Below are 144179 nucleotides of genomic sequence, written 5' to 3'. Positions count from 1 at the left end.
TCATCAGTTATTTCGGTCCTCAAATAGCAAAACTCCTTTACTACTTTGTCCCATTTCCTAATCTAATTCCCTCAGCATCACCCGACTTAATTCGACTACATTCCATTATCCTCGTTTTGCTTTTGTTGATGTTCATCTTATATCCTCCCTTCAAGACACCATCCATTCCGTTCAACTGCTCTTCCAAGTCCTTTGCTGTCTCTGACAGAATTACAATGTCGTCGGCAAACCTCAAGGTTTTTATTTCTTCTCCATGGATTTTAATACCTATTCCGAATTTTTCTTTTGTTCCCTGAACTGCTTGCTCAATATACAGATTGAATAACATCGGGGAGAGGCTACAACCCTGTCTCACTCCTTTCCCAACCACTGCTTCCCTTTCATGCCCCTCAACTATTATAACCGCCATCTGGTTTCTGTACAAATTGTAAATAGCCTTTCGCTGCCTGTATTTTACCCCTGCCACCTTTAGAATTTGAAAGAGAGTATTCCAGTCAACATTGTCAAAAGCTTTCTCTAAATCTACAAATGCTAGAAACGTAGGTTTGCCTTTCCTTAATCTTTCTTCTAAGATAAGTCGTAAGGTCAGTATTGCCTCACGTGTTCCAGTATTTCTACGGAATCCAAACTGATCTTCCCCGAGGTCGACTTCTACTAGTTTTTCCATTCGTCTGTAAAGAATTCGTGTTAGTATTTTGCAGCTGTGGCTTATTAAACTGATTGTTCGGTAATTCTCACATCTGTCAACACCTGCTTTCTTTGGGATTGGAATTATTATATTCTTCTTGAAGTCTGAGGGTATTTCGCCTGTTTCATACATCTTGCTCACCAGATGGTAGAGTTTTGTCAGGACTGGCTCTCCCAAGGCCGTTAGTAGTTCCAATGGAATGTTGTCTACTCCGGGGGCCTTGTTTCGACTCAGGTCTTTCAGTGCTCTGTCAAACTCTTCACGCAGTATCGTATCTTCCATTTCATCTTCATCTACATCCTCTTCCATTTCCATAATATTGTCCTCAAGTACATCGCCCTTGTATAGACCCTCTGTATACTCCTTCCACCTTTCTGCTTTCCCTTCTTTGCTTAGAACTGGGTTTCCATCTGAGCTCTTGATGTTCATACAAGTGGCTCTCTTTTCTCCAAAGGTCTCTTTAATTTTCCTGTAGGCAGTATCTATCTTACCCCTCGTGAGATAAGCCTCTACATCCTTACATTTGTCCTCTAGCCATCCCTGCTTAGCCATTTTGCACTTCCTGTCAATCTCATTTTTGAGACGTTTGTATTCCTTTTTGCCTGCTTCATTTACTGCATTTTTATATTTTCTCCTTTCATCAATTAAATTCAATATTTCTTCTGTTACCCAAGGATTTCTACTAGCCCTCGTCTTTTTACCTACTTGATCCACTGCTGCCTTCACTACTTCATCCCTCAAAGCTACCCATTCTTCTTCTACTGTATTTCTTTCCCCCATTCCTGTCAATTGTTCCCTTATGCTCTCCCTGAAACTCTGTACAACCTCTGGTTCTTTCAGTTTATCCAGGTCCCATCTCCTTAAATTCCCACCTTTTTGCAGTTTCTTCAGTTTTAATCTACAGGGCATAACCAATAGATTGTGGTCAGAGTTCACATCTGCCCCTGGAAATGTCTTACAATTTAAAACCTGGTTCCTAAATCTCTGTCTTACCATTATATAATCTATCTGATACCTTTTAGTATCTCCAGGGTTCTTCCATGTATACAACTTTCTATCATGATTCTTAAACGAAGCGTTAGCTATGATTAAGTTGTGCTCTGTGCAAAATTCTACCAGGCGGCTTCCTCTTCCCCCAATCCATATTCACCTACTACGTTTCCTTCTCTCCCTTTTCCTACACTCGAATTCCAGTCACCCATGACTATTAAATTTTCGTCTCCCTTCACTATCTGAATAATTTCTTTTATTTCATCATACATTTCTTCAATTTCTTCGTCATCTGCAGAGCTAGTTGGCATATAAACTTGTACTACTGTAGTTGGTGTGGGCTTCGTATCTATCTTGGCCACAATAATGCGTTCACTATGCTGTTTGTAGTAGCTTACCCGCGTTCCTATTTTCCTATTCATTATTAAACCTACTCCTGCATTACCCCTATTTGACTTTGTGTTTATAACCCTGTAGTCACCTGACCAGAAGTCTTGTTCCTCCTGCCACCGAACTTCACTAATTCCCACTATATCTAACTTTAACCTATCCGTTTCCCTTTTCAAATTTTCTAACCTACCTGCCCGATTAAGGGACCTGACATTCCACGCTCCGATCCATAGAACGCCAGTTTTCTTTCTCCTGATAACGACATCCTCTTGAGTAGTCCCTGCCCGGAGATCCGAATGGGGGACTATTTTACCTCCGGAATATTTTACCCAAGAGGACGCCATCATCATTTAATCATACAGTAAAGCTGCATGCCCTCCGGAAAAATTACGGCCGTAGTTTCCCCTTGCTTTCAGCCGTTCGCAGTACCAGCACAGCAAGGCCGTTTTGGTTATTGTTACAAGGCCAGATCAGTCAATCATCCACACTGTTGCCCTTGGAACTACTGAAAAGGCTACTGCCCCTCTTCAGGAACCACACGTTTGTCTGGCCTCTCAACAGATACCCCTCCGTTGTGGTTGTACCTACGGTACGGCTATCTGTATCGCTGAGGCACGCAAGCCTCCCCACCAACGGCTTGCTTTTGAAATGCTTCAAATTCCCTTTTAACGCGTTCATTAAATTTTCCCTGATTTTCTACATGCTTAATTATGTTCTGGTACTCTTCGGTTTCTGCAAATGGTAATGGAGCTGTATCATCCGAATCTCTGTCCCCATTTAAGCCAAGACTTGTCAATGTATCTGAAATCTCCTCAACTCTTTCCGATAAGTCACCTAATTGTTCTTTCTGTTTATTTACGTCTTCCGTAAGTGTCGCGACTCGGGTTTCAGTATTAACACATTTGGTAGTTAACTGTTCATATTGTTGTGTTAGGTTATTTAATCTGTCATTTGGTACGGATTCCTCGATTCTCTCAAATATTTCTTCCTTATCGTGTGCACGTTGTAAATTTAACTCTGAAAATTTTTGTACTATCATGCGATCTTTTTTTTCTGTTCTCTGTCCTGTTCCTCTTGTCTAATTTCTGATGAAATTAAACTATTATTGTGAGCATTCAAAATCTGTTGTATTTCTTCTCTAATTTCTTTCTTTGATTCATCTTTCATGTTTTTGAAACATGTCCCTATTCGTGAGCCTAACTGTGTTTCCATTGTTTCCATCTCGGTTTTAATTGTTCCTATTTGTGAGCCTAACCGTATTGTCAAAGTTTCCATCTTCGTGTTAATTCTTCCTATCTCTGTTTTTAATTCAGATCCCAAATTTAATATTGCACTCATCAACTGCTCCATATCTTCTGTCGTTAACCACGTATTCTGAAAATTTTTCGATTGTGAAAAATTTTGAACTGTTTCCGGACTATTTTCCCGACTTATTATATTGTTTTCCACTTCATTATTCATCATCCTGTTCTCCTGTGTTGGCGAGTTCGCCATGTCAACAATTTCGTTATTCTGACTATTCATCATTTTTGCCTTTTTCATCGATCGCGTAATCATTTACAAAACATACAAAACTCGTCACTGTACGAAAATTACACACAATGACTCTTTATCTCCAACAATGCCATTCACACGAAATGTTTCTCTCAAACACGATTAACGAACAATTGAAATAATTGCACTAAATTGTCAAGCCCGTAGACAAGACAACAAAAATTAAATTCTGCAAAAAAAAAAAACCATTAGAAGAATAACAATTACCAAATCTACACATGCAATATAGACTACAATTACTAAACTACAAATTACTACAACAATACTACTGTCTACTACTTTTACAATCAGAAGAATTCCAAGGGACGATACGAAGCAGCGGTCGCCACGTGCATGGGGGCTTAATTATATAAATATGAAATGCAAATACTTTTTAATTTTTTAGTCGCTGTATGTCCGATTACGAAGTCTCGTAAACGGTTGGCCCTGACTAGTTTTAGTACGCAATCTGACTGCATAGAATAACAACAAAGAATGAAAGAAAATTTTCGTTAACACAATTAATTAATTAAGTCCCCAGCAACTATAAAACGTACGAAACCAAAGCACAAGTGTAACTCTTCTGTAGTAAAGGAGTTTTGGTATTTGGCGAGCAAAATAACTGATGATGGTAGAAGTAGAGAGGATATAAAATGTAGACTGGCAATGGCAAGGAAAGCGTTTCTGAAGAAGAGAAATTTGTTAACATCGAATATAGATTTAAGTGTCAGGAAGTCATTTCTGAAAGTATTTGTATGGAAGTGAAACATGGACGGTAAATAGTTTGGACAAGAAGAGAATAGAAGCTTTCGAAATGTGGTGCTACAGAAGAATGCTGAAGATTAGATGGGTAGATGACATAACTAATGAGGAGGTACTGAATAGGATTGGGGAGAAGAGGAGTTTGTGGCACAACTTGACCAGAAGAAGGGATCGGTTGGTAGGACATGTTCTGAGGCATCAAGGGATCACCAATTTAGTATTGGAGGGCAGCGTGGAGGGTAAAAATCGTAGGGGGAGACCAAGAGATGAATACACTAAGCAGATTCAGAAGGATGTAGGTTGCAGTAGGTACTGGGAGATGAAGAAGCTTGCACAGGATAGAGTAGCATGGAGAGCTGCATCAAACCAGTCTCAGGACAGAAGACCACAACAACAACAACAAAAGCAAGTCAAACAAATTGAAGGCGAAATAGTAGGAAAAGACAGCAGAAGAAATTTAGAATCACAGATGGCAGAGGGCTTTGAAGAAAATAATTTGTTTCATTCACGGGATGCAACAAGAGAGCACCAGGCGCGTGAACTTGACAATAATCGACATTCGGACTGGAAGAGTCTCGGTAGGTCTTTGTCGCCACGAGGAGAAAACTTTGACTATAAGCACTTCTTGACTCTTCGGAAATTTAAGATCTTTCGTAATTCTTAGAACGACATACATCCATGTGCATGGTTAGATCAATTTACGTACGCACTTCCACCAAATTGGCCACTAAGTCACAAACTGAAAATTATGTGCGGCTATTAAAGTCCTCAGGGGATTCACGACACTAAGTGAATATGTGCCGTAGCGTTCATAGGGCCCCGAGCTGTAGTGGTGCTATTTCCCTTTTAGTTTTCTGCACCGCTGCCTACTCTTTTACTATTCTTTGCATCTGTCAAAACAACTCTTCGACTATCAATCTATCTAGACGGTAGGTAAAGAATAACCGGATATGACTAATTTACCCAAAAGTGATTTCGGAAATTACCGTTTGGATTTACTGTACCTTCAGCAGCATTCATTCGTAGTTTAAACGAAATCTTACCTGTTTATCTTCGTGACAATATTACTTCATATGTTGACGATATTCTTATTGCTAAACGTTCTTGGAGTGAGCATAACAAAATTTTGGATTCATTATTACGTATTTTTGCAAGAGTTGGCATTCCAGTGAACTTGGAAAAATCTGAATTTGGTCGTTCTCAGGTGAAATTTCTTGGTCACATTATTTCTACAGAAGGTATTCTTCCTGATCCAGAGAAACTAGACGCTATTCGTAATTATGCTGTTCCTACCACAAAACGTGATGTTCGTAGTTTCCTTGGTGTCTAATTTTCTTAGACACTTTGTTTGATTGGACAATTTGGCCACACCCCGTTTTTGCGAACTGTCTGGAAAGTTCTTTTTAAACGAAAATCGGTCGACAACTCTGTTTGGTTAGTTGGTATTCCTGATGAGTGGGTTAATAAATTGATTTGGTACACACATTTCAGTTATGCACTTTTTGGTCCCAGAAAATGCTTTCATAAATTACGAGAAAATTGCTATGTCAGTAATATGGAAAAACGTATTCGATTTGTTCTTGCCAAATGCAAATTATGTCAAAAGGCTAAGCCGCCAACTATTTCTCACAGAGCACCGTTGTTTCCTATCATTCCAGCGAAATTAAATGACATGGCTGCAGTCGATTTGTTCGGTCCAGTGGTTCGTTCTACTAATGGTTTTGCGTACATTTTCGTAGCAGTGGAATTGACATCAAAATATGTGTGTGTTACACCTTTACGCAAAGCAACAGCTCGTTCAGTATCTAATGCTTTCATCAAACATTTTCTTAAAGAAGTGGGTCATGTTGATAAGGTTATATCAGATAATGGATCACAGTTTCGCTCTAAAATTTGGCTTCGTACTCTACGGCGTCGTAAGATTAAACCAATTTTCATTTCACTTTTTCACCCTCAATCTAACGCTTCAGAGAGATGGATGAAGGAAATCAATAAATTGTGTCGACTTTATTGTCATCAGAATCACAGAACGTGGGATCAGTATCTTCATATTTTTCAAAACATTCTGAATGAACTTCCTAATGACTCAACTTCTTTACCGCCTATACTGATACTAAAAAACAAGGCGCCGACAAATCGTATTTCTGAAATCGTTCCTTTTATGCCTTCACGGAAACTGCGGCATTCTGAAGTTGTCAACCTGGCTCTGCAAAATATTGCATCTGCGGCTGCTAGAAGAGAGAAATCAGCTAAACATCCTGGTTGTTTAAAAACCTTGTCAGTTGATCAAAAGGTGTTAATTAAGTCTCATCGTTTGTCTCACAAAGGAAAAGGCTTGTGTCGCAAATTTTTTCTGCTTTATAATGGTCCATATAGAATTCGCAAAATTATTCATGATAACACTGTTGAAGTAGAAACTCTTAAATCTCGACGCTCTAAGGGAATACATCATATATCTAACGTTAAAATTTTTGTGGAATGACATACTTTTGAGACATCAGCAGTTATACGTAAACACACGGAGAGTACAAGGATACCGCGCCGTGTTCTGGCGGCGGCGCATACTCAAAGCAACAGTCAAGTCTGCGCGCCGCACAAGGCAGTCGTTGACCGCAAACAATTACTTCCTACGTCACGCGCCTACAGTTGATCGAGCACTCAGTGCGAATGCACTGCCAGCCGTAAACAAATACACAGTCTAATTTCTCCGAATAAATTCAGTATAAAGCTATAGAGACTTGATAAATTATGTTATTAACGTCCAGTATTTTTCAGGATACGGTTGTATAAAATATTTAAGACCTTCAGGTAAATTCTGTGTGTGTCCGACGTTAAGAGGACTTTCTATCGAGAAAATTTTCAGGAAGAATGTAATTTCGAAGAAGAAACTAATAAACTAAAAAGGTAACTATTAACTGAGTTTATTTTTCAGGTAACATATTTCCACTTTGGTACGTACTTTAGACGTAATTTGCTGCTCGCGATTACGTGATTTATACTTTGTGCTAAATTTTATGTTCTATGAATTTACTTGTGAAGCGGCGTGCTTGCGTACATTTATTGATTTTGACAATGATTGATTAATGAACAGGGTTGTTATTTGTGTATTATGCATCGCTTGGCTGCTATGATTTTTCACTGATGTCATATTTTTTAATTATGTGCCTGCTGTGCTTATTTATTTAAATTATAATTGTCACCTGATTAATTATGCTGACTGTGGTTATGTATGTAAGTTATACTTTGTGATTTATCTGCTTGCGCCTTCATGTTTACTTATTAAGATGACATATGAACATTTATTTGCTTATACTGATATGATGCTAATGACCTGTTTATTATGTAAGATATATATTTGCTGCTTTGCGTATGGATTGCATATTTACACATTTCTGTTTTGTTGTCATAACTACTCTTTAATTTGGTATATAGAAATGCTGATATACTGGGTACGAACATAGTGTTTAGGTCACACTATGGTATTAATTATAGATTGTTCGCTTGGCAGAGCCTCGTTGTAGGAATTGTGCTGCATCCACTTGTTGACATTCTGTTCTCCACTTGTATATTTACTCGCTATTGCATGTTTTGCTTACGCTTAGTGCCTTATATTTTAAGATAAGAAAATGAACTGCCATGAGCTGGAGGTTTTATGGAAGCTGTATAAATTTGTGCTAATAGGAAGGAAGCTAACGACATGACATACCAACACAAGGTTTAGACCATTGACAGTTATTACACTGCATTCTTCGTGAGCAATTGAAATAGCAAGTGACACTTGACACAAGAAATACTCCACATGTTTACTTCTGATTTGCCATGATTCTTGAAGTGGTGTACACACTATGAAATATTACTATCATTCACACTTCGTAATCGTACTTACTTACTGAGAGTTCTTCGAACTAAAGGCTGTTAGAGGTCATGTATGCATTTATTTTGTTTAATGATGGACAAGGTAACCAAAATGTATCTTATAATTCATAATGAGTAGAAGATTTGGGTTAGATGGATTACACAGAGGTTGTGTGTGGACATTGTGTCTTCGGATTGTATGGGATGATGAATTGAAGTTTGCACTAGGATTTTATCTGTACTTGTTCGAGGAGACTGACTAGAGGAAAGAGTTGTTATGGAAGTGAAATGATATTGGCGATAAGGTTTATATGTGTCGACGTATTGAAGAGGTATTATTGAGGTATTGAGTTTGTGTGAAGTTGATGATTATTGGAGTTTTGATGGACAAGAGGTACGGTAAATGATATTGATGATAAGGTTTATATGTATCGACGTAAGAGGTATTATTGAAGTATTGAGATTATGTGATGCTGATGATTATTGGAGTTTTGGTGGAAAAGAGGTAAAGTAAGTGAGGAGCATATTTTTTTTTTGTTGGTTTATATGGAACAAGGAGGATGAGGATGGCAGACTAGAACACTCAAGTAGAAGGAAGATTGTCTACACACACACTTTGTTAAATCAATAAGCAGTACATACTTTTCTTTGGAGAGAGGAAGTAATTGCATATCTTGGCACACTGACAGTTGTTCAGCAACCGTACATTTTGATCTGGCATGGCAAACATTGGTCTTGACATGATGACTATGACGTTGACTAACTATTATTGACTGTTATACATTGCTGCCACTACTACTTGATACACATGTCGAACATCAAATCTTTGACAGAATTGTATTTATGCAGTTAACACTATTCAATTACACAGTAGTACTTAATGTGGATGAAAGATGAGTGAGTGTGTTTTGTGTGTTTTCCTTTCCTAATCCCAGATAATTGGTACCGACCTATCTCCTAAATATTATTTTACTTGTTTGTTGTGGCTTGCACTGACACCCATAAATATTATAGGTTTACTGACATTTGTGTATTTGTAATAGTTAATATGACAATTATCTGATATCATTGTGTGTTTATTATAATTTGTATGTTTAGTGTAAGAGCACTGAGAATAATTTTGTAAAAGCAATTGTGTGGGCATTCAAACTGTTGTTCATACCTGCACCTGTTCAACATTGATGTGTGACATTTAGAAATGTTTAATTTCTGCTGATGAACTGTGTGATTAGTGATAGTGAATATTATGGACTGTTACTTGCACTTTTTCTACATGATTGGTGCCACTAGGACATGTTTAATTTCTGCTGATAAACTCTAATGAGCAGTGTGATTAGTGATAGTGAATATTATGGACTGCTGTCTGCACCTGTTCAATATTGCTGGGTGCCACTGATGGAACTGGTTCTACTGAAATGATGTCACTTGTTGCTGTCTGCACCTGTTCAACATTACTGGGTGCCACTGATGGACTGCATCTATTGAAATAATGTCACTTGTTGGTGTCTGCATCTGCTCAACATTACTGGGTGCCACTAATGGACTGCTTCTACTGAGATAATGTCACTTGTTGGTGTCTGCACCTGTTCAACATGACTGGGTGTCACTGATTGACTGCATCTATTGAAATAATGTCACTTGTTGGTGTCTGCATCTGTTCAACATTGCTGAGTGCCACTAATGGAACTGATTCTGCTGAATGATGTCACTTGTTGGTGTCTGCACCTGTTCAACGTTGCTGGGTGTCACTAATGGAACTGCTTCTACTGACATAATGTCACTTGTTGGTGTCTGCACCTGTCAACATTGCTGGGTGCAACTGATGGAACTGCTTCTATTGAAATGATGTCACTTGTGGGTGTCTACACCTACTCAACATTGCTGGGTGCCACTGTTGGAACTGTTTCTACTGAAATGATGTTACTTCTTGGTATTTGCACCTGTTGACCATTGCTGGGTGCTACTGCTGGAACTATCAACTACTTGTTTTTTTTTTTTTTTTTTAAATCATTGAAAGCATTTTATGTGAACATTTGTATAAACTGATTTTTTGTGTATTGTGTAAACTATTATGCAAAGTCACATGTATGAAAGAATTTGTATTGCTTACTGTATTTTATATATTAGGTTATTGAAAGTTCAGTGCAAAGCCAAAATTTTATCTAATTATGTGATATTTACGTATTAATATTATCTCTTATTTTTGTCTGTATTTTTGTGGACGAATTTGGTGGTATTTTCACCATCAATGCTGGCAAAAATACCATCAAATTCTGGCCCGTGGAGGAAGGGCATATGAAAGGTGGCTTCACTGAGCCACAGCGCCAGAGATCGCGCCAGAGAGTATTATTCAGCCGCCTCCACTGGCAGTTCTTGTCGAGAAGTCGTGGTGGAGAGTGCTTATCGAGATGTGGTAGTAGTGAGTCGGTGTTGAGATGTTGTAGTAGGGAGTGCTTATTCCATGTTTTATGCAGTTGTTTGATGGGCTAGACAGCAGATGTTGTTCGAATGGAGATATTGTAATGATCAGAGCGCATTTCGACAATATATATGAAGGTAAAAAAAATCCTTTTTTTTTCATTATTTCAATGTCTTAAATAATGCGTCATTACAGGTTCAGTCAACAAAGCATCTGGCACGTGTTCTTGTATTAGAGTGTAATTCTGGTTTTCTTGCGCAATTATAGTATTTCTATTTTTTTAATTAATTCAGTATAAACGATATTTAAAATTTCTTGTCTTATTGAAGAAGAACCGTGCCAGATGTGTACGTTGAATCACACTTCCACACACAGAACAGTTACACTTGTGCTTTGGTTTCGTACGTTTTATAGTTGCTGGGGACTTAATTAATTAATTGTGTTAACGGAAATTTTCTTTCATTCTTTGTTGTTATTCTATGCAGTCAGATTGCGTACTAAAACTAGTCAGGGCCAACCGTTTACGAGACTTCGTAATCGGACATACAGCGACTAAAAAATTAAAAGTATTTGCATTTCATATTTATATAATTAAGCCCCCATGCAACATATATATATATATAAAAGTTGGTGTTACTGAGAAATTCATCTATGGAGTAGAAGGAGTTGGCTACCAATAAATCCTTTAGGCTTCACTTAAACTGAATTTCATTGGTTGTTAAGCTTTTTATGGCTGCTGGTAAGTTATTGAAAATGTGTGTTCCTGAATAATGCACACCTTTTTGTACAAGACTAAGTGACTTTAAATCCTTGTGAAGATTATTCTTATTTCTAGTACTGAGTCCATGAATTGAGCTGTTGGTTTGAAAAAGTGATATTTTTTAATGACAAATTTCATTAAAGAATAAATATATTGGGAAGCAGTAGTTAGTATCCCTAGTTCCCTAAACAGGCTTCTGCAGGATGTTCTTGAGTTCACACCACATATAACTCTTACTGCACGTTTTTGTGCCCGGAAAACTTTAGCTTGGCTTGATGAATTACCCCAAAAAATAATCCCATATGACATTATGGAATGAAAGTAAGCATAGTATGCCAGCTTTTTCATTTTTATATCCCCTATGTCTGACAAAATTCGCATTGCAAACATAATTTGTTAAGACGCTTCAGCAGTTCTGTGGTGTGCTCCTCCCAGTTGAATTTATTATCTAGCTGTAATCCCAAGAATTTAACACTGTCCACTTCTTTTATCGTCTTGTCATCGTATGTTAGACATATACTCGTGGGACACCCCTTACAAGTTCTGAACTGCATGTAGTGTATTTTTTCAAAGTTTAGTGACAAGGAATTGGCTAGGAACCAGTGATTAATGACCACAAATATTTTGTTAGGTGATCTTTCTAAGACTACACTTGATTTGCTATTTATTGCAATGTTTGTATCATCGCCAAACAAAACGAACTTGGCGTCTGGTAATGTTACTGATGAAAGGTCATTGATATACACAAGAAAAAGTAAGGGCCCCAAAATGGAACCTTGTGGGACCCCACATGTGATTAGTTCCCAGTTGGATGATGCCTGATAGCTTGATACATGTCTCTTTCCTAATAGCACCCTTTGTTTCCTGCCAGAGATATAAGATTTGAACCATTTTGCAGCATTTCCTGTTCCACTATAATATTCTAATTTACTTAAAAGGATATTGTGATTTACACAGTCAAATGCCTTTGACAGATCACAAAATATACCAGTTGCCTGCAATTTTTTGTCTAATGAATTAAGCACATTTTCACTGTAGGTGTAGATAGCCTTCTCAATATCAAAACCTTTTAGAAATCCAAACTGTGACTTTGACAGTATGTTATTTGAGATAAGATGATTATAAAGCCAACTGTACATTACTTTTTCTAAAATTTTTGAGAATGCTGGCAACAGTGAAATTGGACGGAAATTTGATGCTATTTCTTTATCTCCCTTCTTAAACAGTGGCTTAACTTCAGCATATTTCAACCATTCAGGAAATATTCCACTGATTCGAATATTTCAGCGTCATTCAAACGAAACAGAAAAGTAACAACACTGTGAAATATGTTGGGATCTGAGATAATGCCGGACAAAGTGCTAATGTTGTTTTCCATTTCAGGAAAGCCGAACATTCAAGAACGAAAAAATAAAATAAAAAATGGAACTCGGCAATCGTGAATGAAGTCTGGGGAACGAAATACTGTAGTCAAACAAAGTGCTCTGAAACTGAATTTTGTAACCAAAATCAGACGTGTGGCGATCATCAACGAGTACTTCGTGACAAGCAAGATAAAGACTTTTCGAAATCAGTTTTATTTTCTTTGCCCCTTGTAAGGTGTTTAGGTCGTGTGAAGAACTTTTTTTTTAGGTTTGTTGTAACTTAGTGAATTCCCCGCCAATAGGGTGTTTATGTACGAAGTTACATCGACTTCCCATTATGTCCTCTAGATGTGTCAAATTTTTTTTTTTTTTTTTTTTTTTTTTTGTCAGGCAGTGTATTTAGAGGTAAGGCTAAGTAAGAATCGATATGAAATGAGACGAGCACGCATAATCAGTATTAGGGAAGCCGAATGCAAAACTGAGATTTGTTGGAAGTGTTCCAGCAAAATGGAAAGCGTCTTTAAAGGACGGCTTCAAAATGCGCCATTGTCACCTATTCTAGATTACTGTAGAGTAGTGTTTGGGAGTCTTTTTATCAAGTACGCATACACGGTGAACGAATTCAGAAACGCGTTTCTACAGTCGTAACATGTCGCTATAGTCGATATGGGAGTGTGAGACTGAAATGACTGACGCTGGAAGGAAGTCGACGTAGTTGGCACGAATCCCTATAGTGTGACTGGAGAATCTATATTCGAAGGACACTTTGCGAACATTGTGCAGTCGCCAACAAAGGATAATTCAAAAGTGTGTGCGATGATGGAAAGATTCTGAGGGCGCACGGCAGCCAAGTCTTCAGCAACCATAATTCTAACGTCATATCCCATAGGACAAATAGGGTGAACCAGAACTCCGCCGATAAACTTTCAGAGATGGTAGTATGGACGAAAACAAAAAATAGTGTAGTAAATATGGACTCTAAAATGCATACGGTACCTTACGAGCTATGAACATTTGATCTTCGGTACTATGAAACAAATATCTTGTACAGCAAGGTCTTTGCGTTCTACATTTTTAAAGGTGGTAGTACGGACCAAACCAAGAAAAAATGTCCAGCGACCATGGGCTCTAAAATGCATACTTTATCATCTTCGCCACTGTGAAACACATCTCATCTGCTGAACAAGTGCTCATAGCCCTTAAGGTATGTATTTTACAGGCCCTGTTTACTGCACATTTTTTCCTCTCAGAGTGTGGAAAGCAAAGAGCTGTCAACAGAAGAGACTTCTTTTGTAGTATCGAAAGTAAAGAAATGTTCATAGCTCCTAAGGTATGCATTTTAGAACCCATGTTTTCTACACTTTTATTTTTCTTGTTTTGGTCCACACTACCATCTATGAAAAATTTGTCGGTGGAGTTCTGATTCACCCAACTTGTTCTTCGGGAAATGCTTCCTGAATCATCCTGTATAGATCGCGTGGGGATGATAAGAGTGATATGAGGGCGCCTAGAGAGGGACATAGACAGTAACTTATCCCTCGCTCAATACGCGAATGGAGAAGGAAAGAAAATGTGTAATGCTGGTCGATGCGGCATCCGCCATGTGCTGTTCCGTGGCTTGCGGAGTATCTACGGAGTATGTAGACGAAGAATATTGCGAAAGACTTGGGACTGCACACGCTTATATAACTGCACTCGCCCATTACGTCAACGCCAAGCAAAGTGCAGTCGTCTTTTTTCGGGATTGCTGGCAGAGGAAGGAATAAACCCGTTTATCGCACGCACGCACACACACACACACACACACACACACACACACACACGTACATACACACACACACACACACACACACACACAAGAGTGGAGTCAACAAAGTTCCTGGGTCTACTTGTTAATAGCAATCTAAACTGGTCCTTCCACATTCCAAACCTATATAAAAAACTAAACTCAGCAATTTACGCTATTCGTGCGATTGCTTCCTTCAGTGACTTAAATACTTTGAAAGCGGTCTATTTTGGTTATTTTCATGCCCTGATGGCCTACGGAATTATATTCTGGGGAAACCAGCCAAATCAAACAAAATCCTCATTGCCCAGAAAAGAGTCATTAAAATTCTGTGTGGTGTCAATTAAAGACATTCCTGCAGGAAACTCTTCCAAGAGCTGAGAATACTCACAACAGTATCTCAGTACATTTTCTCTCTCATATGTTTCTTGTGTAAAAATCATCCCCTTTTTGAAATGAACAGCATGTATCATAACTATGACACTAGGGTAAAAATTGATCTACATCTTGAACAAAAGAATCTAAGTATGGTACAAAAAGGAGTACACTACCCTTGCATAAAAATATTTAATGCTCTCCCTCAAGCAATAAAAATGTCAGCTATTGATCCACCTACTTTTAAAGATCAACTTAAGCAATATCTTCTAAGTAAAACCATTTACTCACTGGACGAATTTATGTATGAGAATATGTTAATTGATTTTGATCTATTGTAAGTCTGTTCAATGTAATTTGTAACTTTTTACAAAAAACAATTCTTGTAAACCTTTTTTTCTATGTAATATGTTATTCATTGTACAACCTATTATTATAAACAAATGTCTCAAATCTACGTAAATGACACGTTCTACACCCAAGCGATTTATCGCTAATGGGTCTACAGAACACGAATGAAATAAATAAATAAAACATGAACAGCCGCAGGGAAGCGCGACTCTCACAGTACCTAAACTGAGTGAAGTTACGGGCGACTGTTGTAAAAAGAAGTAGCAATTCGTATTAGTCAGGGTAACAGATTTGACGTAAATATCAAATGATCGTCAGTATGAAGCATTATTTCCACAACTGAAGTGGGCCCTTTCGTATAAACTGATTAATTTTGCAGATTATGTTGTATCATGAAGTCTCAAACAAAATGATCTACTCCAAAGGCGGTAAAAAGACGAGTGCAACTACTATTCGCAATTAACATTACTGTAAATGCTAATCAGTTTTACTTCAAGTAAAATTTCACTCATTGACTTCAATACATTGAATGAAAATTAGCTTCTGGCCAAAAGGTCATTATTGGTTACCGGCGTGATTGTTGATGAATGCCCTTGTAAGTAATTAATGTTCATACGAAAGAAATTATTTTGTAAAAGTTAATTGGACTTCAAATTCAGTAGCAGTCTCAACTTTTAATAATAAAATAGCCCCCTAACGACAGAGGGCTTATGGCGTTTTATCGTTGCTCAACGAAACCAGCCGCTTCCAACTTAATTTACACGGCCAGAAAGTTAGTTGCCTGATTTGACTGAAACAGGACAACTACACCGCTTGTCGTTTTACAAAATAAAACCAAGTTTGGAACGCAATATTCCCATTATTACTGGCAAAAAGATACATCTAGGACAACTTACATCCGTATCGTGTCGATCCCCGAGCAAGCAGAAGACAGTGTAATAACGCATATTTCTCAGATAGAATGATTATCGGAGAACAATGATTGGTGCAATATCAGTGTATTAAAGATATTGAATTTTCCAAATCTTGGTTTTACATAGATACAACAAAAAAATAGTCTTTGCAAATACGTAGGTTGGAACTTAAATGGTGGTGGTGGTGGTTGTCGGGATGTTTAAGGGGGACTAAACAGCTAAGGTCATCAGTCCCCCATTCCAAAGGAACTTAAATAAACACTGCTGTGGAGATACTATGCAATGGAATCTACTATTATCGCTGATAGCACACGTTATTGACATACCTGCCTTACCTCCGAGCAAATGGACTCGCCCGTCCCACGTCACCGGCGTGCGCACAATCGAGGGAAACAGTCAACTTGTGAGCGAGCGGTCTAACGTAACGGTGTCACTATGTTTTCGAAACAGGAACAGCGGAGTTGAATCAAGATTGAATGTGCCAGAGGTCGTACAGCACGACAGTGTCATTAACGTCTTCAAGAGGCGTGCGACACTTTCTGCGCAACCCATTCATCATTTTGCAAGACAATGCGCGGGCGCATACAGCGCAAGCTGTGGCTGCTCTGTTCGGTCGAAGGGATTGGGAAGTACTGTACCATCCACCATACTCCCCGGACTTAAGTCCTTGTGACTTTGAATTGATTCCGAAGATGAAGGAACCACTTCGTGGCATTCGCTTGAGAACTGTTCCAGAGATTCGACAGGTAGTAGACCGCTCCATTCGCACCATCAACAGAACAGGCTGTGCTAACGGTATACTACGCCCTCCACATCGCTGGCAACAGGTTCTACACAACTCTGGTGTCGACTCTGACAGTAACAGGTGCAAACATGTAACTCTTTTGTATCGGTTGTGAATATATAGTTGCCACCATTTAAGTTCCAACCCTCGTATTTTAACTGAAATAATACCAGTAGCTGTTAAGTGGCAGTCCAGAAACAGGAATATAATTTGACATTGTTATTATCATGTTACGCCGCGCTGTTTTGTTACCAGGGTGTTAGCTGAAATGAATTAAAAGCACTGAAATGAGATGAATCGATTGGTGGGGATTAAACCAGTCAGGATGTCATTCCGAGAAATGATATCAAGACCAACCGTTCAGATTGTAGCTCGAATTTGAGTCTCGGGCCTGAAGACGTGCTCAGATATCTCAACATCCGAGGTGTCTGCTAGCGAAGAGCGGGAATCGTGGGTTCGAGTCTAGGGCCACACTAATTTATAACTGTCATTGAACGTTTATTTAGAGTACAGTATTTGTTTTGTTAGTAGAGGTGGCTTGCCTGCGACAAAAAAAAAAAAAAAAAAGACTTGATCAATAGAGTGCGCTGTAACCGAAAAGACACGCGGCACACGACTGTTCCTCAGTTTGCGTCCGGTACGCACAAGACTGTCTCCATAAATAATTGCGCTCTGCTGATAATGCTCTTTTACAAGAACAGTGACTGTGCACCAGTAGCCCTGCAGAAATTCCGAACACTCGCCAAGCGTCAGGAGAAAATTATTACGAAATTCGGAAAGACAGATCCTTTTGAAGTGCAATGTGGCAGAGGGAGGGAAGCAGTTTATCCGACGTCAGTAGAAGATGTGGCCACAGCATTGCAGGAGGCGTCGAGAGGTGGTGTGCGAACGTGCACTACACGGGGAACTGCCCGAACGTTGGACATGTCTGCGAGCACGTTCATAAAATCCCATGCAACGCCCTGCATTGCTGTCCATACAAAATCATCCGTTTTCAAGAGGTGCTTCCCACTGATATGCCAGTGAGACAAATGTTCTCTCTAGGATTTCTTGCTCGAATGGAAGTGGACGATGAATGGCTATGGAACATTCTGTGCACAGAAGAAGCCCATTTCTATCTCCGAAGACATGTCAGTACGCAGAAGTGCATAATATGGGCAACGATAATCCCCACGCACATTAACCGGTACCGCTTCATTCTGCAAAGGTAACTGTGTCGTGTGGGTTGACGGCATCTTTTATCGTAGGGCCATGTTTTTCTTCGAGGACATGAGTCCTGTGGGTCCTGTTGCCTTTACCGCCACTGGCAAACGCTGTGACAGTCCTTTGCACACCAACGTCATCTAACCCTCCAACAGCGTGGGTGTGTGGGCAGGATCATTTTTGGGCAAGAGGGCGCTCCCCCACACATTGCGAAGCGGCTGCCGCAGTGGTATTTCGGAAATGCTAGAATTATCAGCCGTCATTTCCCTATAGCCTGGCCGCCCAGATCAGCTGATCTTAATCCGTGTGACTTCTGGCTGTGGGGTTGTCTCTAAGATATGAGTTCAGTGTTCCAGTTCCGAACGTAGCTGCACTGAAGGTACGCAACACGCAACGCATTCTGAACGTGATCCCCGAGGCACTCCGATCTGTTGAGGGACACGCCGTTCCTCGATCTCAACTTGTGGTAGAAAACGGTGGACGGCGTACTGAACATGTCCTGCGACAGTCTTAGGACAATTAGAAACCGATGTCATTTTGCTTTTTACACGGTTTTTGGCTTCAATTAAAACCGACTTTTTGTCCACCCATTGTGGTACGAGCTTGCCGTGGTGGATGATCTTATCTATCAAACAGTGCCACAACTGCTGACTGCCGAACTTGTGGAGTCATGTACTCTGAACAGCACCGATGGCGTAATGTGCGACTCAACCACAACTGTCGCATCGCGATTCATCTGTCAATTGCAGCCGACCCCATTTGGATTAAGACGCTTACAGCACCATCTATTGGTTAAATTTTCGTTATTAGCTATTATTATTTTGTTCCGCAACGTTTTCCCCTGCACCAATTTTATGCTGTTCAAATGTTACGTTATTCTCCTTCTGCAGCGTTTAGAAACTGGAACTTTAATTATGGACACTCCCTATATCAGAACCGTACAGAAAATATGTTCAGTGGTGTGCTATGTTGCTGTAGTGCACAAGGAATGAAACACCGTGCCGACACAATGTCTACTCCTCTAAAGTAGAAACAAAAGAAAATCTGTCATCAGCCCTGGGTACTTTGGTATGACAGGGGACTACTAGGTATGGATTTATTGGAAATGGTATGCTCTTGTCTTCTTCCGACATTTGAACTCATGAGTGTAACCAGATACCACGATTTTCGCGGAATGTCCCTATTTTTAGCGGTCCCACGTAAGTCTTAAGCGGATCGCCGTATGTCTCGGCTTTTGGGCACTGCTGACAATTCGAAATATAATGGTCCAGTACGTTAAAGACATTTAACGAGTTAGTGAATACGTCGATGCTAGGAACGAAGAGAGTTGGAATACGTTGCTTCAGAAGTACGCGGATAAACTGAAGGGCCACATCGCGCCCCAACTGCATGTTTCGAAAACCCTCAGCCGCGTGACTTTCCTTGGTGTATTATGACTACCGCCACGCCCATGTTTTCTCCACAGAGCGTCAACTTGTGTCCTCGTCTCGCCCTCTGACCGTCAGCGACCCCCCTTGCCGCACCAATATTAGCGCTGTATTTACATTCCGCCGCCGTGAATGTCCGTCCCAATTCGCTTCGTGCTTTCGGCTGTAGTGAGAAAAACACGCGCCAGTCAGCTGACTTTTGGGTCTGTGTGCACGTCTCCCATCGACGTTCTCAGTTGAGGCAGTTAGTGGAAACACGACTGATAAGTCATTTACAGCATACTAAATACGTCGACCACAATAAATAAAAAAATGTTTGAATAAAGCTATATGCTACTTAGGTGTACTAAGTAACTACACTGACAGCTCTAAACATCGACCGGTCTTACATTTAAAAGTTTCATTGGTATACTTAAGAAACGCAAACAATACAGCTCATCAATATGCATGCATTACTTTATACTTATCTCTTTAATCCAATTTTGTTTTCTGCAAATTTTTTTATTACCAGCCTGAAGTTGGCACTTTTGATGAACTCAGCTGTACTTTTGGGTACAGTTGTGCCCAGTGTAGCTGTTTCATTCACAACGTATACTCACGCACCACGCTCCATGAAGGAATTGTTCGAATGGGACGGAAATCGGTGAATGTGACGTACTTGTGCAGGCAAAAAATTGTATGATTTGTTCAAGAGAAAGAGCTTCACAATATTCATTTTTCGCATTTACAGCTCTTGTATTTTTTCCGTATTTTCAGTTAAAATGATGGGATATAGGTTCCGTCTTTTATGCAAAACACTGTAATTTTTTAGAATGAGATTTTCACTCTGCAACGGAGTGTGCGCTGATATGAAACTTCCTCGGAGATTAAAACTGTGTGCCGCACCGAGACTCGAACTCGGGACCTTTGCCTTTCGCGGGCAAGTGCTCTACCCTTTTTTTCATTTTGTTCGGTATTGTTCGTTGTGTTTGGTCTGGGCGGACGTCACAATACATCCGTTCAAGTGGATCGTCAATTACTCAGTTTTTTTTATTACAGAGGGTGAGCAGCCCTCTGACCGAACACGCTGAGCTACCATGCCGGCACTTTCCAAACTTCACAGAAGCTCTCCTGCGAACCAGTAGGAAACGAGGTATTGGCGGAAGTACGGCTGTGAGGACGGGCCGTGAGTCGTGCTTGGGTAGCTCAGATGGTAGAGCACTTGCCCGCGAAAGGCAAAGGTCCCGAGTTCGAGTCTCGGTCCGGCACACAGTTTTAATCTGCCAGAAAAGTTTCACTGTAATTTTTTGTTACCCAAACATGTTTCGGCTCTCCGTGCTATCATCAGTGGGTTCTGTTTATTGAAAAACTGTAAAAAGTGAAGATATTTTAGGTTGTAACTCATCTAGCAAAATGAGGTCTAAAGACAGTTTTCGTTCGTTTTATTTCTTACGTTGCTTTTCATTATTGGTTCTGCAGGACCATCTGCGTGGTGTCCTGCACTGATAGCTTGTCACTTGCAAACCAGATGACGTAAATGTGAATTTTATCGGCGAGTTAACACATCCCTTGATTTTTAAAAGTTGATTTTGGTGTGACTCACGTCTTCTTGTGATTGATCCTTCTTCTTTCTCTTTGCATGGTGTCCTGCACTGATAACTTGTCACTTGCAAACCAGATAATGTAAATGTGAATTTTATCGGCGAGTTAACACATCCCTTGATTTTTAAAACGTGACTTTGGCGTGACTCACATCTTGTTGTGATTGATCCTTCTTCTTTCTCGTACCGAGGGCACTGCACAGACATATTAAACGTACTTTGCGTAATTTCGATTTTGCAATCGTATTTTCACTTCGCAAAACCCGTTGTACACGATGTTGTTGTGTGTCCTAACCCAGTCGGCGTTCATTTGTTCTGGAGTGACTTTGGTGCCGGAACAAGTTTGGGAAACAAGAAAAAGCTGTGCTTCGCATAAAAGGCGGAATCTGTGTCCCATAAGAGTTTCACAAATTGAGTAAGTCAGTAACTCGTTGCTCCATCTCTGGCCCTTGTGGAAACAGTTATTCCGCTTGGCATTGGTTGATAGAGTTGTTGAATATCGTGCCAAATTCTATCCAATGAGCGCGTTAGATCGTCAAAATCCTGAGCTGGTTGAAGGGCCCTGCTCATTGTGCTCCAAACGTCCTGAATTGTGGAGACAACATTACTGGTCAAGGTAGGGTTTGGCAAGCAACAAGGCAAACAGTACAAACTCTCGCCGTTTGCGGGCGGACATTATCTTGCTGAAATGTAAGTCCAGGAAGGCTTGCCGCGAGGGGCAACGAAACTAGGCTAGAACATCGTCGACGTACCACTGTGTCGCGGATGACAACCAAAGGGGTCCTGCTGTGAAGTGAAACAACACCCCTGGCGATCACTCCGGCTTGTCGGGCCTTATGGCTGGTGACGTCTCCAGACACGTCTTCGCTGGTCGTCGAGGCTCAGTTCCAAGCGGGACTCATCACTGAAGACAGTTCTACAACAGTCTGTGAGATTCCAGCCACAGTGTGTCCGACTACATTGCAGACGGGCTTGTTGGGGTACAGAGGGGCGCCGCAGGCTCAGCTGCCAGTCTGTAAGCCGCCTATTGATGCCCCTTGTGATCACCGAATCACCAGCTGCACGTGGAATTGATGATAATCGTGAATCCTGGGCTCTGAGTGCGTCTCCAGCGAGTTCTCAGTCCTCTAGTTCTGTCGCCTCTCCAGGTCGACCACTTCCTTCTTGATGTTGTTTTCAGCCACGGTTCACCCATTTCTGCCGACATCTTCGAACAGTGGCATCACCGTATTCAAATGTCGAGTGATTTGCCGATTACTCCACCAGCTTCTCTGGGCCTAACTACACGTCCTCTCCCAAATTCTGACGTTTGCGTGTATTGTTCACGCACCTGTCCACGGCGCATAGTACTGTGCAACTGAGTACACGGAATCAGATTCACAAAAACTTTATGCCCTGGTATCGACATGTGCTCTGCTTACATCGTTGCAGCTGTGCGATGGAATTACACCACAGCGTCACACGTTCATCCATCGACTGCCAAAGCTTACAATTTTCCAGTGTCGATACGTGTATGAATATAAATCTGTCACCAGTCTCATAACTCCTAGTTGGTGGGTGCTTTTTTTTTTATCTTAGAGTGTATTACAAGAAAATGTTATCTAATGACTGTAAAGCTACGTCCTTTCATCTCTCGCAATTTTTCGGTCCAGATTCCATCAAGTTTTTCGCTACCAGTCCCTAAGTCCCGACTTTCTGTGAACTGGATCTGATGACGCTGGAACTGAGTTACCCAAAAAGTTATTTGGGGACTTATGATTTAATGTGAACCCGGCACCACGATGGAGCTCGCCATTTCTCAAATGAGCCAATCATCGCCAGAAAGTTTTCCTTCCTGGCCGGGTATTGAAACCCGACCTTTTGGTTCGGAACCTGACACTCAGGTGTGTACCTCAGGGGAGGCGAGGCAGGCCCCAGCCGAGGAGGCGGGCACAGAGAGGGGATGCAAAAACTGACTAAAAAAAGAAAGAAAGAAAGGGGGTTTAAGATTATTACCCAACAGAGGCACGTGAGTCGTCCTAACTCTTCGTGTTGCGAGAAGAGGCCTTTCTCTCGGCCTGCGACTGGGAACAGTGTCATTTCGTGCATGTAGCGTCACAGAGAAACGACTAATCGCGACAACGGTTTACGTGGAAACGGCTGTCCTTGGATCACACAGCTGCTGCCTGCAGAGGGCTCGCTCGTGTTCGCCAGTGGACTTCTTGTTGCTGCTGCACTATGGTATTGCATGATCTCAAAAACCAGCGAACGAGTGCCGAAGCAAATATGCTATCTGATCGAAGACTTCCGATATTCGCGTAATTCTGCCGACAGAGGCTGTAATCTCCCCCCCCCCCCCCTTAATAATTCCAGCTATTGTTCACATGAAGCAAAATCTTTTACCAAAAATTTCAGAGGAGCAAAGATTACAATAAACTTTCTAGTTAACTTAGTTGGCTCCAGTTGTTCTCGTCTAGGATTCTGGTTCCTGAAGCTGAAATTCTCAAATTTTAAGCCCTCGTGGTTGAATTGAACTAAATACATTTGAAGATTGTTGTTGCAGAATTTTTGTTTTTATGTAAATATATTTTCTCACATTTTGGTACATCATACAGTCTCTTGATTTTTCGCGTTAACAAAGCCGAAATTACATTGCTCGCACAAAATACAAAAATACGTCCGATCACATCAGAGGCACGTTTACGATTCTCACACTCTGAGGAAATAACCGTATTCCATAGGGTTTACAATTTTTTAACAACTGAATTTCTACTAGTTTGTTACATTATTACTTTCGATTACTATTTCATAATGAATCCAAAATAAACATAGTAAACAATACAGTATTGCGTAATTAATAATAGAAATTTTAAGTGTGCCAATAATTCGAAAATTTCAAATGTTTCTAAAAAAATAATTTTAACTGTACATTCAGAACTAGTACTTACAGATTGTAACATCGAGACTAAAACATTTTATATAGTAATTCATTTTCATAAATTTTAGCTTGAAATATAACATACTGTGCACAAAATTGCATGAAAGTTTTCTGAAAAGCAACTCAGATAATATTGACCTGTCCAAAATTCGAAAAATAATACTGGTATCGACAACTACTGCTGAGGAAAAGTAATGCTGAAGGAGGATGTTCCGTTACAAGGCCCAGAGCGACGCGCAACGGTTTAGGAAGCGAGCAAAAAAAAAAAAAAAAAGGGTGAAAAGAGTGTGTCATCTGCTTACTCCTCCAGCCAGTACTTCTGTGAGTCTCAGGTACAGGACTGCAATACGTCCGGGTTTCCCGGATTTGTCCTGGTCCTCGGAGTTTTTTTATACAACTGACAAACCGGACCCTTTTTCTGTCTGGAGATATTCGACTCATTGGAAATAAATAGATTTTCATAAAAATTCACTAAATTAAAGACTGGCGCATAGCTGGTTTCGTTCGTTTTACATTAAAAAATTATAAATCATTTATCAATTATAAATAATCCATCAAAAGAAAGACCGACTCAAACAGTTTTTGCTACAAGCGTTCAATGTGAGCACTATTCGTCACATGGGACACACAAAGCCGATAAGCGAGCTCTTCTCAAATCTCGATCGGTGAGTCTGTAGCAACTGCTGCAAAAACTGCCCCAGTCCTGTTTCTTGAGTTGCTTAGATCAACTGGTAGCGGAGGCACATACAAATAATCCTGTATCAACATCCAAAGACGAAAATCGCAAGGCGTCACTTCTGCTTAACGTTGAGCCCATGCGAAACGAACTGTCATTCCGCCCATTGGAGCCAATCCAACAGTTAGGTACGTCATTTAATCAGTCACGTAGAAACACCAGTTACAGCTATGCTTTCCGCCAGCATAGTAGCCTACACAAAACACATCCAACTTCGGGGGGGTCTCACTGCAACTGTGCCATCTCACGGAGGTTTCCTGACTCCCAGATGTGCACATTTATGTGTGCGCATGTGTTCACTTAGGTGAAAAGTCAATTCGTCAATGAAGACAACAGGAGCCGGAAAATTTCAGTCACCATGCGGCAACATTTCATTTGCAAAGTTGGCACGTAAACCGTAATATGTAGGCTTCAGAGACTGTAACAACTGCAAACGGTAAGGATGTAGCTGTAAGCGCCTCCTTAAAAGTCTCTACACAGATGTCACAGGAATTGCTAATGCACTAGCCTTCAGAAATGTTAAAAAAAAAAATGGTTCAAATGGCTCTGAGCATTATGGGACTTAACTTCTGAGGTCATCAGTCCCCTAGAACTTAGAACTAATTAAACCTAACTAACCTAAGGACAACACACACATCCATGCCCGAGGCAGGATTCGAACCTGCGACCGTAGCGGTCGCGCGGTTCCAGACTGTAGCGCCTAGAACCGATCGGCCACCCCGGCCGGCCCGAAATGTTTTCTTGGGGCTACTCGTGAAAGACTGTCTCAATCGTTAAAAACGTTCTTCAGTCGCTCTTGGTCGATGCCTACTCTTCCCTTTGCAAATCGCACTCTCACAGGTATACAAACGAAACTGCTTGAGCTGCATTTGATATTTATAGCTGTATGTTCAGTATAACAATAATAATGACTGCATACATCTCGCCGCCACCCGCCCGTCTGAAAGTTAATGTGCAGGCAAACTAACTGCGCAAGCGTATGTCTCGCTCCACACGTCCCTGCTCCAAACGTTATACCTCAATAATGCAATTCACCGGCTTACCTGAGACTATGTGTCTGGGAAAACAACCCAATTTGACTCAAATGTCCAGATTTTCGGAGTCTTTGACCTGTATTGGTAATTTAAGTGATGGCAATCTACTGTCTAAATAAAAAGAATTCAAGAATAAGCCTTCTGCGAGTGGTTAATAATACTGCGGGAGTTCTTAGTTGTTCCGCCTATAGACAGCTATACGCTTTTCATCTGAACAGAATCATCGCGTAAACCACGGGTGCACAACCGGCGGCCCGCCATTGCTATCAATCCGGCAAGGGAGAGAGTAAAAAAAAAATGGTTCAAACGGCTCTGAGCACTATGGGACTCAACTACTGAGGTCATTAGTCCCCTAGAACTTAGAACTAGTTAAACCTAACTAACCTAAGGACATCACACACATCCATGCCGGAGGCAGGATTCGAACCTGTGACCGTAGCGGTCTTGCGGTTCCAGACTGCAGCGCCTTTAACCGCACGGCCACTTCGGCCGGCGGAGAGAGTCCGGTGCTGGCGTTGTACTCCGCCCGGAGAGAATTTTCGGATATCTCCGTCGACACTCGGCTCGCCTCTGATTTGCAGTTCGTTATACCGACCAGTGGAAGTTTTGCGCACGTGCAACGCTATTTCCCCGCTGATTAATTTGAACAACAAATCCAAACACGTTTCCAGTTCTGAGAGCCAAGTTACGGTCCATGCGCGCGTGAAGAGTGGGTCCCCTGAAGGCACGCGTTTGGAGAAGTACTTTCGCTTCTGCATCAGTGCTGACAACACACCTCTAAAGTAGCAGAAAATGAAAACTGTCATCAAGTTCGGTTGACCTGAATACCACAAGGGGTTACTAGGCATGTATTTATTATAAACTGGCTGTGCCTGGGCCACACTTTGTTGTGGCTCAGTCTGGTTGAATGGAAAAGAAAGAAAAGAGAAAGCACACGTTTCTGATATGCGTGGGAATTGGATACACATCCTAATCGCCTCCCCCCCCCCCCCATCTCTGTCCATCTCCTCCTCCCCTGTCTTTGTCCATCACCCCCTCTCCCTCTCTCTGTCCATCTTCTTCACCCCATCTCTGTCCACTCCTCTTTCTGCCCTCTCTCTGTCCATGCCCGATGACCAGCAAAGACGTGTCTGGAGACGCCCCATATGGCGTTGGAACATGAACCTGACTGTCACCCACCATGCAGCCCAACAACCAGGAGTGGTGGTCTGGGGTACCATTCCATTTCATAGCAGGATGCCTATGGTTGACATCCACGGCACACTTACAATGCAATGGTAGGTCGGCAATATTCTACACCCTCTTCTGTTTCCCTTCACAGAAAGCCATCCTGGGCTTACATTTCAGCAAGATAATGGCCACCCACACACAGCAAGAATTTCCACTGCTTGCCTTTGTGCTGTGGAATCATATCTCGGCCAGCAAGGCTGTCGGATCTCTTGCCAGTTGAGAGTGTTTGGAGCAGTGTGGACATGATCCTTCAGCCAGCTCAGGATTTTAATGATCTAATGCCCCTATTGGACAGATTTGGCACGATATCCTCAGTAGGACATCCAACAACTCTGCCAATCAATGCCTAGCTGAACAACTCCTCGCTTAAGGGCCAGAGGTGGACTGACGGGTTATTGGTTTGGTCCATTTGTGAAGCTTGTTCTCTTGAATAAACCATCGAATTCTTCTGAAATTGTATTCATATGTTTGCCTGTACATCACATCTACTGACTTCCATCCCTTTTAGATTTGTTTTCTTAGAGTGTAGTAATTTCAGATTTGGACAAGCAACACCAAATGTTTACCAAATGTACGATACGGTGTGACAATTTGGTTAAAGCTAGTTTTATAATGAGTAGAAAAAATACCACATCCTTAAAACCTTTTGCAGAAGTTGAATTCGTAAGGTAATGTCTCTTGGACATTGCACATGTACTGTGTCCAAATAAAGGAAAAAAGGAGTTCGAACAAATAAGTTTATTGAGACAAACAGTGTTCACCGAATTGCTGTTATGGCTAATAGTGTTCGAAGGCTTTGCAGTTGCTTTGGATGAGACCACTGGTTTGTAAGACATAACAATTTTTGTTTGTGGAACAGATGTGGAGTTCAGCATAATGGAAGAATTATTAGCATAGCAGCCATTAAATGGAACTACTACTGATTAAGATATTTTTGAAGAAGTAAAAAAGCATCAGAGCATTCAACCTTGCGGTAGAATCTGTTGTATCTGACAAAAAAATACAGTCATCAGTACAATGGCAGGTTCTGTAATCGCTCTGATAGGAGAATGAGTGGAAACTAGAACATGTAGATTATTAGTTCACTTTATTGCAGTATTTCAGAAACATCGTCCAGTACGCCTTAGATAAGTTCGTACCGACTAAGGTCCAAAGGGAGGGGAAAGATCCACCGTGGTATAACAATCATGTACGAAAGGTACTACGGAAACAAAGAAAGCTTCATCATAGGTTTAAGAGTAGTCGAATCATAGCTGATAAGGAAAAGCTGAACGAAGCGAAAAAGAGCGTAAAGAGAGCAATGAGAGAAGCATTCAACGAATTCGAACATAAAACATTGGCAAACAATCTAAACAAGAACCCTAAAAAGTTTTGGTCATATGTAAAATCGATAAGCGGATCTAAATCCCCTATTCAGTCACTCGTTGACCACGATGGCACCGAAACAGAGGACGACCGAAGAAAGGCAGAAATACTGAATTCAGTGTTCCGAAACTGTTTCACTGCGGAAAATCGTAACACGGTCCCTGACTTCTGCCGTCGCACGGACGCCAAAATGGAAAATATTGAAATAAACGATATCGGAATTGAAAAACAACTGCTATCACTTAGTAGCGGAAAAGCATCCGGACCAGACGAGATACCCGTAAGATTCTATAGTGATTATGCTAAAGAACTTGCCCCCTTTCTATCAGCAATTTATCGTAGATCTCTGGAAGAACGTAAAGTACCTAGCGACTGGAAGAAAGCGCAGGTCGTTCCCATTTTCAAGAAGGGTCATAAATCAGATGCGAATAATTATAGGCCTATTTCGCTTACGTCAATCTGTTGTAGAATAATGGAACATGTTTTATGTTCTCGTATTATGACGTTCTTAGATAATACAAATCTCCTTCATCATAACCAACATGGATTCCGCAAACAGAGATCATGTGAAACTCAGCTCGCCCTATTTGTCCAAGAAATTCACAGTGCCGTAGACACTGGCGAGCAGATTGATGCCGTATTCCTGGACTTCAGGAAGGCATTTGATACGGTTCCGCACTTACGTTTAGTGAAAAAAATACGAGCTTACGGAATATCGGACCAGGTTTGTGATTGGATTCAGGATTTCCTAGAAGAAAGAACACAACATGTCATTCTTAACGGTTCAAAATCTGCAGATGTAGAGGTAATTTCGGGAGTACCGCAAGGAAGCGTGATAGGACCTTTATTGTTTACAATATACATAAATGACTTAGTTGACAACATCGGTAGCTCCGTGAGGCTATTTGCAGATGACACGGTTGTGTACAAGAAAGTAGCAACATCAGAAGACTCGTACGTACTCCAGGAAGACCTGCAGAGGATTAATGAATGGTGCGACAGCTGGCAGCTTTCCCTAAACGTAGATAAATGTAATATAATGCGCATACATAGGGGCAGAAATCCATTCCAGTACGATTATGCCATAGGTGGTAAATCATTGGAAGCGGTAACGACCGTAAAATACTTAGGAGTTACTATCCGGAGCGATCTGAAGTGGAATGATCACATAAAACAAATAGTGGGAAAAGCAGGCGCCAGGTTGAGATTCATAGGAAGAATTCTAAGAAAATGTGACTCATCGACGAAAGAAGTAGCTTACAAAACGCTTGTTCGTCCGATTCTTGAGTATTGCTCATCAGTATGAGACCCTTACCAGGTTGGATTAATAGAAGAGATAGACATGATCCAGCGAAAAGCAGCGCGATTCGTCATGGGGACATTTAGTCAGCGCGAGAGCGTTACGGAGATGCTGAACAAGCTCCAGTGGCGGACACTTCAAGAAAGGCGTTACGCAATACGGAGAGGTTTATTATCGAAATTACGAGAGAGCACATTCCGGGAAGAGATGGGCAACATATTACTACCGCCCACATATATCTCGCGTAATGATCACAACGAAAAGATCCGAGAAATTAGAGCAAATACGGAGACTTACAAGCAGTCGTTCTTCCCACGCACAATTCGTGAATGGAACAGGGAAGGGGGGATCAGATAGTGGTACAATAAGTACCCTCCGCCACACACCGTAAGGTGGCTCGCGGAGTATAGATGTAGATGCAGATGTATAGCTGTGAAGATTTCAAAAAATGGTTCAAATGGCACTAAGCACTATGGGACTTAACATCTGGGGTCATCAGTCCCCTAGCCTTAGAACTACATAAGCCTAAGTAACCTAAGGACATCACACACATCCATGCCCGAGGTAGGATTCGAACCTGCGACCGTAGCAGCCGCGTGGTTCTGGACTGAAGCGCCTAGAACCGCTCTTCCACAGCGGCCAGCTATGAAGATTTACCTTTGTATAATCCATCTCCACAGGAATGTTCTAAGTATTTATAGCTGTTTCTGAATATTAAGTACCACTAGATACAGACAATTAACAAGAATCTTCACCTGAAGTACATAGAAATAATATTCACAGTTAAAATTGACAATAAGACATAATATACACTAGAACCCTATCCAACACAATGCTGTCATCTTAATCATTGATCACTGACTGGAGTGAGTATTCCTCTGCTCGGCTGTATATTGGCGTCTTCTTCCAATGGCACTGCAAAGATGAGAGAGGGTGTGGGTTCACCAGGGTTTCACAGTCATTGTTGCAGTATGCAGCGAAACAACATTGTCTTCTGCGGTGTCGATAATCGTTTTGTCACCAGCTGCAATGGCTCAGGCCTCAGGCATTGGAAGACCACTGGTAGAAGCCTTTATTTATGTATTAGGTAGTTTTTCTTATCCTAGCATAAAGGAAGCTCCAAAACATGCTAATGGATTGAAAGTTAAAGTTACTTTGCTAATCATCATGCCAAACGTTGTACTGTAAAAAGATAAAGACTTACCCAGTGTGACATTATTGTACATAATGAATATGAATAAAATATAGCGTATTCGAGCTAATCAGAGGGAAATGTAGTGCCTCAAGAATTTCGGTCTAAATTGTAGAAACACTCAGCCTTCCACCGTCGCGAACACCCTATATTTTAGGTACGAGTGCGGGAGATTGAGAACATTTCTACCGATCCACCTGTTTCTTTGTGCAATTCGGAAGTTTGTTATTAGAAAACTGTAAGAGGGGCAAGTCACTGGTGACGACAAGTGTTTGCCGCCAGCGCCACAGAAGACGTGATGAAAACTCAAGGATTAATTATGTAGTATTCTTTGATGTGTTAAAAGTGATTATTGTAGAAAAAGAGGAGAAAACAATTGCCTACATACTTTTAACTTACTTTATGTCTTATCTCTGCATGAGGCAGGACACATGTGATCTCCATAAATTACTGGATTGTTACAACCTATGATATTGTACTTGTGTTTTATCATTCTAACATTTTTCGGACAACACGAGACAGTGTGGTACTGGGGTGCAAGACTCGCATGTCTCTCGCAGTTCACTTACGTATTGTGTGCAGCCGATCCTCTTCTCTGGGTAAGCAGTTACGTCGGTCACTAAAAGCTTCTTCTCCAAAGACTATAGCGGGTTACAGAAATTTATTAAGCTACTTCTCTATTCTTGAAATTATTTGTGTACTCGTGGATATTTTCAACTCTCAACACAAAGCAATATTTACTCTTTTTCACATAAGTATGTAAACTCCGGCAAGCCAATGTCAGACGCGATAAAACACAAGTACAATATCATAGGTTGTAACAATCCAATAATTTATGGACATCACATGTGTCCTGCCTCATGCAGAGCCAAGACATGAAGTAAGTTAAAAGTATATAGTCAATTGTTTTCTTCTCTTTTTCTACAATAATCACATATGAATGAATACTACATAATTATTACTCGAGTTTTCATCACGTCTTCTGTGGAGCTGGTGGCAAACACTTGTCGTCAGTGACACGCGTCTCTTACAGTCTTCTAAAAACAAACTTCTGACCTGCACACAGAAACAGGTGGATCGGTAGAAACGTCCCCACTCTCCTGCACTCATACCTAAAATATCAGGTGTTTGAGACGGTGGAAGGCTGAGTGTTGTTAGAATTTACACCAAAGTTCTTGAGGCGCTAGAATGTATAACCCACATAGTTCTTGTATCAACTCTCACTGGACAGTCTGTTTCTGTGTGTTTCATTTTTATTCAACATACTTACAAAATTATAGATCTATGCAGAGAAAACTGTAGTAAGTTAGTCTATAATGGGGTGACAGAGGGGGAGAGGAGGGGGTGGAGTTGCTCAGTCTCGGCATTTGTGATGGGAGTGCAGTATCACCTGGTTACAGCTCTGCTTACCACTTATTTTTCAGAGTAGTAAAGCAACTTTGTGTACAAAATCTTCAGCCTTCACAACGGGCCTAAGCTAAACTGTTTCCTGACATTACAGAGAATTATCACTCTCCTAGCAGTTATCGGGAAGTATCCAGAGGTGGTTCACATCATAGGCAGCACGTACAGTGTAGAACATTCCACTGGCCCCACACTGTTTGGGCCCTCAAAAATGCACTGCCAGTTTATTGGGGTAAAATTAACTGTTAGCATCTTAGAACTGAAAATAATAATACTGTCTGGGTTGAAGTTTGCATTATTCAGTCAGTTTTATTTACATGGCCACCTCGGTCTTCCATGCATTGTTATAAATTTGCACCACAGTGTTATCAGGAGAGGTGATGTGCATTACACAGTTAGCAAAAGTGCTCTAAAAATTGTTTTTTGAGACTCTCTCCCACTAAACTAAAAAAGAAAGAGGGAGAAATTCTGCAAGCAGCCCTAGAGGACCACATGATGCCAACTGCCTGTCATGTTATCCTGAACATTGTTACCTCTCCTGACCTGGGGGCAACTATTCACTTGAATAGGCCCTCAATTGGCCTCAAAAGACTGAGTGCACTCCATTTCAGCACTCACACCAATGAGAAATACTCAGCACTACCGATAATCGAATCTGGGTTCTTCGCACAGGAGACACGCACAGTGACTGATTGCTCAGCTACATAGGCAGACCATCTGTTGTGTGTAAGCGACTGAGTGATGTGTATATACAGTGATATGTTTGTGTTGTATGATGATGAGAGAAGAGAACAGAACTGTGGATGACATCACCATCTGACAGACAGAGTCGCACAGGCCGTCGCTCCAAAAGAGGGTGTGCAAAGGTGTAGGATTTAATTCCAGACAATGGAAAATCACTGTTTTCGGAAACACACTGATTATTTAGGAAAGAGGAAGTGTTTTGTTCAAGACAGCCCTTTACATTTCAGCTTATGATTACAAGATGTAGATATCCTCCTGCCATTTTATAGTGTTCCAAGTTATCTGAGCACATTTACAATTAGTGATGACAACCGTCTGCTTCAGAATTCGGCAGTGTAAAATGCTGAGAACAGAACTAATTCAGCTGCAATCTGCCAAGGAGATCATAGGTTCTCATTTAGCAAATTGAAAACATATGTCATACCACTTCTTCTACTTTAATTACATCTAATGTACTTATCTATGGTTGGATTGTGGTGTACAGAAAAATTAGAATGTGAAAATTAATACGAGATGTGAAAATTAATACAAAATCAATAATTATATCTATACAAATCAAAACAAATCTATATCTAAAGCTATATCCATACAAATAACAAATGAACTCTTACCTGTCATAGCTTTCACTGACTTTAATAGCACTTTTACTACATCAAATTGAGCAATAGATGGATGGTACTAAGCAGTTCAGAGAAAACTGTGTGTTTTCAAGCACTTAAAATATCTAACAGTTTAACTGTTGATAGTGAAGATCAGTTTGAAATTTTAAGTAATTAAATATGATCATTCAAAATATGATGGAAGCAGACACATTTTAATAGTTTCATATTTACAAGTTCATCTGTGTTACACAGACAGAAATGTAACAATGTTTCAGTCTTTTTTCACACCTTTCTTTTGCCCCCCACTTTTCACTTTACTGCTTTTGCCGCATACTAGTCTGTAAACTGTCCTAATTAGGAACGCAGCTGTAAAAATCACTGCAACCACTGCCAACAACAACACAGCAATGACATCTAGTAGCAGATATTGGTACCATGTCAGATCCAGAGCTGCAGACCTCATGTGGGGAGCACCTTTGTGCCTAACAACATACTCTGTCCAGTACATGGCCTCTTCCATTGGAGGCCTTGGCCTGTCTCGGAAAAGTTTTGACAAAAATTTTGCCTTCTCTGTGTATCTGTAAACACAAAATAGTGAAATTAAGTCTCTAAATTTAGATACATTATAGATTGATTTAAAAATGGACATTGAAATACATGAAAGAAATTAGAATTGGCACTTATCATGTTCTCACATCTGTAAAAACATTGTGGAAAAAGAACAGATAAATAAAATTAAGTCAGAAATAGGTTTCATCATTAGAATACAATTCAGGATTTAATACTACATACATAATAATAAATAAACTAATGTCATTAAACTTAAGTATATATATTAAGTACAGCAATAATGAATGCACTATAGGGGAACTAACAACTAGCGTCAATAAGCTATACTATAATACAGTGTGGTATAAACACAGTGCATAATAATTGGCTAGAGTACACAGAATATAATTATACAAGACATAAATGCAGCACATAATAATACAATAAAGTATAGGAAAATTTGTTAAATACTCATATTGTCCTTAGGCATCTCAAAGAATTCTTATATACAGTAGAACGAGTTATTTGACAACCATCTGTGACAGTTCATTTTAAGATTTTTAGATCTGTAGACCAAACACAGACTGATAATTTATTGAAAATTTTCAGTGTGTTCACTTTGTGAGAATTTCAGTCTGACTGACCTGTGCTTTGGTATATCTAAATTAGCCTTAGCTCTGGCGTTGCATTCATGAATTTCCCCTGTAACCACAAAGTCTGAAATATTATTTTTAATATGGAGAACATATATATAGATGTGTAAATTTATACTTGTGAGTATTCTGAGTGTGGAAAAAGAGGACAACAGTGCTCCATATGACCTGTTTTACTCAATATGTGTAAGACTTTTTTTGTGTTTTTAAAATATTCTTGATGTGAGGGCAGTGTCCCCGTAGAATCAGACCATATGACATATGTGCTTGAAACAGTAATCTAAGATAATCCAAGCTCAGTATGTCACTAAATTTCCAAATGAGGTATGACACCTGAGATATTTTTTCACATACATGATTGAAATGTTCCTCCCAGTGGAGTTTGGAGTTGGTGTAAACACCTAAAAATTTTACTGACGTATTTTATATTTAATTTGACACTTCTGTTAGGAGCTGTCTGTTTTTATTGGGCTTACACAGGAGTTCACTAGCTGTAAAACAATGTAAGGCCGTATCAAGAATTTCTTTTGCTATCCTATTCAGATCTGAAATTCTGTGATGTATGATAAGTAGTGTTGTATCATTAGGAAGACAATTGACAGAGTGAGCTATGTTATTAGGCAAACCATTGATTGCTGTAATGAAGAAGAAGGGTCTGAGAACAGATCTTTGTGGAACACCTGAGCTCATTTTCTTCAAGGAGGAAGTTACACTTTTGACTGAGACAAATTGTTTTCTGTTGCTTAAACAAGAACTCATCACAGCTAATGTGCTCCCACACACCCCATAAAATTCCAGTTTCTTTAGCAGAAGGCCAACAGGAATCCAATTGAATAAACTACTTAGATCATATAGTACCAGTGATACCACATTTTTGTCCTCAAAAGCTGTTAAAGTTTCATCCATAATTTCTGAAATGGCTGCTATTGTGTTTCTCCCTTGCAGAAACCAGACTGATTGTTACATAGGAGACTGTGTTTTTCAAAGTAGCTGCTTATTTGTTTGTGTAGCAATCCTCAAATATCTTCAAAAATATTGGCACAATTGAGACTGCTTTGTATGTTCAGGAAACTTATTTTTCCCCTTTCTTAAAAACTGGTGTAACTTTTGATACCTTGAGCCTGTCAGAAAAACTTCAAATTCTACACATCTACTAAAAATAAAAGATAATGGTATGGAGACTAAGTGTATTATTAGTATTGTAGTCATAAACTGTTGTAGCTGTACTGGGAAAGAAACAGAGCTAATAGAAAGCACTGAAGTCCAAATCATTATAGGTACCAAAAGCTGGCTGAAGCCAGAGATAAATTCAGCCAAAATTTTTACAAAATACCTAACGATGCTCAGAAAGGGTAGATTAAATACAGTTGGTGGCAGCATCTTTGTTGCTGTTTTTTCGTGTAACAGAACTGAAGCACACAGTTCCTGTGAGACAGTATGGGTGGAGGTTATACTTGACAACAGAATAAATAAATAATGGTTACTTTTAGATAAGATAAAATTAGATTAGATTAAATGTACTTTTACTGACATTCCATTCCATTTTCTGGCAGCATACAAGACATGAAGTGAATCCAGTATAAAAAACTTAGAAAGAAAAATCCCTTATCATTTAGCTACAATATAGCAGGTCAGCAACTGGAAACAGTTAATTCCATAAATTATCTGGGAGTAGGCATTAGGAGTGATTTAAAATGGAATGACCATATAAAATTAATCATCGGTAAAGCAGGTGCCAGACTGAGATTCATTGGAAGAATCCTAAGGAAATGCAATCCGTAAACAAAGGAAGTGGGTTACAGTACACTTGTTTGCCCACTGCTTGAATATTGCTCACCAGTGTGGGATTCGTACCAGATAGGGTTGATAGAAGAGATAGAGAAGATCCAACAGAGAGCAGCGCGCTTCGTTACAGGATCATTTAGTAATCGTGAAAGCGTTACGGAGGTGACAGATACACTCCAGTGGAAGACTCTGCAGGAGAGATGCTCAGTAGCTCGGTACGGGCTTTTGTTAAAGTTTCGAGAACATACCTTCACCGAGGAGTCAAGCAGTATATTGCTCCCTCCTACGTATATCTCGTGAAGAGAAGATGAGGATAAAATGAGAGAGATTAGAGCCCACACAGAGGCATACTGACAATCTTCCTTTCCACAAACAATATGAAACTGGAATAGAAGGGAGAACCGATAGAAGTACTCAAGGTACCCTCCACCACACACCGTCAGGTGGCTTGCAGAGTATGGATGTAGATGTAGATGTAGAAAATGGAATGTCAACAACAAACTTTTAACATGTGGTGGTCATCGACCACTGGAATAGAGCAGAGTGGTATCTCTGCGCACTGACACGCTCTTAGGACGTGGGTCTTGGTGCGTGCCTTTGTGCAGTGGTGTTTACGTTTCGAGCGGTGACACTCGCGAGGCTTGTTTATGTGTGTATATGTGTAATTGTGCAGTTAGAATAAATATGAGTTTCATACAAGTGGTGTTCAGGTTATTACGGGAGCTAAGCGACCTGATTCCCATAGTGGTGACCCGGACTTTTTCGATACGACCACAGTATGCACGTTTCTCGTCTTTCCTCCTGCCACCGTTACGCACCAATGAACCACCACGTGATTTGTGACCCGGAGCTCGCCATGAGTTTGCCTACAATTTCATTCATGGACGAATTGCCGGTAATGTACGACTACAGTGTTAAACCTGTGTGCACAACATAACCCCACTAGTACAGTCCACGCACCGTGGCCCACACATGTTGCAGTGCATCCAAACGCGTGCCAGTTTCCGGACTTCGTACCGCAGGTGAAACAAGAACTTCCCTCAGCACAGTGCTCAGCAACACCCCGTTTGAATATGTTACATACCAGCCCGACACACGACCAGGTACTTTCACCCGAAGCGCATACCGCTACATTCCCGACATACCAACAGCATGCGACCGCATTTGCAGCTGCCGCGATGCCCGCGCCTACCGCGTTTGCTCCCGCGCCATGTATGTCGTGTGGTCAGAGGCCTAACTGCACTACAGTACAGACACTCGACCCTATACGAGTTTCCGGGCCTCAGCTGCCCCCACCCCCCACCCCCCACCCCCCCGCCCCCCAATCACCATCTTCCCACAATGCCACAGCAGCAACCTGTAGGGAAGTTTCCGAAGCTGCCACAACTACAGAAGGACAACGCTATATCATGGTTTGTGTTAGTGGACAATATTATGGACATTCACGGAGTGTGGGGAGATGACGCACGTTTCATTTGTTTAATTACCCACCTCCACGAGGAACCGGACCTGGTCAGTGACCTATTGCTCTCGCCACCAAACCAGCACAAATATGCCATCGCAAGAGCTCGCATCATCGAGTGTTTATCACGCCCTCCAGCAGAAGCCATCCACTACATAAATCACGATGTGCCAATAAGGGACTGTACGGCTTCACAACTTTGGCACCATTTAAGGGCCCATGTGGGCAAGGGGCAACTCCCCAACCTTGCACTTTGTGCGTTGTGGCTTGTGGCTTGTGAAATTACCGCCAGACCTCCAACTACACCTGTTGGCTTACCAAAACGCCGCTCTGGAGGAAAAACTACAACTGGTGGACCAGGCCTATTCCATCATCAAACATCGCCAGGTCGCGTCCTCCTGTTTTTCCGATACTCCGAATGTTGGCGAGACTGCCGTCACGTCTACTACGTTTCACCGGCCGGCCGGCAGAGGCCGGGCTCGGAGCTCGCAGCAACAGCCGATGGAGCCCCCTGGTGGCCAGACGGCCGTACTTGCTATGGTTCCTCGACCGGTTGCCCCGCCCACCTCCACGCAGGCACAACAGAACACGCCACCTGAAGTTGCCGGCTCGCCGGCTCAGGCACAACACCCAGCATACCCACTATGCTGGTATCACATCACGTTCGACGACGCTGCGCGTTCTTGTCGCACACCCTGCAACTACCCAAATGGGAAGCGCGAGTCAGAATAGGCGCCACGGCTCGCATCGGCAGTTTAGTGCGCCATAAACATTATCAACTGACCACCCCCACTGCTCACCATGCCGGCAGACTGTACATCCACGACGGGACGAGCACACCCTACTTCCCTGTGGACATGGGCGCCGATGCTAGTGTCATTCCTAAGTCGAGCGCCCCATCTTCGACACTGACGCCCGCTGTGCCATTGCGAGCAGCCAACAATTCCGCAATTCGCGTCTACGGTTCAGCCGAACTCCAACTAAATCTCTCGCCTGATTTACGCTGAACCTGGACATTTTGCGTCGCGGATGTCGACTGCCCCGTTATCGGTATGGATTTCCCGTGCAACTTTGGGTTCTTGTCAGACCTCGAGGCAGCAGCCCTCCTGCATCATGCTTCCGGCAACAGGATACCAGGGATTTTTGCCACCTTCCCCCTGCCCCCTGCCGCACACTGTGATATCTTGCCCACCGTGACGGCCAAACGTGCCCATCTCACGACAGAGCTCTCCGCCGCCCAGTCGCGCCTGACAACCCAGCGCCTCGAGATCACCGACCTTCGCACCGAAAACGCGTGCCTGCAACAGCTCATCACCGCCGCGTCAGCCGAACTGTCACACGCACGGGAGGCAGCAGGGGACGCTTCTGCACCGTGGGGATACACCCACGAGAACTCCACCGAGGCGCAGATACCTCCGCAACGATGCATTTTCCCGCAGGTCTGTGACATTCTTACGTCTAATGTAGTGCGTGTTACTCCACCTACTCCCAGTGTGGTTCCCCAGGGTGTCCCGCAGGTGATAGGCGTGATTACTGATGGTACCTGTCACCGTTTGAACACCACGGAAGGCCGCCCAACCCTCCTCGCAGTACGCAACAAGGCTTGATGCCTTAATGCCACCAAATTGCAGCATGCAAAAACCGCTGTACAGGAGCTGTTAGATTCAGGTACTGTCCGTCCATCCAACAGCAATTGGTCCTCGCCTATGTATCTAGTGCCCAAGAAGGACGGTTCATTTCATTTGTGTGGCGACTACCGACAGTCGAACGCCAGAACAATTTTAGACAACTGCCCTATACCAAATATACAAGATTTCGCCCAACAACTGCATGGTGCACGCGTTTTCAGTGTACTTGATTGCCGAAAAGCGTACCATCAGATCCCCATGTACCAGTATGACATCCCCAAAACAGCAATTATCACCCCTTTTGGACTGTACGAATACCGTTACATGCCGTACGGCCTCAAAAACGCCGCACAGGCTTGGCAGCGGTTTATCGACTCCATCCTTTTCTCACTCCCATACTTTTACACGCATTTGGACGACATCCTCATTTCATCAACTGCCCTCGAGGAACACGAAAAGCACCTATCAACAGTTCTTAGTATTCTTGCCGAGAATGGAGTCCAAATCAACAACAATAAATCTCAGTTGCGGTCCGCTAGTGTAAAGTTTTTGGGCTATACTCTTTCCCCAGAAGGGACCCACCACACGTCAGAGTCACCTTTATACGCGACCTCCCCCTGCCCGAGACCTACCGTGACCTACGTCGTTTTTTAGGGATGATAAATTTTTTCCGGCGGCACATCCCACACGCCGCATCCCTACAGGCTCCGTTGACCGACGCACTCATCGGAAAGAATACTTCAGGGCTCCGCAAGGTCCCGTGGGACGACGACATGCGACGAGCATTCGACGCACTAAAAACAGCACTAGCGAACGGTGTCACGTTTGCACGCCCGGTATCTGACGCCCCAGTATCAGTCACGGCTGATGCAAGCGACGCTGCTCTCGGCACTGTGCTCCTGCACCAGGTGGCAGGCTCCGCACAACCACTACATTTCTTCTCGCGGAAGTTGTCAGCCTCCCTGCGTAAGTGGTCCACTTTCGACCGAGAACTCTTTGCTATTTACGAGGCAGTTCGGCATTTCTGAGAGGACATTGAGGGCAGGTCAGTGACCATATAACAGACCACAAACCGTTGGCGGACGCTGTGCATAATCCCACAACCGACCTTCCTCCCCCCCCCCCCCCACACCGTTTCGCGCACGTGGACCTAATATGTCAATTCACAACAGACGTCCGTTATAGTTATATAGAGGGTGCGGACAACGTCGTTGCTGACTACGTGTCACGGGTTGGTACGATCTCGTTTTCTTGGGACATCGACCACCTAGCTGCTCGGCAACAAGCGGATGGCGACATTCAACAGTTACTGAATAGCGAGTCCACCTCGCTCTCAATTGAGCCCCCCCCCCCCCCCCCCCCCGAATTCCAGGTTTGGCCTTACCAGTTCTCTGTGACGTCTCCAGAGGTACTGCTCACCCCCTATAGTTCAATTCTTTTATCTTGGCGGCTCGCGCATGCCCGTCCAGACGTGGGAGATTGCTGCGTTGCCAGTTGCACACGATGCACGCGTCAAGAAAAGCAGCGCCATGGTGTAGCATAGTTCGCAAGCTTACGTTTAGGGGGGAGCGCGCAGTTCATGAAGTAAAACCACCAAGGCCACATTAACCCTTTCGCTGCTACAAAGACGTGCTCCCTGCATTCCGCGCTGTGCGCGATTTTGTCACTGCACTGCTCGCCTGTGCAGACACATGGTGTTCCGACTGCTTTGACACTCTTATCATTCGATTGCACAAAAACTTTTATTACAGTCTCGAAAGACGGAATATTTCTCAATATTACATACGACACCTATGTGGTACTTAAATTAAATGAGATATTGTTATACAGTAAATTTTATATGAAATTTAGGTATGTTGTCCACATTTCATTCTCAACATTGCGGCAACTAAAATCAACCATACGGAAAGTATACACTATGGACTTTTACCTCTGCAAGCTCTGCAAAATTTCGTGCAATGGTTTACTACATCTAATACTGCACAATAACTGCGTTGAACATCGAAACAAAATTGTCATTTATGGGGAGAAGGTATCGGTCAAGAAGATGTGTAAAAATCAAATTTTTCGGCCAAATAGTTTTTGTGAAATCGAATGATAAGTGTGTCAAAGCAGTGGGAACACTATGTGTGTGCACAGGCGAGCAGTGCAGTGATGACAAAATCGCGCACAGCGCGGAATGCGGGGAGCTCGTGTCTGCAGCAGCGAAAGAGTTAATGAAGAGACAAAGCACTAGAAATTTCAAAGAACTGCATTCAAACGAATAAAATCCGTGAAGTAAGACAGTTAGATATTGTTTTTAAATAAAGAAAATATTATGCACTGCACAAGGTTTGAACCCATTACCTTTCGTTCTGTAGACCAACACCTTAACCGTTACACTAACATTGCTCGTCGTGTTATAATACACCATGAGGACTCTAACACGTCACGCAAAATACTGACAAACACTGTTGGTATGACTATGAATTACTCAAGCCTCGTCAAAGTACAATAGGAAATAAACAATTACCGCTGTTCTTTATTGCGAAAAAGTGGTTCGTGAGATTGATACAAACACCTTTCCTTGCTATCGCCTGAGTTAGGAGTCTTGTTGCTTGTTTGGTTTAAGTAATTAATAGAATATGAAGCAATTGGTATAAAGAATGCTTTTTCCAAACTTTCTATAAAAGAAAGTCTGCTATCAAGACATTGCTTTTGTTCTATTACTTTATTTATGACTGAACGTTTCTAAAACTGGAGACACTCGTCCATGCTCTGCACTGCAGTCAAGATCTGGCAACGTCGTTCTCTGTTCATTGGCTGACTGTGTTTTGTGACATCAGATGTGCAGAACGAACCTAAACTCGGCCGCCAATATAAATGACGCGCACTTTAGTACCGGCCGCCTTGGGCCGTAAGTTATTTGCCGCTATCCACGACCTAGTACATCCCAGTATTTGGGCTACCGCATGCCTCATAAGAGAGCGATTCGTATGGACTGAGGTTAGAGCAGACTGCGAAAACTACACACAGGCACGCATACCTTGCCGATGTGCTAAGGTCGGCCGTCACGCATACCCACCGCTGGGCTCGTTTGAGGTACCGAAAGGCAGGTTCCGTCACGTCCATCTTGACCTGGTCGGACCGCTCCCTCCTTCCGAGGGTTTCCGATACATTTTATCTATCATCGACCGTGTTAGTCGGTGGGTGGAGGAGATTCCAATAACAGACATTACCGCCGACTCTCTCGCACGGGCCTTCATTGCCTCCTGGATCGCGTGCTTCGGTTGCCCATCTTCGGTCACGACGGACCGACGATGACAATTTGAAGCTGTGCTCTTTGGCAAATTATGCGATCTATGCGGTGCAAACAAATTACATACAACCGCCTAAAACCCGCAAACCAATGGGTCTGTCGAGCGCTGGCACCGCACATTAAAAGCAGTGCTGATGTGCCACAACAGATCTTGGTCCGAAGCCCTCCCCTGGGTACTACTAGGTGTCCGTTGGGTTTACAAAGACGATTTGCAAGCCTCCCTAGCGGAATTGTTGTACGGGGAACCCCTCGTCCTCCCAGCACAATTCGTCGAGGATTCCGATCCTCCCCCACAGTCAGAACTTCCGACGCTTATAGAACGCGTCCGACACTTTGCCGCGAACGTACGCCCCCCGCCCCCACAAGCACACACGGTCCCTCGTGTCTTCATGCACAAAGACCTACACGTTTGCGATTACGTGATGCTGCACGATGATACGGTATGACTTGCACTACACCCCCGCTACTCGGGCCCACACAAAGTGATAAGCCGCTCGCCGCAGACCTTTGACATTCTGAGCAACGGTAGAATACAAACAGTGTCTGTCTCGCACCTTAAACCAGCTTGGTGCCTCAACGACAAGGCAACTTCAGAATACAACTTCCACCCCAACCACACTTTCGTGCTGCCTTCCATCTCTAATATCTCAAACACGCCGAACTCCCCTCTGGTACCCATGACGCGTGTGACGATGTGTGTGACCCCAGTGGTTCGTGTTCTCCCCCAGCTCAGAGGCTGCAGAAAAGGTCGCGTGGTAAGGTTTCACCCCTTCCTCCCCTCACCTTAGTGTTTCTGTCGACCGACCGACGCAGACTGACGACGCCAGCGTCGCTGTTTTCCATGTCGACGTGTCACCTTTTCCGGCCACGGACCTGTCCCTCCAGCTACGAGATGGGACACTGCTCATCCTGCACGTCCCCCCCCCCCCCCCCCCCCCGTCCCCCCGCGCATTGGATGATTCAGCCACCCAGGTTACACTCCTACGCACGTTTGTGGTACCGACAGATGCGGAGGAGGTGGCTATCACCGCTTTGACCGATGAGGACAGCCACCTCTGCATTCGCGTGCACTCACGGCACACCACGCCCCCACATCGCCGGGCCGCTTGATCCCAGTTTCCCGTTTCGGCCACCCGCTACGCCCACTGGCGTGGCACCGCGACTTCATCACAGCAGACCGATCACCACGCCAACCTACATCACCTTCTCTCACAGTGCTCCGCACTGGAAGGCGGTCATCGACCACCGGAATACAGCAGAGTGGTATCTCTGTGCACTGACATGCTCTTAGGACGCGGGTCTCGGTGCATGCCTTTGTGCAGTGGTGTTTACGTTTCGACTGGTGATGCTCGCGAGGCTTGTTTAAGTGTGTATATGTGTAATTGTGCAGTTAGAATAAATACGAGTTTCATACAAGTGGTGTTCAGGTTATTACGGCAGCTAAGCAACCTGATTCCCATAAACATATCAGCCATCCTGTTCTCAAATATCTTTTAAAACATTGCAATATAACCATTACAGTTATTTGCCATAATATGCAATTAGAAATCAAACTTTGAACATATTTAGAAGTAGAGAATGGCAGCAGAAGCATTTCAGACAACAGTTGCTTTTTGAAAATATTTGGAAAACAGAAAAGATTCCAAAAGAGTGGAAACCAGCATTATTCACCTACTGCAGGAAAAGGAAGGCAAACAAAATGTTACCAATTACATGGCAACACCACTGCCAGTGTCGTATTGCATCTTACCAGAAATTCTTCTGAACAGAGTTAAATAAACTTTAAGGAAACAACTTGGGAGAACATCAGTGAGGTTTCCAAAAGGAATACACTGCACACAGAAGAATATTAACATAATATCAGTTATTTGTTGCACAATATTAACCAACAAACCTTTACTATTTACTGCTTGTTGACTTCTAGAAAGCATTTTATCCAATAGATAAAGAGACAATAGATGAAACCATTAGAGAATTTATTGTCAAAGTAAAATTAGCAAATATCCTAACAAAACGCTAAAGGGAATTTTAGGGAAGAAATTTATCAGCCAAAAAGGACCTTGAAATTGGGGCGTGTCTCAAATATCTTACATCCATATAAATGTTAGAATACTATTCCCATTCAAGTGTGTGTAATGGCTTAAGATAAAAGGTCAATGTATTCAAAAATACCAAGCATTGAGCCATTTAAAATTACTGCTTTTAAACCATAGAGAAAAGTCTATGTTTTAATAGCACATGAAATTTTAATAAACATTCCTGTATAAATTATTTGATTACTGTACCTTGGGTTTTCTAAAATTTCTGATAGTGCCCATTGCACTGATTCTGTTGTAACATTTGCAAAATCGAGCTTGACTGCATAACCTGTTTTTGTTGCACGGTCTGCGTTGAGCATCTGGTCCCCAAAAATTGGAATTGCAATTAAAGGAACACCATAATGCAGTGCCTCCAAGGAGCTAAGAAGCCCGCCATGTGTAATAAACAGTTTTACATTCTTGTGAGCTGTAATATAAAAGCAATAATTAAAGTAATATAGGTCTAAAGAAATACCACAGAATGAAATATTTTCAATTAAAGTGTTTTCATACAGATCATAAGTTCAATCAGTGGACCCAGTTTTCTTGAACAGCTTATTTTTTATTTACTTTCTTATTTATTTGCGCCGGCCGAAGTGGCCGTGCGGTTAAAGGCGCTGCAGTCTGGAACCGCAAGACCGCTATGGTTGCAGGTTCGAATCCTGCCTCGGGCATGGATGTTTGTGATGTCCTTAGGTTAGTTAGGTTTAACTAGTTCTAAGTTCTAGGGGACTAATGACCTCAGCAGTTGAGTCCCATAGTGCTCAGAGCCATATTTATTTGCATTATTTATACTGATCTCAATGTATACATATTCCAGACGATGTATTTATTGTTTTGCTGTTTATTTCTAACCCTGTCCAGTGCAAAACTATCCCTGAAGCAAAAACAATAAATGGTGCTAATGGTGTAGCTGAGATGGAACAACTGCTAAATATATCTAAATTCATGAAATAACTGAATGATGATCATGACCATACACAGAGTTTTATGACACATACCAGTTAAGTTTAAGCCAAATTTCATGAGACAATGTATTTGCATTTAACAGCTTCAGGAGGATAAACACTTACAAGAAGAAAGACGATCCTCAAAAGGGAGAAAAAGGGGGGATCTGCCTTCCTTGAAATATAGATTAGCCTACAGAATTTTTATTGATTGCATTTTTCTCATGAATGTCTAGAAATGAATCTCCATGTTTCTAGTGGAGTGCAGATATAGGACTGACAAGTGGGAGAGAAATTTCTGTAGCTTGTTTCACAAGTTAGTATTATTTGGTTATCACACTGTTCTTTGGACATTATGTTATTTCTTTGCATTGCAGCAGTTTTTGAACTATCCTCCAGTCAAGACAGATGAGGACCTTTACAGATAGTAAAAAAAGTATCCCCAGTCTTTTCTCCATCACTTCCTCATACAGGCCTCACCAAGCTGCAGAAAAAGGCCAGCCCAGCATCCTGGTAGACATAGTTTGTCAGCAATTTCCATTGTCCGTTATTTTTGTGACTGGAAAACTACCCAGCAGGCTGCAGTCTGCAACTGTATGCTGAGCTATTATCACCTGCAGGTAGGATAACAGGCCATAATGTTCCAGTGTCACTGCTCATTGACTGTGATTCTCTCTCATGCTCAGTTCGCGCCCATAGTACCTTTCTAGATATCAGAAGATATTAATTTTGTAATCTGATTTTCTTTTATCTTTAAATCAAAGTTTGTACAAACCAGTTAACCTGCAGACCAATATGAGTGTGATTTTTTCCCTTCTATTTCAATGCAAAACATGTTCTGCCAAAAGTACATCTAAATTAGTGGCTCACAATATATTTCAATAATGGAGCCAAATTTTGGTTCTTCCTGGTGCTACGCTTGTGGTATGACCTTTCCTGTTCTCCAATATCCACACAATTAACATTAATTAAGCAAAATATCAAATGATTACTTGATCCATGCCTGTAAATAGGATCAAGTATGATGCTTCTAAGGCTAAATGGACTAAAGTCTACTTCTGTGAGCTCTAATTCTAAAGGGACTGGTGAGCAGCAGAACATTTATAATAGACTCAGCAGAACACAACCATCTTATACTGTGCTCCATCTGTGGACCCAAATTATTCCTCAGAACAAGAAAATTTCATTTTCTGGCCGAAGAGAGGAAAATATTCTGAATATTGTCCTCTTCAGCAGTTGACACCTCCGTAAACTCTATGGAATGAAACATGTAGACAAGGAGTTAAGATGCCTGCAATCCACTGCTATGTCAGCACAGCAGTGTGTTGAACTGGAAGATGAGAACTGTCTCAGTTCAGTACTAGCCTGAGAAGAGTCAGTTCTACTGGCAAATTCTAGACTGGTTTTGGGAGGATATTCACATAGTTGAATGCAGGACCTGCATTACATCTACACAAACAACCCAAAAATTACACTTTAAAACACTGTAGTAGCCACCAGAAAGTTCGCGGGAGGCGCACATTGGCACGGCGCGTCACGGGCGGTAGTTGCTGCAAGTAGAGTGCCGTCCACCAGAGGGCACGTGAGAATTCGGACGCGACCTCTGCCGGCGTAACAACAAGAACAAGAACAACAACAACTCCAGCAGCACGGGCCGTGCCCATTCAGTCAACATCGGGCATGCCTAGGACACAGTCCCGGTCTACGCTAAGTGAAGTGCGACGTAAACGTGAACAGTGTTACTACAAACACATTTGTTCCATTTTAATTATGCTAATCAGCATTAAAAAGTTACAGATATGTAAATAATATAATACACCAATTAATCAGATTTGAAGTAGCAAACAAAGTGTTATGGATGTGACTGTATCTGCTGCAAAACTTGCCCCATGCAACCTCCTACCACCACATATTCCAGCCCTGTAACTGACAAAACATATATTATCAAAGGGAGAGCCACATGTGAAATGACACATGTCCTACACCAGCTGTTACGTAAACACCATTCGGTTTTTACATCAGCATGACTACCATCCAGTTATCAGTCAGGATAATGGGCATAGGCAGAGGTTGTATACAGGCAACTCACAATATCCTGTTGCAGAGCATGCTGTACAATGTGACAGTCATAACCTCGGTACGTGTTTCACCACAAGTGCCATCTAAATACTTTCCCCAGACACCCGTTTCTCAGGCGGAACTAGCACTACAACATGTCCTTGGTTCTCACCACCCACCTGGCCTTAATTTACGTTAAGTCCTTCTGTCTCAACATTTATTCACAGGAACTACTCCCTTCTTCACTCCATTTTAATTTTCTATATCTTTCATTTTCTGACTTGTCTATTTTTCACGTACCGCCTCTCACCTCTGTTACATATAGGCACTTAGCTTTTCACTCTTATTAACTCATGCATGATGTTTTAGTAAGTATCTCTGTCTTGCATATTACTCTGTCTTCCTCCTTTAAGCTCTCAACTTTTCAAATCTCATCCGGTGCAGTCCCCAACAATCACTCTTTCCCTCTCATCCTGTCCAATAAGTCTTTCCTGACCCGCGGTTCTGGGTGACTTTTCTGAATTGCTTCCCTTTCCCTGAACCTTTCTAGTCCTTTTCCTTCACCCCTCTTCCTTCCCTTTGAACTCTTCTGCCAGAAGAAGGAGCCACTTGTCCCAAAAGCTTGTAAAAGTTAAACCCTTTTGTGTGTGTGTGTTCCTGTATTGCCACTTGGTGAGTAGATTTTTTACTCTCCATTTACATTATATTATCAATAACTGATTATTTTTGTTGTTATAACATAATTCATATACAACTGAAACATTGTTTGTGAATTTTTTATAGCTTTACTTTCTTATTTATAGATAATTTTATTGGTAAATGCTGCATTAATCATGTGAGAATATGATTTTAGATCTTTAACTAAAAAAGATAGCATTCATAATTATGTTGATAACAGAATGCTTTGTACAGAGGCCTACCAATGAAAAAATGTTTACCTTTTGGCTATAAAAGAAAAATATCTACAAAGAAATATTCTGTGGTTCATTGTGGAACTTCTATATAGTAGTGGTACTACAGAGAAATTAGAAAGAGTCTATAGGTAGACTGGAAAACTTATGGAAATGTATTGAACTGGATTGGGGAGAAAAGAAATTTATGGTACAATGTAACTAAAACAAAGGGTAGATAAAAAATCTACTCACCAAGCAGTGGCAGGGGAACACACACAAAAGAATTTAACTTTTACCAGCTTTCAGAGTCAGTGGTTCCTTCTTCTGGCAGAAGAGTAGAAGGGGAAGGAAGAGGGGCCAAGGAAAAGGACTGGAGAGGTTTAGGGAGAGGGATACAGTTCAGAAAAGTCACCCAGAACCCTGGGTCAGGGGAGACTTACTTGAAAGACTTTCTTTCTCATCCCGTCTGGTAAGTCTTTCCTAACCCAGAGTTCTGGGTGACTTTTCTGAACTGTACCCATTTCCCTAAACCTCTCCAGTCCTTTTCCTTCACCCCTTGTCCTTCCCCTTCAACTCTTCTGTCAGAAGAAGCCACTGACTGCGAAAGCTTGTAAAAGTTAAATCCTTTTGTGTTTGTGTTCCACTGCCGCCACTTGGTGAATAGATATTTTATCTATCCGTTTTCATGGTATTAGCAATAACTGATTATTTTTGTTGGTATAAAATAAACGATAGATTGATGAGATGCATCATAAGCAACAAGGAATAGATAATCAGCTAATGGAGGGATGTAAGGGAGATACAAATTCAGAGGGAGATTAATACTTGATCACAATGAAGGAAAGAAGGAAGAAATATTTGGTTTTAGTGTCACACTGCCGAGAAGTCACTATAAGTAATGTTTTGTGTAGTAACTACACACACAGTGTTCTAACAGCTTTAATGAGAAGACAAATCCAAATCAGACAAGAGGTCCAGACTACAGTGATGACAGAGTAGACAATAAGTATAACTCGGAAGTAATTCCCGAGAGCATAATCCGAGTCACTAAAATGAGTGTACAGTAGTGGATGAGAGAGAGAGAGTTCTCCACTCCAGGGTGTTGTTAGTGTATTTGTCAGTGAACTGTGGTGCTGCAGATCACTGTCAGTGCATGCAGGCCAGGATGTGGTGCTGCTCTGCCCTCTGATGTTTGATCGAGCCATGACCTGGCTGTCGGCCCCACACAGTGAGGTAATGAAACAGCCGAGTTGAATAGCAACAGCATGCGTCAGCATCTTGCAGAATGCTGTGGTAGCACTGGCAGTCACGCTGGTGTGTGATGAGTGGAAACCCAGAGGGTTACCATATTTTCCATATGGATGAAGCAACCCCATAAATGTTGATGAGTTACCCCAGAATACAATCCCGTATGGAATAACAGAATGAAAGTAAACAAAGTCTGCAAGTTTTTTTTATATTTATATCTCCTACATCTGACACCTTTCTCACTGCAAATGCAGATTTGTTTAGGTGCTTAAGCAATTCTATTGTATGCTCTTCCCAACTGAATTTATTATCGAGTTGTAATCCCAGAAATTTAACACTGTCAACCTCTTCAATCTGTGTGTCTTCATATGTTATACACATGCTGAAGGAAATATCTTACAGGTTCTGAGTTGCATATAGTGGGTCTTTTCAAAGCTTAATGAGAGTGAATTAGCTTTAAATGATTTTTTAATGTCAGTGAAAATTTTATTAGCAGCTATTTCTAAATCTGCACTTGACTTGCTACTTATTACAATGTTTGTATCATCTGCAAACAAAACAAACTCAGCACCTGGCAATGTATCAGACAAGAGGGCATTAATGTACACAAGAAAAACCAATAGACCCAAGATGGTACCTTGAGAAACACCACATGTAATTAATTCCCAGTCAGATGAAGACTGACTGCTTACTGCACAGATATTTTGCAATGACACCTTTTGTTTCCTGTTCATTACATAAGACTCAAACGATTTCACAGCATTGCCGGTGACACTGTAATATTCTAATTTACTTAAGAGAATGGTGTGGTTCACACAGCCAAAGGCTTCTGACAGGTCACAGAAAATGCTGGCAACCTCTAATTTATTATGTAATGAATTAAGTACACTCTCACTGTATGTGTAAATAGCTTTCTCTATATCAGAACCCTTAAGAAAGTCAAACTGTGAATTTGAAAATATATTATTTGCAGTCAGATGCTTAAAGAGATGCTTGAACACAACCTTTTCAAATATTTTTGAGAAAGCTGGCAAAAGTGAAATTGGTCGATGGTTTGATGGTATCCTTTTATCCCCCTTCTTGTAAAGAGGCTTAACTTCAGCATATTTTAGCCAGTCTGGAAATGTTCCACTGATAAGAGATTGATTACACAAGTAAGATAGAACTCAACCTGCATGCGCAGTCATTGATTAACTTCAGTAATATGTTATCACACACACCAGAATACTTAGATTTTAAGGATTTTATGATGGATGCTACTTCTTTGGAAGATGTGAGTGTCATTTCCATTTTACTGAAGTTATTTTTAAAGACTGTTCTCTGATACGTCATTGCACCATTCACCAAAACTGACAACCTCAAGCTGTCAGTAACAGAAATGAAGTACTTGTTTAAGAGGTTTGCAACACTACATGCACTTCTTACCAGAGTCTCATTTATTTTTAGAGCTATCTGTTCCTCTTCTGTTTTGGCCCCACCTGTTTCTGTCTTTGTTATATCCCATACAGTTTTTATTTTGTTGCCCGATGTAATTATCTTATTTTTTTAATAAGGCTGCTTCAATTTCTGGATTACTTGCTTCAATATTTTGCAGTATTCTTTGTAATGCAATACAATGCTAACATCAGAGCTGTTCCTAGATAGTAGGTACAGTCTCCTTTTCATCCAACATGATATCTTTATTCCTTGTGTAATCCATGGTTTATTTTTTGACTTCTGTGTGATTTACCTTTAGGGGAAAACAGTTTTCAAAAGTGGAGGTAACTTTATTAATGAATGCTTTGTATGTTCCATTTGAGTCAGAATTATTGTAAGTGTCTATCCAATTCATGTCTTTGAGCAATTTCCTGAAATTCTCAATTTTTGACTTATTTATTACCTTCCTGTACTCAGATTTATCCTGACAAGTTTTGACATTTAACATAAGATGCTGCATGTTGTGATCAGATAGCCCATTTACTATTGGTTTTGTGATACGACTTTTCTCCCTAGATTTGTTTACAAAGATATTATCAACAGCAGTCTCAGAACATTTACATATCCTAGTTGGAAAGTCCATGGTAGGAACTAAATTGAATGATAGTGTTACTGACTGCAATAATGTACACTGACAGAGCTTTTCAATAAATCCACATTCAAATCACCAGCAACCACTATTTCCCTGTGAAATGTGACAACAGAGCTTCTGGATTTTTTATGAAGAAGTTAAAATTTCCTGAAGGTGATCTGTATATACGTACTATTATAAAGGACTTATCATGAAATACTGCTTCTGTTGCACAAGCTTCTAACTGCTGCTATGAGCAAAATTTATTAATATTAATATTCTTGAAAGCAAAACAGTTTCTGACAAATGTGTCAACTCCTCCTTTCTCCGTATTTTCTCTATGGAACTAAGAAGGTAACTTGAAATCTGCAACATTTAACACATCTGTTTATGAAGAAGGACTTTTTCTGGAAGCTAAAATATTTCTAGCACTCTTTTTCTTTGTGATTGCCTGTAACTCAGTACCTCCTCTGTGCGGTGAGTAGCAACCTATCCTTTCCATATAGTTGTTCTTCCACCCTGGCCTTTCTATTCTTTGATACTACTAATTTTGCTAGTCTTCTCTGTAAAGGTGAACTAATCATTAATAAGCATTAATCTGATTAAGATAAAGCCATTTACTGGATAAAGTGAAAGAGGTTCATATTCATTATGCCCTGCTGTGTATTCTGTAAGTTAGAGTGCTGGTTAACTTTCCAAATTAACCCGGTTTTAGGTTTATATGCTCTCTGGCTGTGAAACCTAACCTTTCAGTGACTCTTCCCTCTAAAATATTTTATTGTTTGTTGATTTTGATGACCATATTTCACACAGATACAAAAAAATTAAAAAACTCTGTTCACACTATTACAAACAAATATGTTACAGTAATTCACTCACCAAGAATATCTGACTGTGGCAGCCATTTACTAATCATCACATTTGGTGAAATATTGGGAAGGTTATCATCCTCCCATTTCCATAGCACCCTTTGTCTTATTTTGGAGAATGCTCCTAAGAAAGCTGCTCTTTTCTCTTCTGGCATATCAGTGCTTTTTAGATTTGACCCCATACTGAAGTATACCACTCCTTCTTTTGCTTCATCAAGGTACTTCTTCAAGTCCTAAAATTAATTTTATTAATATGAGAAAGTTTTACTTTTATAATGTTCCATTTTGCTTAATCTATTATTACCAATACATACAAAATAAATTTTTAATATGGTGTATAAACCAAAAATTATGCTTAGAATTATCTCAGTGTAATAACCACAATAAGTAATATCACTGCCTAGCAGTTCTGAGATAAACCATTCATTTATGTTGTTGATTGTCTATCAGGTACACAAATGCTTCGAGAGAAGGGAAATGGTTCAAATGGCTCTAAGCACTATAGGACTTAACATCTGAGATCATCAGTCCCCTAGAGTTGGAACTACTTAAACCTGCCTAACCTACAGACATAACACACATCCATGTCCGAGGCAGGATTCGAACCCGCAACCGTAGCAGCAGCACGGTTCCGGACTGAAGAGCCTAGAACCGCTTGGCCACCACGGCCGGTGAGAGAAGGGAAATGTGAGGTAAAAAGTAAAAAAGGGACCTCTAGTTGGAAACTGTCAATTCTGAGTCATTAATATTTTCAAATTAGGCATTAAACCCTGAATAATTTGGTGCAACCACCATGACTATTTTTTTCCTTTAAGTTATAGACATTTAAAGCTTATTAAATGAAAATTGACATTTTGAGGAAAGTGCATTCAAAAGTTCAAAGTAACACAGAACATTTATATTTTACATCTCAGAAATTAATTAAATGCCAAAACGCAGCTTTAAATTCCCTCTTTTAAGTAGTATACAATGAGTTTTGCAACTACTCAGTCTGACACAATTAAACTGAGCAATTTTGATGCTTCTTTGAGAGTGCAGGAACTGCTTGTGAATCATCTGGATTGGGATCAGCAGCTGCATTACTGTTTGTTTCAGCAACAGGTTTAAGTTCAACTTGAGGACATAAAAGTCTTTGAATTAGTCTTTACAGTATGGTCTGATGTTTATGAAGTGGTATTCTTGATGTTCCTTTGTCATGGTTTCTCCTCATTGAACTCAAAATGGTTGTACTGAGTTATAAGGGACAAGAACTTCACCTTTTTCGGTTCCAACCATCACAGTGGAATTAACATTAGTTGTTGGTGTTGATCTTTCAATGCAATCAGCTAAGTCTGACAAAGAGAAGACATAAGTTACTCTGAGCATTTTTTAAAGAAAAGCTCACAGGTCCAATCACAAGTAAATTTTGTGTAGCCTACTGGCATGAATGACAATTTTCTTGTTTTTCTTTTAGCAAATCCTCTTGTTTTTTCTCGCAAACTGTTATTTTCTAAATGAGGATGAAAATGTCTAGTGATAGAATTAGAACTTTTAGTTGTGCTGGCACTTTCAGGAATAAGATAGTTCATTTGTTTATTTGTGGTTTTGCACATAACACCCAAATACTGACCTTAAATGGCACTAAAAATTACATAGGGCCCAGCTGCAAAGGAATGCTTGGTATGTGTACTTATTGTGCCATATCATAATTGTAATGCAAAGAAGTTTTGTCACGATTTGCAAAGTTTTCTCTAGTTTTATTTATGGTATCATTGTAATACATTCTCTCCTCAGAAGGCACATTAGCAACTTCATACCAGCACCACCAGCTAATGGCTAATTCATCACTGCCAAAGAGGGATCGCTCCACTGGCTCACAAGAACATGATAGCAACAGCTGCAAATGATGATTTAGGAGGATATGCTTGGCAGCAGAGCACCATCTCAGCTTTGGAGACGTCTCTGTGAATCTATCACCTCATCCCTCATGACGAACATTATGCTTTGGACGCTGTGGCTCATCAGAATGACACCAAATATACAGATGGTAATGATCTCCCATGAAAACAAAATGATGGAACAGGCTGACAGACTTTTCATGATCTTGTAGCAACAATACATTAACATACCAAACAACAATGACCAGTGCCACTACATTGCTAACATGACACGTTGATCCGCTACCACCCGCAGTCAATGTGATCAGAGCAGTTGCGTGCACTCACAAGAGTGGCATCACTAGCTCCTAATGTGAAGCTGCTGACATTTGGCCTGCAGCACCAACCATACCCATGGGAAACAATAAAATTCCACATACTGATGTGTCTTCGTGAACTTGGTTGAATTGGCTTCACACTCATTTTTGTGACCGGGTACGCAACTTTTCCAGGCTGTGCAAGCACTGAAACGTGAGACACAATCCATATCACAGCACATGATGATGCCACGCACTAGTTTTGGCCAGCTCTAAATATAGTGGTAGACTCTACATGCCAGAATACTTTCTGATCGACAGTGGCTCAGAAGTAAGCACCAATCCCAGACCTACATAAAAAATTTCCTTGGCAGTTTTTGACCACTGATGTTTGAAATCTAAGGTGTGGATCTCCTCTGTTACTTTCATCTCTCACCAGAATTGATGTGAGGAATTCATAATCTTTTGAGTAGTGATGAATCTGTACCCGTAGTTTGCCACTTGATACACAGCTGCCTTCACAAGACACTAGTCTGTTGGCATGTCCCTGCATGACCCAGACAAATGTGACAGCAACCATAAAGACATCAGCAGCAGACACACACATGTGTACAGCCAAGAGAGAATGCAGTGCCCGATCGTTCTCAGACACAGGTCAGTACAATGAGTTTTTGTTGCAGCGCACATGTGTTCTCTATGTGTGACCCAGCTGCCCCTCAGGATTCGTGTTTGACATTTCCACACACAGACATGTAGCATGAAACTATGCATAAAATCATATTACACCAGCCTGCATGGTCAATGGACAGAATCATCAGTGACAGGTTAACAACAGCTTTATTGAAACTTCCTGGCAGATTAAAACTGTGTGCGAGATCGAGACGTGAACTCGGGACCTTTGCCTTTCATAGACAAGTGCTCTTCCAACTGAGCTAGCCAAGCATGACCTCACAGCTTTACTTCTGCCAGTACCTCGTCTCCCACCTTCCAAATTTCACAGATGTTCTCCTACAAAACTTGCAGAACTAGCACTCCTAGAAGAAAAGGTATTGTGGAGACACAGCTTTGTCACAGCCTGGGGGGTGTTTCTAGAATGAAATTTTCAGTCTACAACTATTTCTGCAAGTTTCACAGGAGAACTTCTGTGAAGTTTGGAAGGTAGGAGATGAGGTATTGTAGGAAGTAAAGCTGTGAGGATGGGTCGTGAGTCATGTTTGGGTAGCTCGGTTGGCAGAGGCAAAGGCAAAGGCCCTGAGTTCAAGTTTTGATCCAGCACACAGTTTTAATCTGCCAGGAACTTTCATACCAGAGCACACTCTGCTGCAGTATGAAAATTTTATTTCCAGACTGCTACAACCTGCCCAGTGACATTGAACTGGCCATGATTACATCAAGATTATTGGCTGATGAGGTCCCCCCCTCCCCCCAATAATGAATCCTAGGAGGCAATACTTGCCTCTGTGCATGCACACAGGGCCTGAAAAATAACCCAGCATTGCCCCAACAACTTGACAACCTCAATGCAGGCCCACAATCCCACTATGGCCACCTTCACTGATCTCCATCCTGCCTCAGCCAATATCACCTGTATTGAGATAGGATGTGGATAAAATGCCACATAATTTTTCTTCTCTCTCGCTGAGAAATATCCCAGTCATGCACTGTATAGAAACCAGCCATGGCACAGTCAGTCATGTGCACTGTGCGATGATAACATGGCAGATGTGACCTCTGGTAACCTCATCCCCCAGTACTCTGCTTTCCCACTGTGAGAAGTTGGGGAGAGGTCAGGGAAGGTGGGTCTCTGTTCTGACCTCATCACCAATAATACGAGGATGTCAAGAGTTATTTACCTGTTAAGGCAACTTATGGATTGTGTTCCTGAAAAATATGTTAGAACATCCTATTTTTCATTCTTTCAGAGTATAATAGCATATGGAATTATTTTATGGGGGAACTCTAGCTGTGTACATGACATATTAATACTGCAAAAAAAAAGCTATTAGGATAATTACTGGTTCTGCATATAAGGCACACTGTAAACCATTGTTCTGTGAACAGAAAATCATGACTGTTATAAACTTGTACATATACTATGTTCTAATTTATACGAAGAAGAAATTACCAGAAACAAAAACCAGAGAAAATGTACACAGCCACAATACAAGAAGGAATAGGTGCCTCTATATTCCTTACCACAGGTTGTCAAAGTCACTCAACAGCTACGAAATCATGGGGTACAAATTATTTAATAATCTTCCTCAATCTGTTCAAGAATTACCTGAACAATTATTCAAACAAACAATTCATGACTGGCTAGTCCTCCACCCATTCTATGACATAAGAGAATTTATCAACTGTAATATAATACTATAATGTTAACAAGAAACCTGTTGTTTCTTTCAAACTATTAATTGTATTTTAGTATGTATATGACGTTGTCTATTGCTGTAATGGCCGAATGACAATAAAATTATTATTATTATTATTATTATTATTATTATTATATACACAGTCTGCTGTTTGCTATTGTATCATGCACATGCTTCTTTTTGTGTCTCTGTGTTAAGCAATAAAGTGCATGTGAATTCAGTTTGTCTGCTCTCTCACATTTCTCTATGAGCACTGTGATCAGGAACTCCCACATGTCTAAGCTAGAAACAACAAAAGAAAACAATGCTTCAGATTAGTGAAATACTCAATACCTGTGTGTTTCTGATTAATGGTTTATCATTTTGGAAGTTTATTATTATTATGTGTTATTGTGTTGCACAAAATAACATCTTCTGATGCAAATAGCATGGTTAACTTCATTCTGAAAGTATACTAATGTAACTGTGGAAATTGATAAAGGGGGAAAGAGCACAAAAGAATGGGAGCATTGTTGTTTGTAGAACCTTACATTTTCAGTTTCTGTACAAAAGAGAAAAACTGACTGAGGAAAACCAGATAGCACGTGACTGAGGTAGTGAAAAATTAATGAAAATATGTGCGGCTAGTGTTGAAGCCTTTTGAAAGTGACAGTTTTGCATCTCAATCACAGAGAGAGCAAAGAGTAAAAAACCACATTTTGATGTCATAAGATAGAAAATTTCATAAAAAAGTGTAATGTTATAAATATTAGGTGAAACAGTTAAATAATTTGAAAACTTTTGTAAAATTGTTTCTGAACAGTAAAATGAATAATAACTGATGTTATAACAAGAACATGAAATGTATTAATTGTCATAAATCTACAAAATGTTTCATGGTTGTGGTTACACAACACAGTGTCTCTGTGGTTTAGATGTTGTATGAGATCTTTGTCAGAGTTTTGGTTCACTGTATATTGTCAAATAAACCATGTGTATGAAAAGAAAAGTGTCTTATGTAATAGTTACAAAACACAAGGACCTGCAGTATAATATTTCAACTAAGTAAATTATATTATTATTGCTTCTGCTATATTGGGATGTACTTCCGACTACACATGTAATGCAACTCACATTTCGGCAGCAAGCCCAAAAGAACCTTGATAGAATAATGCAAGAATTGAAAATGTTGGTAGTTAGTAGATAGATTCCCCCCACCCATGGTTACTCCTCCTTCTCCTTCCCTTGCTCTCTCAATCGTTTTTTGCCTAGTTTATTTGGTCACTAAGCAGTGAAAGATATTCCTATAAATGAAGTAGGATTAATTAAGTTTATCCATTAGCTTATCATTGGGTTGATTTCATTCTCATTTTTTTTACACATATGACCAGCTAGTAATTTTGAACCTGGAATTAATGTAGTACACTAGCAAATTCATCTATTTCCAAAATCTGTAAATCTTCTGTAATTACCTCTTATAATGGATATGGCAGCAAACCAAATAATCATTTGATACATGACTTAATAACATTCATCAATTAAAGTCAGTATTAAATTGTCTTATGTTTGTCTAGAACTAACAATAGTTTTGCACTCAGGCCATGAAGATCATCTTCTATCAATCGTGTCAGTGGATAGGGCACTGAGGGACATGTGATCAACAGACCAGTCTCCCAGCCATTATAAGCTTTTTCACGTTGGAGCTGCTACTTTTTATCATCAGTGTAATAAGTCTCAGCGCACCCTTTCCAAACCTTGGATCAAGGAAAACCACGGACAATCTCTATCAGGACAGGGACTTAAACCTATACCTATAGTCAGACATGCTCATGCCATATTTGTGGAGGCAGGCTGCTCACCAACACTTCAAATCTGTGCAAATGCTTGTGCTATTGTCACCCAGTACACACAAAGAAAAGGTAGTTCTCTTATAACAGAAAGACCAGGTTCTCATGAACAAATGTATCAATTTCAATGTCTACATCCCTACATTTATAATACTGCAGAAGTGAAAAAGTAATTGATGCTGTCAGAATAAAAAGCTCACCTCTGGAAGTTGCTTTGGTGGCTTTACATGCATGCCACCAACCATTATAATATTTGGTACTAGTGGTCTTACATATCCAATGCTCATATGGGAATTAATGAGCATCAATGATGTTTGCTTTTCCAAGGTGGTCAAACTAGGAATTGCTGAATCATTGAGACGCTTCTGAACTGCAGCATCCATGCCTGGCAGTATGTACCATTGTCGAAAAAGCCTTCCCACTGTTCCAAACACAGCATTGTTAAGCCGCTGAAAGAAATCCATGTGGTCAGAGTAAGCGAAGAGAGGATCTGGAAAGTAAGCAATTTCTGATGGATTGCCCACCCTGTCACCAACCCACTGATGTCCTTCATATGGAACAATCTGGATCAGAGGCACATTGAACTTAAATGCAAATACGTGGTAGCATTCTTGATAAAAATCTTCAGTGATAACAGCATCAAATTTCTCATTGGATTTGTATAGTTTTTGGATTTCCTCTTCTCCAAGGATTAAATTACAGGAACGTATTCCATAATTTGAAAGGAAGAACAGTCCCATGAATGGATTGACCACAGATAACTGAAACATATTCACTGAACCTGAAAAAGACAAATTAAAAATAAATGTCACCACTTAGACAAGCAAAAGTATGCACTATTTTGACTGAATACTGTAATGAGCTTTGGATACATAATAATATTTTGTTTGTGAAGTCTACTTAATAGGCATAAATTAGTCATACGACATCTACTATTTATAGTTTTGTAGCCAATGACCGATTTCGCATGCATGATGGGGCTAAAACTCACAGAAAAATTTGCTTTTCTACAAAAACATGAAATATACCATTATTACTGCTATATCTACACTCATTATTGACAAAAAATACATACACAAAAATTATGTCAGCTGATAACTGCACACCAAATAATGACAAGGTTATAAAACATTAACACAACTATTAACTATTGAAGTACAGAAGCCAAGCGCTGCGGCCGAGTGCTTCTAGGCACTTCAGTCCGGAACCGTGCTGCTGCTACAGTTGCAGGTTCGAATCCTGCCTTGGGCATGGATGTGTGTGATGTCCTTAGGTTAGTTAGGTTTAAGGGGACTGGTGACCTCAGATGTTAGGTCCCATAATGCTTAGAGCCATTTGAACCATTTGAAATACAGAGTCCTGTCACTGACAACTGAATGCACACAGGTGTGGAGTTGGTCTGACTTGAGAACATTTGCATATGGTGGAGAAGATGAGAGGGCACAAGGCCCACTGGCAGTGGCTCAACGTGTTCTAGTATCCTGGCTGGGGTGGTGGTTGCAGGTGACAGTGGCATGCTTGCTTCATCCAGCCACCACTGGCACTGGATAGAAATGCTGTACTGGAGGATTTCACGGTGCACCGCCACATCCCTCCCCTCTTCCACAGAGCCAGTATGACAAGCACCAGTGCACAAAAAAGGAGGAAAACATCAGCAGGACTGCTGATGGCAGAAATTCAGCACTGGTGAAGAAGCCATCCAATCTGCCCAGGTCACGCAGTGATGACAAAAGTGGTGATGGCAGCAGTGCATTGGCAGCTACATGGTGACAGCATTGGCATCCATCAGCTCATCAGCATCCGAAGAGGCGTCGCCCTCGCAGGGATTGGCTGTCAGCTGTCCCTGGCCCAGCGAGATGTGCAGGTGGAAATGCCCCAGACAAGGGTGTACTGGCTGCAGTGACAGCCCCCTTCACATGGGGGCTCTGTGGACCATGTGTCTGCAGAAGTTGGATGCAGCAATGATAGGGCTTCGTCCACGCAGTGCTCCGATAAACAGGTGGTGTTCGGGCAGCCACTGTCAGACACCACTTGAGGGTCTGGGGTGGGCAGTGGCTTCACCTCGACATTGTCATTGCCCATCAGCACATTGAGGGAAAGTGCCTCTGTGGCATCTTGTCCCTGGGAGGGGGAGGCAGTTGCAGGAGAGATCTCCAACTGTGTTCCCTGTGGCTTCAGCAGGCTGTTGCCCCAGCGAGGGCACAGTTGATTCTGATGGTGGGGGAGTGATGCCTCACAGGCGATCACAGTGAACGTTCACTGGCCATGCATCCCCTGAACCATAGCTGGCACCTTTCCCAGCCACCGACCTAAGCTGCTTGCACAGACTAGATTGCCCACAACATATCATGAAGGGTGCGGCCAAACCACAGGCTTTGGCACAGGAGAGAGCAGATGTAGCAATAATTTCTGGCCATAGAGAACCTCCACTGGGCTGTGGCTGTTCAGTGGGATGACCCTGTAGGAGCTTAGGAACAGAGGAGTCTGCCAAGCACTTTGCCAACTGTGTCTTAAATGTACACACCATATGTTCCACCTAGCCATTCAGTTGGGGGTGAAATGATGTGGATGTGAGGTGAGTAATACCATTCCGGATGCAGAAATCACAAACCAATGCCAAAGTAAATTGTGTGCCATTATCGCAGATGATCACTTGTGCCAATCCTTCGGTCGCAAAAATCTGAGTTGTAGCCTGCAAAGTAGCTTCTGCTGAAGTGGTGTGCATGATGTATGGGTAATTTTGCAGGCCATTCACCACAGCTAACCACATGAAATTACAGAAAGGACCAGCGAAATTGATTGGATGGGGTCCCATGAATGACAGGAAGTGAGCCACGGAGCAAAAGTTTTTGGGGGCTGCCTGATGATCAGCACACTGTTTGCACCAGCAGACAAGCTTCTCAGTTGCTGAATCAATGCTGGGTCAGTAGACAAAACACCTTGCTAGGATTTTCATGTGGGTTATGTCCCAGTGCCCATAGTGCAGAAGTACAAAAATTCAGGATTGCAGGACTGGCAAGATGACACTGCAGACTTTGTCCAAATCCATACTGAGGAGAAGTGTTCCAGCAACCACCAGCAGCCAATTATGAAGTAAAGAAATGGAGAGTGAGTCTGACTCCTTAGCAGGCAGCCATTGAGCCCAACATATTGACACAAAATGGGACACCAGACGGGGCACTGGGTCTCGCTGAGTGGTGTTCTCTGTGCACTTTTCTGTGACCAGGAGCCTATCCAACACCTGCTGGACATAATCATCAATTTGGAAACACATAGCTTCTATTTTGCTGAATTTTGTGTCAGGACCTATAGCTAAGCATGTCTGCATTGGCATGGCAATCAATGGGATGATAATGAAGCTCATATAGATACACACTCAATAATAAATCCCACTGCTGAAGTCTTTGTGTGATCTTCTCAGGAAGCTGAGAATGGGGCCTAAAGAACCACTAGCATTTTTGGTCATTGATGAGATTCATTTTGTTTCCAAATAGGAAAATGTGGAACTTACAGACTGCACAGACAGTTGCCGATGTTTTGTCTTTTCTATTTGCAAGTAATTGCATTGAGCAGCTGTCAGTGTCTTTCAGGCATATATCAGAGGTTCTCACAACCATCAGCTTCCATGTGAGACAAAACCACCACAAATGTGTACTGGCACACATCTGTGGTAAGATCCAGCTGTTTACCCAGTGTAAGGTACCAAGATACAGGGAAGACATTAGCAACAGCTTGGCACCTTGGCACCATCCCAGAACAAACAAAAGGAACACCTTTCTTCCACAAGTTGTTTAAGGAATGAATGACATTTGCTGCATTGGGGATAAATTATGATTAGTAACTGACTTTTCCCAATAATGGTTGTATTTCTTTCAGCTTTCATGGCTCAGGAAGGTTGGCAATATCTGCTAGATGCTGCTCCATAAGACAGATGCCATCCTTTGAACAAAGAATGTCCACACATTCCACTTCTGCCTGATATAACTTTTTCTGCTGGTTGTACTTAAGGCCTGCCTCTTGCAGTCAAGTGAAAAGGGTCCAAAGATTGTCCAGATGTTCCTGTTGTGAGGCCTCTGTGAAGATAATGATAATACAACATGAGGCATCACATATTAACTGTTCTAAGAATCAATGAAAAATAATGGGGGCATTCATGGCACCAAAAAGCAAACACATGTAACTGTATAACCCAAATGGGGTGTTGATAACCATAATCTATTGAGAAGCAGAACCAGATGAAGCTCTAATATGCCTCTGCCAAATGAATTTTGTAAAAACATTCACCACCTGCTGGTTTCATGAGGATTTTGTCGGCCCATAGAATTGGGTAAGAACCCACTACCGACTGACCATTAATGGTGGATTTGAAACCTCCACACAAATGAAGCACCATTGCAGGTTTGTGAATAACAACCATTGGTACAGCCCATTGGCTAGGGGTGGCTGGTTCAATGGGTCCAGGCCCTGCAAACTATTAAGTTCCATCTTGACTGCTGATCTCAGGGTGAAGGGCAGAGACCAAGCAAGACAAAATTTAGGTATGGCCATTGATTTGAAGGTAATGTGCATCTCATAATTCTTTGCTGTGCCCAGACTGGCAAAAACCGGGTTGTCCATTTCCTGGAATGGAATAGAGTGTGAAACAAGATGTACCATGTCTTGAATTTCAAACCTAAAGACCATGAAGGCATTAAAACCAAAACTGTTCTCCAATGTCGCACTGTCTGCTGCCAAAAGCATGATAACCCTCTTGACGGAATGATACACAATGTTGATCATGAACTCTCCTTGAACAGGAACGGGGTGCTTTCCATAACTGACCAAACAACAATTTGTGGAGGAGAGAGCAGACTGACTCAGATGATGATACGTTTCCAGCTTCATGATGGACAATGAGGACCTGGTGTTGATTTGGAAATGGTACAGTTGTTGCTGAATCAACAGTACAATGTAAACCTTACACTATGGACTTCTGAGAACTTCACACCTGCATCTGAGGCCTGGCTACATGGTTAATTGTGACAGACTGTGGTCACATGGCCTTGCTGTGGCGAGTGGCAAAAATGGTATGCTTGCGCAGGCAGTGGTGCTTTGATTGTACATGGAAACAGAGAGGACATGACAGAAAATGTGGCAGAAAACAACAGTATCTGATTGTGACCCAAATGAATTAGAGGAACAAATCGAGGCTATCAGGGAATCCCTCTGGTACCGTGCCAACAATCACACTGACACAACATCCATGACATCCTAAAAAATTTCAGGCGAAGTTTCTGACACTTCAAAAGCCCCGGCAACAGCCAGTGCCTCCTCAACTGTTGGATCTTCTAAATGCAACACCTCCCAACGGGTCTCTCTGTCCGGACCAGAATGAACGATGATGTCATGAATCAGAGAACTGGCATAGGAGTGTCGACAGTGAGCATGCACAAATTTACACTTTCTATTTAGCTCATGGAGGTTGCCTACCCATGCTTCATGAGATTGACCTGGTTTCTTCCGCTGCTGGTGGAACTCCAAGTGGGAAATCTCCATGTGAGTTTGCTTAAGCACTAAGCAAGTCACATTTCAGAAAGTGATAATGCTGACTGCTGATGGGTCTTTCAATGAGGTAAGTTTTTGATTCAAATGAAATGTTTCAGGTGCAATCCACAACAAGAAAAAAGCTTTTTGCAATGATGCAATGATGGATCCTCTACATTGTTCGTGCTGTAAACTGCTGCTGCAGGCATCGCATGTATGTGACCTGATCTTCCTCTGCTTCTCAGAATGGTGGAAAAGCTTGGGAGGGAGGGGGGCTGTAGGTGACAGTGACTGGGGGACCATTTCTCCCAGCAAATTTATAAATAACTGCAGAACAAGTCTAACTGCTGCTGTTGTTGCTCAAGCTGTTGCTGCTGCTGTGGTAGCAATAGAACCAACACTGCAGCCATTTCACTTGTGAAAGACACTCACAGAATGAACTACCTTGTCTCCATAACTACTGTATCTACACTTTTTACTGAGCATCACTACATACAAACAAATTACGTCACCCAATAACTAAATGCCAAATAATGATAAGGTTAGAGAAACATCAACACAACTATTAAGTGTCAATGTACAGAGCCCTATCACTGACAACTAAATGCACAATGTCACAGAGCACTTGAGAATATTTGTGTACTGCAGAAAAGATGCAAGTGTACGAGTTCCCCATTGGCAATGGTATGATATGTTCATATTTGCTGGTGGAGGTAATGGTGGCGCGTTTGCTTTGCCCAGCCACCACTGATGCCACATAAAAACACCGTGGTGGCAGGTTGTATGGGTGCACCACCACTGTTGTCATTATCATCAGTAGTAATAATAATAATAATAATAATAATAACAATTACTGCTTGAATTGCTACCATGTGCTTGGTTAAATACAAACTTTATCTGCTAGTTACTAAACATCATGCACATCACAATAGCAGTGACATCATGGTTTGACTGGTTGGTAAATTGGGGGGGGGGGGGAGGGGGGGGGGAAGGGACCACACAGCGAGGTCATCAGTCCCGTCAGATTAGGGAAGGATGGGGAAGGAAGTTGGCTGTGTCCTTTCAAAAGAACCATCCCAGCATTTGCCTGATGACTTCATAGGTGTTATGTTGTGCAGCATGTTCAGGAACCACTTGTGATTGCAATTGCCCACTGTTTAGAAGTGCCAGGCAGTGGCAGATTTACATATAGACCCACTAGGCACAGGCCTAGGGATGTCACCATAAGGGCGCAGCATTTTTTTGCTCCGTACTCATTTTAACCTTTAAGCATCAGGGAAAACAAAACTGGCTTCTTACTGGTCAGAGCCTGCAATATTAGATTCTTTAATTTGGTGCATAGGCAAGAGAATTTAAAGAGGGCAATGGATAGCCTGAAGGTAGATACATTGGGAATTAATGAAATGTGGTGGCAGGAAGAGCAGAACTCCTGGTCAGGGGTTATAAATGCAAAATCAAATAAGCATAATGCAGGTGTTGATCTAATAATGAATAAGGAAACAGGAACACAGGTAAGCTTTTCTGAACAGTGTACCAAATGCAATATCATGGCCAAAATGGACTTGTGGGATTTCTTTCAATGCTGAAGAATCTCTGGACAGAAATAACAAATGTTTACTATCAAACATTCTTTATTGGCGTATGTTGTTGTTGTTGGTGTCTTCAGTCCTGAGACTGGTTTGATGCAGCTCTCCATGCTACTCTATCCTGTGCAAGGTTCTTCATCTCCCAGTACCTACTGCAGCCTACATCCTTCTGAATCTGCTTAGTGTATTCATCTCTTGGTCTCCCTCTACGATTTTTACCCTCCATGCTGCCCTCCAATACTAAATTGGTGATCCCTTGATGCCTCAGAACATGTCCTACCAACCGGTCCCGTCTTCTTGTCAAGTTGTGCCACAAACTCCTCTTCTCCCCAATTCTATTCAATACCTCCTCATTAGTTATGTGATCTACCCATCTAATCTTCAGCATTCTTCTGTAGCACCACATTTCTAAAGCTTCTATTCTCTTCTTGTCCAAATAATTTATCGTCCACGTTTCACTTCCATACATGGCTACACTCCATACAAATACTTTCAGAAACGACTTCCTAACACTTAAATCAATACTCGATGTTAAGAAATTTCTCTTCTTCAGAAACGCTTTCGTTGCCATTGCCAGTCTACATTTTATATCCTCTCTACTTCAACCATCATCAGTTATTTTGCTCCCCAAATAGCAAAACTCCTTTACTACTTTAAGTGTCTCATTTCCTAATCTAATTCCCTCAGCCTCACCTGACTTAATTCGACTACATTCCATTATCCTCATTTTGCTTTTGTTGATGTTCATCTTATACCCTCCTTTCAAGACACTGTCCATTCCATTCAACTGCTCTTCCAAGTCCTTTGCTGTCTCTGATGATCACAAGAAAATATATCACAGCATGTGAAAACACCCAAAGTCTGGAAGTTTTCCAGATCTCACTAAATCCAAAGATAGAGCACTCCATGGTCCTAGTGGAGGTGGTTTGCCATTGCCTTCCTCCTACCATAATGGGGATGAATGATGATGATGAAGACGACATAACAACACCCAGTCATCTCAAGGCAGGAAAAATCCCTGACCCCAGCAGCAATCGAACCCGGGACCCTGTGCGCGGGAAGCGAGAAAACTACCGTAAGACTACGAGCTGCAGACAAACATAATATACTCATTGCTAATACTTGAAAGAAGGTTGTATATGTGGAAGAGACCTAGAGCCACAGGAAAGATCCAAATAGATTACATAATGGTATGACAGAAATTTGGAAACCATTTCTATGGGAAGATGTGCCTTCTGACCCAGATTTATTGGTTATGGCCTGAAGATTAAAACTGAAAACATTGTAAACAAGTAGGAAGTTAAGGGGATGGGACTTGGATGATTTGAATGGAATAGGGTCTGCAGAGAATTTCAAAGGGAGCATCAGGTATCAATTGACTGAAATGGACATAAGAAGACAACAGAAATGGATGGAGATGAAATAGTGAAGGCAGCAGAGGATCAAATAGGCAAAAAGACAAAACCTACTAGAAGTCCCTGGATAGTGGATGTGATACAGAATTTAACAGATGAAAAGAGAAAATATAAACATGCAGCAAATGAAGGAGGCAAAAGAGTATATATATGTTTGCAAGTGAGATAGACAGAAAGGGCAAAGTGGCAAAGCAGGAAAGACTAAAGGAGAAATGCAAGGCTGTGGAAGCATGCATAATTAGTGAAGAGATAGATGCTGTGTGTAGAAAAATTAGAGAGACAATTGGAGAAAAGAGAAGCAGCTGTATGAATATCAAGAGCTGAGATGGCACTCCAGCACAAAACATAGGAGGTAAAGCTGAAAGGTGGAACTAATATAAAGAAGGACTATTCAAGGGAAATGAAGTTGAAGGCAATATTATAAAAAGGAAGGAGGAAGTAGATGAAGATGGGTTGGGAGTTAGGATACTGTGAAAAGAATTTGGCAGAGCATTGAAAGACCAATGTGGAAACTAGGATCTTGGAGTAGGTGATATTCCCTCAAAATTATTGAGATCCTTGAGAGAGCCAGATATAATGAAACTATTTCACCTGATGTACAAAATATATTCAAAAGATGAAATACCTTTAGATTCCAAGAGCAATGCAGTAATATCATTTCCAAATAAGGCAGGAGCTGATAGATTTATTGCCAGACCATCAATTTAATAAGTCATGCTTGCAGAAGATTAACACAATTATTATTATGGAAAAACTCATAGAAGCCTGACCTTGGGGAAGATCTGTTTGGGCTCTAGAGAACACAAGGCTATATTGATCCAATGCCATATTTCAAAAGATAGGTTAATAAAAGTCAAACTTACATTTATGGCTTTTGCAAATTTAGAGGAAGCTTTTGACAATGTTGACTGGAATACAGTCTTTGCTATTCTGAGGGTAGCTAGGATCCAATACAGGGTGCAAAAAGTTACACTTACACAGAAATCAGACTGCAAATATGAAGAGTAGGACATGAAATAGAAGGAGTAGGTGGCAAAGGAGTGAGACAGATTTGTAGTTTATCTCTAACAATACGGAAAACCAAGGAGGAATATGGAGAGGAAGTTAAAGTTCAGGGAAAAGAAACAAAAATATTGAGGTTTGTTGATGACATTGTAATTTTGTCAGAGGCAGCAAAGAACTTGGAAGAGCAGCTAAATGGAATGGATAGTGTCTTGAATAGAGATCAGGTGATATTGCAGGAATTAGATAAGGAAATGAGTCATTAAAAGTAAAAGATGAATTTTGATTTATTGGGAGCAAAATAATTGATGACTGCTGAAGTAGGGAGGGTATAAAATGGAGAGTGGCTGTAGCATGAAAAAATGTGCCTGAAAAAAAAGAACTGTGTTAATATCTAAAATAAAGCTCCGTAATATGCTTGTCAGACCATATGCTCGTTCTGTACCCATCTCCTTACCCTATGGCTCCTATCCCTGTGACTGTCCCTACTGCCCTATGCACTCTCATACCACCACCTATTCCAGTCCTGTAAGTGGCAAAACATATACTATAAGAGAGAGAGAGAAACCCATGAAATGACACATGTCATATACCAGCTGTTATGTAAACACTGTTCTGCCTTTTACACCAGCATGACTACTACCCAGTTATAAGTCAGGACGATTGGGCATAAGCAGAGGGGGTATACAGGCAACACACAATATCCTGTTGCAGAGCATGCTGTACAGCATGACACTCACAATCTCGGTGATTGTTTTATGACATGTGCCATCTGGATCCTTCCCCCAGACACCAGTTTTTCAGAACTCTGGAGGTGGGAACTAGCAGTACAACATGTCCTTGGTTCTCGCCACCCACCTGGCCTTAATTTATGTTAATTGCTTCTGTCTCAGCATTTCTTCACAGTAACTACTCCTTTTTTCACTCCATTTTAGTTTACTACATCTTTCATTTTCAGACATCTATTTTTCATGGTCCTCCCTCCGACCTCTGTTACATACAATGCACTTAGCCTTTCACTCTTATTAACTCATGCACAATGTTTTAGAGTAATCTCTGTCTTGTACATTATCCTGCCTTCCACCTTTAAGCTCTCAGGTTTTCAAATTTTGTCTGGTGCAGTCCCCAACAGTTAGTCTTTTCTTCTCATCCCATATGGTAATTCTTCCCTGACCTGGGGTTCTGGGTAACTTTTCTGAACTGTTCCCCTTTCCCTAAACCTATCCAGTCTTTTTCCTTCTCCCTTCTTGCTTCCCCTTTGACTCTTCTGCCAGAAGAAGGCGCCACTGACTCCGAAAGTTAGTAAATGTTAAATCCCTTTTCGTGTGTGTTCCTCTGTCTCCGCTTGGTGAGTATATTTTTTGTCTACCCGTTTACATTAGGTTATTAATAAATGATTATCTTTGTTGTTCTAAAATAAATTTAAGTGTTAGGAAGTCTTTTCTGAGGGAATTTGTCTGCAGTGTAGCCTCATACAGAAATGAAACATGAATGATAAACCATTCAGATAAGAGAATAGAAGATTTTGAAATGTGGTGCCACAGAAGAATGCTGGAGATTAGACGGGTAGATCAGTTAACTAATGAGATGGTACTGAACTGAATTGTGGAAAAGAATAGTAACATAGCTTCACTAAAAGAAGGGATCAGGTGAGAGGAAACATCCTCAGACATCACAGAATCACCAACTTGGTGATGGAAATAAGTATGAGGGGTAAAAATCGTAGAGGGAGACCAAGGGATGAATATAGTAAGCAGGTTCAAATCGATGTAGGTGGCAGTAGTTATTTCGAGATGAGGAGGCTTCCACAGGACAGAGCAACATGGAGAGCTACATCAAACCAGTCATCAGACAATAACTATTTGCAGGACTCCAAATGGAGGTATAGAAACATTGTTCAAAAACTTTGAAATTATGGTGAAGAAAGGATAAAAGTCAGAAACAAACATTCCTATCTGTTATTACTTCAATATATAAATGTCAAACTCTGGTAAGCTAGCCCAATGACAACTTTTTAATATTCTTGGTAACTACAGTATTTCTAGAAATATTTATATTGCAACTCTTGTATAGGAATACTTTTCTGGCCATGAACTATCACCGGTCACATCCCCTACCAAACAGGCTTGCTAACAATACTTCCGATAAACGAATAAATTTCATGTGGCTCCCACTCCAATGTAAACCTTTTGAACTGATGGCTTTGCAGCAACTTGTATGTCAGTTTCACTGTACTTACTTATTCAAATGGTTTCTCATTTGGACTCATGAGGCTGTGCCGATCTTTCAACCACAAAAAATCTGAGTTGGTGACCGGGAACTGAACCTATAATACCTACGTCAGTAATACCAACAACACCAACCACCAGACCACTGGAATGCTTGATGCTTCCACTGAGGAACATGTAGTGATTGTGAGAGGTCAGGAAGAGGAGTCTGTAAATTTGTTCTTTGGTGTATTAAGTCACATAGAGTGACTTTTTCCCTATGAAATTCAATCTAACTATTTTTTAAACTGTGTTTGACAGATTATTAATGAAATGCATTGCTGAGTGATACTCTTGTTTGTCTCTTCAAAATATACTTATTTTGTCTGTAAGCCCAGAGGAAAGTTTCTGGACTGGTACAATATTGAACATGATAGCATTAGGGGAAAATATTGTTATTACAGAGGATACATAAAAGTGTGAGAGTATGGGACTAAACAGGCTCATACAATTTGTAAGGACACCTGAATTTTAAAGAGTTCTATGAAGCTAAATGTCATCATCTAAAAAAAATGCCATATGAAAGGTATAAAAAACCTGCTCGCAACAAGTGCAAAGCAGCCATGGAAAATTATCACGTAAGAACCGTCTCCTATGCATATGTAAGAGCTGTTACTTGAAACAGATGAATTGGAAGAGTTCTTTAAGTATTCAGAGAAAAAAAACTGGTTACAAGAACACCTCAAGTGAAATTTTTAAAAGTTAACTGCTTGACAAGGAGACTCCATTGAGAGAATTTTTTCAGTGGAATCCAAAGGCATTGAAGAAACAGTGATACTATCAAAGTATGGATTATTACTGTTTATCCACCTACATTATCAAGAAAACTATTCATTTGATGTACTAATCTCTCATGTTTAATTTTAAGGAGGGGCACTACCATCTCCACAACCCCCTCCCTGCTTTTGTCCCCTCTAGCATATGGTTATAGTTTCACCATTTCTTTCTGACACATTAATTCCACCCAACTTACCCATACTCTGCTAGAGCTATAGGTGCCTCTGAAGAGGGAGGGAGATATGAAATATGGCTCTCTTGCTATCTCGTGGAATCTGGAGGTTTTGGATCATCAGACTGCAGTCTGCTGAATAGTTTAATGTTATCCTCTCCTGTGCCAACTTCTTAAACTCAACACACACCCAGTTCCTCAGTTAATTACTGGACATGTATGTGCATCTGCCTTCCCATTTTACCCTCTAGGGCTCCCTTCAGTACCATGGAAGTTATTACATGATGCCTCAACACATGTCCTATCACCCTGTCCATTCTTTTACTCAATGTTTCCCATATGTCCCTTTCTTCACTGATTCTGCAGAGGGCCTCCTCATTCTTTATTTTATCAGTCCGCTATTCTTCTCTAGCACCACATCTCAAACACCACAATCCTCTTCTTTTCCAGTTTTTCCACAGTCCACGATTTACTTTTACAGAATGCTACACTCCAGATGTGCGTCCTCACAAATTTCTTCCTCACGTTAAGGCCAATGTGTGATAGTCCTGCTAGACTTCTTTTAGAAATGCTTGCTCATGTTGCATGTGCTGGTATGCTTATTATATTCTGCTTTTTTGTCTTTCAAGTGTTAGTTTCCTTCTAAGGAAGATGAATTTCTTCAAGTCATCTACTGTCTTATCCCCAGTGTTACATTCATTATGGACAATTTCCAAAACTGTTTTTTTAAATTTTACTGCAGCAGTTTCTGTTCCCTTCTCAGACCTGAAACCAAGCTGTTCTTTGCACAGAAGTTGATATTTATTTCAATGGTCCATAATTGTTTTTCAGAATATTTTTGAAAAAGAAGTAGCATCAAAACTACTCAGTAATTCTCTGTACTTTCTGTACAACCTTTTCTTGGGGATGGGAAGAACTTTCACATGCTTCTTGTAATCAGAGAAGCAAATGGATGTGAATGACTCACTTATAATGCTAATGCGGTCCTCTAGGAGATGCATTGGAACATCGCCTAGGCATGTGGATATTTTTATGTTATCTGACTGTTGTGTTAAAGTGCAGAGCCACAGCAGTTGATGTTCTGTTGTACATTGTTTAATCTCACTGATACACTATTCATACTACTTCATTCTTTTATCACAAGTTATAGTGTGTCAAGTCCAAACCATACGCAGCTCATGGTCTAGTGGTTAGTGTTGCTGCCTCTGAATCACAGGGTCCTGGGCTCGATTGCCGGCGAGATTGGGGATTTTCCTGCCCAGGGACTGGGTGTTTGTGTTGTTCTCATCATTTCATCATCATCATCATCATTCTTGACTGTGGCTAGACTGGACTGTGAATGAAACTGGACTGTGTGAAAATTGGGACTTTGTTTGGGCACTGATGACTGTGCAGTTGAGCATCCCACAAAACCAAACATCATCATCATCATCATCATCATTACGTCCGCACAGAGATTGCATAACACACTATTCCCTACTGGTCTTCTTGGCACCACACCTGGAGTGCGGGATAAGTCCCTAGTAATAGAACATAACTCACTACAACCTACCTGGCGTCTGAATTCATGAACTTCCCTCAAGTGTCCAGAACAATGATTGGGAAGGCAGTTACCTGCATGTAACCCTTGTTTAACTCTGAATGTCTGTATGCTATCTCATTTTGAATACTTTTAGACTTAACACAATTTGTGTATCTAACACTGAGATTTAGGTAAAGTGCAATTCATACATGCACTGTAATATTATGTTTGATAAGTTTATTACACTCTTTGTTATGCTTCTCGGGAAGTTTTTTACGGGAATCACAGACTATAATTCATGCAGTACAATGCCTCACTAACCTGTACCAAATGTATTCCTCGTGTCAGGAATGATTATTTCACGCCAGTTTTCTGTGTGGCCTTCACTCTTAAAGGGCGTAACGAAGGTGACCTTGTGCCCCCTGGCGACCAGTTCTTGCAGGTAGCTCTGTGCCAGGATCCAGTGGCTCCGCCCGTGCAGAGGGAAGAATGCCAGGAAGTGAGCTCCATCCAGGCCGCCCAGCAAGCAGAACAGCAGCGCGATGTGAATGGCTTGCATCTGGAGAACAAATTGTGCAATAGTATCCATTATTTACATGGGGTATGATTCATACAACAGAAAAAGTGAGCAGAAATCCACTGAATACGAGAATGGATGTGGACAGTAAATGCAGTAACACCTTGACCCCTTCTGGTTAACTTTCAATGGTGGCTGAATTAGATTAAATTGTAATTAGTGTAATTTACTGTAAGGTAGTTAATGTGGTAACAATAAAAACTGTAAAAACAAGTGCGTGCTAATCCAAATGTATTATTTGTGTCTCAATTTTAAAGATAAAGCTACTTATTTCTAGAAAAGGCAACACTGATTTTGTAATTCAAGATTTGCTGCAACTGTCATTTTTCTTCTTCAGTGGAACCCTAAATGCAACATGCAACAAAGAGCACACCACAACAATATTTCTAGACCTTTCAAAAGGCATTACTCAACTTCCTAATTGACAAGACATTGCTCATGAAACTGTTCTGTGTAGGTATAAGGGGACAAGATTTGGGAAGGTAAAATTGTACCTACAGAACAGAGCTTAGCTTCCATTCCCTAAAGAACATAGCATAAACTTCTACTACTCAGAAAAGCAGCATATCAAATAAGAGGCAGCACAAGGCTCCAGTCTGGGACCAATCTTTTTTTTTTCTTTATCTCTTATTTGCGAATGATCTGTAACCATCTAGACCATGCCACAAATACATCAAAATTTCAGATGATGAAAGAAATGTATTAATAAGACAGAGCACCAAAGAAGAGCATCATATGCATAACAGACTAATTTTCAGGATATATACTACCAATAAACACACAAAACACAGTTACAACACATTTGTACACAGTACAAAATAAGCAGTCATTAACTCTTTACATGGAACCATTCACCAAATCTCTTGAGAATATAACTTCTACCAAATTTCTTGGAGCATGGATTCAGGATGCTTTAAGATAGCACAATATATGAAATGTAAGAGCAATAAGCTGACTAGGCAAAAACAAAATTTTATGCTCTCTTCACCGATTAAAGCTATATTTTATGACTCCTCAATACATGAGCATGAAAATATACAATAAATTAAAGGGATGTGATATTCTGAGCATGGAAATTGGTCATCTAAAGAAAAAATTACATGAACTCTTAGTGGGAAAATTTTATTATTCAGTGGAGGAGTTTATGAATGGTGAGGTGCTAATTTAAACAAGGCAACTAACATCTCTGAAAAAAAGTACAAAACTGTAAAAGTATTGTACTGCTAGAAAATTGTTTGATAACTATACTTCTTATTATTTTTAAGTCTGTAAACTAAATCCCTAAAATTATGTACTGATATGTCTCCAGTACAGCAGATCACATGACCTGAATATTATATGTTCTGAGATGAAATAAATTAAATCAAATCATACATTGCACTACCAGAATTTGCTCTGGTTAAACATTAAAAGAGATAATAAAAAATTTAAACTTTCAGCCAGCATAATTATTACTGCAGATTGCAGATGATGTAATCTTCTGGGGAAACCTGCCTGCCAACAAAACTTGTGTTATACACACATCAAAAACTGTTTTGCATCACTCCGGTTCCCAGAACTCCTGAAGATAGAGGCTGACTGTGGATATTGTATCGCAAACACAGTCCCTTTGACTGTTCAGATACATCACTAAACCCGCCCAAACATGTAAACAACCATGCATGAGCAGCGCATATTAGACGGAGGGGGTCCGACAGCTGATCAGTTCCAGTCATTCCACCAGGAAGGAGGTACATGGCTTGTGTTGTCTGTAGTTCAACCATGTCTTAGATGGTCAGTACCATGGTTTGATCATGTCCACATTGTTACTTTGTGCCAGGAAGGGCTCTCAACAAGGGAAGTGTCCAGGCATCTCTGACTAAACCAAAGCGATGTTGTTCAGACATATAGGAGATACAGAGAGACAGGAACTATCGATGACATGCCTTGCTACATCTACATCTACATCTACATTTATACTCCGCAAGCCACCCAACGGTATGTGGCGGAGGGTACTTTACGTGCCACTGTCATTACCTCCCTTTTCTGTTCCAGTCGCGTGTGGTTCGCGGGAAGAACGACTTTCTGAAAGCCTCCATGCGCGCTCGAATCTCTCTCATTTTATATTCGTGATCTCCTCAGGAGGTATAAGTAAGGGGAAGCAATATATTCGATACCTCATCCAGAAACGCACTCTCTCGAAACCTGGCGAGCAAGCTACACCACGATGCAGAGCGCCTCCCTTGCAGAGTCTGCCACTTGAGTTTATAAACATCTGTGTAACACTATCACGCTTACCAAATAACCCTGTGATGAAACGCGCCGCTCTTCTTTGGATCTTCTCTATCTCCTCCGTCAACCTGATCTGGTACGGATCCCACACTAATAAGCAATACTCAAGTATAGGTCGAACAAGTGTTTTGTAAGCCACCTCCTTTGTTGATGGACTAAATTTTCTAAGGATTCTCCCAATGAATCTCAACCTGGTACCCACCTAACCAACAATTAATTTTATATGATCATTCCACTTCAAATCATTCCGCACGCATACTCCCAGATATTTTACAGAAGTAGCTGCTACCAGAGTTTGTTCCGCTATCATATAGTCATACAATAAAGGATCCTTCTTTCTATGTATTCGCGATACATTTGTCTATGTTAAGGGTGAGTTGCTCAGGCCACCCTAGGCTCATACTGCAGAGGATGACCACTACCTATGGATTATGGCTCGGAGGAACCCTGACAGCAATGCCAGCATGTTAAATAATGCTTTTCGTGCAGCCACAGGACATCATGTTATGTTAGGCTGCATGATGCGCAATTTCACTCCCGACGTCCATGGCGAGGTCCATCTTTGCAACCATGACACCATGAAGCTTGGTACAGATGGGCCCAACAACATGCTGAATGGAATGCTCAGGATTGGCATCATGTTTCTTCATCAATGAGTGTCGCATATACCTTCAACCAGACAATCATCACAGACGTGTTTGGAGGCAACCCGGTCAGGCTGAAGGCCTGAGACACACTGTCCAGCGAGTCAGCAAGGTGGGGGTTCGCTCCTGTTTCGGGGTGGCATTACGTGGGGCCAATGTAGGCTGCTGGTGGTCCCGTAACATCTGTATGATACATGAATGTCATCCTCCGACAGATAGTGTAACCATATCGGCAGCATATTGGTGAGGCATTCGTCTTCATGGATGACAATTCACGCCCCCATCATGAACATCTTGTGAATGACTTCCTTCAGGATAATGACATCACTCGACTGGCCACTAACATCATTTCAGGCAGCGTACTTTCTTCACCTGTTGTCGCTGTCCAACATGGTGTGTAATTTTGACAGCTAATACATATTCCATTGTGGATTACCATGTTTGTAACCTTTTCTGTTTGAGTTCTCATGTACTGATTGACGGGAAGCAAGTCATTGTGTCGGTCAGTCCATGGCTGTCCCCTGGTTGGGTTCCGACAGATCAAGTATATTTGGGCTCACCAGCTGTCTCGCCTAAGTGAACGAGGGCAGACCGACCTCCCTGCAGGCCTTCTGAGTGCCACCGGTGTTTATTTATCTGTTTTCTGCTGCTTAAAATTTAAGGCTTATGGTTTTTTCTTTTTCTTAAAAACTTTCCAAAATTAATTCTTCAACCTATCTTTCAAGCTTAAACATTGCAGCCTTCTGCCTTTAAATGATTATGGTAATATTTTTTAAAATTTTGAAACTTAATTGTGACCTTCAGCCATTGGTATTGCACCTTGCATATGTTTGTTCTATCTGCTTTGCCTTGAGGCTTTCCACTTAGCCGTGACATGTTTTTATTATTATTATTATTATTATTATTTTATTTGCCTTTTAATTACATTTTTATCTCGTTGATTTCTAAGATTTCTTGTTTGGTGGTCCCATAACGACTGTCTGATACATGAATGCCATCGTCCGACAGATAGTGTAACCATATCGGCAGCATATTGGTGAGGCATTCGTCTTCATGAACACCTTGTGAATGACTTCCTTCAGGATAATGACATCGCTCGACTAGAGTGGCCAGCACATTATGCAGACAAGAACCCTGTAAAAATGCCTGGGAGGGATTGAAAAGGGGTGTTTATGGACAATGTGATCTACCAACCACTCTGAGGGACCTACGCTAAATCGCTGTTGAGGTGTGGGACAATCTGTACTAACAGTGCCTTGTTGAACTTGTGGATAGTATGCCACAATGAATACAGGCATACATCAATACAAGAGGATGTGCTACTGGGTATTAGGGGTACTGGTGTGTACAGCAATTTGGACCACTACCTCTGAAGGTCTCACTGTATGGTGGTACAACATGCAATGTGTGGTTTTCATGAGCAATAAAAAGGGCGGAAATGATGTTTATGTTGATCTCTATTTCAGTTTTCTGCACAGATTCCAGAACTCTCAGACCGAGGCGATGCAAAACATTTTTTGATTTGTGTATAATACTGTATTACATATACAATCACGCTTTGGAAATCTAGAGAAGTATCAACAACTTTATATGTCCCAATAAATCAGGATCTTCATCGTTATTAAGCAAGAAGCAAACAGGATACACATGTTTATCATCCACATACAAGACTAAAATAAAATAGACCACTACAAACAGGGAAAAAAGGACTGGACTCTAAACTATTTGACAACACTGCAACAATAAATGGTACTTCAGAATCCCCCTGGCTGTGGTTAAGCCATGTCTCCGCAGTATCCTTTCTTTCAGGAGTGCTAGTTCTGCATGGTTCGCAGGAGAGCTTCTGTAAAGTTTGCAAGGTAGGAGACGAGATACTGGCAAAAGTAAAGCTGTGAGGACCGGGCGTGAGTCGTGCTTTGGTAGCTCAGATGGTAGAGCACTTGCCTGCGAAAGGCAAAGGTCCCGAGTTCGAGTCTCAGTTGGGCACACAGTTTTAATCTGCCAGGACTTTCAATAAAAGGTACTACTATGAAAGTGTTGTTATAGTTCAGTTGAATATCTTTTATCAGTTATTGTCAATTTTATAATTTTAAAAATGAAATATTATTGAAGATCTGAAGATGTATGATGTAAAAGTTGATCAAACATTTCCTTAGGTGTAAGATAATTGAATCTGGTAACATTAAGACATTCAGTCTGTATGATTGTATGCTATAGATACAATACATTCCACAGCTGTTTTATCACTATTTTTCATATTATTTAGAAGCAATGTACAGGAAAGGTCCATAAAAAAATATTTCATAGTAGATAATTATGAAGAGAATGGAGCTTACAATTATTTAAAACATCTTGGATGTTTCAAATGTCTGTACGGTCATCTTATCAGCTCATCATTTTTTGTTACCATATCAGTTTACAGTATTATTATTCATCGTGACATAGTGCTTATAATAGAGCAAAGAGCCTTGTCCAACATCATATAGTACAGTTTTCGCAACAGATTATTAATAAAGATGTAATATTAACTATATTGCAGAACTTCAAGAGGAACGAGTTTTGAGGATCTCTTATGATGAGATATGGCATGGGATGCATATCATCCACAGTCTAGATCCACATCAGTGGGTACTGTACATCATTGTGTATGATTTGGAAATACATAAGAAGACTGATGTTTGTTGTTACTTTGTAACTGATCCTACCTAATGAATCTGGGAAAAGTTCTTAAGAGCTGATGTTACAGGTTTTACCTTCAATCGCTGGCCACAGCAACTTCATGTTACAAGGTAGCAGGAGACATCAAGAGGAATATTTCATTGCTGGCATATTAGACCAGTCTGAGGGAGACTCAGGGAGCTGGTAATGATGGTGCAGTGTGATGAAATTTCTAACAGAACAATGCTGTGTGACATCTCCACAGTAATGATGAATACATCTACCACACACATGCCAGTGATGTTGCAAACTGCTTACAATAGTTTTACTTGGCTCACAACTGCATGTTTGAGAATAGGACAGCAGTTGGCATTTACGTGAGTGTTGGGACTGACAACTTCAGTGAACTGTGCTGAATATCATTCACCACATAAACTGCAGTGGACAGCCACAGGTGCATTGAAAGTATGATCACTAGACAAAAATATTAGCCACCTCTAGAGAATTTACTGCAGAATTGACTTTATTGCTTTGTTTATTCATGATGCATGTTTTGCCTAATATAAAGAATCCTCAGATTGACCAGTGTAATGTTGGAAAATGGGTTTTGGATTCCATGACTAGGGCTACAGCAAAAAATGACAGTCATATACAGTGAAATAAGAGAAACAATGTGCTCACGTTGTATATTAAAAGTGTAACATCCAATAAACTAGGAGGTCTGTGTAGCATAGACTGATACTCTACACAAGTATATCAGACTGGAGAATCAAGAATGGGGCCTCCAGCATATTTGCCATGTGACAAGACTACTTACAGGCCTGATCCTGCCTTTTATCTGCTTGTCTATGCAACACAGACCTGCAAGGTTATCAGCTGTTATGCTTTTAATATATGACATAGGCACATACTTGCTTCAATTTATATTATTATATATGACGAGGGTAGTTTATTTTTGCTGATGCCCTAATTGTGGCACCCAAAACACACTTACGAACACTATACTGATCAATATGAAGTTGCCTTGTTTTAGGTTAAATGTACATCATGAATAAATAAAGCAAAAAAATCAATACTGCAACGAAGACCATTGTTTTCACCATATTCAGCATACTTGTTGCTGTACCAACATACCATGAAGGGGAAATCCTGTTAGGAAGTGAGTCTACAAGGTTGTGCAGGTACATCAGATTCAGGTTAAGTCACTCACTGAGGATTTAATGTGCAGTCTGTAATGGGACAACCTCCTATGACATTACCTTTCATTATAGAAATAGCTGATACCAGTGATATTTTCGAATCCCATATAAGTGAGCATTATCTCGGCTGTTTCAATGAAGGAATTTCATATGATTTTGTATATGATGTGTTGTATTTCAGGCTAAAATGTATAATAAGAAATTAATTTGTTACAACTGATATTTACTAGCTCTGTTTGTATAGGTAAAATTCTTCTTCTTTTAGAAACATTTGAAATTACGAAATATCTAGCATACTTAAAATTCCTGTTATCAATTACACAATCTAATGCTAATTATCAAATTTATTTCTGGATTCATTTTAAAAATAAAGATACAGCTTGGTGACGATTCTTCATTTGTCAAGAAAGTTTGTAAACTCTTTGGAATATGTTACTACTGCAGAATGAGTTAGCAGTAGTGAGCATGCCTCTTACGGAAATGGACATGTTTTTAATTTTGGCAGTAATAATGTAGTTTTTGGTTTTATGAAAATGGAGATGTGAAGTCAGTGTGATGTAGAAGAATGGGATAAAATTTAAAAAATGTCATAGAAACAGAAAGTACTTCCTCAGTTATTGTGTCAACTGGAAACCACAAAGTCAAAATTGCAGCCTCAAGAATCTACCCCTAGAAATCCTGCAGCCAACAACAAGAAAATGAAGACAAGTAAAAAAAAAAAATGTATATTTTATGCCTCTCGAAGCTTTTGAAACTAACGAAGAGACTGAAAATTTACTGGTGATTGGTGATGTGTGTGTGTGTGTGTGGGTGGGTGGGGGGGGGGGGGTGGAGGAGGGTGGTAAGATAACAAGTTTCACCAAACTGTAGGGATCCTGATGCCAGTGTTTTAGCCCCTGTTCCACCATGTCCCGTAGATTTTCTATGGTGTTCAAGGCAGGCAATTTTGCAAGTCAATCAAGTTGCAATAGTGTGGGGGAGTGTTAAGAAAACCAGTCACATATTCTTCCAGCCTGATGAACTCCACTGTTGCCTTCTTTGGATGCCTGTGTGAGCAATGCCCTGTTGTGAGGAGAGCCAACTCCAAATGTTCACTGCATGCAGTTCCCATGGCAATGTTCCCCCACTTAACTGGTGCGGATGGACGTTCATTGCCTGTGTGCAGCAAGTCCTGTCAAGTTTGGAAATGATTTTCATACACAAGCTGTGAAACATGTCCCTGTTTACTCTCAATCAGGACCAATCTGCCGGCCACAATTTTGACTTTGTGTTTTACAGCCACATGTATTACACCACTGCTTGTAGGCAAACAAAACATGAACAAATCCAGCAACTTTACACACCATGTGGCCATGGGCATGGTCAAACATGATTGCCCTTTTCACCTCTCTGTCACATCCTTAGATTTACCGATGTTAATACATAACGTTCACTTGAAACGTAAACATCTACAATTCATCAGTGAGCTTGCAATGGGGTGGCTAAATTTTTCTCCAGTCAGCTTAGTTCACACTGAAGCTGAACTGACCACATGGTTTAAATTTTCATCTGCACTACTAGCCATTAAAATTGCTACACCACGAAGATGATGTGCTACAGATGCGAAATTTAACCAACAGGAAGAAGATGCTGTGATGTGCAAATGATTAGCTTTTCAGAGCATTCACACAAGGTTGGCGCCGGTGGCAACACCTAAAACGTGCTGACATGAGGAAAATTTCCAACCGATTTCTCATACACAAATAGCAGTTGACCGGCGTTGCCTCATGAAACATTGTTGTGATGCCTCCTGTAAGGAGGAGAAATGTGTACCATCACGTTTCCGACTTTGATAAAGGTCGGATTGTAGCCTATCGCGATTGCAGTTTATCGTATCACGACATTGCTGCTCGCGTTGGTCGAGATCCAATGACTTTTAGCAGAATATGGAATCGGTGGGTTCAGGAGGGTAATACGGAATGCCGTGCTAGATCCCAACGGCCTCATATCACTAACAGTCGAGATGACAGGCATCTTATCTGCATGGCTGTAAGGGATCATGCAGCCACATCTCGATACCTGAGTCAACAGATGGGGACGTTTGCAAGACAACAACCTTCTGCACGAACAGTTCAATGACGTTTGCAGCAGCATGGACTATGAACAGTTCAATGACATTTGCAGCAGCATGGACTATCAGCTCGGAGACCGTGGCTGCGGTTACCCTTGACGTTGCATCACAGACAGCAGCACCTGCGATGGTGTACTCAACGACGAATCTGGGTGCACGAATGCCAAACATCATTTTTTCGGATGAATCCAGGTTCTGTTTACAGCATCATGATGGTCACATCTGTGTTTGGCGACATCGCGGTGAACGCACGTTGGAAGTGTGTATTCGTCATACTGGCGTATCACCCGTGTGATGGTATGGGCTGCCACGGGTTACACGTCTCAATCACCTGTTGTTCACATTGACGGCACTTTGAACAGTGGACGCTACATTTCAGATGTCTTACGACCCGTGGCTCTATCCTTCATTCGATCCCTGCGAAACCCTACATTTCAGCACGATAATGCACGACCGCATGTCACAGGTCCTGTACGGGCCTTTCTGGATACAGAAAATGTTCAACTGCTGCCCTGGCCAGCACATGCTCCAGACCTCTCACCAATTGAAAACATCTGGTCAATGGTGGCCGAGCGAGTGGCTCATCACAATACGCCAGTCACTACTCTTGATGAACTGTGGTACCGTGTTGAAGCTGCATGGGCAGTTGTAACTGTACACGCCATCCAAGCTCTGTTTGACTCAATGCCCAGAAGTATGAAGGCCGTTATTACAGCCAGAGGTGGTTGTTCTGGGTACTGATTTCTCAGGATCTATGCACCCAAAATGTAATCACATGTCAGTTCTAGTATAATATATTTGTCCAATGAATACCCGTTTATCATCTGCATTTCTTCTTAGTGTAGCAGTTTTAATGGCGAGTAGTGTATCTTTTGCACAGGGGATTCATCAATAGTTTTTGATCAAATTTTCAGTGAAGTGTGGCCAAGGACTAAGGTTTGTGCTGTTGACTAAATGAAGTAGAATGACCAGGACTGAGAGCCCACTGCAAATACAGCATCAAGTAATACGTGCAGAAGGCTCTGTGGATGTTGTAGTTTACAAGCTGCTCGGTGAAGGCATTTGATTAATTCTATCCATCTGAACTACTTAAAGAATGGAGCAACAATGCAACATTACATAATTGTTTGTCATACACAATGACAATTTTGATGGCCTAACAGAAATAATGTTTTGTTCAATTATATTGCTTGGTTTAGATCTTACTCAAGTCACAAAAAATTATCTTTTATCAAAGAAAGGATAAGACAAAAATAACAGTCAACAACAGAGAAACATTCCTCCAATCAATATACATTTCTCATGGTAGTATGAGTAAGATATTTGCCCAGTTATTTGCTCTCATTGTTCACTCACAGATGTTGGAATATGCAAAAACATTGTACCGGTGAAACAAAACACACTGCTAGACAACATAAATAATTTGATGCTATGACAGTTTGACCCCAAAGAGCAAAAGATCCTCGTCAGTTTGCCCGAGTGGTCAGAATACCTCAGCGAGCAAACTCCTGAGATTTGCTATAATCTCCTGAACACACTTGCGACCACTATAAGGTTGGCTCATGACAATGAAGTCTGGCCTAGGAACACCGACTCCTCAGGTGTCTGAAATTTCAACACAAAAATTTGCCCTTGTCCACACCGATCATTTTTGTAGGTCTTGTTCAGCACTGACGTATCATGTGTTTCTCCTTCCACCTGCCATCCTGGACCCACTAGAAGCCCGGGTCCTCAACTCCTTAGGATTAGCGGATTAGCATTTCCTCTTGGCCAGCAGAACCTCACCCACCTACTCTGGTCGACAGCACTTTTTGCTTTTGTGATTACATATCACTAATCCATATGCTTGCACAGTGGTGGGATAACTGGGGACGTCAGCTACCAAATATCTTATTGTGGGGAATAAAAGCTTTTTCCTCTTACTATTTTATCTTGAAGCGGCTGTGTTTATGCTATTTTTTCTATCTGTGATCGATTTTGAACTTCTAAGGATTCATCTTCTGGCATGTTAACTCTGTCACATAGTATCCACTACAGTGGATACCAATTTACCAACACCCAAAATACTTGCGGGTGTACACGACATTAAATACTAAAAGAATGAACCTAAATCAGGCTGCTGGAATTCTGTGTCAAAAAAGAACATTACTTGTGATCCACTGAGACCACGTGTGCGATCTTTGATCGATCATTCGCTTAACAGCATCAGAATGAGCGGTTGTATCTCATTTGTGCGGTTCCAGTAAAAATAAAAAGTGTGCCATATCAGACTCATGTCATATTATTAAACATCCCACATATTATCCATCTAGTGTAGCACTATGCTTGTGTCTGTGGCAACTGTGTTTGTGCCGAATTTGGACATTTACTCTTCACAACTACAGTGTTGCTATCATGCCACCATAATGCTGCGCAATTCACACAGTCAGACAACAGTTCTCAGACCGCAATACCAGATGCTATGGACTACACCCTCCATGCACCTCAAGTTATCAAAAGCAATAGTGACGCTCTTCATGACAGTGCTCCAACAGTGAACAACAGTCTGAACAATGGAGTGTATCAGACAACCTACTCTGTGATTTCACAATGGACCCGGCTTTGATTACAAACCGGGCTACTTTCAAGCCGCTTCAATTCAATCGGTTGGATTTGTGTTTGTTCACTTTTGATCAAGTCTCATTCACACCACACTCAAATTCATTCACTCCAGGCCTCATGCAGCTGTCTGCATTGTCTTCCATCCTGCCTACTGGATGTCAAGTCATACCACATGGGGACTCGAATGAATTGCACTTTTGTTTTCCTACTATGGATGGCACCCTTGAAACCAATTGGACAGAGGACATCTCATAAGCTACCATCTTCTTGGCTGGATGAACCAAACTTGCGGTTCACCATTTGACAGCATAATTTAGAGTGACATCATCAGTGACAACAAGAAATTCAAAAAAATGGTTGAAATGGCTCTGAGCACAATGGGACTCAACTGCAGTGGTCATCGGTCCCCTAGAACTTAGACCTACTTAAACCAAACTAACCTAAGGACATCACGCACATCCATGCCCAAGGCAGGATTCGAACCTGCAACCGTAGCGGTTGCGCGGTTCCAGACTGTAGCACCTAGAACCGCTTAGCCACCCCAGCCGGCAGCAAGAAATTCATCACACCTCTCACTCACTTGAGGGAACATGTGGATATGATAGGTGATATTATCCTCGCCCCCCCCCCCTCCTCCTTTGGACACCAAATATGAGACCATGAAAGTAGCATTACTTTGCTGCTCCCTAGAGGAGTAGTTATGCCATGTGATCTACAAAGGAGATATAAAGGAAATGTATACAATATCAGGAAAAGGACAATTCTACTCACAATAAAGATGACCTGTTGTGTAGCAGACAGGCACATCAAAAAGACTGTTGCACATTGTCACTTTTGGCCAAAGCCTTCTTCAGCAAAGGAAACCCACACACATTCACACAAGCAAGTACACGCTACCCACACATGACTGCTACCACAAGCAGCTCTGACTGGAATGTGGACTGTCGCGTGAACAGCAATTTGGAGAGGGGTGGGGAAGGGGGAGGGATATCAGCATATGGGAGGGGGAGAGAAGAGCGCTATCTGGCAGGGCGTGCAGGGACTAGATCACAGCCTCGGAAGACTACCAGGGGTAGTGTCGCAAGGCGGGGTGTAGGGGGAGAAGCAGGGAACAGAAAAGGAGAGGAACAGGGAAGGGGAAGGAATCGATGGGTGCATTGGCAGAGGGGGGTATGCAATGAGGAGGAGGTGACATGAACAGGGAGGAGATGATACGACAGAGGGAGTGGAAACTGATGGGTGGAGGGTGAGGGGACAGTTGCTTACTGTCGCTTGAGGCCAGGATAATTTTGGAAGTGGAGAATGTGTTATAAGGATAACTACCATCTGCACAGTTCAGGAAAGCTGGTGATGGAGAGGAGGATCCAGATGGTCTGAGCTGTGAAGCAGCCACTGAAATCATGCATCTTGTGTTCAGTTGCATGTTTTGCCACTGGGTGGTCTACTTTGCTCTTGGCCACAATTTGACAGTGGTCATTCATCTTGGTGGACATCTGGTTGCTGGTCATGCCAATATAAAAAGCTGTGCAATGGTTGCAGCAGAGCTGGTATACAACATGGCTACTTTCACAGGTGGCCTGGCCTTGTGTGGCGTAAGACAAGCCCGGACAGGACTGGAATTGGAAGTGCTGCGTTGGTGGATTGGACTGGTCTTGCCCCCTGGGTCTTCCACAGGTATATGATATCTGTGGCAAGGGGTTGTGGTTAGGAGTGGAGATTGGGTAGGTGATGGAACAATACTCTAGGAGCAGAGGGAAGGATCTTTGGTAGGATATCCCTCATTACAGGGCATGACGATAGAAAATCAAAGCCCTGATGGAGGAGACGGTTCAGATTTTTCAGTCTGGAATGTTATTGGGTCCGAAAGGGGGCACTCTTTTGTGGCTGGGTCTTGTGGGAAGTGGAAGGATTAGAGTTATGTGGGGAAATGGCATGGAAAATCTGTTTGCAGACTAGGAAAAGGGAGTTCTTGTCACTGCAGATACGCTGTGCCTGCGTAGCAAGGCTGCATAGGAGGAATTTTTGGTATGGAAGGGATGACAGCTATCAAAATGCTGATACTGTTGGTAGTTGGTGGGTTTAATGTGGACAGAGGTGTGAATGGAGCCACCAGGGAGGAGGAGGTTAACGTCCAGGAAGGTGGCATGCTGGGTTGAGGAAGACCAGGTAAAGTGGACGTGAGAGATGGTGTTGAGGTTGTGTAGGAACGAGGATAGGGAATCTTGGCCCTGTGTTCAGATCATGGAGACATATATATAAATGACCTAGTAGATAGTGTCGGAAGTTCCATGCGGCTTTTCGCGGATGATGCTGTAGTATACAGAGAAGTTGCAGCATTAGAAAATTGTAGCGAAATGCAGGAAGATCTGCAGCGGATAGGCACTTGGTGCAGGGAGTGGCAACTGTCCCTTAACATAGACAAATGTAATGTATTGCGAATTCATAGAAAGAAGGATCCTTTATTGTATGATTATATGATAGCGGAACAAACACTGGTAGCAGTTACTTCTGTAAAATATCTGGGAGTATGCGTGCGGAACGATTTGAAGTGGAATGATCATATAAAATTAATTGTTGGTAAGGCGGGTACCAGGTTGAGATTCATTGGGAGAGTGCTTAGAAAATGTAGTCCATCAACAAAGGAGGTGCTTACAAAACACTCGTTCGACCTATACTTGAGTATTGCTCATCAGTGTGGGATCCGTACCAGATCGGGTTGACGGAGGAGATAGAGAAGATCCAAAGAAGAGCGGCACGTTTCGTCACAGGGTTATTTGGTAACCGTGATAGCGTTACGGAGATGTTTAATAAACTCAAGTGGCAGACTCTGCAAGAGAGGCGCTCTGCATCGCGGTGTAGCTTGCTCGCCAGGTTTCGAGAGGGTGCGTTTCTGGATGAGGTATCGAGTATATTGCTTCCCCCTACTTATACCTCCCGAGGAGATCACGAATGTAAAATTAGAGAGATTAGAGCGCGCACGGAGGCTTTCCGACAGTCGTTCTTCCCGCGAACCATACGCGACTGGAACAGGAAAGGGAGGTAATGACAGTGGCACGTAAAGTGCCCTCCGCCACACACCGTTGGGTGGCTTGCGGAGTATGAATGTAGATGTAGATGTAGAACATGCACCAGACCATGGGGTTTGGGAAATGTCTCCATCACGACTACAGCATCGGCTACACACTCAAATTGATCTCCACATCATGTCCGACTACATACTGAAGACAATATGGGTTGTCAAACTTCCTTCACAAGTCCAACTAGCCACTGTCTGCCAAGAGAAAAAGCCATTGGACACTTGTCTCAGACTTGCAGATAGAATATTTTCCACCATTCAATATCGACAATGTACAAGCGATTCAGACAACAATGGCGTCGAACGTGACTTGCAACCACAGTGAGAACATAACTGACCTCCCACCTACCACGAGTTGATCGGATTTCGTCAAACCTGTCCCTCACTCGCCAATCACACCACACCTTCGCCAGCACAGAAGTGTTTCTGCAACTGTCATCCACTGTGTGACACAAACTCGAGGCACTGTTTGCAGTAGGTGCACTGAACTGTGCTGGATATCTAAGTCGCCTAAACACTCACAATAGTGATGACGGCTCGCTCTCTTCAAGCCAACAGACTCTTTCTAGTTGCCTGCATCGATGGCCAACAGTACATGGTCGATTCCAGCTCAGAGGCTAGTACTTCGCTGCTCTCTACATAATCCCAAATTGCTCACCCATCCAACTTTTGCAGCTAACGACTCGATAATCTGAGTCTATGGATCTCAGATGCTCACACTGGACCCTGGTTTTCATGACGTTTTCACACGGACATTTATAGTCCCGGGTGTGGGAGAACCAGCACTGGTAGCAGATTTCCTCCACCACTTCCCTTCGGTTCCTGATCCATCTGGTGTCGCGTTAACTCATACAACTAGAGGTAGCTTTGCCACAGGTGTCGTTGGCCATGATAACTCGCCAGCATGGCACAACGGCACAGTCCATTTTATGCAGCAGCGGCTACCACTAATGGAAATACCTGGTGGCCATTGGTTCTTTCAGGATTGCCTCCAAACTGCTGATCATATTTAGCAAATACAACAACCCTTCTTCGACATGCGCATGATGAACTTGCACTTGCAGCACGACGATGACGCTATCTGACACAGCATTCATTACGTCACGAAGGAACTGCAAGTGGTGCAGTGGCACCTCAGCCAGCTACATTGACCACCTCCGTCCCATTCCATCACCCTATGTATCACCACAGTGTGCCGAACCTGAACCCTGTCTGTCGCCCATGGATACGCCTGTGGCACTGTCTCCATCTATTGACACGAAGGTCAGTACTGCGCTTCTCAGTCACCCACCCATACTGTTTCTCCAAGTGTTTCTCCACAAGAATGGTTTGAGCAGTGTGCTATTAAGAATGAAATGGTCCGTAAGACTACACTCGGTTGGTTTGACTTAATCAGTTTCGTAGCGCGGCTGCAAATACAGCAATCGGCATCACGAAGGTTGGACCAGTTGAAACCTCTGTCATAGTCCACGTCCTTATATCTATCACCTGGCATCAGTAATCATGCTCAGAATGTTTCTAACTCACAGAAACATATCCACACCAGAATGATGTCTTCATGGTGAAATTATAATCGTGTGGTAAAATAATTAATTAATCTCTGCATCTTCTTCACTCTTAAATTCAAGGCAGATGCTACTCGATACTACCAAACAGAGGACTCTAGGCTTTTCATCTTCGATCGCTAACACGGGAGGTAACCACATTAGGATTTCTTTGCAGAGTATACGGTAAAGTAATTTTCCTAATTCAGTTAAGATATAAACAACGAACGAAAAAAAAAAAAAAAAAAGGTTCAAATGGCTCTAAGCACTATGGATCTGAACTGCTGTGGTCATCAGTTCCCTAGAACTTAGAACTACTTAAAGCTAACTAACCTAAGGACATCACACACATCCTGCCCGAGGCAGGATTCGAACCTGCGACCGTAGCGGTCGCGTGGTTCCAGACTGTAGCGCCTAGAACCGATCAGCCTCTCCGGCCGGCAAACAACGAACAAAGAATAGTGCACATTTGAAATAGTACAGCCAAGTGGTAATATTAAAGATTTCTGGTAAATAGCGGAATCAGAATGAAATGGTACCAGTTGTAATGTGCTGATTCGAAAATTGCCTACGAGTTACGTATCAAATCACGTTTTATTACGTGTAGTCAGTCCCAATGAAATTTTTACGTAATACCAGCCAAAATCGTAACTACGCCACTGTCAATGATTTGTAATGAACTGAGCCGCCCCATTTCAGGATGTGCAGTTTGTGACGGCCGAATATTGCTGCTAGGTGCGGCGTATATTGATATGGAATATGAGCAGTCACTACACAGACTGGTGCCTAGTGAAGAAGACAGCACGTCGTCATTTAGATGACATTGAAAGTAGGTTGATAACAAGTGCGTGACGCATGGACGATAGCATGTTGGAAACTACGCAATTATTCGAGGTCAGCGGTGTCCATACCTACAATATCACAGAGATAATGTTTCCAAACGCGTAAACGATCGCACAGGACAAAAACAAATGTTTGACAGACACGTGTCACAGTGGCTCCGGAGAGCTGTTAAAAGTTTACTGTGAGTCAGTCTGGCGCCGATTTAAATGTGGGACGCCAGGGATCCGTTTTTAACTGGACTCTCCGGAGACAGATTAATCCGAGAGGCTTCAGCTGACGACGACCGACTTGTGGATGACTTTGAGCCATTAATTATATTTCATAGATTTAATTTTCTAACATTATTAAGAAGGCAATATATTCCAGGAGTTGTTACTCAACTCTGTAGTAACGGGTTACTTAGCAAGTCACATTTCGGATTTCAAATGGGCCATTTTACTGAGTCAGTTATGTATACGTTCATATGAATACCTAGTGTATGTTCTTTCGAAGATCAGACATGACGCGGGATCTGCAGCTGTGATACATATTATGTAAATAGAAAGTGGAGGGCGCAGAAAGGAAAGATGTCAGCTGCATCGGGACTTTTTGCGGAATCAGCGGAGCAGTTGTCAAGCCAGGTGCGTACTAGGCACACATTTCCACTCGTCACAGCTGATGTCGCATGAAGCCCCTATGCAGCTGACATCAATAGTTCCTTTCCTGTCTCTCCCCTCCGCCTTCAACAGCAACAGTGAACTATAAATAAAAAAAATGACAATCGATAAATAAGCCCATAGCAACCGGATACCAACATGGGAAACAAAAACGCTACGAACTTAGGTACCAACCTAATACATGAATTCATTGACATTCGTTCCAAACTAAACCGCAGAATGACGTGCCAAACTCTTCTGTATTGTTCATAAGTGAGATGCAAAATTAAAGTTACGAGGGCTATCCACAAAGTACATTACGTTTTCGTTTGTGTCCGTTAGGGGCGGGGCTAGCGCGGCCATCTTGGTGTCATGGCATTCCGCCGCTCAGTCGGCATCCTGCCATGCTAGTGAGAGGTTCGTGTTGTACTCTGTTGAGTTACTGTGACAGTTTGAAATGTCAGCGTTAATTGAAAATGCCGCGAAAAGTGAAGTGCGTGCTGTAATAAGGTTTTTGACTGCAAAAAACTGTACACCGATAGAAATCTATCGACAGCTTTGTGAAGTGTATGGGGACAACATAATCACTGAAGGTGGAGTGCGTCAATGGGTCATAAAACTTAAAAATGGCCGAACTAACGTTCACGACGAAGAGCGAAGTGGAAGATCCAGCATAGTGACTGCCGAACTTGTCGAAAAAGTCGATGCCGCGGTCCGTGAAAACCGTAATTTCACAATAACGGAACTCTCTATGAGTTTTCCACAAATTTCACGAAGTTTGTTGCACGAAATCCTTACCGAAAAGCTTCGTTACCACAAGTTTTGTGCAAGATGGATACCAAAAATCTTGACAGAGATTCACAAAAATCAGCGAATGGCTGCAGCGTTAACGTTTTTGGACGCTTACGAGAAAGATGCCAACTCATTACTCGATCGCATCGTTACTGGTGACTAAACATGGGTTAAGCATGTGAACTGCGAGACAAAATTGCAGTCAATGCAGTGGGGGCACACAAATTCCCCCCAAAAACCCAAGAAATGCATGCAGACAATGTCGGCAAGGAAGGTGATGGCGACTGTCTTTTGGGACAGAAAAGGTGTGATTTTTGTGGATTTCCTGGAAAAAGGCACTACAATAAACTCTCAGAGGTATTGCCAAACTCTGCACAACCTCAGAAGAGCAATATGAAAGAAGTGCAGGGGAAAGTTGGGCTCGAAGTTCTTGCTGATTCACGACAACGCCCGGGCCCACACGGCAAATGCCACTCGTGAATTTCTCGAATCTTTTAAGTGGGAGTTTTGTCTTCATCCGCCGTACAGTCCTGACCTGGCACCGAGCGACTTCCACTTATTACCAGCAATGAAGAAGTGGTTGGCTATGCAGCGTTTTGATGACGACGCACAGCTTCAAGAAGAGGTAACCATGTGGTTGAAGGCGCAGGCGGCCAAATTTTATGACGAAGGAATTTCCAAGCTCGTCCATAGCTACGATAAGTGCCTTAACTTAAATGGCAACTATGTAGAAAAGTAGTATTTAAGTGTGGCTTTCATCTGTATATAATAAAAAAAATTTCCAATACTTTATTTATTTTTAATTCCAAAACGTAATGTACTTTGTGGATAGCCCTCGTATTTCAATCAATATGTTCCAAACTAATTTTCATACTGCAAATGATTTACAGCATGGAATGAAAGACTGCTGTTAACTGGACGCGCTTTTACAAGGTATAATTTACTGGAAATGCAGTTTTAATTGTAAAAGCATTTTGTTGTTTGGCAACAGCTATGTTTGCATGTTAGCAATTGTGAAGCTATTTTCTAATTAATTAATTGTATGAAGACACAGACTATGAGTTAGAAAACTATTTTGGTAAGAAATATATGGTAAGTCAGAATTGGAACACTAATACACTTATGAATAAATAAAGTGAAGTGGTACATACAGTGAGTGAGTGCTACTCGCGTCATGGGTACCGCAATTTGCGGTTGACTCAGAATGATAGCGGTATCGAAGTATTCTGTTTCTGTCATTCCTTTCTGTCACATTGACAGTGTGTACTGACGATCGCCAGTCTAGGCGAGCTTTACCGATTCTTTGAGCGTCTGCTGGTAGTGGTGCAGCACGCACGATAATCTCTGGGCCCCATGTCATTTGGCAAGCAGAAGTAAACGCGCGATCGTGTGTGTGTGTGTGTGTGTGTGTGTGTGTGTGTGTGTGTGTGTGTGTGTGTGTGGAGTAGGGGAGGGGGTTGGGAGGCCGGCGGGCTTCTTCAGTGAACAGCGATTTTCTGCATGATACTGCTGTTTGCTGGTGTTGAATCTCATCGTTGAATTAGTGAGTTATTTGTTTTCGTTGGGGCTCGTTAACAGCTGTTACAGCAGCGATTCTGAACCTTGGGGTAATTACCACCCGAGGGGTAAAATGAAATTTTATAAGAAGTAAAAACAAACGATTATTTTGTCTGCGGCTCATGGTCTTGTGGTGGCGTTCTCGCTTCCCGCGCACTGGGTCCCGGGTTCAATCCCCAGCGGGGTCAGGGATTTTCTCTGCCTCGAGATGACTGGGTGTGTGTCTTTCATCATCATTTCATCCTCATTCACTTGTAAGTCGCCGTAGTAGCGTTTGTGGAGCGAGGGGTCTCCCGGCCAACAAGGCCATACGCTCATTATTGTTAACGATTATTTTCAAGAGATCATTACTATTACCACAACTTTGTAAAACTCTGATACCGATTACACAAGTCATCAACAGTTACGTTTCCTCATTTAGTAGCATTAACGTGGTGGAGGTTACAGGTTCCTCACATACGAGGTGTGACAATAAAGTAATGAGACTGATTTTGTTTGCAAGATGTGGCAACCCTGCAAGCTTGTGTAGGCACAATATCTTTGACCTTAGTCTATAAGCTGCTTCTTGCTCAAGCAGCACATCGATGCAACTGCTCAGTCATGAGTTGTGCTGTAGTAAGTTAACACGTTTGTATCTCTCGTCACGGAAATGGAACTGCATAATATTGCGCAACGGTATGCCAATTCTTTTTGCGTTAAATTGGGTGAAAATGCGACGACAACTTATGGTAAGCTTCAGAAGGATTTTGGAGATGAGGTTATGTAAAGAACTCAAGTTTTTCATTCGCATAAAATGTTTAGTGAAGGCAGAGCGAATATTGAAGATGAAGACTGCAGTGGACGACTATCAACCTCACGGACGGATGTCAACTTGGCCAGGGTGCGTGAACTCCTGGACAAACAGTTAACGAATATTACTACAAAGAAATTTTAGGAAGACTTCGTAAAATAGTTCCTTCGTGTCCATGCCAACTTTGCTGATAACTGGATTCTGCATCACGATAATGCGCCATCACAATCTGCTCTGTCAGTACAGCAATTTTTAACCTCAAAACAAATTTCAGTACTACCAGAGCCACGTTATTCACCAGATATCACTCCGTGCGACTTTTTTCTATTTCCAAGAGTCAAAACGGCGGTCAAGGGACACCATTTTCAAACAACACAAGATGTCCAAAAAGCTGTCACGGGGTCTTGGAGGATATTACAGAAGATGAGTTCCAGAAATGTTACCATCAATGTCAGAAGCGCTGGAAAAAGTGTGTGCAATCAGAAGGGAACTACTTTGAAGGAGACAATACTAAACTTGACTAAAACGGTAAACAACATTTTTTTTCGCATGGTCTCATTACTTTATTGTCGCACTTCGTAGTACCCCCACTACACACGTATCTTGTGCTTTGTGCCAAACGTCGCTGATGATAAAAGTGAGAATTACACGTAACAAGCGGTAAATACCTCAAGAAAATGTCTTGTCCAAGTTGTAGATAGCACCTGCAGTAGTCCAGAAATTGCATCATTACTCGCTTCGAAAGAGATAATTGAATTAATTGACAGCACGACATTGAAGTAACTACATATTGGCTACTATAGTGCTGCACACAGAACTATTATTATTACTGTTAGTGGCTGTGGTCAGACACAAAGCATTAACAGCCTGAAGTCTTCCAGTTTATGCCAGTTGAGAATTAAGGAGTGCAGCACTCAATGGATTTACGAACAGTAAGTATAGTGCACACATTTTAACGAGGTTGATTTTAAATGGGTTTGCAGTGTACAGGTGAAGCTAGTCCCGCAATGGAGAGGAGTAATGTAGGGGAAGTATGTTTTGTAACAAGTGTGTACCCTCACTGTGGATGGTTAGCTTTCTTATCTGAGAACGAATTGTGGGTAGCATTTGCGACGCACTACGAATTCATACGCCATTCATTCTACGAACGCCCCCTACCCCGCCCCCCTTCCCCTCCCCCAACTCCCCCCCCCACCACCACCACCACCACAAACACAGTCAAAATAAATATCATTGACCTTTCATCATTTTAAAAGTAAAATTGTTCCAAGAAAGTCTTTCATTCTACAGTTTAGTTAAGTGCTAAAGATGGTGATAATGTGGCGGCGGGGGGCAACAGATGGCAGGAGAAGTGGCGGTGGGGGAGGGGGTATTAGCTAAGGTCTCATTGCACTCAGGGATAATGGTCGAAGGAAGTTTGGGTACCACTGTGTTGCAGTCATACTGGCTTTAGCGGTTTTCCCCTAATTTTTGCCCTTTCATCGCAACTACAAAAACGAGTGACTTTTTTCGCCAGATGCATTTCGCTTTATTGAGGTAAAACATCATCAATGGTCTGTAATTAACTTATTTACGGTCGGAGGAAGGCAATGGCAAACCTCCTCCGCTAAGACCTTGCCTAGTCGGCGGTGCGGGTCTCCCGCATCGTTCCCTACACTACTCGGAGTATAGGACCTCATCATCATCATCACATTTTGATCTGCTTTAAGGTAGAAAAGCAGTTCGTTAAGAATATGTTGATTTGCACTTACAGTGATAAGTACAAATCAACATATTCTTAACGAACTGTTTTTCGATCTAAAAGCAAATAACGTAATTACAGACCACTGATTATGCACTACCGCAATAAAGCGAAACGCATCTAGTGGGAAAAAAATCACGCATTTTTGTAGTTGCAACGACAGAGCAAAAATACCCTCGAGAATTGTAAACCAACTACGAACACAATGGCCTCACATATGAAGAATCCATAAAAAAGTTTTTTAGTTCCGATCCTGTTAAAAATCTGCGTAATATCGGCTTTTAATTCATTTACTTAAAAGAAGAACACCTGATTACACAATACTTTTTCCTTTTTCTGAGAGCGAAGGGATTGCCGCGGCCGCCCCTTACCCCCGAGGATGGACGCCCTTGAAGACAACACATCTGTCACGACATACGTTACAAACGATTACGATTTCAGAAAAATCGGATGATTTATCACGAGAAAAAGCTTCACAAATTGAGCAAGTCAGTAACGCGCTGGTCCACCTCTTGCCGTAATACAGGCAGTTATTTGGTTTGGCATCGATTCATAGAGTTGTTGGATGTTCTCTTGGGCGATATCGTGCCAAATGCTGCCCAAATGGCGAGTTAACTTGTCAGAAACCTGAAATGGTTGGGGGGTCTTCCCATAATGCTTCAAACGTTTTCCATTTGTGAGAGATCCAGCAACCTTGCTGCCCAATGTAGGGTTTGGCAAGCACGAAGACAGGCAGTAGAAACTCTCTCCATGTCCGGGCGGGCATTATCTTGCTGAAATGTAAGCCCAGGATGGCTTGCCATGAAGGGCGACAAAACAGGGTGTAGAATACCATCGACGTACCGCTGTGCTGTAAGGATGATGCGGATGACAACCAAAGGGATCCTGCTATGAAAATAAATGGCACTCGAGACCACCACTCTTGGTTGTCAGGCCGTATTCTGGGCGACAGTCAGATTGGTATACCGCCACTGTCCGGGACATCTCCACACACGTCTTCGCTAGTCATTGAGGTTCAGTCTGAAGTGGCACTCATCACTGAAGACAATTCCGCTCGGATCGATGGTAGGGCTCTGAGTGCCTCTCTGACGATTGCTCGGTCCTCGTGTTCTGTCATTTCTCCAGGTCGACCGCTTCCTTCTTCACGCTGTGTTCGGCAACGGTACACCCAAACCTGCCAACATCGTCGAGTGGTTGCATCGCTCCTTTTCAAATGCGGAGCGATTCGCCGATTACTCCAACCGGCTTCTTCCAGCCCCCTCTCAAAAGCTGATGTCTGCGTGAATTGCGAGGCAATGTTACTGTTCAGCTGAATACACGGAATGAAATTCACAAATACTTGTGCTTGGTATCTTCAACTTTTGTAGTCCTGTCTTCCTCAGTTGCGTGTAATATTACGGTATATTGATAATTTTTACTTATGGACCGTCTGACAGCAACTGAATAAAACACACACACACACACACACACACACACAAACACATACACAAACGCACACACAACTGCATACACGAACAGACCACAGATACTTCAATAATTACACTCATAAGTTTCGATCTTTGGCAAAAACATTTGACAGTCGGCAACAGAAACCAAAACATTGCATTAAAACAAGCGTTCAGTGCATAGTGCTGTGGAATGTGGAAAAAACCGCAAATTGGCGTTCATAAGAAGAAGAACAACACCAAAAATGTAACAGGAGCGTAATATGTAAGAAATTGTCCACGCAACCTGTAAGTGCAGTTCAAAACATTACTATTTAATAGGAAATAGCAACCACCAGAACTGTTTATAACCTATAGGCACAGCGACAAAAATGTAAATAAAATAGCTATCATATGTACATATTCCACGCCACTGATGATGCCTTGCAGAAAATAAAGGCGAAACGCGTATGGCACTAAAATTGTGTTTTATTCAGTTGCTGTCAGACGGTCCATAAGTAAAAATTATCAATATACCGTAATAAACTTGTGCTTGGTATCTACATGTCCCCTGTTTACTATTCTTGCCAGCTCCGCAGTGAAACTGCACTGCAGCGTCACACGTTCGTCCATCGGCCACCAAAGTTTACAGTTCTGGATTTTCCGTTAATACTGGTCCAAATATCAATTCGTGACCAATTCGCATAACTCATTCGTGGTGCGTCGTTTTTTGTCTTACAGTATGTACAGGGTGTTAATTTCAACTAAAGACATTACAGTATCTCGAAAACTACACATCGGTTCAAAAAAAGATATAATTCCAGTTTCTTTGGCTCGGAGCGGGACACTCAACGACCCCAAAATTGTCCCCCACCCCACCCCGTGCGTGGGTAGCGGGGGAAACTTTTAAATCTTCAATGGGAACCCCAGTTTTTTTATTGCAGATTACGATTTTACAGCAAAATCTACATACATTTTGTCGCCAGTACGGGGTGTTCAAAACATGTCTCCGCAGTGCCGTATGATTGTTAGCCGCGCGTGCCGTATGATTGTTCGCCTGCCTGGGTTACTTCCCATCAAGTGGACTCTCCCAACATTCCACTGTTTCGTTTATCTCTGGCAGCATCAGTAGTATCGTTGGTGTGGTCCGTTACGTGTTGACGTGAAAGTTTGTTTAGTTCCTTTGTTCGTTTGTTTCGTTTTAGTCAGTGTTAAAATGCTAACTATTCAAGAACATGTGTTTTTAGTCGAACAAGTGTTCAAAGCTGGCGGTAAATACACACTTTCAGTTAGTCAAACATTTAATTCAGTTTTCACGGAGACAACACTGCCACATCGCGATAAGCCCAGTAAATCGATGTTTGTGTCGGAACGGCCCACAAAGTGACAGTCGTGCAAGAACTGAAAACTACTGATCATGGCAAGAAACTGCATTATTGTCAATGGTTCAAAAATTTCGTTCAACAAAATGGAAGGGATATTCTTGATGAAACGTTTTTCACTGATGAGGCGTGGTTTCATTTATCCGGGTACATCAACTCCATTGTGTATTTAAAAGGAACCGCATCATTCTGTAGGAGTTTGGGTTGCAATTTCTAGACGTCCGATTGTGAGGTCCATATTTTTCAACGAAACAATAAACGCACAACGATACTGCAGTGAGTTTCATTTCGGTATATTCACTGCGGCATACGGCACGCACGGCTACAATCACACGGCACTGCGGAGAGATTTTTTGAACACCCCATATTTCCTTCGTTTCGCCGCCGATGACGTTGTAATTGGAGGAGGAGAAACGGATACCTTGAATGACCGGTGGCTCGTTGGACCCCACCTCCATGCTGCGAGAGTAGTATAGGCCAGTATTTTATAGCTTCTAATTGGAAACCCCATTCACAACACTGTATTCCTCCGACATAGCCGGCCGGAGTGGCCGAGCGGTTCTAGGCGTTACAGTCTAGAACTGCGCGACCGCTACGGTCGCTGGTTCGAATCCTGCCTCGGGCATGGATGTGTGTGATGTCCTTCGGTTAGTTAGGTTTAAGTAGTTCTAAGTTCTAGGGGACTGATGACCTCAGAAGTTAAGTCCCATAGTGCTCAGAGCCATTTGAACCCTCCGACATATCCAACAACGGACTACTCGACCGCCACTGTGGCCGTGGCTGGAGGCGAATACTTTTCCAGTCAGAGTAAGTATTCAAAAGTAGTACCGCCAATTTCAGTACACTTAGCGATCCGCATTTCAAATGACTGTACGCAGGACGGAAGCATATCTGCGGGAATGTCAGCACAGGCAGTCGACCATTTCTTCACGGCCTGTTCGCACCTGCTGGTACACCTTGTTTTCTAAATATTCCCACAGAAAGAAATCTCGCGATGTCAAATCCGGCGACCTAGCAAGAAAATTAATAGCACCACCTCTGCCTATCCACCGACCAGTGTAAACAGGGCCTAATACCCCCCGTGCTTCAACTGCGTCGTAATGCGCTGGCAACCGTCATGTTGAAACCACATACGTAGTCAAACGCCTAGGGCAACATTCTGCAGTAGTACCGCTGTCCCTGTTCCAAAAACGTTCGACATTTGCTTCCATTCAACGTGCCTCCGATGAAATACGGACCAACGACTTTGTTCCTCGTGACGCCACACCATACGTTAACCGACCAAGGACGTTGATCGTCAACTTGCCGTTACGAGTGGGGGTCATCTGCACTGCAGTAATACACGTCATGCCGGTTAACGCTACCATGGTTAGTGATTGTAGACTCATCGGAAAATAGCACCTCGACAAAGAACGTGGGGGTCGTTTGCATTTGTTGGCGTGCCATTCACAGAACACTATCCTGTTATGGAAATGGGCGCCATGAAATTCTTGATGCAGCGACACGTGGTATGGATGATGCTTACGACGATGCTGTATTGTGACAATGCTATACGGACATACCGAAAAAAATGGCTCTGAGCACTATGGGACTTAACATCTATGGTCATCAGTCCCCTAGAACTTAAAACCACTTAAACCTAACTAACCTAAGGACAGCACACAACACCCAGTCATCACGAGGCAGAGAAAATTCCTGACCCCGCCAGGAATCGAGCCCGGGAACCCGGGCGTGGGAAGCGAGAACGATACCGCACGACCACGAGCTGCAGACTACGGACATACCGGAATCGTGGTGTAATTGCCGAGTTCTTATCCGTGTGTTGTGGTGTACTGCCGCTAGTATAGCTATTTCGTTAGCTTCTCCGGTGAGACGTTTGCTTTCTTTCCTTTTGCCGGTCTCAACGCTGCCGTCATACATAAAGGCGTTCACAATCTTGTACACTACTGGCCTTTAAAATTGCTATACCATGAAGATGACGTGCTACAGACGCGAAATTTAACCGACAGGAAGAAGATGCTGTGATATGCAAATGATTAGCTTTTCAGAGCATTCACATAAGGTTGGCGCCGGTGGCGACACCTACAACGTGCCGACATGAGGGAAGTTTCCAACCGATTTCTCATACACAAACAGTACTTGACCGGCGTTACCTGATGAAACGTTGTTGCGATGCCTCGTGTAAGGAGGAGAAATGCATACCATCACGTTTCCGACGTTGATAAAGGTCGGATTGTAGCCTATCGCGCCACGAAGGATTAGCCGAGCGGTCTGAGGCGCTGCAGTCATGGACAGTACGGCTGGTCCCGGCGGAGGTTCGAGTCCTCCCTCGGGCATGGGTGTGTGTGTTTGTCCTTAGGATAACTTAGGTTAAGTAGTGTGTAAGCTTAGGGACTGATGACCTTAGCAGTTAAGTCCCATAAGATTGTTTTAAAAAAATGTAGCCTATCGCGACTGCGGTTTATCGTATCGCGACATTGCTGCTCGCGTTGGTCGAGATCCAATGAATGTTAGCAGAATATGGAATCGATGGGTTCAGGAGGGTAATACGGAATGCCGTGCTAGATCCCAACGGCCTCATATCACTAACAGTCGAGATGACAGGCATCTTTTCCGCATGGCAGTAACGGATCGTGCAGCCACGTCTCGATCCCTGAGTCAACAGATGGGGACGTTTGCAAGACAACAACCATCTGCACGAACAGTTCGACGACGTTTGCAGCAGCATGGACTATCACCTCGGAGACCGTGGCTTCGGTTACCCTTGACGCTGCATCACAGACAGGAGCGCCTGCGATGGTGTACTCAACGACGAACCTGGGTGCACGAATGGCAAAACGTCATTTTTTCGGATGAATCCACGTTCTGTTCACAGCATCATGATGGTCGTACCCGTGTTTGGCGACATCGCGGTGAACGCACATTGGAAGCACGTGTTCGTCATCGCCATACTGGCGTGTCACCCGGAGTGATGGTATGGGGTGCCATTATTTACACGTCTCGGTCACCTCTTGTTCGCATTGACGGCACTTTGGACAGTGGACGTTACATTTCAAATGTGTTACGACCCGTGGCCCTACCCCTCATTAGATCCCTGCGATACCCTACATTTGAGCAGGATAATGCACGACCGCATATTGCAGGTCCTGTACGGGCATTTCTGGATACAGAATATGTTCGACTGCTGCCGTGGCCGGCACATTCTCCAGATCTCTCACCAATTGTAAACGTCTGATTAATGGTGGCCGAGCAACTGGTTCGTCACAATACGCCAGTCACTAGTCTTGATGAACTGTGGTATCGTGTTGAAGCTGCACGGGCAGCTGTACCTGTACACGCCATCCAAGCTCTGTTTGACTCAGTACCCAGGCGTATCAAGAGGTGACCAGAGGTGGTTGTTCTGGGTACTGATTTCTCAGGATCTATACACCCAAATTGCGTGAAAATGTAATCACATGTCAGTTCTAGTATAATATATTTGTCCAATGAATATCTGTTTATCATCTGTTTTTCTTCTTGGTGTAGCAATTTTAATGGCCAGTAGTGAAAAAAAAAAAAAGACGGGGGTCCACACTGAAGATTTCAAAGTTGCTTCCTGCCAACCGCGGCTGAGGTGAGGTGGTGGTTCGAATGTGGTGTCATTGGACGTTCGAGACAAACGGAATTATAGCTTTTTATGATCCGATGTGTAGTTTTCGAGATATTTCAATGTCTTCAGTTAAAATGAACACCCTTTTCACGTGTGTGTGTGTGCGTGTGCATTTTATGTCAGTCGCATTTTCCCACTTTCTTGTTTCAGCATCTTGTATTGTGCTTCATTTAACGCGTTTCCCGAAATCTTATTTTTGTACACATTCCTTCAAGACTATAAATTAGCGGTAAATAATACCACTAACAAGTGGAAAGTAGTCTGTCACTTCATTAGTTACTCATCGTTTTCCTTCGTCCCATTTCTGTATTTAAAAAAAAAAAAAAGAAAAAAAAAAAAAGAATAATAATAAAGAAAGGGACGATCGAAAGAACTCTGTTCGACTTACAAAGACTTAAGAACTAGTATTTAGTGAGGAATCTGGGAATGTACCACAACAATCTGCTATAGCTCTCATGAGGACGGCGAAGACAAGACTAGACTACTACTAACACCGCGCACAAAGTTGTTTAAGAAGTCATTCTTCCCTTTGCTAATAGAATGGAGAGAAACCCTAAGACATCCTGCAGTGGGAAATACCCTCTGCTATGCGCTTCACAATGGTTTGCAAAGTACTGCGTAGATTTAGGGGCAGATTACATCCGAAACACCTGTCCAACACTCAGAAACTGTGCAAAATGATGAGACGTTTGTGTTCTGAGAGCGCAGTCTGAAGAAATGTTTCCAGCGCCCGGTCGTGATGACGGCTGACACGGTTACGTAACTGTGCGCCCTTTTGCTCGGCTGACTCGCGCGAAGTGATACGTTGACATTGAGTGTGATAGGTCTGGTGCACTGGCTCCTGTTTCAAGACGAAGATGACCAGCCTGCTACTGCTTTCACTTTCTCATAACCGGCGGCCAACGCTAGACGGAATCCAGTAGTGCCCAACGTCCGATGTCCTCACACACTGACAATCATTTCGAATAACACTAGTGAAAAAATTGAGAGAGCCGGTATCTGAAGCTAGCTGCAGAACGATTCTATTGCCGGCAACACACCTTTCACGTAAGGACAGCGAAGATAAGATCGGAGAAATTAGGGCTCATGTGGAGGCATGTAGACAGTCGTTTTTGTCTCGCTCTTTTTAGGAGTGAAAAGGAAATGACTAATAGTGAGACAGGATACCCTCCGCCACGCATCTTATCGTGGCTAGCGGAGAATCTATGTACGAGGACCATTCGAAAAGTAAGGCCTGATCGATCGCGGAATTGAAACTACAGTGAAAAATCGGATGAAGTTTTGCACAGATGTGTTGGACAGTGTTTCTTAGTATGCCCGTCGATTGCGTCACGGGCTCTTTTCAGTTTTGAGCGCACAGTGGGCACGTAAACATGCCTAGATAAATGTGTCTCCCGCCAAGTGTGAGGGTCTGGTGAGAGATTTCGCCTGAAGTTATTCAGCCCACATAACACGACTGTCATGCATTTCCTTCTTCACGACAATTCTCGCCCGCACTCTGGAGGAGCGATGAAGACGCTCCTGCAACGTTTTCGATGGGAAGTGTTTCATTACCAACAATAGAGCTCGTGATTGGCTCCCGTTGAGTTTCGTTTCTGCTCACACCAACCGCTGGCTATGAAGATAACATTTTGGCACAGACAACGAGCTGTACACCAGAGCGTAGAGATTTTGCGACTGCCTTCTATGACGAGGGCATCAGAAAGTTGGTACAACACTACGACAAATGTCTAAGTCTGAGCGGCGACTATGTAGAGAAGAAGATGGAAGGTCTACCCAACAGTTTCACACAAAAAAATTTTGAATTTCATAGTGGTTTCCATTTCGTGACCGATCGGACCCTACTTTCCGAATAGCCCTCGTAGATGTTTTCGAGACCAGGTTGCCTTCGGAACAAATAAAAATGCGGGTTCAAAATGGTTCAAATGTCTCTGAGCACTATGGGACTCAACATCTTAGGTCATAAGTCCCCTAGAACTTAGAACCACTTAAACCTAACTAACCTAAGGACATCACACACACCCATGCCCCAGGCAGGATTCGAACCTGCAACCGTAGCAGCCTCGCGGTTCCGGACTGCAGCGCCAGAACCGCACGGCCACCGCGGCCGGCTAAAAATGCGGGGCACAGACAACTTGCTACTATTACGAGTTATACAAAGAAGTTGAATAATTCTGGTATTGAAGAAGAAAAAAAAAAAAAAAAAAAAAAAAGCCGCATAGCACAAATCTGAAGGACTTCGTAGCTCAGGTTTCGTAAAGACGTGTTCCTTTACAAAAAAAAGTCTTGGAAACACATGTGTCCATCATTAATTATTTTATTTCATGTACAGACTAGAATATGAACACTCTACGCCGAGTATGGGACATTACATAGATGTATTTCAGGAACCTCAAAACATACAGCACGCAGAAAGAGGAAACTGATAAATTCTTGTTGAATCGCTACGTTTCTCTTAACATGCAAGAAAGGTCACCTAAGCTGTTGATGTAAAATACACTGCAGAATTACGGGACCACTTTTTCTAAACCCTGCAATTGTCTCCCATACCGACGCATAAGATTAAAATCTAGCTCAAAGGTGCCTGAACTCTTCCTCTGTAACGATGCAAAAGCGTGAAGCCCTCTGAATTCACTCCCGGGCTCGACGACGCATAAACAGTCGGGTTTCGACACGTACGAAAAGATCGCGAGAGCTCAGAAGTTCATGTGAGCTGTAAGGTGGGTTAATGACGTCGTATTGGCGCCAAATTTCACCAATATTCTGCCCAACGCCGCTGTGGATGCGTCACACGATGGGAACGTCGTCATACCCCCTCTTATCCACATTTCACACCTTCGTTTAACGTCTCTGCGATGGCGCTCAGAACCCCAACAAACAGCGTTGAAACCGTATGGTTTTGTTATGAGTGGCCGAGGAAAACTTTTCAGACACGCCGCCACTCAGAACCCAAAAGACAAGGCCTCAAAGGGTGGCATAAATCGCGTGAATGAAACTACCCCTTTCCCTGGGACGTTGATTCCCACATATATCGCGGTCTAAAATGGCAGTTCGCAGGCTTATGAGCCAAAGGACGACGTTCTTCACAACCTTTGGCATTATTGACACCTCGTCAGCGATTCAACCCTTCTCGATGCATATCATGGGGCTGCAGCTCCACTGGACATGGTCTGATTCTTTAGGAGGGCAGTGCGAGCGCAGTTTTTGCTCTGATGCATAGGGTGGAATCACAAAGAACCATTGAAATCCATTTGACGAAATTTGAACGTGATGTGAAACAACAAAGGATCGTTACGCTTTTTCAATGCTCCTGTTTCATGACCTACTGTGGCGTGACCACAGAGGAGTTTGACATTGACATATGCATGAATAAAACGGCAATGTTTCTTCTAAGACCATACCCCCCCCCCCCTTGCCACAGTTCGGCACTACCCTCGGTGGCACTTGTCCACATTTATTTAGAATTTTAAAAATATACCTTTACAGGGAAACTGGCCAAATACTGCTAGACGCCTGCAGGCAGGCAACTGGCCTCAGAAATGTGTCAGGTGGCTGCCTAGCTACAGGAGCCTCGGATTATTTCACGGGTGTCCTCTGTAAAGGCACTTTTTTAAAATTCTCCATATATGTGGGCGGTTACCACCGAGGGTTTTGCCGACCTATGGGGTATTAGAGGAACCCTTTGCCTTTTAATGTCGGCATGTGTCAATGTCGGAACCCTCCATGGTCACGCCACAGGACGAAATATACGAGTACTTCAGACGGAAGTGAACAGCTTGCTTGTCCGTGAAGAGAAAAGTGCTACAGGCAATGTTTCGAACGCCTTGCTGCAGTCCTCTTCAAGGGAGTCTAACCTGGTGGACTCAGGCGATAGTCTTTCTTGTAATCACCGTGTTAATTCGGTTATCAGGTGACATCCGTCGTCACATTCTTGTATCTCATTGGCCTGCGGAAGGGTGGCTGTCCAGTAGCCAAGAAGTTCCCGATCCGCTGGTGCCTCCTAATCATCTGTTATGGTAGTAAGACGTGATAGTCATCCCTTTTGACTTCCAACAGACCAATAACGTTCAGGAAACTGACGTCAGTTGTCACATGACAACAGTATATGCCGGGAACACCAGCAGTTTAGCCCCTATGCAGAGGACTGCTGCATAGACCGACGAAACTTACGCCGTATAGTTGTTCTAGTGTTCGCTAACGGCACAGTCTAAGATCGGATAGGATTTCGTCCAGATGCTTTGTTTTACAATAAGTTGACGAAAGTCATGAGGCAACTCGTAATATCGAGTCTGAGCTCCTTTTGCCCGGCGTAGTGGCATGGACTAAACAAGTCGTTGGAAGCGCCCTGCAGAAATATTGAGCCATGGTGCTTCTATAGCCGTCCATATGTGCGAAACTGTTTTCGGTTCTGGATTTTGTGTGCAAACTGACCTCTCGATATGTTCCACAAATGCTGAATGTGATTCATCTTGGGCGATATGGGTGGCCAAATCATTCGCTCGTATTATCCAGAATCTTCTTCAAGCCAATCGCGAACACCAGATCGCTTAAATACTGTTAACTGGATAACCAGTTTCAACACACTAAAGGTGCCATCATCGGATCTGAATGTATCTTAACATTTATAAACCATTTGGATATAACGATATATGAGGCAGACCAGCTGTTATAAAATCATTGTCACAAAAATAAAAAACAACTGCTCTCATGGTCAATCTCTTCCATCATATACGTAAAACCGAAGTCACACGATAAAACTATTTGTCCATCTTTTTGATTTGCATCTCCTTGTATTGGCCGTGTTTGCATAACTGGCGGACCTCACATCCAAAAAATTAAAACTATTTGGTACGTGACCGCTGCTCGACATTTTTTATTTTTATGACAGTTGGGTTTTATATCAGCTAGTCTGCCTCATGCACCGTTATATCCAAATGGTTTACAAATGTTGATCTACATTCACATCCGATGATGGCACCTTTACTGTATTGAAACCGGTTATCCAGTAAACAGTATTTAAGCGATCTTGGAAATTTTTGTTTTCAAGAAAAATTTCAGTTTTGCAGAATGTATGAACGAAACTGATTGAGAAGACGATTTTTTAGGCATGTGCCAACGCCAACGAATGCGTTTCTGGTGAGACAGTACGGTGGGCTACATGAGGGATATGGAGGCCCACAAGAAAACAAAATACAAATAAAAATAACTGAGTTGTGAGTATTTCAAACTGCCGCGCGGAGGCCCCGAGTTCGATTCCCGTTGCTGCAAAGGATTTTTCCTTGGTGGAAGGGGGAGCACTCAGCCTTGTAGGGCCAAATGAGGAGCTATTTGAAGGAGTAGCAGCGGCTGCTAGGCCAGCAGAGCTGAGACTGGGCGACGGATCTGCGTGCTGACCACGTGCCGCGAATGACGTCACTGCCGGAATGGGCGGGCGGCGAGCTTCACGTGGTTTACAGAGAGTGCGAGACTGCCGGGAAGCCTGAAGCGCCGAAAACAGAGTCGCCCACTCCCCAAACCGCCACCATTCGCCCTCTGCATATATTTCCCTACCACTCCAGTGTGTGTTCCATCTCCAATGACCCTGCCGTCGGCTAACCGTTAAACCATAATCTCGCTTCCTTCCCCTCTGAAGTAGAGTTTTACTGTTGATTCAAGTAGTAGTTGATGCATCAGAAAAATATTCACTGTTAAGGCCGGTATTAGGCTAAAGAAATATGACCAAATATTCGTCAACTTTCTTTGACAGAAGCTTTTGACAATGTTGACTGGAATACTCTCTTTCAAATTCTAAAGGTGGCAGGGGTAAAATACAGGGAGCGAAAGGCTATTTACAATTTGTACAGAAAGCAGATAGCAGTTATAAGAGTCGAGCGGCATGAAAGGGAAGCAGCGGTTGGGAAGGGAGTGAGACAGGCTTGTAGCCCGTCCGCGATGTTATGCAATCTGTATATTGAGCAAGCAGTAAAAGAAACAAAAGAAAAATTCGGAGTAGGTATTAAAGTCCATGGAGAAGAAATAAAAATGTTGAGGTTCGCCGATGACATTGTAATTCTGACAGAGACAGCAAAGGACTTGGAAGAGCAGTTGAACGGAATGGACAGTGTGTTGACAGGAGGATATAAGATTAACATCAACAAAAGCAAAACGAGGATAATGGAATGTAGTCGAATTACGTCGGGTGATGCTGAGGGAATTAGATTGGGAAATGAGACACTTAAAGTAGTAAAGGAGTTTTGCTATTTGGAAAGCTAAATAACTGATGATGGTCGAAAAGTAGAGAGGATATAAAACGTAGACTGGCAATGGCAAGGAAAGCGTTTCTGAAGAAGAGAAATTTGTTAACATCGAATATAGATTTAAGTGTCAGGAAGTCGTTTCTGAAAGTATTTGTATGGAGTGTAGCCATGTATGGAAGTGAAACATGGACGATAAATAGTTTGGACAAGAAGAGAATAGAAGCTTTCGAAATGTGGTGCTACAGAAGAATGCTGAAGATTAGATGGGTAGATCACATAACTAAAGAGGAGGTATTGAATAGAATAGGGGAGAAGAGGAGTTTGTGGCACAACTTGATGAGAAGAAGGGATCAGTGGGTGGGACATGTTCTGAGGCATCGAGGGATCACAAATTTAGCATTGGAGGGCAGCGTGGAGGGTAAAAATCGTAGAGGGAGACCAAGAGATGAATACTGCGGTGTCGCCGCCAGACACCACACTTGCTAGGTGGTAGCATTTAAATCGGCCGCGATCCGTTAGTAAACGTCGGACCCGCGTGTCACCACTATCAGTGATTGCAGACCGAGCGCCGCCACACGGCAGGTCTAGAGACAGACTTCCAAGCACTCGCCCCAGTTGTACAACCGACTTTGCTAGCGATGGTTCACTGACAAATTACGCTCTCATTTACCGAGACGATAGTTAGCAAAGCCTTCAGCTACGTCATTTGCTACGACCTAGCAAGGCGCCAGTACCAGTTACTATTGATGCTGTAATTACGTACCGCCAAGAGTGACGTTCACCATTAATGGATTAAAGTATTCCACCAGCTACGTCCGTTTTTCTAAATTCTAATTTCCTTGTCCTGTTTCAGACCTCACGCCAGCCTGCGTGAGCTAAAACGCGTGCCTTTCGGCTTCCTCTAGTAACACGGTGTTGGCTCTCCTGCCAACAACAACAAATACACTAAGCAGATTCAGAAGGATGTAGGTTGCACTAACTACTGGGAATGAAGAAGCTTGCACAGGATAGAGTAGCATGGACAGCTGCATCAAACCAGTCTCAGGACTGAAGACAACAACAACAACAACATTCTTTGACAGCAGGCCGGAGTGGCCGAGCGGTTCTAGGCGCTCAGTCCGGAACCGCGCGACTGCTACGGTCGCAGGTTCGAATCCTGCCTCAGGCATGGATGTGTGTGATGTCCTTAGGTTACTTAGGTTTAAGTAGTTCTAAGTTCTAGTGGACTGATGACCACAGATGTTAAGTCCCATAGTGCTCAGAGCCATTTGAACCATTAAGAAAGAATTTTTTATTTTAGAGTGTGACCACATTCTCTGTTCCGGCTTGCTGAAAAGCTGCCTGGATGTTTCCAGATGTAGAGGTGGGTGGCTATAGCTGTGATTGTGGACATGAAGTGGCTTGAGGCATATTCCACCTGCCCGTTAACACACACTTAATAGCATGCACTGTGCGCCTTGCTCAACCCCCACTCTAGTCGAAGCAAATTTATTAAAAAAAAAAAAAAAAGCTTCGAAGGAACACCACAACTCTGAGGTCATGTTTACAAACACATGATACAGACGTCAAATAGTTTGCGAGCTAACATCTCAAAGGTGTTCTGGTTCACATGCGGTTCCCCTTCGTCGAAATGTCTTGGATCAAACTCGTCTAGGGGTTGAACCGCACGTGTAGCATTACACGCTCTAAATCAGACACTTGTGAACCTTTGGTTAAATTGCCTGGCTGATAGCAAGTTTGCGACATTGTATGAAACTTACAACGTTAATATAACACATAACAACAATAATAATAATACAAAATTGTTAAGGCTTTCGTGGCCACTTGTTGACAAACTGCCTATTGGCTTCTGTCTCGGGTTCTTCGGCCGACGTTCATCTAATGATTTTTCTGACGTTTCGCCAGCACGAGTGGCTGGCATTGTCAAAGCTTCACCCTCCATTGCCGGTGGTGAACTGGAGCCGAGCTCGCGGCCGCAGACTATATGTACCTGGCGCGCCAACGTCCGAGGGCTTCTCCGCGGTCATTTCCGGTGCGGTTCTCTTCTTGCTACCTGCGACGGTCGTTCGCTGCAGTACGGGAAGCCAGGATCCGTTTACCTTGAAGGCTTTCCTCTTTCTTGTTGAAACTGTTCGCGTGTTTTTGTATTTCTACAGTTTCTCTAAACAAGCGCGTGTGATAGTGCTTCTCTACAGCCAGAACTTCCGTGTCGGCGAATTTTATTACGTGGTCGGTCTCATTCAGTGCGTGCTCTGCCACGGCCGATTTCTCCACCTGCCCCAACCTGCAATGTCGCTTATGCTCTTTGATCCTGGTGTTGATGGATCGTCCAGTCATTCCGAAATAAACTTATCCGCATTTACATGGTATACGGTACATTCCCGACATTGCAAGTGGGTCTCTTTTCTCCTTTGGCGATCTAAGACACTCTTTGATCTTCCTTGTCGGTTTGAAAATCGTCTTTACACCATGTTTGCGCAATATACGGCCGATTCTCTCCGTCACTCTGGGAATGTATGGCAGAAAGGCCGTACCCGACATTTCTTCTTCTGGTTCCTTACTTCGCCGAGTGTTTGGCTCTGTTACACTTCTAATGTAATTTGTGGAGTACCCATTGCTCCTCAGAACAGTTTCCAGGTGTTGCATTTCTCGTTTGAGGTGTTGCGGCTCACATATTCGTCCTGCTCTCGTTACGAGCGTACTAATCATGCCTCTTTTCTGGCTCGGGTGGTGGTTTGACAGTTTGTGCAGGTATCGGTCCGTGTGTGTCGGTTTTCGATACACGCTGTGTCCCAGGTTTTCGCCGTCCCTTGTGATCAGCACATCTAGAAATGGCAGTTTCTTGTCTTTTTCTACTTCCATGGTAAATGTTATGTTGGCATGGAGGCTGTTCAAGTGCCTTAGGAAGTCACCGAGCTGTTCTTCACCATGGCTCCACACCACGAAAGTATCATCGACGTACCTGTACCACACCTTAGGTTTGCAAGTCGCCGAGTCCAGTGCCTGTGCTTCGAATTGTTCCATGAAGAAGTTGGCCAACACTGGACTGAGAGGACTACCCATGGCGACGCCTTCCAGCTGTTCGTAGAAATCACCATTCCACGTGAAATAGCTCGTGGTGAGACATGCATGGAAGAGCTTTTTGATGTCTTGCGGGAACATGGAACCGATGTGCTCCAGAGCGTCACTGAGTGGCACTTTCGTAAATAACGAAACAACATCAAAGCTGACCAGTATGTCGTTTGGTGCAAGTTTCAGTTCCTTCAGCTTCTCAATTAAATGTCCTGAGTCCTTAATGTATGTGTCGGTCTTCCCCACTGAATGAGACCGACCACGTAATAAAATTCGCCGACACTGAAGTTCTGGCTGTAGAGAAGCACTATCACACGCGCTTGTTTAGAGAAGCTGTAGAAATACAAAAACACGCGAACAGTTTCAACAAGAAAGAGGAAAGCCTTAAGGTAAACGGATCCTGGCTTCCCGTACTGCAGCGAACGACCGTCGCAGGTAGCAAGAGGAGAACCGCACCGGAAATGACCGCGGAGAAGCCCTCGGACGTTGGCGCGCCAGGTACATATAGTCTGCGGCCGCGAGCTCGGCTCCAGTTCACCACCGGCAATGGAGGGTGAAGCTTTGACAATGCCAGCCACTCGTGCTGGCGAAACGTCAGAAAAATCATTAGATGAACGTCGGCCGAAGAACCCGAGACAGAAGCCAATAGGCAGTTTGTCAGTAATAATAATATCGGGAGGTAAATTAACGACCCATACATGATGTAGGCCACACATTTGCGATTTGGTTAGAATAATGTTTATTCAGAAATCAGACTAATAGCGCTAGTGGTCGTATTTAGAGTTACTACTGACTCGAGCGCATATCCATTTGACACAGTTCGATCATTCACAGTCTCATCGCGAATTACAAGCCCAGTACTCCACCTCGTTAACTACACGAAAAGTTCACACCAGGCGCGCGGCCGCTCACCGCTCAGAGACTGCCGCGAAATTTTCTAAGTAGTTTCACTTCCTAGCTACCGAAAGACCGACCGTCCGCTTTCGCGTCTCCACCAGCACTGTCCCTCTGCCCGCCTCCAGCCTCGTTTCCCGCACGCCGAACCTCCTCGCTCAACTGACTAGGGCAGTTCTCTTTCCTGAAGCCGTCCATCTCATTGGCTACAGCTTATTCTACATTATTTTTACATTTTAACATATTTAAATAATCAAAGCTCGACCACTTTCACGATCTAAATAAAGTAACAATAATATCCATTACATAATAAACGTTAAATTCTTTTACATAAAACCAATACAATTTTCCTTCTTAACTTTGAATGTCATGGACAGTAGCCTTGCACCAATGCGCTTTCTGATAAATAAATAAAGAACAAAAAGTAACTATTATGCACTAAACTTTACAACAAATATTCTGTTACCTAATGATTCAATAAGGTGTCATGCTGCCATTGTTCAATGTGTTTTGTGTGGAGGAAAGGAAGATCTGATGCCTAACTGAAAATACTGATCATTTAAATTTACTTTACCTCTTAAACAAATAAAGTTACAGAGTTGATATTTACAACATTTTTCATTTTAATGGTGCGCTTCAATACGAAATGTCCATCTTTAATATCGACCAAAGCGGTCAGATTTTAGCATTCAGGTCTTTGTTACAAAACTTGTTAATTTCACTTTAACAGTAAATCCTAAAGAATTATAGATACGATCAATATTCAAGCATTGTTGGGATCACCATGAACATTTATGGGGGAAGGCAGATAAAAATTACTGTGGTTTGATTCCCTGAATTACAACAGAATTAAATAGTTTCCATAAACATTTCTCTTTATGGCCGATCTTAGATCCGCCATATTTAATACTGCTACGTCTCCCTGTCCACAGACAGTTTCTGTGGGGTTTCCCTATGACATAGGTTCTCGTCTGTCTCACTCGCACACTAAGCGCTTGGGCCTGATTCAGCACAATAGACGCCTGTGGATTTCCCCATCTCGTGGCGAATATGCGCTCTTTGTGGCATACTGTCCTGGACGACAGGGTTCGTTTCACAATTCCTGAAGGCTGACCCTTTCGGACATATACTTAAATGAGAGTGAAATGCTCATTAACTGACAAGCTGTAGCGACGCCAGCGCTCCAAGCGGTTACATTTCACATTGCAGTGAACAGAAGACGAACGACTTTTATAATCAAACCTACGGCTAGGGCCTATAGTTGATTATATTTATTTGACGACGGGCGAGATGTGACAAAGTGCGCTATTACACCATCAAATTTATTTGACATGTCAACTTTGACAAAGAAATATGATAGTGTAATACCAGCTTATGGGTATCACACGATCATGCAGGCAGCAGGCAGCTTTTCAGCAAGCTCCAATAGAGGAAGTGGCCACACTCTAAAATAAAAAAATTCTTAGCTTTCCATTCTAATTTATTTTTGAACTCTGGATGCCACAAGTTAAAAAGCGCTTCATCTGTTTCGTACTTTTTATTAATTTTGTGGTTGTACAAACATTAATTCTATTAATTAAATTATTCAAAAATAAAAATAGCTCTTATTGCTCATATAGTGTACTAAATATTTCTTTACCTTCAGTTGTTCCCCCTTCAGGGCTTCATAAGCCGCTTCACATATTTCTGGAACTGCATTGGTTAATGTGCACCGTGTTATTCGAGTGCTGCGTTGTAAAGTAGAGTGCTCTCTGCTGTATCAGGAAATCGCGGTGCCACAGTTTGCCTGTCTTCTGCACATATAGCGTTTCTCAAGTGAGTATTCTGTTTTGTAATGTGAGAAGCCACTTTACTGAGCAATTACTGAAACGCACTCTCATCCATTCATAAGTAATTTATGTAAGACTTCACATCCTCAATTTGCAGCTCCCGTAACAAATTTTACTGAATGCTTTTGTCATCTCGACGTAATAACCATAGCTTCACCCAAGCATGTTTCCTTTTCTTCCGCTGCTTTTCTTCCAAATGTACACACAATGCAATTGTGGTATAAGCAACTGCAGTGCATAACTGGTTATTGTTCGCCATATTGAAATTTAACGAAAATATGACGACGGTGTAATACCCCTTTCTCACGCCAAGTCAAAGATCTTTGTCAAAGAAATTTGATGAATATTTGATCATATTTCCTTGTCAAACAAATATGATATGATTTCTGCGTCAAAGAAATACGATAGTGTAATACCGGCCTAATCACAGGGCAATGTGGTTGCGGCATCGTCCAAAGATTGCAGCGCCACACCCAAGTCGACAGCCACCATCGATACCACAATATATTAGCGATGTTTCACTGCCGTCCAGAACGCCCTCTCTCTCAGCACAGCAGCGCCCTCGCGAGGTGGTCAATATAGAGTTCTGCGCCAGTTCGTGGCCTCAGATGAAGCAGGCAGCACCATCGAGTAGGACTAAGGAGTTATTCGAGTCTCAGGTGGAAACGTACTTTTGTAAATGTTAAATATTGTACCTCAAGAGAACACTTTTTTAATTCTACGCATCAAGTGATGCTTCAATAGTCAATGACAGTAGTAAATTATCAATCACTCCTGTGGCAAAGCCCTGTATCAAATTAACTAAATCATTTCATGCATTCTTATAATAAAGTGAATTAATATTTCGTATGTTGTAGTTTCGATCGACACTCTTCCAGAGCAACCAAAGAAACCACAGTTACGTCCGGACAATCGCAGTTTCACCTGGTCATAATAGTGGTGTTTGTTGCTGCTGAACTGATGTACCTGCTTGGGTAATGTAGCTGGCAACATTCCCTCCACGTGAAAACTTCGTGGACTCCAGCTGAAAGGGCAGCGTCATCATCACCAACTAGGTACACTACAGATGCGTCCACAGGGTGCACATTTTTGCACGCTTAATTTCCTGTAAACGGAGGTCGTGCGTAAGGCGCATTGCTTGCCGTCTTCGGTGCGAATTTTGAGGCTTTTTAGCAAGCTACTGGCAGTTGGGGCGAATGTGTGTCTGGTTGTATAGGCTGTTGAAGATAAGCTGTGAAGAGATTTATGTGCAGTAATGTATGTTAACTCCAAAGGAAGCACGCTTAAATTTATACAGTAGATGATTACGCACAAAGAAAAGTTGCGTGGGGTGCCGTTTCTAAAGGTTACTTGAATAAAAATTTGAGATGGGATGCCCTGAGCTTCAAGTATCAGATAAAAAGTCTACTATCATGTTACTTTAAAGAATACACCGAAGAACCAAAGAAACTGGTACACCTCCCTAATACCGTGTAGGGCCCTGCGAGCATGCATTTTTTCCACACCACCACATGGCATGCACTCGATTAATGTCTGAAGTAGTGCTGGAGGGAACTGACACCATGAATCAGGCAGGGCTGTCTGTAAATCCATCTGGGGCGCTACAGTCATGGACTGTGCGGCTGGTCCCGGCGGAGGTTCGAGTCCTCCCTCGGGCATGGGTGTGTGTGTTTGTCCTTAGGATAATTTAGTTTAAGTAGTCTGTAAGCTTAGGGACTGATGACCTTAGCAGTTAAGTCCCATAAGATTTCACACACATTTGAACATACTTTTTGGAAATCCATGAGAGTACAACGTGGTGAAGATCTCTTCTGAACAGCACGTTGCAAGGCACCCCAGATATGCTCAATAACGTTCATGTCTGGAGACGTTGGTGGCCAGTGGATGTGTTTAAACTCAGAAGAGTGTTCCTGCAGCAATTATGGACGTGTTGGGGTGTTGCTTTGTCCTGCTGGAATTTCCAAAGTCCGTCGGAATGCGCAATGGACAAGAATGGGTGCAGGTGATCAGACAGAATGCTTACGTACGTGTCACCTGTCAGAGACGTTTCTATACGTATCAGGGGGCCCACATCATTCCAACTGCACTCTCCCCCACCATTACAGTGCCTCCACCAGCGTGAACAGACCCCTGCTAAAATGCAGGGTCCATGGATTAATGAGGTTGTCTGCATACATCTACACGTCTATCGACTCGATACAATTTGAAACTCGTCGGACCAGGTAACATGTTTCCAGTCAGCAACAGTCCAATGTCGGTCTTGACGGGCCCAGGCGAGGCATAAAGCTTTGTGTCGTGCAGTCACCAAGGGTACACGAGTGGGCCTTCGGGTCCCAAAGCCCTTACTGGCGATGTTTCATTGAATGGTTCGTACGCTGACTCTTGTTGATGGCCCACCACTGAAAGCTGCAGCAATTTGTGGAAGGGTTGCACTTCTGTCACGTTGAACGATTCTCTTCAGTCGCCATTGGGCCTGTTCTTGAAGGATCTTTTTCCGCCCGCAGCGATATCGGAGATTTGATGTTTTACCAGATTCCTGATATTCACGGTACACTCATGATATGGTCGTACAGGAATATCCGCACTTCATCGCTACTTAGGGAATGCTGTGTCCCATCGCTCATGTGCCGATTATAACACCACGATCTAATTCAGTTAAATCTTCATAACATGCCATTGTAGCAGCAGTAACCAATCTAACAACTGCGCCAGAGACTTCTTTTCTCATATTGCCGTTGTCGACCTACGCGCCATATTCTGCCTGTTTACATATCTCTGTGTTTGAAAGCGCATGCCTACACCAGTTTCTTTGGCGCTTCAGTGTAAGACACAATAAGTTTCGAATAGGAAAACAGAGAAAAAATAAGCAAGAAATTTATCAAAAGAACATACGAAAACTTTCGATGAATATTCGTGCTATGGTGACTTAAAAGCACAACAATTAACGAGCCTAATATTTGAACAAAAGAAATAATGAGGTATGTGCAGCTCTTGCATAAACTACTAGAAACACAAATGAAGGACAGTGTGATGCAAAAAATACGAAATTGAGAAACATAGCCTCCGTTATTGTGTGTTCTGGCGTCTATGAAATTACCAAACTTGTCGAGTGAAGAGTCTGAGGATGTTAATCTACATTTAATATTTCATGACAAAAAGTTTTTTTACAAAATAAAATACGAATGACACATTCAAAGTTAGTTAATCTTCACGTAATGACTAAGAACCTTCCTTAAGTATTTCTCACAATAAACGCAGCACAAGCTCCCTAGCAGAGACGGACTGCTTTCGCAATGAGGCAACGTATAGACAAGATAATCGCTGTGTGTATCGCGCTCTTCCCGTACATTTTTGTGCGTGCCCTTTTATTTCCGTGCGTCTGTGATTGTATACGAGGAAAGAGGTAGCGTGTGGAGATGTCTTAACCGACTTAAATGGAAAGGGAGAGAAGGGAATCAGGAAGTCACACGCCAAGTACAGTCTTTACGTTTCTTCATTATCCGGATACTCATGGACGAAGCAGGGACTGAAGTTGAGGATATTAAAGCGAAAGCAGAGACGCTTAAGACCCTTTTAAAATGGTCCTTCACAAAATGAACATCCAACGGTTTTGTTTCAGTTTGATTCGCGCACCACTTCAAAAATGAGTGATTGTTGTGGAGAAACAGCTGAAATCGCTAAAACTTAAAATAGCTCCAGGGTCCTATGGAAGCCCTATCAGATTCTATACTGAGTTTGTGGCTAGTTAGCCCTCTAGTACCCATAATCTACCATGGATCATTCGAACAAGGAAATCATGCCCATTAGTTGAAAGAAAGCACAGGTCATATCCGTCTACAAGAACAAGAAGGGTAGCAGGAGTCATTCACAAAACTACCGTACACTATCCCGATGCTCATTTGCTGTAGAATGTTAGAACATATCCAGACCACAAACGTAATGAGGTATCTAGAGCAGAATGACCAGACAGCATGCAGTCCGAAAACATCTATCATGTGAAACCCGATTCGTTTTTTTCTTATGCAACATCCTGAAACCCATGGATAAATACAGTCAGATAGATGAAGTATTTCTCGATTTCATAAAACCATTTGTCTCAGTACCATACCTACTCTTACTATTAAAAGTTCGATCATTCAGGCGATCAAGCGAAATTTGTGACTGGACTGAAGTTTTTTTTTTTTGGAAAGAGGACGCTATGCTTTTGCAGATGATACGGTTATCCATGAAGAACAGAATGCGATTCATTTTATAAGGTCCTTTATTATAAATAAATCAGTAAGTCCCTGATTTTTTTAAAGAATCGACTTACCATCTGTAATACAGTTTCGAACGTCTGATTACTTTACAAAAGAGTTAATGTGTTAAAAATTTGACGTTAAGCGTGCAAGGCAGAAAAAGTTTAGGAAACGTTTAAAATTGTGCGTAAAGTTTTTTGCAAGTTTAAAAAGTGTTCTCATTTTCAAATACTGCATGTATGTTATCTAGGGTACGTTTAACTGCTTCAAGACACAAACATAGTTTCTAAGGGTAATAGTTGTAGTACTGTGTTGAACCTTTCACATAAGATTATAACTCTCCATGAGGAAACGAATTTAATTTTTTAAAATTCGGTGAATAATTATACGAAAGATTGAGGATAAAATTGTTCTTGCTCCTGGAAGCTGTTACATAACGTGTCACGCCAGGTTACTTGCTTAATATTATAGAAAGTGCCAGAATTGTTCATAATCTCAGTATACAGTGTCGAAAATGTAAATCAAAATAGTATATACAGATGCCTCGTAAATATTAAAGCCGATAAATGCGATAAATGCGTTTTATTCGGTTGTGATGAGACGAACCTAAAGAAATAATTATCTGACAATGTACTTCCACAAGTAATGTTTGGCAAAAATGCGATTCCAAATGTGGACTGGTCTCGTATATTCTCAACAACTATGACACAGATGTGTTCCCGAACAGGATAAAGCAGACGGTCAATATCTCTAATATGGTATACAGTCATCTGAGACATCCACAACAGTTTGAATCTTAATTTCCTTAGAGGACATACTGAAATTCACCACATCAAAAGCAGAACAATGCTCCGTAATTAGCAGGAAACAGTGTGGATTGTTACGCTTCTATCGGTGTTCCTCTCTCCACGAGTAAACAAGTCGTCCAATGTCAATAACGAACAGTACAATAATGGTCTCGCCAGACCTAATTCGGTGTTTTACATCGGACGCACTCTGTGTTTTTTGCACATTGCGTCACTCCGTTTACAAAAGGTTTGACATGACCAGCTCTAAGGCGCACATTTTATTTTTGCATCTCTAAACTGTTATCACTTCGCGCTCATAAGCGTTGATTATTTTCGTGACAGCTGTCTTTCTTTTAGAGAATGGTAATAGTCCTTCAACTTCTTCTAATCTGTGTTGCAAAGTTAGATTTTCAAAGCTGTTGGAATTGGTAAAATCATTTTCCCACTAACTCTTGTATATTGTCATGACACTGGACACCTCCAGATACCCTTAGCAGATTTTTGTCTGTCGTCAAGTACCTAAAAATAAGTATTCGACGGAAACTGGCGCTGTTTAGAATCCTGTAAAGTCTCATATGACGGAACTACTAAGATTTAGAATATGTTCCCTCGGCTAGTGGGTCGCTAGAGACTGTTGGAAAACTCGTAACGTAAGAGGGACGAAGCGGGAAATCGCACGCTTTAGATATAAACAAATCATCCCGGCGTATGTCTTTTGAGGAGACGATCAGGAAACACGCTAATCTGGATTCCCGGATGGTGATGTGAACTCTTATTGTGGTCAAACTGTCAGATTCTATGCCACCGTAGCACAATAGTGTGAGAACACGGAGGTCGCGCAACAAACAAACAGGGCAGCTCTCGTGCTTGACGCCACAAACCTTTTCTGCAGAAACACGCTATGTGCGTCGCTGCTCCTCTCAAAGCATCGACAGCAGCTTCCTGCCCACAACTGAATCAGCTGGTGACCTTGTCCCGAATGTCTTCCGCTGGGACTGGGTGGGGGGAAGCAGCTGCGGGTTTCTCGCGCCAGATGGCCTCACAAACGCTGCGAATATCTCAAAGCGAGTCTCGTCTCGCTACGCGCGACATGGATGCCAGAGGGGGACGGGAAGGTGGGGACAGAGAGAAGACGCTCAACCACGCAGTCACAGTGGAAGGAGCTTCTCTGTCTGTTCACGCTGGTTGAGAGACAGGAAATATCTGAACAATACTGGGCGAGGCAGCTAGGACCTCAAACAAATCCAGGGCCGTTGCTAGGTGTTTTGCCGCCATAGACGATAACTGAAAATGATATCCTCTTTTTTTGCTGCCATCAGTCTCCTTGATACCCCCTCCTTTTGCCACCACGACCAACATCCAATTGCACAACAACGAAAATCTCCTATTACACTTCCAGATTCAATCATTAAACTAAGGTGACCCAACTTCATTTTCTTGGCACAGTTCTCAATTCTCATGCTTTGTCCCCGATTCCTTTAAAACTTATTTTTGGTCATCAAATTTCCGACGTAATTGAAGTAGGAGAATCTGCTGAATATTTCAGAACAGAATTCAACTGAATATACCAGTGCAACAAAATTTTCAATCGATTACTAATTTCATTTAATTGCAATAGAATGGACAAGTAAAGATGTGGTTATGTTGTATTGGTTCAAATGGCTCTGAGCACTATGGAACTTAACTTCTGAGGTCATCAGTCCCCTAGACCTTAGAACTAATTAAACCTAACTAACCTAAGGACAGCACACACATCCATGCCCGAGGCAGGATTCGAACCTGCAACCGTAGCGGTCGCGCAGTTCCAGGCTGTAGCGCCTAGAACCACTCGGCCACTCCGGCCAGCTATGTTGTATTGATGGGAGGCATACCGATCATAAAAAAAAAGAAAAAAGTTTCCGCATGCAAAGTTACTGAACTTCGAATATTCCTTCTCCTGTACAATAAATTTTTGGCTTCAGATTTTTTGCTTTGCAGAATCAGAATGAAATTTCAGTACAAAACCAAAATGTAGCCCTGTTTTTATGTTTTGCCTCATATTTGTCAAAATTTGACTCGTTCTATATCCAGAGATATATTCTCAAATGGATCTACAGAACTCAAAATAAATAAAATAAATGAGTAACATTTAAAATATATCAGAAGTAATACTCCGAATCGCAGTACTTTATTCTTATGTTATACCTATTTCATGACAAGTATGATTGAGATTCATCCTACTTTTACTGGATAGTCATGATAAAGTTCACACATTCGATGAATCAAGTTCATGTTTGTTTCCATTTTGTACTCTGTATCCATAGCGGCTGCTTTCGTTTTTAGGAAGGTAGAGGGAACGTGTTTACTTTCGTTAAAGTATTCGGTGATTTAAGTTTTCCTGTTTTTCATTTTTTTCTCCTCGTTTGCTCAATTTTTTCGTTGTTTGATTTGAAATTAATTTTCTGCCCTTTGTCGACCCTAAAATGTTGCCGCCCTAGGCGGCCACCTAGTCTTGCCTAAAGGTAGAAACGGCCCTGAGCATACCGCAATCGACTAAATATATCGACATTCACTTTTCGCTTAGTTACACCCTAAACTGAAAAAGAAATTGACAAGTTATGTACAGAAATTGGTAGATGCGATGTACATGTACAGACAACCACATGATTAAAATTTCAGAAAAATTATTATTCATTCCAGAGGATGAGCTCGACAAACTCAGCAAGTCAATAACGCGTTTGTCCACCTCCGGCCCTTACGCAAGCAGTTACTCGGTTTGGCGTTGATTGACAGAATTGGTGGAAGTCCTCCTGAGAGTTGTCGTGTCAAATGCTGTCCAATTACGAGTATGTCCCAGTCTGCACACGGTGAGTTAAAGTCGTCTGCATGATCTGGGTATTTCCGAGCTACTGAGCGTAGACTTTCTTCCAAAGATTCCAAAACTGCCACAACAGGATCTAATTATATGTAGGGTCCCACAAGGTTCCATTTTGTGCCCCTTACTTTTTCTTGTGTATATCAATGACCTTTCATCAGTAACATTACCAGATGCCAAGTTCGTTTTGTTTGCCGATGATACAAACATTGCAATAAATAGCAAATCAAGTCTTAGAAAGAACAGCTAATAAAATATTTGTGGACATTAATCACTGGTTCCTAGCCAATTCCTTGTCACTAAACTTTGAAAAAACACACTACATACAGTTCAGAACTTGTAAGGGGTGTCCCACGGTTATATGTCTAACAATCGACGACAAGAAGATAGAAGAAGTGGACAGTGTTAAATTCTTGGGATTACAGCTTGATAATAAATTCAACTGGGAGGAGCACACCACAGAACTGCTGAAGCGTCTTAACAAATCTCTGTTTGCAATGCGAATTTTGTCAGACATAGGGGATATAAAAATGAAAAAGCTGGCATACTATGCTTACTTTCATTCCATAATGTCATATGGGATTATTTTTTGGGGTAATTCATCAAGCCAAGCTATTCTGGGCACAAAAACGTGCAGTAAGAGTTATATATGGTGTGAACTCAAGAACATCCTGCAGAAGCCAGTTTAGGGAACTAGGTATACTAACTGATGCTTCCCAATATATTTATTCCTTACTGAAATTTGTCATTAAAAATATATCACTTTTTCAAACCAACAGCTCAATTCATGGAATCAGTACTAGAAATAAGAATCATCTTCACAAGGATTTAAAGTCATTTAGTCTTGTACAAAAAGGTGTGCATTATCCAGGAACATACATTTTCAATAACTTTGCCAGCAGCCATAAAAAGCTTAACAAGCAATGAAATTCAGTTTAAGAGAAGCCTAAAGGATTTATTGGTGGCCAACTCCTTCTTGCACAATTTCAGTGCAGTAATGTGTTCATTGTAAATGTCTGTGTGTGTGTGTGTGTGTATGTGTGTGTGTGTGTGTGTGTGTGTGTGTAAGTACAATCTACCTTCTGCACCATTTCAGTGCAGTAATGTGTTCATTGTAAATAAGTTTTACAGTAGTTGTATTACATGTTTATTACCTTATAAATAAATAAAAAACTTTTTTATTTTAAATTCAGTGCATTAGTATATGTAAAATGACTCTTTCATATAGTGTTCATTAAAAAATGACAATCATTCCACTTGGGACCCGTGAAATGGTACATTAGCTTAATTGCTTTAGTTGTAAATATTTGTCATGTATTGTTGTTTTTCTGACATGTTCCACATCCTGGAGGACCTCCTCACTATGGATCAATTGGAATGAATAAAAAAAAAAAAAATCGGGCGACGGGTAAAAATATTCGACAATTAACTTGACTTCTCCTACACATGTTACACGCATCCAGATAACTTTACTGTCAGAGTCAATTTCGACCTCGAGAGGCACTATTTTTGTCGACTGCAATGAACATTCCCTTCCATTGGTGTCTCATCTGTCTTTTCGATGTACGTTCCACACCTCGTTAAGTGTTCCAGAGCTTTCTACTTCAGGATTCAGACAGCTCTCGGTTCCAAGAATAATTTCAGCACAACAATTTCTCTGGAGGACAGTAAATTCAGGAAGTTCTTTACGAACACTTCAACACTTTACTGTTACAGTTTTGACAGTCGAAGTGCCTTTACTTTGTAAGCAGTCTGATCCCATTCTCTGCATATTGAACTGACGAGCGTCAGTCAGATTATCTCAAACTACTGCCTAGCCTAAAAACACCCCATATACACTCCACAATTACTCTGCCGCCCGAGTAGCTGCTTCCTTTGTGTAGTTTCCCATTGACCTATCAAGGGGCGTCATGTAATTCACCACCCTTTAACACATGTCCATAAATCTGCAGCCAAGACAGTGACAGAATCCACAGAGCCTTTGGTTGAGACCTTCCACTTGGTTCCAAACCGAATGACCCCAACCAGTTCTGGCAACAGTCGTGCAGATTGTGAACTCCGTTTGCATTCTGCACGCGAGGCCAACAGTCTTCACCACTTCTGTCAGCCACTTGTATGAACTCACAACCCGAGCAACAGACGTAACTGGTGCCCATGTGAGTCACAACTTGCAGACGGACTGCACCCTACGTGTTCAATAAAAGCAGGCAGGACCTCCTTCACACCTCAGATGAGGCCTTCTGCCAGACAAACCGAGTGCACACTGGATTTCTTGCCGGCCCTGAAAGATATTTCTCTAATGGTAAGTAATGCACTTAGCAGTGGAGCTCCCGACAACTAGCGAACCACTGATACCGTGTGCCTGCTCGGACCCTGCTGAAGGAACGGCCCCATGTCCATTGACAGGGCGAATGAGTGAGCCCAGACAGCCAGCTTCCACACTGACTATCCACCTCGAGCCATGCAAATTTGTCGCCATCCACCACACACCGTGCTGTGATGGTGGATCCACAGCATTGCATAGTCTGTGAGGTGTCCCTGCAGCAGAGCCTATGCGCAAAACGGGTGACACTCGAGGTGTCCCATGTGACGCACATTATTCTCAGCCGTCGATACACCCCAAAACAGTAGCCTGAAGATGGCTGACAGTGGCCAAAAGCGTCTTCAGCTGTTCACAAACTGCAGCCAGCTCCCCTTCTCTCCCACACAGAGAATGCTCACATCCTATACACCCTCCTACCACTATCGTAAGAATTAACTATAAAATCGCACACAGGAAGCTAAATATGTAACTTGCTGCCTTTCTGAAGTATCACCAACAGGGGCTGATGCCTTAATGAGCTGTGTAGCTGGTGGGGATTTACCTTTTACTGTTAATGAAATGCAAAATTATGCACCTTAAATACAGTCGATCGCCGGTTTGGATGGAAGGTGATTTGTCACTTGCAGTTGCTTGTTGCTAGTACACAGTCCACTACAATCTGAAGCATCATGCAAGTAGGATCGTGAGAAATTGATGAGTGTAGCTTACACATAACCGCATTAATGGAACGTGATATTCAAGGAAAGCTATGGATGAAAGCTGCAGCTTAATTGAGTGTCAGCATCAAAGAATAAAAATATGTTAGCTTACTGAATGAAAATGTGCTTCTATATCCCCAAAGAAGCAAGCATTTTTGTGGGAAAAGTAGCCAAACCTAAATGTTTTAGCAGGTCTATTATAAGGTATTTCCACTACAATTTTTCATCAACATGCACAGCTAAGAACTTATAATTTCCTACCGTGTTTACCATTTCATGTTGACATACTAAATTAATACAGGTGTGGGATATTTTTGACTGTACAAAACTGGACGAGCTGCATTTTTTCGATGCCTTTTTGTGCAAAGGCATTGACAAAAACATCATTTACTATTTTTGCTGTTGATGGTTGTTTATTCACATTCACAACAATGCTTGTGTCATCTGCAAACAGGGCTAATTCTGCCTCCCCATTCAGATGAAATGATCGATCGTTAACATAAATCAAGAACAGTAGTGGGCCGATGATCAAACACTATACTAAAATGCAGTGCCTCTGTTACTCTAATGTACTTGCAGTACAGTGAGCAAATGCTACATGAAATACCAGAATCATTTTTGCATTTGTGAATATGGCTAAATGTTGGCTACACTATGCACTGGTGACAATGAAAATTTGTGCCACCCCAGGACTCGAACCCAGATCTTCTGCTTGAGGTGAGTGGTTGCCTTGACTACCTCTGCCATCTGACAACATTCCCCAGACTGACCCAAACTTCCATATGTCACCACTTTTGCCTACATCCTATACTCACACAGTTACTGTGAGTTCCATACAGGAAGAGGCGTATGATTAAAGTCAAAGCCCAGTTATTAGGCATGAAATACTAACTTTCTTGGGTGGCCAAGGTGGTCAAGGCGACCACTTGCATCAGGCACAAGATCCTGGTTCGAGTCTGGCCTGGCTCAAATTTTCATTGTTACTGATGCATACTGCAGCCAACATTTGGCGATATTCACAAATGCAAATAAGACTCTCGTATAACGATCAAATCTTTTGGGAATCCAAAGTAATTTCTCCCCATGCAGAGGATGTCTCTCCGTGTATTAGTCGAAAGCCTAGGGTGACTTTCTGCATTCTGTTTCTTAAATAAGAGCATAAACAAGCATGTACTGGACTATGTATACTGAAAAAAATTTTTCGCCCACTCCAGCGCCCAAGTGTCATAATCCTGTCCAGTGCACCTGGTGCCTCTCCCCCCACATTACTATCACTTATGCCTGCTGCCTCCCTCTGAGCTGTCAGCCACCCTTCCCCACCCTCCCTCCCTCTCCCCACTTCTTTTCTCCCTCACCTACTCCACCTGACACTATCACACATCCAAGTCTACCTGTGAAACTATAGTCCCCACATTGTGTATTCAACTGACACAGTGTAGCTGAAAAGCATGTGTGTGTGTGTGTGTGTGTGTGTGTGTGTGTGTGTGTGTGTGTGGGCGTGTGTGTGTGTGTGTGTGTGTGTGTGAGAGAGAGAGAGACTGGACATCTGCATGTGCATACTCCAGCTTGAAAAAGAAAGCTAGTAAAGTTTTTCAGTCCCTTTTATGTATGTGTTGGCGACTTAGTACCTGTACTATATGGTAAGGTGTCTCCTTTACTTGTAAATTATATACATTCCACCAGATCTTTCTGTACAATATTAATTTCTCTAATTAAATATTGTGGCTGACACAATAAAATAGCTTTTGTACGTCACAGAAGGTACCAACTAGAGATATTTATCATTTAAAAACTTTATTATGAGCTCAGGAAATTTGTTACTGGCTGACTCAGTAAAGTGACCTGTTTGGAACCCAAAACTCAACTGGCTGTGTATTTCATTATTTCACAAGTGGGTGACAACCCTGGAGTGCATTATCTTCTCAAAAATGTTAGAAAATGATGTAAGGTGTGACACTGGGTAATAGTTATTGACATCTGTGGCATCACCATTCTTATAGAGTGGTCTAACAATGACATTTTTTAATGTGCTTGGGAAAACACCATGAGTTAAGGATGTCTTACATAAGTGACTAAGAAATTAACGTATTATAGGGCCACAGCTTTTTACTGTGTTGGCCCTTATGAACTTTTACTTTTTGGAGTCTTGATAATCTTCTTTACTTCAGGAAGGAGAGCACACAGATGGGGATTTGAGATTAATTTTTATTTAATAAAATGTCCTCAATACTGTTTTTTAAGTGTACTATTTTGCTTCCTCTTCTGAACTGTTTGCACTACTTTTCTCAGTTATATTCAAATGTTAGTAATTAAAAATATCTACTACACATGAACTACTTTTTACAATGTTCCCACTCTTTTTAACAGAGGTAATGCACCTTCTATGGCTTCTTTCCCTGTCTCTCTGTTTACAATATTTCTGATTGATTTTATTTTATTACCTGATCTGTTGATTTCAAGCAAGATGTGCGCACTTGTAAGGGTGCCCTCTCCTGGCGGGCATCTATATCAACATCTACACAGATACTCTGCAAATCACATTTAAGTGCCTAGCAGAGGGTTCATCGAACCACCATCACAATTCTCTATTATTCCAATCTCGTATAGCACACAGAAAGAACGAACACCTATATCTTTCCGTATGAGCTCTGATTGCCCTTATTTTATCATGGTGATCGTTCCTCCCTGTGTAGGTCAGTGTGAACAACATATCTTCCCATTCAGAGGAGAACAAGCTGATAGGCTGATCAGAGCAGAGGCGATGGCCCCATTCGTTGAACCAGGATCTATCTTAGCTATCACTAAGGCGATGATAAAATCTAAACTATGTAGCTCGATCAGAAGGTAGCATGTAGAACATTGGACTAAAAAACAGAAACAAGAACATGTTAATGATGCTGAAATCATATTTTTAGAGAAGTTCTGTAATTCTGGGCTTGAATAAGAGACAGGTTAAACTCTCATTAGGGCTAATGACTGGCCATGGCAAGTGTAATTTGTATAGAGACAGAAGCCCCTGAGTGGAGACAGTGCAGTACAGAATTTATGAAACTGCACCACATTTAATCCTCCAGTGTGAAGCATTAGAGGTATATATATATTTGTGTCATTCATTCCTGGAGAAATTGTGGTTAACAGAGGTCTAACAAACAATATAAAGAAAAGGGTAGATTGTTATTCGCCATAAAGATGGCGTGCTGAATTGAAGGCAGGTACAACAAAGAGACTCTTACACATTTAGCTTTCAGCCAGATGCTTCTTCAGAAGAGGAAACACACATGACTGCCCTCCCTGGCAGCTTGGACCAGAATGCAGTTATCATGTGGACTTCCGGTCTCACAATATCGATTTCATTATAGGATAATAAAACATAGATTTAAAAACTGACTACTGTTAATTACACTAAGTTTGATTTTATTTTGTCCTAGCCCTCTGTCACCCACACCAGAACTGAGTTTATTGCGTGGTACCTCTGTCATTCTAGTAAAGCCAACTATGACCCTAAACAGTTACTAATTATGGCAGCATTAAGACTAAGTTACCACCTCCTTTAGTATGTCTCTAACAGTGGAAGCTCCAGGCTGGAATATAACCAAAATCAGCAAAAGGATAGATTGTTACTCATCATAGAGATGGCACACTGATTTGCAATTAGGACCAACGAAAAGACTGGTACACATTTAGCTGTCAGCCAAAGCCTGCTTCAGAAAAGAAAAAAAAAATGCACACACACACACACACACACACACACACACACACATTTTCATACAAGTAAAGCAAGCATACCTCATGCACACATGACCACCTTCTCTGGCAGCTTGGACCAGAATGCAACTGTCACAAGGAATGGAACAGCAATCTGGAGCGGACAGGGAAGGGAAAGGGACAGCAGAGTGTGGCTGGGGGCAGGACAAGAGTACTGTCTTGCAGAGTGTGCAGAGACTAGATGGACACTTGCAAGACTGCCATCAGGAGCATGGTTAAGAGGCTGTGGGGCAGAGAGGTTGTGGAGAGGGAAGGGGGGGGGAGGGGCATGGGGAGCAGAAGCAGAAAAGAAGAGAGAGGAGCAGGGATGTGGAAAGACAGGCTGGTGTGTTGGCAGAGGACGGCACATGTTAAAAGATAAACGAACAAAAACAGGGAGGAGGAGATAGGACAGAGGAAGCGGAAACTGCTGGGTGGAATGTGGGGGAGCAGTAGGTTGCTGTATGTTGAGACTGGGATAATTTCAAGAGTGGAGAATGTGTTATAAGGATAACTCCCATCTGTGCAGTTCAGAACAGCTGGTGTTGAAGGGGAGGATCCAGATGAGCTGGGTTGTGAAGCAGCCACTGAAATCAAGCATGTTGTGCTCAGCTGCATGTTGTACTACAGGTTGGTCTACTTTGCTCTTGGCCACAGTTTGGCAGTAGCTGTTCATCCTGGTGGACAGCTGGGTGGTATTTGAACACAACATGCTTGATTTCAATGGCTGCTTCACAACACTGGTCACCTAGATCCTTCTCTCCACCACCAGCGTTGCTGAACTGTACAGATGGGAGCTATCCTTACAACACATTCTCCACTCCTGAAATTATCCTAACCTCAGCCTACAGTAACCGACTATCTCCACACCCTCCACCCAACACTTTCTAGCCCCTCTGTACTATCACCTTCTCCATATTCGTGTCCACTCACCGTCGTTGTCTGCTGCCTCCACCAATGCACCTGGCTGTCTTCCCCCTACCCTACTCCTCTCCCTTTATGCACCCTGTTCCCCTCCCCCAACCTCCCTGTCCCACAGCCACTCGACGCCGCACCTGGTGGCAGTCTACATCTACATCTACATCTACATCTACATCTACATCTACATCCATACTCCACAAGCCACCTGATGGTGTGTGGCAGAGGGTACCTTGAGTACCTCTATCGGTTCTCCCTTCTATTCCAGTCTCGTATTGTTCGTGGAAAGAAGGATTGTCGGTATGCTTCTGTGTGGGCTCTAATGTCTCTGATTTTATACTCATGGTCTCTTCACGAGATATACGTAGGAGGGAGCAATATACTGCTTGACTCTTCGGTGAAGGTATGTTCTCGAAACTTTAACAAAAGCCCGTACCGAGCTACTGAGCGTCTCTCCTGCAGAGTCTTCCACTGGAGTTCATCTATCATCTCCGTAACGCTTTCGCGATTACTAAATGATCCTGTAACGAAGCGCGCTGCTCTCCGTTGCATCTTCTCTCTCTCTTCTATCTTATCGTGGCTCCGTCTAGTCCCTGCACACCCTGCCAGACGTCTCTATTCTCTGCCCCAACCCTTACCCTACCATCTCTTCCCCTTTCCCACCCACTCCAGTTCACCATCATAACACTAGTTAAGGCTAATTTGGGTGTACTAAGCCTGAGGGTATTGCAAATAGGGAATCATCACAAAGTGAACCAACTCAGAATTTATAATGGACTATCATTCTCAGTTTGGTCGATGGTACTAAAACCTCTTACAACAAATTTGTACAGTTACCTTCCACGTCTGTCGTGACACAGTTGTTACGAACGTAAATTTTTGGGACTAAAAAGCACGTATTGTTGACCCTATGCTTGCAGATCACAATTCACTAATCATGAACCTATAGACAAACTCAGTAAGCATTCACCAAATTCCCAGCTGGCATTCAAATTATGTCTTCAGAAGTAGTGTTATTACAAAGAAAAAATTAGATGATTTCAAAACTGCAGTGTCTTCTACAGACTGGTATCAAATGTGTGAAGAATTGGACCCAAGTGATACATTCAGTTCCATGTTCCAGACTCTTAGAGCCAAATTTGATGAAAATTTTCCACTGAAACCCAAGAGATTTCCAACTGCTAAATCAAAATACACACAGAAAACTGTCAAAGTAAAGAACTGGTGTACCTCTAGTTTAGCCAAACCAAAATGCATTGTAAAAGCACTAAATGGTAAAAACAAAGTCACTGAAGATATTGGCATCAAGAATAGACTATACTGCAATTATCTACATGCCAAAAGGATTTACAGAAAAGAAGTAGAGAAAGCAAAGAAGGAAAATAATACTAGATTTGATGAGGAAGCTCACAATCCTTGCAAGGCAGCATGGGATCTGATTAATGAATGTAGGCAAAAGCCCACCTCTTGCTCTAATTCTTGCAGTCCAGGTGAATGTAGTGAATATTTTGTAAACACAGTAGAAAACACAGCAGATGAAATTCATGACTTCAAAACAGATCCTGCAGTTGCTGTGAAATTTGGAAATAAATGCAGCATGGTAATGTGGAAGAGAGTGTATCAAAAAGATGTAATAAAAATAGTAAAAGACTACAAACACTCTGGAAGCCCTGATATTCGCAGCATGTCCTTTACTATATTAAAAACTGCAGTCTGTGAAATTGCTCAACCTCTGTCAGTAGTAATAAATAAATACCTCCATGCTGGGGGATTTCCAGACTTCCTGAAAGTAGCACACACAGTACCAGTTTACAAAAAAGGTAACCCGCATGAAGTGTCAAGCTACAGGCCTTTATCGATAATACCAGGGCTAGATAAAGCGACAGAGTCTATAATGAAAGATCAGCTATTAAGTTATTTTGTAGGAAATAATCTCTTTTATGATACACAGCACAGTTTTTGGAAGGGCAGGTCAAATACAACAGCAGTACTTAGTTACAAATGTACGTCAGGGTTTTGAAGACAAGGAGTCTATTACACTGGTACTCTATGACCTCAGTAAGGCATTTGATTGTATCCCACAGAAGAGCCTGCTCAGCAAGCTTAACTCATATGGTGTTGGGGGAACTGTTCCACAAACTCTCGAATTGTACCTAAATAACAAATGACAGATTGTACCCATGCAAGGAGCAGAATCAAGTGTAATGAAGTTAAAGCATGATGTGCCCCATGAATCTGTAATATGGCTCCTGTTATTCTTAATTTTCATTAATGGCGTAGGCTCCAATGGGCACACCTTGCAGTTTGTGGGATGACACAACTTTCTTTCAAAAGGGGAAAATGTACCTTAAGCTGTTCAACAAGCAGAAGTCCTGTTAAGTGAGGTCCAGGTCTAGTTCATCTTGAACAAGACGAAAATTAATGAAGACAAAACACAGAGGAATATATGCAGCCTAAGTGATACTGGAGCACTGGGTGACACAGCAGTCAAAAAAGCTGTAAGTATCCAGCATTAATCATCATCAAGTTCAGGATAATTTTTGCCACTTTGCTGTAAGAATAAAATAATTTCAGATTTCAAATTGACAAACCGTTCCAGCACTTTTCCTTTGCTTAGCCCCTGACAACAGCACACTAAACACGAATGTTCCAAACTCTCAAGTATCCTATACCTCTTGAGGAAACTAAAAAATGTTGTACCACATGAGTACCTATTAACAGTATCCTTAGCAATGTTCCACAGTCACATCAGCTACGGGCTGCTACAGTGGGACCATTCTGCAGGATGCTAGAATGTGCTTTTGTTACAAAAGAAAGCAATGGGGATCATTACGTCAGGCAAAAATACTGACCGTTGCAAGCCAATTTTTTTCCAGATTAGGAGTTCTGACTGTTTTCAGCCAACATATTCTCAACTGCCTTTTTCACACAAAGCCAGATCATAATATGTACAGAAAGAGAAATGAAGTTCAACAATACAGTACTCGCTATAAAAACAGGACAGACAAACCAAGACATTGATTAACTAAGATGCAGAACAACATGCTAATGGTGGCCCAAAAATTATTTTATGCTCTACCCAAGGATATTCAGTCATTACCAGTCAAACAATTTAGGACTAAAATTCTGTGTATACTAAAAAAGTAATCTTTGTACAGTATAGAGAAATACTTTTCTGGTGACATAACACTGTCTACTTGAGCTGCAGCTCAGTGCCAATGAAAACATCAGCAACTCTGCTACTTTATTAAATGACTGTCTTATTATTGTAATGTATGTTGTAATCTAGTTCTTAGATATATGTCTTATAGTACTGATTTTAGAATCATAGTTTAAACTGCAATTATTTTATTAATTTTAATATGGTAATATTATTCCGAAATTGATGCTGTCTGTCCAGTCATGGCTGGTTAATGACAAAGAAATGGTAATAACAGTCTATTTACAGACCACCAATATGTACAATGATGCCACTTGCTAACAAAATTTTGATATTGTTATGTTTTATATTATTATGTACAGCATTTAACATGTAGTGAATTTTTATCTGCCAACAACAAAGTCTAACTGACTGCAACAATTTATGACACATAAAATATTCTTGATTCCATATCATATGCAAAGAATAAGTCTTGGTCATTTTTTTAAGGTGCATGTTGATTATTGAGGACAGTTTATTTTGCTCTTGGCAGCACACTATATTTGAATATGTATTATAGAACAATAATTCTGCTGGCCTTCTTCTAAGTAGAAGTGATCTGAGCACATTATCCATAAATGTCTGTTTTAGGACTGTATTGTGGAATACTGCTGAGAATGGAACTAAGACAAAAAGAATCTAACAAGGGAGCCATGAATCTTGACCAATCATTTAGTCCATACTAAACACATGCCATACTCTTGTTCTAGTTTAATTAGAGACAGTGTACTCATTTATGTTTTCACTTATTTAATGTTATTGTCAACATGAAATCAAACTATGGAAAGTCCAGGTTGGAATATTAACATTATCATGGAAAGGATAGATTGCTACTTAGCATAAATATGACATACTGGGTTGTAGATAGTTGCAACAGAAAGACTGTTATACATATTGAGCTTTTGGCCAAAGACTTCTTCAGAAAAGAAAACACATGCACATCCACACAAGCAAAGCCACCTCACATCCACAAGATTGCTATCCCTGGCTAATGAGCTAGAATGCATTCCGGCAGTCGTGGCCAGAGATAGTAGTCCCGTGAACAAGAGGCATGCCTTCCTTTGTGAATGTGTGTGTGTTTCCTTTCTGAAGAAGGCTTTGGCCAAAAGCCCAATGTATAACAGTCTTTTTGTTGTGCCTGACTGCAACTCAACGTATCAACACAAACTCAAAATCAATAATTTAGTATCCACATAAACTATATTTCAACTCTTACCAGTACCTATTGTGGTTTTCTTTAACTTTTATATCACTTTTAGTGTGTCTGTTTGAATAATAGTTGGATTTTGCAAATGAAACAGAAACAATCAATTATTGATAAAATTATTTAAATCTACTCACCAAGAAGCAGCAGAACACGCAAGCTTGCCAATCACAACAATCTTTTATGTGTGTGTGTTTCGCTGCTGCTTGGTGAGTAGACTTTTTATCTATCAAACTAAAAAAATGAAACAGAAAGTATGTTTCAGTAATCTCACACTTCCCTTTCAACACAGTAGATATTTAACAGTTTAACTATTGATGTCAAAGATGGGTTTGCAGTTTTAAGGATTCAAACATAAACAATCACATTAAATTAGAGGTAGGCTGTCTTTAATATTTTCTATTTACATGTTATTCTATGCTGCACAGAAATAAATGTAATGTTAGTTCAGTCCCTTTTCACACCTTTCTTTTTCCCTCCACTTTTCGCTTTTGTACTTTTGCCACGTACAAGTCGTAATACTGTCCTAATTAGGAACACAGCTACAAAAATCACTGCAACCACAGCCAACAACACCACAGCAATGACATCTAGTAGCAGATATTGGTACCATGTCAGATCCAGAGCTGCAGACCTCATGTGGGGAGCACCTTTGTGCCTAATGACATACTCTGTCCAGTATATAGCCTCTTCCATTGGAGGCCTTGGTCTGTCTCTGAAAAGTTTTGACAAAAATTTTGCCTTCTCCGTGTACCTGTAAGCAGAAGTATAGTGTCAAAATAAAGTACTTAATACATCACAAATTAGTCTAAAAGTGCATATTAAAATTCATAAAATAAATGACCACTGGCACATATCATGTTCTCTCAACTGAATGAACATTCTGGAGAAAGTATTGGTAAATACAAAGGCTGAAAATGACATTCACATTGATAAAAAGGCAGAAAGAAAGCAAATTTTCATGTACACAATTCATGCAGACAGCCTCTGATTGAAACTAGAAATACTCAAAAATTGGCAGGAAAATTAGGTTCATCCAGTTGTAATTCAGCTAAGGCACAAAATCAGTTGTGGTTATTGCATCAGAATATCTGAGGACTAAGGGGTAAGCTTAATGAGTTCCTTTATTTGTGTTGAAGAACTAGAGTTGAGGAAACCAGTTGATATAATCTGCCTCCCTGAACATCATGTGACCACTGGTATAGATACGTTAAATATTACAGGATTCAAGTTAGCTTCTTGCTTCTGTAGAGAAAATATGGAGAAAGGAGGAGTTGCAATACTTATCAGAAACTATTTTGATTTCAAGAATATTGATATTAATAAATTTTGCTCAGAGCAGCTTAGAAGTTTGTGCAATGGAAGTGGTATTTCATAAGTCCCTTTTAACAGTAGGTATATACAGATCTTCTTCGAGGAAATTTTAACCTCTTCATAAAAAAATCTGCAAGCTCTGCTGTCCCATCTCATGGCAAAAAAAAAAAAAAAAAAAAAAAAAAAAAAAAAAAAAAAAAAAAAAGGAAAGAGTGGTTGCTGGTGATTTTGATGTGGATTTATTGAAAAGCTCTGTCAGTGAACAATTATTGCAGTCAGTAACACTATCATTCAATTTAGTTCCTACTGTGAACTTTGCTACTTGGGTATGTAAATGCTCTGAGACTGCTATTGATAATATCTTTGTAAACAAATCTAGGGAAAAAAGTCGTATCGCAAAACCAATAGTAAATGGGCTATCTGATCACAACATGCAACACCTTGTGTTAAATGTTGAAACTTGTCAGGATAAATCTGAGTACATGAAGGTAATAAATAAGTCAAAAATTGAGAATTTCGGGAAATTGCTCAAAGACATGAATTGGATAGATGCTTACAGTACTTCTGACTCAAATGGAAAATACAAAGTATTCATTAATAAAGTTACCTCCACTTTTGAAAACTGTTTTCCCCTAAAGGTAAATCACACAGAAGTCAAAAAATAAACCATGGATTACACAAGGAATAGAGATATCATGTTGGATGAAAAGGAGACTGTACCTACTATCTAGGAACAGCTCTGATGTTAGCATTGTATTGCATTACAAAGAATACTGCAAAATATTGAAGCAAGTAATCCAGAAATTGAAGCAGCCTTATTAAGAGAATAAGATAATTACATCTGGAAACAAAATAAAAACTGTATGAGAAATAGCAAAGACAGAAACAAGTGGGGCCAAAAAGGAAGAGGAACAGATAGCTCTAAAAATAAATGAGACCCTGGCAAGAAGTGCATGTAGTGTTGCATTTCTGTTACTGACAGCTTGGGGTTATCACATATGGTGAACAGTGCAATGGAGTATCTGAGACCAGCCTTTAAAAATAACTTCAGTAAAATGGGAAGGACACTCACATCTCTGAAAGAAGTAGCATCCATCATAAAATCCTTAAAATCTAAGAATTTCAGTGGGTATGATAACATATCAACAAAGTTAATCAAAGAGTGCTCATGCAAGTTTAGTTGTATCTTAACTTATTTGTGTAATCAATCTCTTATCAGTGGAACATTTCCAGACTGGCTAAAATATGCCAAAGTTAAGCCTCTTTACAAGAAGAGGGATAAAGAAATACCATCACACTATAGACCAAATTTCACTTTTGCTGGCTTTCTCAAAAATATTTGAAAACGTTGTGTTCAAGTGTCTCCATAAGCATTTGACTGCAAATAATGTATTGCCCAAGTCACAGTTTGGATTTCTTAAGGGTTCTGATGTAGAGAAAGCTATTTACACTACAGTGAGAATGTACTTAATTCATTAGATAATAAATTAGAGGCTACTGGAATTTTCTGTGACCTGTCAAAAGCCTTTGACTGTGTGAACCACAGCATTCTCTTAAGTAAATTAGAATATTATGGTGTCACTAGCAATGCTGCGAAATGGTTTGAGTCTTATCTGTCTAACAGGAAACAAAGGGTGTTGTGAAATATCTGTGCAGTAAGCAGTCAATCTTCATCTGACTGGGAATTAATTAAATATGGTGTTCCTCAGAGTTCCATCTTGGGTCCATTGCTTTTTCTTGTGTACATGAATGACATCATTATTTTGTTTGCAGAACATTACAATAAGTAGCAAGTCAAGTACAGGTTTAGAAATAGCTGCTAATCAAATTTTCACTGACATTAATAAGTGGTTTAAAGCTAATTCACTGTCATTAAACTTTGAGAAGACCCACCATATGCAGCTGAGAACCTGTAAGAGATTTCCTTCCAGCATGTGTATAACATATGAAGACATGCAGATCAAAGAGGGTGATAGTATTACATTTCTGGGATTACAACTCGATAATAAATTCAGTTGGGAAGGGCATACCACAGAATTGCTTAAGCGCCTAAACAAGTCTGTATTTGCCGTGAGAATGATGTCAGATGTAGGAGATATAAATATTAAAAGAAACTTGCATACTTTGCTTACTTTCATTCTATTACATCATATAGGATCATATTCTGGGGCAACTCATCAAACCGAGCAAAAGTTTTTAGGGTGCAAAAGCACGTGATAAGAATCATTTGTGGTGTAAATTCAAGAACATCATGTAGAAACTTGTTCAAGGAACTTTGTATTCTAACCACTCAATATGTACATTTGTTAATGAAATTTGTTGCAAGTAATACATCTCTCTTTCCAACTAATAGCTCAATACATACTATCTATACTAGGAATAAGAACAATATACATAAAGACCTAAAATCACTTACCTTGGTCCATAAAGGGGTCCAATATTCAGGAACACATATTTTCAATAAATTGCCAGCAATCATTAAAAACTTGATTTCAGATAAAGCACAGTTTAAACAGAGTTTGAAGGACATTTTGATAGGCAACTCCTTCTACTCCATAGATGAATATCTTAACAGAGACTGTTAAGCCGGCTTAAGTAAAAATGCCTGTTAGATTTCAGTTTTGACAGCACTTGGTCACAACAGTGAAGGTTAGGTATTTCTGTGTTTGATAAATTTATTAATAGTGCATAACAGTGTTTCATTCTGACAGCATGTTAGTTCTATAACTACTAGCTGTTCCAGTGTACTGCATTGTATTCACCTGTTTCGACAATCTCCTGACAAATGAACAGGGTATTATGTATTATATTCAAGTGTTTTATGTTTTATGTTATACATTCTGACATGTTCCACACCCACAAGGATCATCTCATTTTTTGGGTCTATATAACGAAAACTAAATCTAATCTAATCCTGGGAGATATCAAGAGAGACGTCTCACTAATGAACCAAATATGTTCACCCATGTAAAATTCTGGCCAGAGCGGCCAGAGCTGGTGGTCATGTTTGTGTGAGGTTTGCCTGCTTGTGTCAATGCATGTGTGTGTGTATTTTCCTTTCTTTTCTGAAGGAGGCTTTGGTCAAAAGCTCAGTGTGTAACAGCCTTTTGTTGTGCCTGTCTGCAACTCACATGTCATAGCAGTCTATCCTTTTCATAATTGTTGATATTCCACCTGGAATTTCCATTGTTTAAATACCAACCTAGCTTCCAAAGAATTAAGTACTTTTCAAAATAACAGTTTGTTCCTAATACCATCTATAAGTAGTTGGACATCACCCAGAGTAGTCAGTCTGTGGCTCTTTACAGTCATAAGGCCAACAAATACATTTTTAGGCACACAGCACCACACAACATTACTGAAGGACTCATTCACATTCTGGGTCTTCCCACATAAACACTTCTTCAGTAGCTCAGGATTTGCCAAATCTCTGTAAATAGGTTTGATTGTCCTCGTTACTGCCAAAGGAAGAGAATGTTTATGTGTAAATTCATGCAGGGTGCCAGAAAATTCAGCTTGCCTATATTTACACCAAGTGTTTGGTGGAAGTGGACACAAAGCATGACATGGCTTTTCATCGGTTAATATTTGATGAAAGAAAGTTCTCCACACAGCTCTTTTCATCTTCTCTAAATTGTCACAGTTATCTCTAATGGCCTTCCCATAATATTTCTGTAATCCAACAATTACTTTGTCTGTTAGTCTCCCAGCAGATTTTATTGTCTTGCCATCAGTTTTGTGTTACCCAGCTTCGTTTTTAGGTTATGCAGACGTGTTCCCATTCTTTTCTTGTCATGTCCTACACAAAACAAAGCAATTCACAGCTTTCTAGACTGTGTAGTTCCCAAGATATGACTGCTCAACTGTGGCAGTATATGCGTAGCCGTGAAATTTGACAGTCACACATCAACATTCAAAATATTATTTGAAGGTCTCACAATTGTCTGATTTTAATGTATTATATACCAAAATGTTCAGGAAAGTCCAAAGTACATTATGGAGTAGAAAACAGAAAGTGTCAAGTTTCAACAAATTTCACATTCAATGTCCCCTTAACTACTACAGTGTGATCTTCTTCCATAACAATCTGCCATGGAGGACTGTGCTAAATTTGAACTGTATTGACTTTGTACAAATCTGAACTGTTTATGAAACTTGCTGGCAGATTAAAACTGTGTGCCAGACCGAGACTCGAGCTTGGGACCTTTGCCTTTTGCAGGTAAGTGCTCTACCAACTGAGCTACCCAAGCATGACTCACGCCCCGTCCTCACAGCTTTACTACTGCCAGTACCTCATCTCCTACCTTCCAAACTTTACAGAAGCTCTCCTGCTGTGAGGACGGGGCGTGAGTCGTGCTTGGGTAGCTCAGTTGGTAGAGCACTTGCCCGCAAAAGGCAAAGGTCCCGAGTTCGAGTCTCGGTCCGGCACACAGTTTTAATCTGCCGGGAAGTTTCATATCAGCGCACACTCTGCTGCAGAGAGAAAATCCCATCCTGAATTGTTTAGATTGTGCTACTTATCCATTGTCATTGTGGCTTTGGGCCTGTAAAATTATGCTGATGATTGTTTCTAGTGTAATAACTGGTCACTGTAGTTATCAGGTATACTTGTTATCAAGTATACTTTGCATGGAATAAAAGATGCGTTTTAATATCGACTAAAATGTGATGTCACATATATTATTGAACAAACAGTAGTCCACACCTATGTGAACTTTCAGCTTCAAGGTGATCAACAATAGTTGGTACAAAGGAGAGGCTATGAATTACAGGTACATTCTGTCACAAGATCAAGTAGTTACTACTGTTAACTGAGTAAGACATTAAATGCTTCTGACTTCTGTTCTCAAGTGACATGTATCAGTAATAAATGTATTACTGTTTTGTTGTAAATATATTCCTAACTGTATGTGCTCTGGGACTGACTTAAAGTGTTCTTTTATTGCTGGTGGGTGATTAACATACAGCAATAAAATTAGTTATAATAAAAGTAATCAATAATCACATTAGGACTTCTAAATTAATTCAAAAATCAAGCTGAAAATTGGTATGTTTAAATATTAAAGCATATCTTAATGGCAGAAGTAATTAGAAAAAATGTTGCTTTCCAGTTTGATTCAGTAATCATACCTTGGGTTTTCTAAAATTTCTGATAGTGCCCATTGCAGTGAGTCTGTGGTAACATTTGCAAAATCAAGTTGTACAGCATATCCTGCATTTCTTGCACGATTTGCATTAAGTGACTGGTCTCCAAAAATTGGAATAGCAATTAAAGGAACTCCATGATGTAATGCCTCCAAAGTACTATGCAGTCCTCCATGTGTGATAAACAGTTTTACATTCTGGTGAGCTGTAACAGAATGAGAAGTAACAGAAGTAATCTCAATGTGAAGAAACATCCCAATAAAATGAAATATTTTTAATTATACCAAAAGAAAAGTACTCATGACAAAACTAAAAAAGTTATGAGACAGAACTGCTGTCCATTACTTATATTCTGGACAACTATACAGTACTGGCAATAGACTCATATACAAGCATACACACTACTCTAGCTTTTGAAACTAATGGCTGTCTCCATGGGAAAGAGAAAAGAGAAAGGGATAGACTGTGGGAGATTATTGTTGGAAAGGTTTTGCATAATTACATTTACATGTGTTTGCAGTTCATGTTCTGTTTATGCCCTCTTTCTTACTACTAGTGTGTAGCATTTATTTATGTGAGTGCAGCTTTTTATCTTTGTCTTCTTTGCAGTAGTAGTATTCATTGTACTGTATTTGTTGCATGTGAAAAGTCAGCCATTGTCAAGAAAACCAGTCATTTTAATTAATAAAATAAGTTCATAATCAGCTTTATTAATCTTTCTTGGCAACCTCCTCTACCCGTGCTCAGGCATCGCTCAGTTTATGTGAGGAAAGTTGTTATTTCATATAAACTTTCAGTATCCCAACTGTGACATGTTCAGGTGAAAAGAAGAGAGAAGAAATCTGCAATGGCTGAAGAAGTGTCTTCAAAATACACCTCAAAGCTGGATGCAGAAAATTATGTCATGGAAATTACAGATAACTGCAATCTTAAAGGCTTACGGAACTCTTGATGTTGTAATTGGGACTCAATGTCAACCTAATGAAGATGATGATGCCACCTTGAAAGCATGGACAAAAAAATGCAAAAGGTATGTTTTTGATTTCCACATCAGTAGACAGTACACAAATGCAAAGTCTGTTGGTTTGTGAGACAGCCTACAAAATGTGGAACAAGTTGAGATCACTACATGAGCAACAGCCAGAAGCCAGCCAACTAACAATAACTCAACGTTTTCATGAATATCAGATGAATGCAAATGATTCTGTAGTTGTTCAGTAGTTAAAGTTGAAAATCTAGCATTACAACTCAGAAATGTTGGAGAAAAGGTTTCAGATGTAGCTGTAATGACGAAAGTCATTTCGTCATTACCATGAAAATATAGCGCATTTAAAACAGCTTGGGACAGTGTGCCAGCTAGTCAACAAAATGTGGAAACTTTGACAGAATGTCTCACCAAAGACAAGTCCCAGTTGAATATGAGTGATGAAGAAACTGGTGCATTTGCAGAGATGTCCATCAACAGACAAAAGGAAAAGGCAAGATATCCTGATAAAACCAAAAGTTCAGAGGAACAAAAATCAAGATCAGATTATAATGGTACAGCCTCCCATAAGACTCATATGAAATGTCTGATACCACCTTTTTTTAATATGCATCCGGATAGTTGTCAGACAATTCAGTGCTTCCTAAGGCCTTGTATGTGTGTCTTTATATGTATCATTCAGTCCTACTTCATAAAAAAACTTGATATAAATTGCGAAGACATGTGGAATGTTCTGGAAGGACGTGCGTTGTCTTAATCGATGACAACAATCCACCGATAATTACAACAATCCATGTCCTTCCAGAACATTCCACATGCCTTCGCAATCCGTATCAAGTTTTTTATCAAATAGAACAGAATGATTTTATAAAAGTGCTGGCAGGTCGATAGACACACAAACAAACACAAACATACACACGAAATTCGTTTGTTGCGAAAGCTTGAATTTCGTGTGTATGATTGTGTTTGTTTGTGTGACTATCGACCTGCCAGCACTTTCGTTCGGTAAGTCACATCATCTTTGTTTTTAGATATATTTTTCCCACGTGGAATGTTTCCCTCTATTATATATATATATATATATATATATATATATATATATATATATATATATATATATATATATATATATATATATATATAAACAAAGATGATGTGACTTACCAAATGAAAGTGCTGGCAGGTCGACAGACACACAAACAAACACAAACATACACACAAAATTCAAGCTTTCGCAACAAACTGTGACCTCCACCTGTCCAATGGCCAGCTTCACACGTCCATCCACATCAAACCCACCAACAAGCAACAGTACCTCCATTATGACAGCTGCCACCCATTCCACATCAAACGGTCCCTTCCCTACAGCCTAGTCTTCAGATAGCCTGGG

The 144179-nt window shown here is 41.6% G+C and overlaps 2 protein-coding genes and 1 non-coding gene across 3 annotated transcripts in view; 1 reads left to right on the top strand and 2 right to left on the bottom strand.

Moving 5' to 3' along the window:
* Positions 1-33896: 33896 nt before the first annotated feature.
* On the bottom strand, positions 33897-121390 carry LOC126202995 (UDP-glycosyltransferase UGT5-like). Its single transcript, XM_049937192.1, has 6 exons — positions 121287-121390; positions 74177-74414; positions 59792-60372; positions 53231-53453; positions 45366-45585; positions 33897-34283 (listed from the first exon to the last, which is right to left on the bottom strand). The coding sequence occupies exons 2-6, from the start codon at positions 74412-74414 to the stop codon at positions 33977-33979; spliced, it is 1569 nt and encodes a 522-aa protein (XP_049793149.1). The 5' UTR covers positions 121287-121390; the 3' UTR covers positions 33897-33976.
* A 14322-nt stretch (positions 121391-135712) lies between these two features.
* The window catches only part of LOC126202994 (UDP-glycosyltransferase UGT5-like), a 141806-nt gene continuing 133339 nt past the window's right edge, over positions 135713-144179 (bottom strand). The window contains exons 5-6 of the mRNA XM_049937191.1: positions 141790-142009; positions 135713-136099 (exon numbers count right to left, since the gene is read on the bottom strand). Coding sequence (XP_049793148.1) covers positions 135793-136099; positions 141790-142009 — 527 coding nt within the window. The 3' untranslated portion in view covers positions 135713-135792. The remainder of the gene's footprint in view (positions 136100-141789; positions 142010-144179) is intronic.
* Positions 141014-141088, top strand: Trnal-caa (transfer RNA leucine (anticodon CAA)). Its single transcript has one exon. It is a non-coding gene; the product is annotated as a tRNA-Leu (tRNA).

This window comes from Schistocerca nitens, chromosome 9 (genome assembly GCF_023898315.1).
Source record: "Schistocerca nitens isolate TAMUIC-IGC-003100 chromosome 9, iqSchNite1.1, whole genome shotgun sequence".
Lineage (NCBI taxonomy): Eukaryota > Metazoa > Arthropoda > Insecta > Orthoptera > Acrididae > Schistocerca > Schistocerca nitens.
This window is presented reverse-complemented; position numbering and strand designations above follow the sequence as displayed.

Coding starts and splice junctions, on each gene's coding strand:
- LOC126202995 (XM_049937192.1), bottom strand. CDS start 74,414: ATGCAAGCCATTCACATCGCGCTGCTGTTCTGCTTGCTGGGCGGCCTG. Junction 60,373..74,176: donor GAGGAATACATTTGGTACAG/GTTAGTGAGGCA, acceptor TGTCTTTTTCAG/GTTCAGTGAATATGTTTCAG. Junction 53,454..59,791: donor CACCAAAGCAACTTCCAGAG/GTGAGCTTTTTA, acceptor AATTAATTTTAG/GACTTGAAGAAGTACCTTGA.